Below are 121896 nucleotides of genomic sequence, written 5' to 3'. Positions count from 1 at the left end.
ATACAATTATTTCCTGATGAATTATAACTCTTGCTTCTGGCATTTTCTTCATATGGAATGTGGACCTGAAACTGAACACAGCAATTGTAATTACAGCCAAAAACATTTGCCACATTTGGGGATATTCACTGATGTCCCAGTGAATTATGGCTAGCACAGGCATGCATTTACATATGTTTACTATTTTTGCATGGGCTCAATATTTATCCCTCTTCCCACCTTAAATACTTTGGCCAATAGTGGCCTCACTAGACAAATGCAAGCATTATCTGAGATGGGATCAAATAGCTGTTTGCAAGTATTTCAAGGATTTGTGAGGTGAAAATCTGACCTCTCCTTTGGACAACACAGCGCATATTGCAGCCCATATCACACTACTTTTGGAACTTCCACAGCTTTCAAAAAGATTTTGTCCTCCCTATTAATTAGTTGTGTGGTTCTTTGGATTGAGACCAAATAAATTAGGATTGCTCTAATCTTTACATGTGCTTTTTTTTCCTTGTGGGGCTTTTACATGGAACACATATTTGGTTCCCCCCCCCCCCCCAGTGCAGATATTGTAAGTCTTGTCTTGTTGCTACTGTGTATCATATAATTTTGATAAAGAGGGTTTTTATGACTGTCTCAGGTAACCTTCAGAATGCAAATCAATGCAGTGATTTGCAGAGAGCATGAGGCAATACAGTTGGCTGTCAAGGGGGAAAGGAGTGACCCGGGAGAATTCTGCTCCTAATGTACTATGTCTAGGTGTAAAATGCTATGCCTGCCTATTTGCAATTGCCAGTATTAAAAAGATAGAAGACAGCATAAGGAACAATTCATGGCCAGTGACATATAGAATGGAGTCTTTAAGCCAACTGCCTTCATTTGGCAAATGTTATTATATCAGGGTATAGCAGGCATATGCTGTTTGGTTTTTGACAGAAATGCAGGCTCTAAGGCAAAAGTAGTGCAGTTTGACACCACTTTAACTGCCATGGCTCAGTGCTATGAAATTCTGGGATTTGTAATTGTAGCACCAGAACTCTCTAACAGAGATGGCTAAATATCTCACAAAACTACAAATCCCAGAATTCCATAGCACTGAGCCATGGCTGTTAGAAGCTGAGTCAAACTGTATTATTTTTGCAGTGCAGACAGGGTCTAATACAGCACAATTATCCCCAGGGGTAGTTAATAAATGTAGCTGTTAATACCAACACAATTCCCCCCCCCCCCCCCGTTATTCTAGAGGCAGATGATATTCAACTGTTGAAGCTTCTGTCAAACTCATAGCATTTCCTGCTTTTGAATGTTAGGGTTGCCACAGTTAAAACTCTTGTACTTTTAATATTTGTGTCGAAGTAGGAATTTCAGTTGGTGTTGCTTGTTACTTGATTGCCTGACAAGTAACATCTGTAATTCCCTCTTCTACAAAACCATTAGAGGTACAGGAGCTGTCTGGCAACACTATATGTGACATACCGTCTAATTGGGATGCTCAGATTCAGAAGAAGACATGCCTCCTGCATTCTTTATCAACTACAGAAGTATTAAAGGTGTGAAAGTCCTGTCCCTTGCCCCTTTTCCTCTCATCTGGACTGTCTAATTCATTAAAATCACCAGTTTATAAACCTAATGTGTGGAGCCAAGAGGAAATAGTGAAAACATGTAGGACTGGACTCCTTCCTTACTGTTCTCAAAGTCTTTTATCATTCCTATTCTGGCAAGAAAAACTATTCCACATCAATGGTGAAGCAATTCCCCCCCCCCCCCCCCCACATATTCAAGAAACAGGCACTGAGTCTGTAGTTATAGTTAGCATCCAGCAACTATAACCCTTGACTGTACTTGATTGTACTCCTGTGGTAATTGCCATGGTAACTCTTTACATCTGTTTCGGATGAATGCTGCCAAGTACCTCGTGTACCATCTTGTTAATACTGGCCCTTTGGGATACTTGGAACAAGCGCAAAATGTTCCTGCAGCAATCCAGGCACTTTTTACACACAGCTGTTATTATAGAAGTGTGAATTCTATAGCAGTAGGAGCAAGATCACAGCTCCAGAAGTAAGCTGACAGCAAAGTAGTAATTTACATACAGTTTACAACCCAAACCTAAATATGAAATATCCGTATCAAATTTGTGTTCAGATTAGTTTCAAATAGACGTTACTTTTTAAAGGTAATATTATTGTTCTGCTTGATCATTTAGTTCTAAACCGTTCCCAATTAATAGAAATAATCACTGGAATCCTATAAAATCCTATAATCTTGTAAAACGTTTTCTGCGATGGCCCCTAGACTTTGGAACAACTTACCAGAAGAGATCCGTCTTATACCTTCTTTGGAAGCCTTCAAGAGGGCATTGAAGACAGATCTCTTCCAGCGGGCCTATCCAATGGATCTCCTCTAATCCGATTTTGAACACCTGAATATGATGACTCCATTCTTACAACTGTGAGCAACACTGTAACAACTCTTCCCCCTTTTATTTTATTTTTTATTTTGATTGATGTATAGATAATACATCAATTTTATGAATTTTATGATCTTTCTACTGTTGTAATCCTGCTTTGATCCGAAGGGAGAAGTGGGAAATATAAATAAATTTTATTATTATTATTATTATTATTATTATTATTATTATATCACTATTTACTTAATGTTAGTGAATTGCGAAGGTGCATATCGGGACAATGGCAAGAGTGCCTGATGAACATTGGTGTCAGATGCACAAAAGGACTGATGCGCATTGGCCTCATTGTACAGCAGCCACTTTGCGAGCTCTGCTATGTATTAATGTCATAGCATTCCTCTACTGGATACAGATGTTACAAAACTGCCCTGTTCTAGTTCCCACATACATAGCTCCACTTATGAAGACATAACTTCCAAACAGGATTCCAGCCAATATTTCTATTGTTAAATTATTTACAGGACTCCCCCCCCCCCTTTTTTTTTTCCTGGGTAAAAAGTAAATTACCTTACGATCTTCATGATGAATTCTATTTAGGCTGAGCATATTCCTCTTTACTCTACCTCCCACCAGTTGTTTAATCATTCCTGTACCTGAATCAAAGCTATTAAGCATAAACTATACAAATATTTGTCTTTATTACGTTCCCCTTTTCCTGTATCCCAAGATCTCAGGGCAGCATAAAATAAATTTAAAACCATGTACCAGAGCAGCTTTGGACAAATGGACTAGATCCCTCAGGCTTTGATTACTGTATAAGTCTAGAAATGTTAGTGAAAATATTGACCCCACAAAACCTGGCTTGACTTATCCATAGGCCAGTGTAAGTACAGGAAGAAACTCTGCCAGAACATGGCCACACAGCCTGAAACACCCACCAAAAACTAAGCAGCCAGATGGCCCCAGGGATGCTCTCCTCACCCCAAATCTAGACAGGCCACTCAGCAGTGTACTAAATTTCACACACGCAACCACACACAAAACAAAGTGACCACGACTGCAGGGCGACCGGATGTGTCCTGACCGCAAAGGAGGGCAAGGCACTGCAAAAATGTGGGCCATTCAAGAAGAAAGTGTAGGGCTGGGCTGCATCACAAAATGAAAGGCAAAAACACCCACATAAACATGTAAAATTCATGCTTGCCAGTCATGCTCAAAATGGAGGACATAATGGGATTCCTCCTGGGCAGGAGGAGGTTGAAATGTAGGGCACGTCCTGGCAAAGGAGGACCTCTGGCCACCCTGCCACCATTGCTACTCCAATGAAATGTTTGTGTACGCTGTGTGTTTGTTGTTCTCAAGCTGGTCTGTGTGGCCATAACAACTACTGCACTTTATCTGTCACTCCTAGAAATGTAAACCCGTGCTTCTTCTCATGCTTCTCAAAATGGAGGAAGTTTTTTTGGGGGGTGGGATATTTATTCCTCCTGGACGGAGGGGGTGGGAGGCGGGAATGTGTTTGGGGCGTTTAGGACGTGTTTTGAGGGAGGAGGAGGAGGAGGGTCTTTATCCTGTCAGGCCTCCTCCTTTCCCTCAGAGAGAGAAAGCAATCCGCAAAGAGCATCACGTCATCCCCAGTGCCCACCGCGCATGCGCAGCGTTGCGGTTCCTGCTGCCATCCCTCTCCCCCGCCCTCGCTCTGAAACATCTGGGCGCGCGAGAGAAAGAGAGAGCCACCCCTCCCTCCCTCCCTCTCTTTCTGCTCGTTTCTCCTTCCGAACGTTGGGCCGTTACCCACAAGCCCCCGCGCCATGGAGGAGGCCGACGGCGGAGCAGCAGCAGCAGCAGCAGCAATCGCAGCTGGAGGGTCAGAAGCCGCGGTGGCGGCGACGGTGGAGGAGGCACCCTGCCGCGCTCCGTCCCAAAGGGGGCCTTGAGCCCACCTTCAGCTTCCCCAGCATGAGCGGCGACGGAGGCGGCGGCGGCTCTTCTTCTTCTTCTTCTTCCTCCTCCTCCTCCTCCTCCTCCTCTTCTTCTTCCCCGTCCGCTCCCGGCCGCTTCGCCGACTACTTCGTGATCTGCGGGCTGGACACCGAGACCGGGCTGGAGCCGGACGAGCTCTCCGGTGAGATCCGTCGCACTGCAGGAGCAATCCGGTTGCATCCACACGGGAGACATAACCCGGTTTGGCACCGATTTAACTCTTTTCTGGCTCAAGGCTATGGAATTCTGGGAGATGGAGTTTGTTGTGGGCCCAGAGCGGAGCGGAGCAAACTCCATCTCCCAGAATTCCATAGCAAAGAGGCAGACAACAAGTTATTCATTATACAGTATTATACGGTTAAACGTATGTCCTCTGATGCAGTTATTTTAAATGGCTGTCAAAGCGGGTTATTTCTGCTGTTTGGATGCAGCCCTGGAAGGGGAGGAGGAGGAGGAGGTCCACGGGTGCCTCTTTGGGACCGTTATGTTTCGGGGAGAGGGTGGCCTTTTTGTGTGAACAACAACATCAGGGCCCTTGCTTCCCCTCCTCCCTCCCTTCCTCTCAGGGTGACCAGGCGTCCTCCTTTCCCCGGAGGCGTCCTCCATTTCTGCCTTCTGTCCAGGAGGAATTCCAAAGGGTCTCCATTCTGAGCCTGGCTAAGAAGCCTGGATGCTAGATTTCATCGGAGTGTGTTGAGCTTTTATGTGGCCAGTGTCCTGCCTTTTCCCCTTTGCAGTGCCTTGATGCCTTCCTTGGCGAGGACACCTCTGGCCACCCTGCCTGCCTTGGGGCCTTTCCTAAGGAGATGATGCACCTTAGTGTGGCGTTGGGAGCCAGAGGCTGAAGGCCACAGCAGTGCTCTTCTTTTGTGGTGTGGTTTTGTTGTGTGCCTTCAAGTCATTTCCAACTTGTGGCGACCCTCAGGAGACCGGGTCATGGGGTCTTCTTGGCAAGGTTTCTTCAGAAGGAGCTTTGCCATTGCCGTCCAATGAGGCTGAGAGAGTGTGACATGGCCAAGGCCACCCAGTGGGTTTACATGGCTGAGCAGAGAGTTGCCGTCCAGCCCTCAAACCACTGTGCCACACGGTCTGTGTGTATATGGAGGAGGGCAGAAAGGAGGAGGCTCCGAGGGACTCTACACTAACATCCCAAATCCTCAAAACAGCGATAGCTTTGTTCATCATGAGGAAGAGGCCGGAGGAACTCCAAAAGCTGGCATCGTACAATTCTGTGCATTTTGGTTGGTCCAATAAAAGAATAAACTCTTACAGAACTACGGATGGCAGCCATGAAAGCCTTTGATTTCACACTGTTTTGTGGATTTGGGATGTTGTTGTACTTTGCTATATGGCCAGCACGGCTACCTCTGGATATGTTTCCTGGATGGAAAGATGCCAGTATGCTCCTTTCTCCCACTCTCCTGTTCCTCAAAGCCTTCAGCCTTCTTTCTGTCCACGTATTCCCGATCCCTCTGGCTCCCTCCACCCCATTTCCTGGTCCAGACTGTTATTGTAGTGAGTTTCCCTGGGAAATGATATAATCTCTTACCGACAACACACAGGAGATTGTGGCAGGATGTCCATGTATTTTTGGACATGCTAGTCTCCAACCGAGGAGACTTCACATATATGATTAAAGCGTACTGCAATATGTGGCACAACACAGTGTTTTTAAACAGTCTAGTATTCTTAGGAGGTTAATGTTAAGTTTTTGTATAGCTCCCCCCCTTTGGTAACAGATGAATAAATACACTACAAACTACTGCAAAGACTGGATTTAGTTTCCCTTGTGATGTGTGTTAGTCTTCCCAGCAATTAGTGAGCTTTGTAGTCTTGATAGTAAATGGCATGAATATGCATTTGCATATAGCTTCATACACTTACTATAGAATGCTAAATTCTTGGTAGTAGCAGCAACTTGCTTACTATACAGTATGCTGCTTAATATAAACAGACATATGTTTCTGTCAGGATTATCTGGAATAACATCATGAAAGCCTGCAGTTATTTTATGTTAAATGGGTATATAACATATTATAATCTGTTATACTAAGTAAAACTCCCGTTTTCTGATGCAAATATTTTAGATTGCTTTCCTAGTAAAATCAAAGTTTGACCTCTTTTGTCATGCTCACTCAATGATAATATTTTGAGGTATTATATTTTGAAAAATGCACTTAGTCTGAAATCACTTAATGGCCTTAGGTTGACAGCTCATATCTAGAGAAATGTGATATACAAGACATGCTTTCTTTAGTGATTCAGCATCTCCCTTATTTATACCTTTGTATCTCCTTATAAAAACCTGCCCAAGTTTTAAGGTCTTTGGTGGAGGACTTTCTTTTGGTCCCAGTCTTGTCAGAGGCATGTGTGCCAAGGACACATCCCAGGACCTTTCTTGGTTGCTGCTCTCTGGCTGTGGCATTCCCTCCCTTTGGGTGCTAGGCTGGTCCCTTCGCTCTTCTTCAGCCACTGGCAGACAAAAACCATTTGACTGAGACTGGCTTTGGGAAATCAATTGGCTGTTGCAAAAGGTTCTTTTAATGACACTTGTGTGTGTGTGTGTGTGTGTGTGTGTGTGCGCACACATATCTCTGTATTTGCTGGAATTTTTGTTGTCATAGTTATGATTTAAATTACTGCTGTTTTTAATAGAATAGTTTATTAAATTTTTTTACACTTTTTATTATAATCACTGTGTTTTCACAGTACTTTTTAAAAATCTCTGCTGTATTCTGATCTATGTTTGATCTTACGTACGGGAATTCTTTAGTTATTTCGATTTCCTCCTTGACTAGCATGAATTTATTTCTTCTGTGGTCATTATTTTTGTTTTCTTTATGTTCAGTATTAAGCCCATCTTTGCACTTTCATCCTTGACCTTTATAGTAACTGTTCCAAGTCTGGGATGTCGTCTGCCAGTACTATGATATCATCCATGAATCTTAGGTTGTTGATGTTGCTTCTTTCTGTCTTCACTCCTCCTCCTTCTGAGTCTAACCCTGTTTTTTTTATGATGTTTTTGACATATAAGTTGAACAAATACGGAAGTAAAATGAAATGCATAGATATAGAATGGGGGACACCTGGCTTAACAATAGTACATGTGAAAGCGATCTAGGAGTCCTAGTAGATCACAAATTGAACAGAAGTCAACAGTGTGATGTGGCAACTAAAAAGGCCAACACAATTCTGCATCAGTGGAAGCATAGCATCTAGATCAGGGGTAGGCAACCTGCGGCCCGCAGGCCGGATGCAGCCCGGCGAGGCCTTGGGACCGGCCCCAGCCCAGTCCTGCCGCCGATTGCCGCCGGGGCCTTTGGGGGGCAATTGTCTATAGAAGCCTCAGAAACATGCATTTATATTAACATTTTTTTAAAAATCAGCAAATTTTTTCACGTGTCCTCCATTTTTTTAAAAAAGTGTCTTCCATTTGAAAATGTTGTCCTACATTTGTCCTGGTTTATTTATATATTTAATTTTTTTTTTTAAAAAAAACTATTTAATTATTTATTTTTTGGCTTCGGCCCCCCAGTTGTCTGAGGGACAGCAACCTGGCCCCCGGCTCAAAAAGATTGCCTACCCCTGATCTAGATCAAGGGAAGCAATAGTGCCACTCTGTTTTGCTTTGGTCACATCTTTCCAGGGAGAAGAGGGAGAGAGGTGTCTGGGCAGCCATTTTGAATTTCCCCCCAAACCTTTGTGAGAGTGTTTTCCTGAGGGGCGGGGCTTCTGTGAGCCACTGGGGCGGGGCTAGCAGCCTAGCCTTTATAACTTCTGCCAGAGGCGCATGCCTAACGGCACACAAAGTTTCCCAACAAAGGGAGGTTTAGTGCAGAGGGTGAGCTGGGGGCTTTGTTTCAGGGCTTCTCCTTTACTTTTAACTATTTTATTTCTTTAAGGGGCTTCTGGAGGGTTTTTGCTCAGAGGGAGTGAGAGACTTCCCTCAGGAAGTAGCTAGCAGCCAGTAGCTTTCTATACAGCAACAGACCTTGTCTCTTGAGCTCAGTGACAGAGCTTGGGGAACAAGCCAGCTCAACAGGGGCTTTTACCTGGGTGTTTAATAGGCAGTTTTTGAGCGGGAAGCTCACAGTCCTTGTTTCAGTGCCTGCTTATGATTTCTGAGCATGGACAGTGATGGAGTTGCTGCAGTCACCTGCAACACTTGTGGGATGTTTATCTTCTTGCCTAGAGATTCAGAGAACTTCACCTGCACCAAGTGCATGTTGGTAACACTCTTGGAAGAGAAGGTCCAGCAGCTGGAGGCCCATATACACTTCAACATATTAGGGAGCAAGAAGTTTTCCTGGACAGAACAGAATTGTTGGGGAACACAGGGAGGAAGTTTCTGGGGAGGAGGTCACTTCACATACAGAAGCGGTAAACAATTGGAGGAATATGACACATGGAACTAGGAACACTATGGATCATTCTGGGAGCTTGCAGCTGCAGAACCAATTTGAAGCCCTCTCCCTTATCAGGGATGATGAGGGAAAGCAGCAGGGACAGCCCTGAGCGAAAGTGCAGGAGATCCCTGTAGAATCTGTTAATGTATTGAAGGTGAAAATGTTCAGATGTGGCAGTGGTTGCAGAAGCCTAAATTGGCTACAGCAGGAGTCCAGAGCAGCAGCCTGATGCTCAAGGTCAACTGAGCTGGACTAAATGTAAATATGCTATGTCTTCAGTCTGAAGAGGGATTGGTGTCTATGGTGCGTAGCAACTTGTATAAGAAGGGGCTGGGTTTAGTGGTCGCCTCATGGTAATTCTGTATATAAGCAAATACGCTGTGCTTTGGGAGTTGGAGATAGTGTGGTGTGTCGGTTGGCAAGAGTTTTTGTATAGTGATTAGCTCGTGTTATTTGAAACAAAGCAATAAAGCCCTCTTAGGAGTGAACTGCTGGAGAGTGTTTCTTTGATCTGCAGCTGTTTCTTCAGGCATTCTTCCAAGCAAGCCGAAAGCTTGTGTTTGGAGCTTTGCTCTGTTCCTGTGTTGGAGAGATAGCCGACGTCTTCATCCATTTGCCACCGGACCGGAATCATAGCTAAGATTCATCACCCAAATATCAACAGAAATCAGCACAGGGAATGGTTGCTGCTAAGCCTCGGAGGAGGCAGGTAGTGGTCGTGGGGGATTCCTTGCTAAGGGATACAGAATCAGTGATGTGTAGGAGTCCTAGTAGAACATGAGTCAACAGTGTGATGTAGCTGCTAAAAAGGCCAATGCGATTCTAGGCTGCATCAATAGAAGTATAGCATCTAGATCAAACAACAGGAAAAGAGATTCCACCTCAACATTAGGAGGAACTTTCTGACAGTAAAAGCTGTGTGACAGTGGAACAAACTCCCTTGAAGAGTGGTGGAGTCTCCTTCTTTGGAGATCTTTAAACAGAGGCTGGATGACCATCTCTCGAAGGTGTTTTGATTGTGAATTCGTGCGTGGCAGGAGGTTGGACTGGATGGCCCTTGTGTCTCTTCCAACTCTATGATTCTACGTTTTAAATGCTTTAAAAAAACTTTTACATGTCTAAAAGAACACAAAGGTATTGACTTGGTGCCCCAAAGACAATGTAGATGGCAGCAAGCTTTGCTAAGGTATGTTCCAGAGGTGGAATCCTTCACTAGGATGGGGTACAAACCACCAGAAAGACGTGCGTCCCCAGCGCCTCTTTGCTCCGCAGGAGTGCCGCAGCAACCAAATTGCACGGCGCTCCTGTTGAGCAAAAAAGGAGCACCAGGAAGCGGCTCCTTTTTTGTGGTGCACTTCCGCGCCCTAAAGCACCAGCGACGGAAGGGAAAACTGTTGCCTTTGACCTAAAGCAACATTTTAGGGAGGACTTGGCTGTCAAGTCAAGAAGGTAATGGCAAAATCCCTTCTCAGTTTTCCTTTAACAGGAATATCCTGTGACTGGAGTTTCACTCACAGGAACTCTGGATCTAATCTAGCATCCAGCACAGATATAATTTGATTTACATATAATTTTTATTCATATGAGTGGATTAATATCTATAAAATGATGATCTTCACATACTTCTGAAATTATTTTTTCCCCTTCCTGACATTGTCTGGATTACTGTTCTTAATTTTTAAAAAAGTTGTCAGAAGTACGTCCCACTGATTTCAGTGAGTAGTGCTTCCAAGTTAAAAGGTTTCACATTGCAAGTTTATGGTCTGATTTTGTGTTTATTTACTTGGAAGCGAGTCCAAAGAAAGCAGCTGGACTTAATTGCTGGAATTCTGTTATATCTTTTTGCTGATGGAGCTATTTCCTCTATTAGATTGGGATGGAGATTAATCCTCCCTCTCACATGCAGCCCCATGTGCCCCCTCAAAATGAAATTGTGGAACCCCTGGAGCAGATTTTGGAAGAGTATGGTCAGTGGTGTCATTATGGTTGGTGTTACTTGGTGCAGGTGCGCAAAAGGGCTGCTGGATGGAGATGGATGGCGGCAGACTGCTCCCCCCTTTCCCCCCTCCCCCAGCCATCTACCCAGCTGCCCACCATCCACCCAGACCCAGAAATGGCTACTGGGGGACGGGCAAGTGTGTGGTCAAGTGAGGCAGCTGGAAGGGTGTGTGTGGCTTCTTCAGGCTCCTCTGTCACCTTGACTGTCTCAAGTAAGGGAGCCAAGGCAGTGGAGAAGATGGCTCATTTGGGCTTCTCCATAGTCATGGCTTTCTTGGCTGAGGGAACCAAGGCAGTGGAGAAGGAGGGATGGGCATCTGCTCATTTGGGCTTCTCTGTGGCCATGGCTCGCTCAACTGAGGGAGCCAAGGGAGTGGAGAAGAAAGGGCAGGTGCTGCCGGCTCTGCTGTTGCCTGGCACAATGACAGCAGGAAAGGAAGGAGTCCATGGCAGCATTTCTGCCATTTCTGCGGACACTTCTCTTTCCTGTCCGATCAGTAGCCGCGCCAAGCCTGGAATGGGCTGCTAAGTGGCAGCATCATTGCCTCCTATCCCAGTGGCCATAGTGAGTGGAAGGTCTGACCAAGTGTCACCCCTTCTGAGGTGTCACATGGTGCAGTTCCCACCCCACGTCCCACTGGTGACGCCCCTGGGTGTGGGGAGCTATAGAGGGAGAAAGTCCCACTGCATCAGTGGAAGTCAACTCATATTACATTAGAATTTGATTAATCCCATATAAGTGTGTATAGTGTTTGAACATTTAGAAAACCTGAAATGACTGCGTAAATGTGTCACTTACGTATTAAAGATAAGAATGGTAGAGAAATTCATGGTTTCTTATTGCAATATAAACCCTGAACTGTGTAAAATATATGGAGGAATGGGATTACTATAAGCATTATAACTGTTTTTTAGCTGCACCATGAATCTGTTAAACCCAGGTGTTAATACAACAAACTCTAATGAAACTGCTACATTAAAAAAAATATCTAGGAGTGGTTGAACATAAATTACAAACAAACTGAAGTAGGGAGGTTTCATTCTTTTGCATTTTGCATACAGAATTGTGATATGTATTAGAGCAATTTGGCAATTCTTGTAGTTTTGTTCTTAAATTTATAAGTTACACAGGTTCTCCTGCAAATCCTTCTGAGGTATGTGGTTTATACATGATGGACTCTTATAAATCTGGTGCTTCCTGAAATACATATTTACTAAACTGAGAAGGGTATTGTGTAGCTTTTCCTCTACTGAATATATTTTTAGCTATAGAGCCTTCTTTGTGTTACTGAAACAATTTGTTTAATAAGTGGCAATTGTTGAAATAAAGCATTGGCAGTACAGAGCTTTTATATTTTTCACTCTTCACTCATAATGTGAAGAGGAGGAAGGAGGGAAATGGGGTTCCTAAATAAAACAAAGCAGTTTTTAAAGACTAACAGTAATGTGATTGGTACATGTTGCCGTTTTCTCCAGGACCAAATCTGTCTTGAGCAGAGCCTCTAAAGTAACATTATGAGAACTCCTGTTTGTCACTGGGGCTCTTAGCAATGTTTTGAGCCAATTTGTTCCAGCAAAGATGGGACAGTGATGTTAGTAATATCAGTTAAAGTATTCTATACATTTTATGACTATAATCCATGTAGGTACTTAATATAAGATACACTAAAAGAACAAAATTTATATTGCATTTTTCTAGGAATTGTACTATATATATATATATATATATATATAAAATTTCAAAAATAGAGCAATCTTTTCAGAGATCTAAAAACATAAAAAAACTAGAATTTGTAAATTTCAGAAGATAGCAAAATAAATCTTGTGGTTTAAAATATTCAGACCTATTTTGTCAAACGCATGAAATTATTGTTTATGTTTGCATAGCTGTAGGAGGACAGAGAGAATGGAAAGTAGGCCATACAGCTAAGTAATGTTTGTCAAATTACTGTCCAGAGAAAATAAGTATACGATACAATAAAAATGGGTTATGAGTGGAGATATTTAAGTAAGCATTGAAAGGGGACAGTAACTTCCTGTAGTGAGCTATTTTCAGAGGAGTTGGTGTATCAGTCTGTTTCAGCATATTAACAGAGAAAGACTTTTCTTTTTTATTTGCCATTTCAGGTTTTATTATATTTTAATATATAATTGGACTGTAAACCTCATTGAGCATATTATTGGAAAAGCATATACCGTAGTTTTGACTGTGAGAATGTTAGGCGGGAAAAGGATTGAACCCTGTTCTTCTTTTCCTCGTTGTCTTCACTAAAAGTCCTGTTTTTAAAGGGGCCATTTACTTACCATTCCATATCTGGAGGTTATGTAGTAAATTGTCCGACCAGGGATATTTGAATACAAACTTCCCACATCCAAACTTCAAAGTTCATATTGTGGTAAATCACTTATTAGAGTAACTGAAAAAACAGAAAAATCTCTGCAAATTATTGAAACCAAACTTTTTTTCCTCAGACAAAGATGTCTTTAACAAAACATACAGGAGTTTGGGGTTGGTTTAGTAAAGATATATAATATTATAAAGAGCGGTCTCTGGTCGCTATCGTGGCAACTACATGGCCTACTTCCAAAGCCAGGAACTGGATTATTTCCACTCCTTTTTGATCCAGCCCAAAGGTCCAGATTGTGGAGTTGGAGCAGGTTCTGGCTGCTTTGGGAATGCATCATTTGAATGCCACACACCCCAAAGCAGCCAGGAGCCACTTTATTTGGCCTGTGCATTTTAGGCTGTAGACACGTAGGACATTATTACATGAGCCCTATTCTTGCAGCAAGGAAATGGAAACATACTGGTTTGCCAGCAGCCATTATTGCACATCTTGTCATTCACGCAACTGGGGCTGCTTCTGCCTTTGCATTCTCTTCTGGACTCCCCCTTAACCTTGCTTCCCTGCCTTTTGCCCTACCAAGCATGCCTTTCGGCATGTTATTTTATTTCACCTTTCAGTTCCAGAGTTCTGCTAATGAAATTTAAGTTTTAAAAGAAAAAAGAAATTAAATAGAAAATTTTTATATCTGGCTACTTGCGAATAGTGAGTGGGATTGGGCAGAGAAGGAGACTAACACTTTCACCTGTCCCACATACTTAAAAATATTGTCTGATGAAGAAACCACAGGATTCAAAAGCTTGCCCAAATTTTTGTTTTGTTTTTGTTGGTCTAAAAAATGTATTACAATATGGATTTTGGCATTTGTCTTATGGGTAACATAGCTATCCCAACATCTGTATGATATTCATACTTGTTTCAGTCTTTAGCCACACCACATGAGCTTCATAGAAAGCATGGCGAGACTATTGTCCAGCATAGCTAATGGAGAAGGAGAGCATAATGCATTTGCAATCTTCTTTAAACTCACTTCTGTCATTTGTTGTACAGTTGTTCCTGCAAGTAAACAAGAAAGTGAAGCAGTTACTTCTAAGAGCTAGGTTAGCTGAAGACATTTTGCTGCCTCAGGCAAAGCAGTAGAGCCCTTCGCTCCCCTCACTCAAGTCAAGGTGCATGATCCTCAAAGCCAGCTGAGTTCTTTTGGCATGTGAAGCAGAAAATTCCACAAGCATTTCTTCCCTTCCATGGCAGTAAAAGCACAATAGTAAAATAAGCACAATAATGAAATAATTAGTCCTTTGATGACATCCAAATCTACCGTCAGATGCTTAATGGTACAGCTAATCTGCCAAGAGCAAGGTGGCCAAAGTACTAATATTTGTACCAGCTGAATCAAATTGTAGTTTGTAAATAGTGTACAAACAGTTTCCACATGACCAACTGACTTTAATGTGTATGCTTGGAAGAGAGGCAATGAGTTCCTCCACATTATGTTGGACTGCAACTTCCATCAGCCTTAAGCAGTGTAGCCAACAAGGAGGGATGAACTGAGGGGGAAATTGCAGTCCAACAAAATTTGGAGGGTTATATTGCCATAAATTGGAAACTACTTGAAGGCATACAACAATAACACATCTCTGCATTAGTGCATGGAACAGATCTAGGAAAATGTTTAAAATGCTCTGCTGTAGTATTAAAGACAGTAACCAAGCCCCTTTGTAATGCAAAGTGGCTTTTATATTAGTATTTCTGCAGGAGGTTGGCAAGCATTTGTGGTTAGATTCGCAATAGCAGTTGTGAAATGCTTTGTACATGTTGTTGCTCTAGATCATGCAGTTTTCTCCCTCTTCCTGAAGAAGCCTGTGGTGTTTGCCATGTTTTGGAATACCAAAGAGCTCTTTTGTTTCTTTGGGAACTGAGGCAGACGTGCTATGGTAGCTGATATTGCATGAAGAATGGAATGGCTGATGTAAGAGCAGCTGGTCTCTGTTAAAGCTTGTTTGGAGGTGTAGGCTAGAATAAGAGCCTGCTTTATGGGTGATGTTGTGATACTAAGTTTTTGTACTGAGTAGAATTTATACTCCTGGGTGAGGGGCCATGGTTTATAAAAAAAAATCTTAAAAATAATTATGCAGCAAAGCATCTTTGTAGGTTTTTGTGTTAGTTGTCCAGCATATGCTTATAGTGCATAAAACTGGACAGTGGTAATTGCCTCTGCTTAATTTTGAAGTCAGTAATTAGACAGTTGTTAACTTTGGGACTTTAAATATGCATTTATTCCTTAAATTTTCAACACTAATGCCCATAACTGAACTTTCCTTGGTTCCTTCTCAAACTGAAATTGTGTGAAATGCTAGTAACAGTGATGTAGCTAACTAATTTTAGACTTACTGAATTTACTCTGTGTGTCTGTTTAAAGTACACTATCATGTGCATTATTCAGTTTGAAATATAAAAACTAGCTCCTCCATTTTCTACTTTACGACTGCTTCTGCATTCCTGATAAATTACAGCAGAATAATGATGCGCTAACCATGGTGAAAAGAAGTACCCTCAGCATGTGCAGTTTTTAATTTCGAATTTATTCAGATCAGCATTAACATGATAACAAAAATAAATAATTTATATCTTCTGCTGCCCTAATTCTTAGGGGTAGTCCACAGTGGCCAAATAAAGCGGCTTCTAACTGCTTTGAAGCCTGACTTAGATGATGGATGAGGCAAAAGTGGGTGGAAAGCAAAACAAAGCTGCTCTCTGGGGCTAAAAACCAGAGCAAAAAGAGGCTGGGATACTCTGACTAAAGCCAGAAAATGTGCATCATCGCACTGGCATATAAACAGCTCAGTGCCAGTATGGGCCTGTGGCAAAGCAAAAACGTGATCACCAATAATGCATTGTAATTACAACATACAAAAAACCGCACAGTCCAACAGGGGTCATGGGATGAAGGGGGCATTTATGGGGAAACTCCACGATGGTGCTTTGTCAATGTATTACTGGGCACACCAATGTAATTGTACAGGTAGTGCATCACGTGTGTGACTGTAGCCCGTCATATGGGCAGGCATCCAATAGCCTGGCATCTGGGTAGGAAGAGAGAGTTAATTGAAAGTAGCAGGTGGTGTATTTGTGGGAAGATGTGTATACATGGTAGGGAGGCAAGGAGAAAAAATAATTGCACAGCGTGGCTTCACTCCGCATTATGTGGACAGCCCGTGGGTGTTTGACCCATCTTGAGATTGGGTGGTGCAGACAGCGTGGTTTTGACGTGCTTTCAGAGAACCCAGGATTGAGCTACTTGTTCCTGCCTATCTGCTCTGGCCCTACAACACTATTTTATAGCTGAAAAAGAAAATATGTTTACAATTAAAAACAATAAATTGAACGTCTCTAACCATGTACATACCTGGCCACTCTGATTATAAAATGGTTCTAATTATTGGGGGAGGGGAGGGGAGGGGGAGAAAAGGATATTGTGGTAATGGTTCAAGTGTTGACATCAGGTCTGTTTGTCACTTCAATCATTGTCTGCCCATCACTTGCAGATTCCCCGGTCCAGTTTGAGTTGTGCTACTGATAAATATTCATAAGTGGATAAATATTCAGAACATTTGCCCTTTCCTCTGTCAAATTGGAAAGGCCAAGTAAATGCTTTTATCTTGGAAGCAGAGATATTCAGTCTTGCCTGTAGAAGTTCATGTGGAAAAATCATTCATATGATGTGACGTTGTCATGAATAGTTACTTAAGTATGCACAAGACATTAGTTTCCTCTGTCAAGTCTGAAGTGAAGATTTCCTGAGTAGATAGATACATTACTGTTCTCTTTTAAAAAGAAAATGTTCAGCTGTTTCCAACAAACAGGATAAAGGAAACTTTTTGCCAAGTTGTTATTTAGGGTCAGTTGCTTACTGGATAAAAGCTTATTTTGTGTTTTATTTTACTATAAGACTGAATGTCTTTGAGTGATAGGAATGGAGAAATACTGAACTGCCTTAGGAATATGGGAATATATTACTACAAGAGTTGTGCTTTGTGCATCTTTCTATTTCTGTTCCACCTTCCTCCCCTTTCCCCAAATTTATGTAGCCACAATACAGTTTTCGCTTGACCATTGTTAGCAAAATGTACAATACAAATGTCCTTTTTCTTTTTTCTTTTAATTTTTTAATTAACTTTCTCTCTCTTTCTTGTCCTCTTTCCCTCACGAGTCCTGGAAGAACCTCTTTTCTTTTCTTTCTCTCTCTCCTTCTTTCTTTGTATCTCATCTTCTTTCTGAGTTTTGCCTGACGGATTACCTTCCATCAGCAAAAAATGGCGTCCCTCAGGACTGGATGGGAACGGGTGCGCACCGGGGGATGGAACCGGGCCTCTTGAAGGATGTCTTCATGTGCGATAAACTCCATTTTCTGCTGGACGCGCACGCACACGAGCATCCTCCTTCAGTCCCCAAAACGTTGAAAATTGTGTGTGCGATAAGGTTCAGTGAAGCTTTGAAAGCTTGCAACAAGTATATTGTGCATTTTGGTTGGCCTATAAAGGTATCACTGTTTGGTGGATTTTTGATGCTAAATATGCTAAATGGCCAACACAGCTACCCGTGCGTGACTTCCCCCGGAAGATATAGGTTCACAGTTTGTGTGTGTTGATGGACTCAGCCTTGACCAATTTCATCGTTGCTGGATATGCTTTATCTGATGACAGTGGCATGTTCCTTAGTGAATGAGGTGGTATGATAACCCTGTTTAAATATTTGAAGGGTTGTCATGTTGAAGATGGAGCAAGCTTGTTTTCTGCTGTTCCAGAGAATGGGACCTGGAACAGTGGATTCAAATTACAGGAAAAGAGAGTCCACCTCAGCCTTAGGAGGAACTTTCTGACAGTGGGAGCTGTTCGACAGTGGAAAACACTCCCTTGGAGTGTGGTGGAGGCTCCCTCTTTGGATGTCTTTAAACAGAGGCTGGATGGCCAACTGTCAGAGATGCTTTGATTGTGAGTTCCTGCATGGCATGGGGTTGGACTGAATGGCCCTTGTGGTCTCTTCCAACTCGATGATTCTAATTCATTTTCCCAAATTGATCTCCTCGGAATGTTCACTCTCCAGTTGGGAATTGTCGTTTTTAATGGTATTTTAAGGTGGGAGGGAGATGGGAATTGGATTTTATATGTTTTTCTATGCTTTTACTTGTGGTTTGTTGTGTTTTATTTTTATTGTTCTTATGTTTGTTGTTACCTGCCTCGACCCAATACAGGAAGAGGCAGAATACAAATTATTATTATTATTATTATTATTATTATTATTATTTTGATATACTGTAACATGCCCTACCTAGGGTTGGTTTTGAAGAGTGTTCAGAAACTTCAGCTGATGCAAAGAGTTGTAGCCAGATTGTTGACTGGGGCTAGTTGCGGGGACCAAATAAGTCTCATATTACAACTGCTTCACAGGCTGCTTGTTTTTCCCCAGACACAATTCTAAAACTTGGCTATGACTTATAAAGCTCTTTTTGGTTCGGGCAGTTTGACAGTCTGTATTTTCCTGTATGGCCTTAAATACCCTAATGGCACTAGAGCCCATCTCATTTTGGAAGCTAAGCATGGTCAGCTCTGTTTAGTACTTGGATTGGGAGACCACCAATGAATACCAGGTGCTGTAGGCTATATTTCAGAGGAAAGGACTGGCAAAAACCCCTTGCCTAAGTGTTCCTTGCCTAAGAAGACCCTATGAACTTCATGGGGTCACCCTAAGTTAATAGGTGACTTGAAGGCACATATATGTACACACACACACACCTCTTTCTGTATAGCCTTCCTGGGTCTTGAGATTCTCTGGAGACTCCCATCTCTCATTCCCACCACTTTCCCAGGTAGAACTTGTGGGGATGCAAGATAGTGATTTCTTAGTGGCTGCCCCGAAGCTCTAGATAGAACTTCCTTCCTAGGGAGGCCAGACTAGCTCCTCCTTGTTGTACTTCAGGCAGGAAATAAATACTATTTTTTCTTGTCAGGCTTGTGACAAATGAATGTTTTTAAACAAAAGTCTTGTAAGATGGCACTCAGATGTTTTAATAGTACTGTTTTAAAGTTGCTTGTTGTTTTTGACTGGATGTTTTAAATTGTTTTTATTGTGGTTGATAGTTTTAATTCTGTTTTAAGATTGATCTTTTGTACATGTCAGATATGTTGTATTGGTTTTATTTTGTAAGTCACCTTGAGTATCAGCTCTGAAGATAGGACAGGGTATAAATAAAGATAATCATCCTCATCTACATCAAAGACTGTTTTGTTTCTAGTCCAGCATACCTTCTATTCTTGGGATGCAGTGGCTTAGTGGTTAAGATGCCAATTCTGATGATCGGAAGAATGGAAGGTTGACAGTTCAAGGCCTGAGTGCTGCATGATGGGGTGAGCTCCTGTCACTAGTCCCAGTTTCTGCCAACCTAACAGTACAAAAGCATGTAAATGCAAGTAGATAGATAGGGACCACTTCTCAGTGGGAAGGCAACAGCGTTTGGTGCAGTCATGCTGGCCACATACCACTGGAGTAATCTTCAGACAACACTGGCTCTTTGGCTTAGTAACGGAGGTGAGCATCGCTCCCTACAGTCTATTACGACTAGACATTCATGTCAAGGGACTACCTTTACCTTTTATACCTTCTATACCTTTTAAAGCTAACTGATGCAGATACAGTAATAACGGGCTGATATGGATACATATACAGTAACTGCCACTGAGACATATACATATAATAATATATATAAATAAATTTATATATTTTAATATACATAAATAATATAATAATAGATTAAGAAATAATGTTTGAGCCCATAAGGTTTATGCATGGAATAAAGCTCTTTTCACTTCTGAAGAGCTCTCTATCAGTATAACCTATTTAGACTCATTGCATGCCAACAGTGACAGAATATACTTTTTGGTGGATTGCACCCTTAACTTTTCTCTCTTTATCCTCAAGGTATTTCTCTTCAGCCATTCTTGCTTATTTTCCAACAGTTCCCTTGCTCTACCTGGGGGATAGGAATCATTGAGGTGGCATTGTATATCCAGAGTATTCAAGATGGCACTACTGGAATGTTTAAGATGCCACTATTGTAATCTAGCAGCTGCTGTTCTAAAATCCATTCAGTTCCTGCAGCACAGCAAGGCGCAGCAGTAAGGAAGGGAGGCAATAATTGCTGGTATTTCCTAGAACAGGAAGAATTGTGACTTGCTGCTAAGGACACTAACAAATAGGCTTATCTTGTTAATTGGTATCATCACATTGACTAACGGGATCAAGAGATAATGGGTCACTCTTAAAGCTTGCTGAGTAGCAGAGAGAAAAATGTATTAATAAATAATATACATATAACTTACCAGTCACACTTGTGTGTTTCAAAAGCCCAAGCTTTGTTTTTCAGCTGAAGGTTGGGGCCAGATGGGAGTACACTTTAAGACAGAGTCAGATTAATGTCTGTCTGTTTTATGGATAGTCATTTTTAAAAACTGATGACAACTTTGGTTGTGTATATTGTCAAAAAGGGAGTGGGAGAGCAGTAAGATAATGGTAGTTTGATGTCTTCATTTTTTCCTGATGTTTTAGGCAGACCAGAATTATTGGGAGTCAGTGCATGGACAAAGGTAGCAGCTATTTAAAGGCATTGTTGCATAAACAAGCAACTTTTATTCCATCTCCAATCTGTAACTGATTCCTCTGGAGAATCTGCTGCTATTGCATTAGTGAACAAATGCAAGATTTGATACATTTCCTTTCAAAGTGTCCTTCTGTAATAACTATCAGGTCTTCCTTTACCATTTAGACTGTCGCACATCAGTTCAAAAATAGCTTCTGCTTAATAAGCAGTTCACCTTTTGAAAAACACACAGGGAAAGGCAAGAAATGACACATCTAACAAATACATGATGTCGGCTAACTTCTCTTTTCAGTCATGAAACTGGTCTGCTGGGATACAAAATGTGCGGAATGGTAGTGCTTCACTCATGCACGGAAACTGTTACCTAGGAGAGACTTTGAGGGACTTCATTGGAGGGTGACATCCAGTGTACAAATGACCATGTTGGATTTAGATGTAATGCATTCATTTTTATTAAAATTTTAAAAGTAAAATAAGGCAAGTAATAGACAAATAAGTAAAATAAGTGAAAACAAAATAAAATTGTCCATCTTCACCCATGTTGCTCCCTCCTGAAAAGGGAACAAATAATGTAGAAGCCTGTTTTCCCCCCAAAATGTAGCTTATCATAGGCATACCATTTGGTTTGGTTTTATCCAGTTTAAAAGTTCAATTTGCCAAACTGATTGCTCGTTACCTTTTTTTTGGTCTTTCCTATGAACTTTATATTGACCAGGGTGATGTATCCATAATCAACGGTCCAAAGCACACTGCAGAAATAATCCAAGTTGAGACCTCTTTAACTGCCTTGGTTCAGTGTTAAGGAATTCTGGGAACTGTAGTTTTGTGAGACATTTAGCCTTCTCTGTCAGAGAGCTCTGTGTCACAATAAACTACACTTCCCAGGATTCCCAAGCAGTATGTTTGGAACCAATAAATCTCAGATTGCATGAGTCTGAATTCACTCCTTTAGTATTCTTTCATTTGGGGATGATAAGCAAGTGATTCCAGCAAGGATGTAATCCTTGCTTATTTTATTCCTGATTACTTGAATGGAGACTTTAAAATTTTTTTCTTCCTGTTGAATAAGATTATGAGAATTTTTGCACATTTTTAATATTTTCATTTTTGGGGAATTCTGTTTGTACAAAAACATACTTTATGGTAATGCCATACTCCTTGCAAAATTGTTATTTTTAAAAGAAATAATTTTTTTTACAAAAACTTCCAAAATGTGAAAAAAATGGTGATATAGTCAGACCTCCATATCCATGGATTTAACTATTCACAGCTTGAAATTATTTCAAAAAGATATCAATTCCAAAAAGCAATCCTTGATTTTGCCATTTGATATGAGGAGTAACATTTTACTACTCCAATATACAGTATATAATGGGATTTGAGCATCCATGGATTTTGATATCCACGGGGGCTCCTGGAACCAAGCCCCAGCAATTGCCAAGGGCCCACTGTAGCTGTCAATATTTTTCACACACTTTCTTGTTGAGGGCACAGATATTTGCAGATATTTGTTGCATCCCTAGATGCCAGTCACTTATTTTGCAAGGATGCTTCTAGGTGAGAGTGGTAACTGTTTCTTTTGCTGAGAGTGAAAAGACTGGTGAAATGACAGGAAAGCATAAATGGTTTATAAGTACAAGAAATAACAGTATGGATGCCCCGTAAAATCCTATGAATAAAGCAGAGTGATCAAAGCTTAGTTTAGAAGTATCCCAGTAATGTATGCTTTCTACTTAGGAGGAGTATGAGATAATGGAGTATCTTGGAGGAAGATTGATAGACACTCTGTGTAGGAACATTGCATACTGCAACATTTTCCTGCTGGTTGTATTCCTATAGCCTAATTCAAGGTGAAGCTTGAAAACTGTGTCAGTAATGAAGAATCTGGAAAAGATGAACAGAAAAGATGGGTAACTGACTATTTTTGCAAAAACAGTTTATGCCCTGAAGATTCTGTGAGCAATTTGAATTAACACAGAAATGTAATCTGGAATGATTTTGCATTATTATAGAAGAGAACACAGAAACAATCCAAAATCAGCATCTCCTGCTGCTTAATTATGATGTATTGGGGGAATAAATGAAGTATTGAAACGGCTTCCCCCATGAACTTATTTTGCAGGTGGTGATAAAAGCTTTGGGTTTGTTTGAAGCATATTGCTTTATGTAATTTTGCTTTATTGTTGTAGCAGCTGTCATGTGCTGCCTACTCATTTTGGTATTTGTTTGATGAAGGTGACAAAGTTTAATTTTGTAGTAGAAATTCTTTATTTAGAAAGCACTTATATTCATAGGAAGTAAAGAGGGAAGGCTATTGCCATCACTCTTGGACATTCAACTGTATCAGATACCCTGTGGGTATATTTCTGGATTCCTGAACATGAAACCATCATTTTCAATAGCAGTACAGGTATAGATCAGTTAATGAAGTAGATGTGTTCAGGGTTATCTTTCAAGTTGTTTCTGATTCATGGCAACCCCAAGACAAAACTCTCAGTGTTTTCTTGGTAAGATTTGTTCAGAGGGGTTTTTGTTTTTGCCTTCCTTTGAGGCTGAGAGAGTGTGATTTGTCCAAGGTTACTCAGTGGATTTCCATGGCCGAGACGGGATTCAAACTCTGGTCTCCAGAGTCATAGTCCAGTGCTCAAGCCACTACACTATATTGGCTTTCTTCTTGTATATTACTTCTTCAACAGAAAATGTGTTACCAGAGGCAGAATTAAGATGGAGAGAATAGTGTTTAAGCAGATTTTTATCCAAAGCTAGCAATATGCACTTGTGAAATGAACAACCAGGTTAGGTAAACCATGCAGAAGAAAAGAGAAAATGTTCTGAACCTTCTAAAACTCTCTCAGTACTTTCTATCAAAATTCATCTAGGGATGACTTCCTCCCCACCAGCCTCTGTTTTTATCATAATTTCCAGATTGGTATGCTTTTTTAAGCTACTGCTGGTAGCTTGTGTGGGAGACTTATCTGCTTTCCCAATTTTTTGTCAGTTTCACTGTTCACACATGCTCAGCAAGGGATTCTGGACATAGTTGCTGTTTACCATGCCTGTTGCAGGCAGGCACACTCAGCTTCAGTAAGATCAGCAAGAGTAAAACCTCATACTTTCGCAGCTCATGTTTTTTTTTTACAGTGTTTACTGCAGACAAATTGCTGTGACCTCACATCAGATGGCTGCAGCCTTTGTTCATCATCTTTCCAGTGTTGATGTTGCTAAAAAATAATCCTTTCAAGCTAGACAGAAAATAAGACAAGAAAATGTGGGGGCTGGCAGTCATAGAAAGATTTGGTAGAGAAAAGCTGCTTTGTCAGAGGCTTTGTTAACTGAGTATGCCTGTATACATTATTATTATTACATGCGGGAAGCAAGGATGGGTGGTTATAACGTCTTGATGAACTTTACAAAATGGCATAGCTAATGGCTGCTGGAGTATGTAGGCTTGGGAACCCTATGGTACAACACAGCAGACCATCTTCCAAATATTTTTATATCTGAATTTTAATTCAGCAAAACGCTTTGGGTTGTTACGTATATGGGTGCACAGGGCCAGCACATTGTCAAGTACCTGCTGAGGCCCACATTTCCATTAGCAGACTCACTGCCAATCCCTGGGGATGTCACTGATTCTGCTTCCTGTTATTGCTTGTTCATCTGCCTTCTTACAGCAGGCTAGCAGTGACAAGAGTGAGAATGAAAATGGTATTCTACACACCTTATCCTTTGTGGATTGCACCAGAAGAAGAGACAAATGAAAGAGCAATGGCAATGCTGGTGAGAAGCACATGGGTGCAGTCAACGAAGAGCCTTTTCCGTGGGCCTTCCAAAGACTGGAAGAATTACTGACAGGAAGTTATTTAGTAATGTCTTCCCTTTAAATAGTTTTAAAGAGAGAGAGAGAAAGAATGACACATCTTGAAAAGAGATTTTAATTTCAAGGCCCCCATATTTAATTTTGTTCTGGAACATCAATGAATTGTTGCTACTCTGTTAGTTGAATACAGTATATAAGTTGCATCTAGAATTTATGTAGCAGTATGCTCACTTTTCTGTGCACATGGTATTCAGCTGATTTCAGAACAAAACATTAAATATATATATATATATGTAAATCTAGTTATGAGTTACAGCTGGAATAGACATGATGAAACAATAGAAATTTAGTAAACCAACCTTTGTGAGTTGTCTTGATTCAGTTAGACTACTCCACTATTGGGCTGTGATCAGGGCTAACCACTGGATTTAAGGCAGAGAGTTTTGTTTTTGTTTTTAGTGTGCATGCTGTCTGAGACAGGATTCTAATATATACTTCCAAGTATGAATGTATAGGATTGCATTGTAGAGCAGTACTGGATTGTGCATACTTCAGGTTCATGGACAAACACTATAACCATTCAGCCACTGGTTCTGTAGAACGTTTGTTTGAAGACATTGTTTAGAAACAGACTTGTAGCTATAATAAGAATTTACCATATTAAATTATAATGCCATGTTCTTTTTATTTGTTATATAGCATTATGCCAGTATATACAGGCCTCTAAAGCCCAAGATGGTGGTGGCCGTTTCATTTCAAGTTCAGCAGAAGGTAAAACAAAAGCAGGGTAAAAATAATCAAAAATTTGATTCATATTAAAATTTCTTTTCTAATGTTTCTGTCCTTTGACAACTTTGTGCCTTCTAGATTTTCAACACAGCAGATATATGTAACAGTTGACAGATTCCAGGCTTGCCTATTAAATAAAGCCACTAACTATGTCTGTTTGCATTTAAACTTTTAGCTTAATTACTGCATCTTTTATCTATGTGTGCATTTCTTAGATTACTTTTAAAATGGGGTTTGTTTTGGTGAATATACATGTATGTCATACATTTTTAAAATAAATGAAATTTCAGAAATAAATGAAGTACAAGTTTGAATAGTATTTATTCATGGAAAGACACAGATGGATAATTGTATGCAGGGGTTCTAACTGTGCTCTAATTCATTCTGCTTATTCTCTTTTGCTAATCACTACCTTATACTTCCTGTTTCTCTTCAAGGAAATATTTGAACTTAATCATATTACTTCTTCATGTGCTTCTGGCATCATCTCTACACATACACTTAGTGTAAAAATATTGAGAATAATTTTGATTTTTTTTTTCATTTTTCAGGTGAAAATTTTGAACAAACTCCATTAAGACGCACATTCAAGTCCAAAGTTCTTGCTCATTATCCTGAAAATGTTGAATGGAATCCTTTTGATCAGGATGCAGTGGGAATGGTTGGTAATTTGCTGTGTTCTTCATTTTCACTGTTTCTCTTACACTCAGTGGTTTGGGGCAGATTATAATATTATTGTTTAGATGCGGCTCTAGGAGGCACACATATTCATGTAAACTAACTCGCATAAAGTTTTTTTCTTTTTCCAGGAATTGGACACTAATGTCTTTATAGAAAAAAAACTTCTGTTATTCTAACTACAGCATAGCCTTGAACATGGCTGACTGAGGCTAAACAATAAGAGAGTGAGGCATATGCCCATATAAGAGAGGTCTCAGAGAGACCAGATATGTGTTTCTTAAAGACACTGACATTAAGACAGCAGTATAATGTTTCCCAATCTCTTCACATCAGAGTGTGTGTCTATATCTTTTGTGCCCAGCTGTCCCTCATACAAGTGTGTGTATTTGTAATAAAGCTAGTGTATGGCACAAGATGGCCTGTCACTGTGTCATAAGCTGAAATATATATATTTATTGAACTTGAGGTGAATTGCTTTAATGTGAAGCATGAACAACTTAGACTAAATGTACTGATAACAAATTTGTCAATTTAAATTCAGATGTAGTTTTGAAAAACTGAAGGGGCATGTGGACAAAGAGTGGAAAATCCTCTCTTTTAACTCATCTCTTATTTCCTCTACACACTGTTCCTCCATTTGCTTTTTTCCTCAGTAGAATTCTGATCTTTGGGAATATGCTTGACCAGTAAAAAAGCTGCTTAAGGAATTCAAGGCAGATAGGTTAATTGGTAGCAGTAGGGTAGGATTCAGAGCTCCTGTGTCCTAATTCCTGCCCAATTCAATATGAATATGGCAGATTTTTGCTTAAAAATACACATCAACGTAAATCAATGCTTTCATAATATTCATCTATCCTTCTCATTCATAACATTTCTTTTGCAGAGGTTACTGCTGAGATGGAGACTTCCTATAAATATTTCCATAGTTTCATTTTCTTTGCAGAGGAGAAAACATTGTGAGAAGCTGAAAAGCTTACTATAAATTCTAGAATTAGGATTTTTCCTCAAAGATTTACTGTATTCTGTTAGGGGCTGAATGTGGAAATTGTTAATTGCCTTAAGTTGACTTCGACTTATGATGACCCTGTGAATGAGACATCTCCAAAACCCCTTATCCTCAACCACTGTGCTCAGGTCCTGCAAGTTAAGGCCCAAAGCCTCCCTGATTAATGGGTCATGCAGACAGGCCCAAAAAAGCAGTGCATGGACATTCCAGTGCCAATCTGGGCTGCCGCCATGGTACTTAACCCAGCCAGCAGTAAAGAGTGGCTTTTCACCGCTCCTTTTTGTGCCGGCTCTTATGGATTGGGGCAGGCGCAGTGTGGCTTCCGGCCTGTTCAGGGTGTGCGTCGTGTAAACGCCACACTCTCAATACGGCCCAAAGCTGATGTTTTTGGCCTGCCTACTTTGGGCCCATGTCTGACATATAATGTTTGAAGGAAGATTTATAATACATGCAGAAGCTTTTTGGAGCCAACAGACAATGCAATCTGCATGTTTACTCAGAAGGAAATAGAATCATAGATAGAATCATAGATACGTAGAGTTGGAAGAGACCACTAGGGCCATCCAGTCCAACCCCCTGCCATGCAGGAAATCACAATCAAAGCATCCCTGACAGATGGCCATCCAGCCTCTGTTTAAAGACCTCCAAGGAAGGAGACTCTATCACCTTCCGAGGAAGTGCATTCCACTGCCGAACAGCCCTTACTGTCAGGAAGTTCCTCCTAATGTTCAGGTGGAATCTCTTTTCCTGTAGCTTGCATCCATTGTTCCAGGTCCTGTTCTCTGGAGCAGCAGAAAACAAGCTTGCTCCCTCCTCAGTATGACATCCTTTCAAATATTTAAACAGGGCTATCATATCACCTCTTAACCTTCTTTTCTCCAGGCTAAACATCCCCAGCTCCCTAAGTCGTTCCTCATAGGGCATGGTCTCCAGACCCTTCACCATTTTTGTCGCCCTCCTTTGGACACGCTCCAGTTTCTCAATGTCCTTTTTGAATTGTGGCGCCCAGAACTGGACACAATATTCTAGGTGAGGCCTGACCAAAGCAGAATACAGTGGCACTATTACTTCTCTTGATCTAGACACTATACTTCTATTGATGCAGCCTAAAATAGCATTGGCCTTTTTAGCTGCCACATCACACTGTTCACTCATGTTCAACTTGTGGTCTACTTGGACTCCTAGATCCCTTTCACACGTAGTTTCATTCAGCCAGGTGTCACCCATCCTATATCTGTGCATTTTATTTTTCCGCCCTAAGTGCAATACCTTACATTTCTCTGTGTTGAATTTCATTTTGTTAGCTTTGGCCCAGCTTTCTAGTCTATTCAGGTCATTTTGAATCTTGATCCTGTCCTCTGGGGTATTAGCTATTCCCCCTAATTTGGTGTCATCTGCAAATTTGATAAGTATGCTCCCAATTCTGTCATCCAGGTCATTGATAAAGATGTTGAATAGCATTGGGCCCAGGACAGAGCCCTGTGGGACCCCACTGGTCACTTCTCTCCAGGATGAAAAGGAGCCATTGTTGAGCACCCTTTGGGTTCGGCCGGTCAACCAATTACAGATCCATTTAACAGTTCCTTTGTCTAGCCCACATTTTACAAGCTTGTTTGCAAGTATGTCATGGGAAACCTTGTCAAAGGCCTTACTGAAATCAAGATATACTATATCCACAGCATTCCCTTCATCTACCAAGCTGGTAATTTTGTCAAAGAAAGAGATTAGATTTGTCTGGCATGACTTGTTTCTCTGAAACCCATGTTGACTTTTTGTGATTATGGCATTGCCTTCTAGATGTTCACAGACTCTCTGTTGGCAATGCCATAATCACAATACAATTGGGTTTCTTGGGGCTTACACACACATAACAGATAATAGAGGTGCAGCCATAGGTCTTGAGACTACTTGAATTTTTCTGTTTCCAGAACAGCTTTGGATTTATGAGATATCTCTATTAACATGGAGGAGATTTTTTTACTGGTTTCCTCTGTGCCTCCCCAGATTTGCTCTAAAAAGGCTTGGGGATCCTCCAGAATAGCATTGTAGATGCCATGGAGAAAAACAGGGTGCCAGTAAAAAATGTATCCCCGTTGTTCACCAGAGGCCTCTCCTGCATGAAGAGTCTTATGCTGGGTGTAGTTTCATTGATTTGACAGTATACCAGTTTATAATTAGCTTGAACCTAAGTAGATAGGGATGCGGTGGCTTAGTTAAGATGCCAGTTCTGATTATCAGATGCTCAAGAAGGTTGGCAATTCGTGGCCGGAGTGCTGCATGATGGGGTGAGCTGCTATCACTAGTCCCAGCTTCTGCCAGCCTAGCAGTTTGAAAGCATGCAAATGCAAATAGATAGATAGGTACCACTTCTCAGTGGGAAGGTAACAGTGTTCGGTGCAGTCATTCTGGCCACATGACCACCAGAGCAGTCCTCAGACGATGCTGTCTCTTTGGCTTAGAAACGGAGATGAGCAATGTCTGCTACAGTCAGTTACAACTAGACATTCATGTCAAAGGATTACCTTTACCTTTAATTATATACAAGTAGTTAATTTTACTTATAAGGCTGACCTTTAAATTTTGTTATGATTATTTCCTAAAGTTGTCGGTCTTTGAATAATAATAATAATAATAATAATAATAATAATGGAGACTATAATAGGTATGCTAAATGTACTATTACCACTGCATTCACTGATACCTCAGCAATTTGCACTGTTTGTGCAGACCGTATTTTCTTTGCTTTTGAAATTGAGGTGATGATTAACAACTCCATCTGAATTTCTCTCATCATTCTGAAATGTACCCTAACTGCCAGGAACAGATTTTTGTTTTTTTTTTTTGGGGGGGGGGGGGCAGAATACTACCAAAAGAAGGGGATAAGAAAGTCCTCTTTTGTGAATGTAAACTTTGTTTTGCTAATGGAAAAAAAGTTAGGTTTCAAGCCTTGTTAGTATTGAAGAGTGACAAATTACTAAAATAAGCAATATTTTTTCTTCTCTCTCCCCTCCCTCCCTCCAAGTTATGTATGCCTAAGGGTCTGTCTTTCAAGACACAAGCTGATGCTAGAGAACCTCAGTTTCATTCATTCATCATTACCCGTGAAGATGGATCACGGACATTTGGATTTTCTTTGACATTTTATGAGGAAGTTGCCAGCAAACAAATCTGTAGTGCAATGCAGACATTGTATCACATGCACAACGCGGAATATGATATTCTTCATACCCCACCCACAAATCATAAAGACAACTGTAGCACTATAGAAGACTGTAATGGATCCTCTGTATCAAAATTACAGCGATTTAATTCATACGATATTAGTAGAGACACTCTCTATGTCTCCAAGTGCATTTGCCTGATAACGCCAATGTCTTTCATGAAGGCATGTAGGAAAGTGCTTGAGCAACTCCACCAAGCTGTAACATCACCTCAACCACCACCATTACCTTTGGAAAGCTTTATCTACAACATACTCTATGAAGTTCCACTTCCTCCAGCAGGGAGATCCCTAAAATTTTCAGGAGTTTATGGACCAATTATCTGCCAGAGGCCAAGCACCAATGAATTGCCATTATTTGACTTTCCAGTTAAAGAAGTTTTTGAGCTACTTGGTGTAGAGAATGTGGTCCAGCTCTTCACTTGTGCCCTCCTAGAATTTCAGATACTGCTTTATTCACAACGTGAGTATAATATAACCTTTAAAGAATTATGATCATGGTCATAGTAAAGATTAAATTGTCACTGGTACTTTTACATGATTTCAGAAAAAAGATAAATATTAATTATCTCTTGAACCTGCTAACAGTTCTAAAAAGCACCAAACTAGGTATGTTGAAAGCCTCGTCTGGGTGTGACATGGTTAATTGGTGTTCCTATCCTAGGATTTGTAGTTTGGTGAGGTATTTGGCCTGGTCTGTTAAAGAACTCTGGTGCTTCATCAAGCTACAGATCCCAAGATTCTGTAGAACAGAGTTGTAGCACTTAAAGTGGTGTGAAACTGCTTTATTTCTGAAGTGTGGATACACCCTAAATTAGAAGACTAGACTAAAAAGAAGGATAACTGGGTTTGTCCTTATGACTTAAAATTATTAAAGCTTTAGCATAAACAACATTCCAGCAAAAAGAAAATAATTCCATTAAAAACAACTGTTTTGTAGATGAGAGAGATATATAAGCAAAATGAAATGTTATGAAAATATAGTTGGGTTCTGCAGCTATCAGCAAAGTAGAAATTATTGTAGGTATATTGTATCAACTAATTACATCATTCCATATACCAGCATGGGATTAGAAGATGGAAATATGTCTGTTTTATGATTGATAAAGAAGTGATTCTGGATGTAGAAGTGCCTAGTTATTTACTGAGTTTTCTCCCATTAGGGCTAAGACCAGGCCCTGCTTCTCTACTTTTTAAAGGTTGGGTTATAGACCCCTTTCCATCCAGCACTGTCTTTTATCAGGTTGAAAAAACCCAAAACAATGAGATTTCACCTTGACTAAGAACTGTTGTGCATGTTACAGTGTGAATATTGTAGTCATCCTCTGTTCATTTTAAAACCTGTGGGGAAGGAAAAGATTCCTTCTGCAAATATGCAGTGAAATGTGAGAGTAATATAAAAGTTCAGAGTTACTGGACTATTCATTCTGAGGCAGAAGAGCCTTCACTGCTGTCAGAGATCCTTATCTATTCTTCCCTGATTGGCACATGTAGCACCTAGCTTTCTTAAATAACCCATGTCTTTGAGTTTTCTGGAAGCAGCTGATTCACTAGTAAGCAGAACCAGATGTTCCCAGAGACCAAACATCAAGATATCACTGCTTTCAAAAAGCTAAATGTTATGGCTATTAAGATAAGAATGAACTGTGTGTGAGAGAGACCTTCTGTTTACACACACACACCTATCAATATCTGAATCCTATTTGTGAATATACCATGCAAATACGATGGGAGGCTTTAGTCCCCTGGAAGTGCCAGATCTTGTCTGGTCTTGGAAGCTAAGAAGGTGGTTGGATGAGGAACTGCCAAGGAATGCTAGGTGCTGTAGACCCCTAATTCAGAAGAAGGCAATGGCAAACAACCTCTTGAATATTCCTTGCCGAAGAAAACCCTATGAAATCCATGGGATCACCATAAATTGACAGGTAATTTGAAGGCACATACACACTGTAATGGAGTAGAACAGATTATTGTGGATGCTTTGGCTCCTTTAAAGACAGAGATGCCTGGAGCAGGGCTATCCTGGCTGGTTGCCTGGCAACATCTCAGGGCCTCAGGTGCAGCTGATGAGGAAAGAAGCCAGGGAGTATAAAAACCTCAGGGACAGCTGACAGGGATGGGAATTCAGAAGAAGTAGAGAGGGTGTGGAATGGTCTGTGCAACAGAAGAAGCTTCTTGTGCCTGAACTAAGGCAGCTCTAATTGAAGTGTGAGAAGTCTCTGCATGGTGGGGGCTGGGAAACCAGCAGCCTGGCCAAGGTGAAAAGAAGTCCATCAGCCCTTCTCTCTATGATTGAGAGGAGGTCCTGCAATTACACCCAAGAAAAGGGAAACAGAGCTAGGTTGGTTAGCCAGGACTTGGGCAAACCAATCCCCTTGCCTCAAAGAGCCAGGTACAACAGAACAGGAGGAAAATTGGCAGGGTGGCCTGTCACCAGGCCAGTACCACTCTTGTGCCTGAACTCAGCATAAGGGTCTCAACTCACAGGCCCAGCCTTACCAAATTCTTCTGCCTGGGTCCCCTACCTAACCATAGAGGTTGGTTCTGCCATACCTTACTGTCTTGAGGCTTCAGGTCCTGGAACTGTGGACCTATCTGAGGGTCCTGTGCCATGGACAGCCTACTGGGATCAGGAGTGATACCCAGGGGACCAGCACCAAGGGTAGAGGTAAGAGATTGCAAAAAAATTTCTGGATCTGGGAGCCAGAACTAGGAATGACCAACTGGCAAGAGGAGAGGACTTCAGAGCATCTCCCTATGCCCAAGTGCCAAGACCTGGTACAGCCTTACCATTTTCCACTGTCATCTCCAAGACAGCTAGCTTTGGATCCAGCAGGAGAAAGCCAAGTCACCAGGAAGGTCTCCACTGGGAGCCTGGAGCCCTAACACTAAGAACTGAATGTGCTGGGCTCAAAAATGTTGAATCCAGTTATCCCGGTGTTATTGACAAAAGTCAGTAAGGCAGCCGCGTGTGAACTGAGCTGGTTTATGCTTGGGGGCAATTGCACTGGGCACAGCCTTGGGCAGGGGACACCTCCTTCGACACACACACACAGTGTAAATATGACCTTGATTTATTTTTCACATTGAATAATGATCGGCAAGGTGTGCTAGACAGGAGATAGCCACCCTTGTCACATGTATGTACACTGAGTTTTAAGCGTACATTTATGTAATGAATTTATTCATTTTGCTAGATTCTGGAGTGTAAAAATTTTGAACTGAAATTGCATCACCCACCTCTGCTTCACAACCTGATATTAGAGGTGAATGTGCAAATATCTGGGGGGAGAGTGCCTATTCCTCCTGATGTGATTCTGCAGGGATTGTATGTGGGTCACCAGAGTTTGAAAAAAAGAAGAACGAAATGCCCCTCACGTTGCAGTGTTAGAAGCCTATGTCAGCTTCATCAAACATTTTTTTTCTTCATATAAGTCGTTCCTCCACAAGTGATTGGAAGAGGTAGCATTTCTCTGTGTTCCCAAGGCACTTGTGTGGAGGCTACTATTAAATTTCAAGTGGCCCAGATGTTAAGTTTTCTAGATTTTAAATTGAAGTATAAAAGGGATAATATTGTGTTGTTATGCATGTTAACTAAAGTACAGTGGTGACACACTGCTTTCAGGATCTCACACAAAAGCTTGCTAAATAGACAATGGAACTAGTTTTCATAAATACTTTCATTGGACTCCTACTAGTCCCCAAATCCAACTCGTTCTATAGAACTTTATTCTGACCCAGACAATATACTTTACAGGAGCCATTTTTTGTCATATAGACAGATCTCATAAATGTTTGTGCTGTACTATGAAGTTGGCATTGCCAGTTAGCAGTCTAATCTAATTTAAATTTAGAATATAATCCATAAGAGGGTACATGCTCTATTGTGAATTTGACATCACCTATTAGAATTCTTATCTAATCCATGTTTATTCTGCCACTTAAAATTGCCATAGTGATCCATGAGAGTTAGTATGGTGTTGGACTACATGTATGCATGTTGGACTACAGCTCTGGAGACTAGGGTTCGAATTCCCACTCAGACATGAAAACTCACTGGATGACCTTGGACAAGTCACACTCTCTTCGCCTCAGAGGAAGGCAAAAAGCAAACCCAGTTTGAACAAATCTTGTCAAGAAAATCCAATTATAAGTTCACCTTAGGGTTGCCATAAAACAGAAATGACTTGAAGGCACACAGATGACAACAACAACAATGTAGTGACCTACAAGAAGAAGAATTTCTGTCCACAACTGTGCTAGTAAAAGTACAAATCCCACAGGGATTCATCATCTTCTCTCACGGACAGAAACTAGTATTGCTCCATCTTCTTGGGCTACTTGTTTATTCCACATAGCCACATTTCTTTTTAGAGACCCCAGAAGAACCCCTGATACTTGGGAAAGCAGTGGCCCTTCCTGATTTGCACATTTATTATTTCAGGTCCATATCAACAGCAGGAGAAATGTATTCCAAGTCTATTGACTAAAGCAATGAGCATGCCTTTTACTTAATGATATCATTACCAAATTTTGCATGACTTTTATCACTTACAGCGTCAGCTGCATTGCAACTATTCCACTTCCACTGTACTGTACATCAGTATATATTTCTTATTGCATGATCAACAATAATACACTTTTCCAGAGGCAAATGAGTGCTGTCTTGGGTGTTGTATTACAGTTATAAAGTTAGCATAATACATTCTTCAATAATTCACATTTGTGTTTATGTATCAACTTCACATAACATTAGACTGAAGCTGTAAATATTAATAGAAAGAGATGGTTTTTCGGATTATAGTTGAATTTTCTTCCCCAAAAATATTCAGTTTAATTTTATAAATTGTGTTTAAATTTATAGACATATTATTCATTTATAAATTGAGCAGAAAAGGCTGATCTTTTTGTTACAGGTTCAGTATGTTTCTCCCTACTCTCTTTCTTCACATTGGTGTAAGCACCTCATCAAAATAAAAGTTTGGATGTGTCCTGTTCTTATTTTAATTCCCTCCTCCATAAGGGATAAGACCTGTGAATTTATTGTGTTTTTCCTGGTCAGTTAAACACTATGAACAGTTCATATGAAGTAAGAACTTTCCCTGAGATCTTTACCACTGTATTGTATGTAGATTTTTAAAATACCACTGCAGGAAAAAACAATGGCGGGATACAGACGGGCAAAAAGGGGTGTATTCATGACGTCATGAAGGTAGAGCCTTCAGATGGGCCTTACCTGAATGCCGCCATGAACACGCCCCCCGCACGCCCCAAGCAGGAAGAAGCGGCATTAAAAAGGTGCTGCTTTTCTCCGCTTCTTTTCCGTTTGATGCGCAGCTGCGCAGCTCCGTCTGTAAGCTGCTGCATCGGTACGCCAGAATTGCTACGCCGCTAATTTAAGTTGCCCATTTAAAAGCTCCGTGTCTGCTGCGTCGCATAATGAGTCGGGGTCCTGGAACATGCGCAGTTTGCAGTCAGGCTTTAATTGCAGCGTCAGCTGCCATGCAGGTGTGGAAGCTGCAGCACAGCTGCAGCGCATTTTAAGACTCGTAACCCTAACCCTAACCCTAACCCTAACCCTAACCCTAGAGCAACATGTATGCATGTGCTGCTTGGAAAGTTTGGACTTTAAAGTGAGCCCCTACACACATTCCTGTGCCATTTTCACCTAACAATAAAACCCGCTAAAACTGTAAATATTTACATATGTACAAGGGAGGTGATGGGGGATGGCAGGGGGACAGCGGTGGCAGTGGTGACAGCTGTGGCTGTGCATTGCAGATTCAGCAGGAGCGCGGGGACCAAAGGAGAGGAGGCATCCATGATGCTGGTGACACTGGCAAAGTGCAAGCGGACAAGGATGCCAACACCAGCTGATCACCAGCTGGCAGGAGACCACCATTGTTCTTGGGCAGAGCGGGGGAAAAAGTTTTAAAGGGGCTTGGGCACTTTAAATGTGCCCATAGGCTTTCTGCCGCCGCTGCTTAGCGCTGCAGCTGCGCAGCTGCGCATCCGCCAGCCGGCAAAGGAAAAAAAAAGCCCCGTTTTTGGCCGCCCGTGAGGAAGCTGCCTCTCTCTTTGCAGCGTCCTCCGAGGTGGCGGTTTAGAAACTGCGGGTCCGAAACGGACCCAGGTGAGGCGTCTTCACTGCCCCCCGTGTGGAAGCCCCATCTCCTGAGCCACGCCCCTGGGGCGGGCAGTCTGGAGGCTCCGTATTCTGCAGAATACACCTCCAAGACGTCTTCCCCTGCCCGTCTGTATCCCGCCAATGTCTATCTAAATAAATTGCTTGTGTACTCTTGTAGAATGATTTAAAAAACTATCGAGGGAGTGCTAAATAAAAACAAAGTCTGCTGAAGACTGAAAAGAGCCTTGTTTCACCTCTTACCTGTACTTGCAACTTGCGAGGCTAAGGAAAAATGAGACATTGATGTGTACTTCACACATCCTTTTCATCTTCACTCAGTTCAAGTCACTCTTACTATAAAACCTTTTACTCTCGATATGGCATTTTGTAGAAAGAAAAATATATTTCTTTGCTTTTACTCTCCAGAGATAAATTCTCAGCAGATGTCCTTTTTAGAGTCTGTATTACACAATGTAAAGCTTGGAAACCTTACAATTTCAGATGTTTTTGTACTGTGATTCCTATCAGTCTTAGACAGCCTGGCCTATAATGAGGCACAATGGGAGCAGTAGCTTATCACCATGTGGGCAATGTAATGCTTTATGTTAGGTGCCTTTTACTTTATGAATAATGACTAGTTTCATATTGATTGCATTACTGTGGTGGTTTTCAAATACCTTTAATTTCTTTTCTATGATAACTGCTTTCCTGTTTTTTTCAGATTACCAGAGATTGATGACTGTGGCTGAGACAATCACAGCACTGATGTTTCCATTCCAGTGGCAGCACGTGTATGTTCCCATCCTTCCAGCCTCTCTCCTGCATTTTCTAGATGCTCCTGTTCCTTATTTAATGGGCTTGCATTCTAATGGCCTAGATGACCGATCTAAGTTAGAGCTCCCTCAAGAGGTTAGTATACACTATTCTTTAAAAAAAAAAACTTACAAAAGAGAGGAGTTTAAATTAAGATGCTTTGAAGCAAGGCTTTTGCCTGGATCAAAGAATTTTTGCACCATGTATTTGGTCTTTCCCCCATAACAGATTTTTTTTGTAGTAGCAAAATGTAATAGCTGCATAATTCCTCTACATTAGTAGTACTAGAAATTTATGTATGAAATACCCACAGTTTTACATATCCTCTTGTTATACAGTGCACCCGCATCATATGTGGGCATCACGTGACTTTCAGCTTATGCTGAAAGCCACTGGCCATAAAAGGTGCACGCGCTACTGGCCTGTGGCGCGTGCACGAGCCCCATTGTTTTAAATGGGGCTTGAGCATCTGTGGAATTTCCCTTATGCTGGGGGTCCGGAACAGATCCCTGCATAAGGGAAGGGCGCTCTGTATAAAGAAGTGTTGTACAATTCTGGTTTTTGTCTGGGATAGATTTTGTACAGCAATGAAATAGTTTACAAGAATGTAAACTAAATAGCCTATACTATTTTCAGTCTATAACTAAAGCTGTAGTTATTATAATTGTTTCATAAATTCTCAGATCCTTTTTGCCAAATGTGAAGCTCAGTTTAAATGAGCCAGTTGAGATTTTGGTTGTAACTAAAGTTTTATCTACCAGAGTGAGTATGCACAAATGGAATTCTCAAGCAGAGTTGAGATGAAGGGAGGTATTTGTAAAATGTAAAATGTTAACCAACAGGAGAGGGCTACTAGTGCATGTTTTGACTCCCTCTTTCTGAGAATGAAGGAGAAATACATTGATTGTGCACCACCACCCTTTATTACAGATTTCTTTATGCTCATTTGTCTTTCTCATTTTAACATTGTTTCTTCCTGTCTTTTGAATTACTGTTTTAAACCAGCTGTAACAATCTTAACTAATTTTAGTTACATAAGGGCTTTTGCTTGAGATTTGTGTACCCTCATCCCCCCCCCCTCCTCAAAGGTCATGGTTGCATTGATTGAGAGCCATCAGTGCTCAACAGTCTTGTCCACATCCACTGAATGGCGACTCTGTCAAACTGGCTCAGACTAGTATACCTCCTATGTGTTGCCTGAAGACATTATTGTGCTGCCTTCAGAGAGGCTAGCAAACACATCTGGATTTCAAGGAAAACTACACCCCTCTAGTCTCTCTTTGATTGGTTAGGAGAAGAGTTTTAGCTTCCATGTCATAGTCCCCTTTTATTTTGAGAAATAAATTGCATTGAGTATAGATTGTTCTGTTGGTTTCTGCTGCTATCTTTTAAATAAAGAAATAGTTTTGTTGACTACAAAATCAGCCTGTTCTTCTTGGGTGCCACTTTGGTTAATTGTCTGTATTTAAAAGCCTATAGGATCCTGGAGAGAGCTAATGCCTAGAAAAGCTCCCCCCCCCCCCCCCGCAAAAAAATCCAAAAACCCTCAGTGCACTGCTCTTAACATTTGGGATAAAGGTGTGTTCTTGCATTTAAGTCAAACATATGGATGCTGTAATGACTGGGCCACCAGTCATTTGAGGACTTCTCTCAGACAACAAAGGGTTAAGCTGGGGGGAGGTACATGTTAATGAGAGCTTACATCATATGCTAAAGAGAACTTACATCCTTGCTGACCTAAGGCCCAACTGACCAATCAGTTGAGCAGGACCAGGAGTTTCAAGAACCTTCCAACAGAGGTCTTTAAAAGGCCTCTGAGCCCATGCGGCTGAGTCTGTCTTTCCTTTGTGAGGTCATATGGCCTTGTGGGTCTTTCTTGTTTGGGAGCCCAGCTGTTGGGCCTATGCCAAAAGGGCAGGCTTAAGAGATGTGGTTGGAGCTAGGCAATGGGAGCCAGCTCCTTACATCCGAAACCCATCAAGGACTGCAAATCCCATCTCTGTGTGAGTAGCTTAGGAAATTTGTTAGCTAGTGTGTCTAGGTATTTGTTATGTTTATTTTTTGGCTTGCCTAAAATGAACATCTTGTAACTATGCATTATGTACCTACAAGGTAAGAAGGCCTTGCATGAATGATACTTTATTGCTCTATTCGGTCTACTTAGAATAAATACTTTCAAAAAAAGTATTTGCTGTCTTTCTACTCCTATACATGTGCCTTAGCTCGGTTGTTGCTTGCTTAGGTTAGCAAGGGAAGGAACTTAAGTCCTTAGCAAGTCCAGTGTGTGCTAAGGGGAGTTCACTGGAGATTCACTGGGTGATGGCAGCTTGACTAGAGGATCTCAAGGGCTCTTATTCAACTCAGCAGGGAGCTGGCACAGCAACCCAGGAGATTCTAGGTGAAACCAAAGGGATCTGCTGAGTCTAAGGGCCAAGAACAGGGTGGCTGTTTGGTTGCTTGGACCCCAGGGATCATCACAGATGCAATTTACATTAATGGTCAAAGATACATGTTATTTGTAATTCTCTGAATTGCTTTTTACAGTATGGAATTATTGTTGAGGAAATGAACATTTATTGCATTTATATGTGAAAAGCAGTCTATTTTTCTACCTAAACTGCCAGTAGAACTGAAAAGAGAGGAAAGTTTGTGTTTACCCTTAATCTAGTGTAAACAGATTATAAAAGTAGTGCTTGATAGATTTTATCACGGAGTCAAGAAAACATCTGAGAAGCAGTTTCCTAACAATTACAGTTGCTGCCATATAAATGTGCATAGGACTGTAGCTTTAATCTTCTCCAGTCAGACATTTGTTATTATTGCACCTAAATTCTCTATGCCCTGTGCAAAACAAAACAGTGCAGTCATACTACACATATAATGTATGCAGAAATCCTACTTTTGCTCATTGTTATTCTCATTTCTCTCTTAATTTGTTTCTGTTCAGGCAAATTTGTGCTTTGTCGATATAGACAACCACTATGTTGAGTTACCAGAAGACTTGCCACAGTTTCCAAATAAACTTGAATTCATTCAGGAGGTTTCTGAAGTCCTTATGGCTTTTGGGATTTCACCTGAGGGAAACTTACATTGCAGTGAAATTGCCTCCAAGATGAAAAGTCTCAGGACATGTGACATAGTCTCTGATAAGAGAAATGGGAATATAGGAGGACCAACTTTAAATTCTTATGAATTATTGAAAGAAAATGAAACCATAGCAAGACTTCAAGCACTTGTGAAAAGAACAGGTGTGAGTCTAGAAAAGGTAAGTTTCATAATACTTATGGGATTGTCATAACAGCACATAACTGAGATGGGTTTGTGAAGTCAAAGGCTTTCATGGCCAGCATCCATAGTTTTTTGTGGGTTTTTCGGGCTATGTGGCCAAGGAATAAACTCTTATAGAATATGGCCACATAGCCTGAAAAACCCACAAAAAACTATGAGATGGGATTGTTTGGGGATTTTTGCTTCAGTTGTCATTTCTACAAAAATTTAATCTACAAAATTTCTACACATTTTTAATAGGTGCTGTCCTGTGCAATTTGGGTAAAATTTTGCTTGGTATTTGCTTGATACAGAGGCATAGAGTTTGTTTCACTAATTATCCAGAACATTATCAGCATGATTTTATATGCATAGTTGGTCTTGGTTTTTCTATCTTTTGGTTTAATTTGTAGGGGCTCAAGTTACTGTTGATGAAGTAGTGACATTGAAGATGGTAAAGGTAAAAGAAAAAGGTATTCCTCTTTGACAAGGTTATCTAGTCGTGTCTGACTGTAGAGGGTGGTGCTTATTTCCATTACTAAGCCAAGGGAGCCAGTGTTGTCAGAGACAACCTTGTGGTCATGTGGCCAGCATGACCGCATGGAACGCTATTACCTTCTCACCAAAGTGTTACTTATTGCACTTTTTGCATGCTTTCACTAGCTGGGATGAGTGATGGGAGCTCACTCCATCACGCAGCACTTGGGTCAGCACTTCCTGACCTGCTGACCTTGCGACTATCTGAGTCAGCATTTTACCTGCTAAGCCTCCATGTCCTAATATTGAAGGTGGTTTGAAAAGGTTCATCCCTTTTTATTATAACAGCAAGATTTAGATAACAGTGGCAGAAATGTTCCACATATTTAATTCTCAGTTCTTCAAAGTTTTATGTATGAAATTTATTATTATTATTATTATTATTATTATTAACCTTTATTTATAAAGCACTGTAAATTTACAGTACAGTATACAGTATAGTACAGAGTAATAGAAGTAAATAGCAGTAAAGAGTAGTAATAGTAGTAAACTTGTTATGCTGGCAAACATTTTTCTCTTTCTCTTTTGATAGTTGAAAAAAATAAAGACACAAGAATTGTAAAGTTTTTAAATGGTTTTATTTGTGAGCTGCCTTGGGTCCCTTTTGGGGAGAAAGGCAGCATAGAAATGAAATAAATAAGTAAATAAATAGCAGCCAGAAGATATCATAGAATCCTAGAATCGTAGATTTGGAAGAGACCACAAGGGCCATCCAGTCCAACCCCATTCTGCCATGCAGGAAATCCAAATCAAAGCATCCCCGACAGATGGCCATCCAGCCTCTGCTTAAAGACTTCCAAAGAAGGAGACTCCACTACACTCTGAGGGAGTGTATTCCACTGTCAAACAGCCTTTACTGTCAGGAAGTTCCTCCTAATGTTGAGATGGAATCTCTTTTCCTGCAGCTTGGATCCATTGTTCCTGGTCCTGTTCTCTGGAGCAGCAGAAAACAAACTTGTTCCCTCCTCAATGTGACACCCTTTCAGATATTTAAACAGGGCTATCATATCACCTCTTAATCTTCTTTGGGTAAAAGGCTAAACATTCCCAGCTCCCTAAGTCATTCCTCATAGGGCATGCTTTCCAGACCCTTCACCATTTTAGTCACCCCTCCTTTGGAAAAGCTCCAGTTTCTCAATGTCCTTTTTGAATTGTGGTGCCCAGAACTGGACACAATATTCCAGGTGGGGCCTGACCAAAGCAGAGTACAGTGGCACTTTTACTTCTCTTGATCTAGACACTACACTTTTATTGATGCAGCCTGTCATCAATATGTATCATCATGGTTTCTGTTATTCTAAAAAATATTTAACAAAAACTCTTTTTAAATAAAACAGTTATCACGTCTGATCTTCCTAAGCTTTACTAGTTACTTAAGCTGTTACAACATTTGTGTTTTTAAAATAGATTGGACAGAAAAAGACATGTTTCTTAAGCATAAAGGACTAATCCATTTGTTAGTCTTTCATTTACAGTAGACCTGTAATCAATGGGACTTAGATAGTGTTGACTTAACAAATCCCATTAACTTAATGGGTCTCTAAAGCTGGGACTAAAAGTTTGATTTAGCATGAAGTTGTGTTGTGTTTTGTTTTGAGTTTGTTAGAGTGAGATTTATTCTACGATAAGTCGACCCCATGTATTAGTTGATTTCAGGTTTTGGAGCAAAAAATTATGGATTCTGATATAACCTGTGGATAAGCAATAGCAATAGAAGTACATTTCTATACTATGTATCAGTGAACTAAACAGTCCCTAAGCAGTTAGTGTAAACTAATTGCCTCCAACAAGCTGGGTGTTCATTTTAGCGATCTACGGCTGAGTGGACCTTGGAGACCCGGGATCGAACTCACAACCTTGTGGTTGTGAATGTCTGCAGTACAGGAATTTAACCAGGGCTCAAGGGTAGAACGGAGGTGGAATGTAACAAGGGATGTAGAGCAGAGGTCCACAAACTGTGCCCTTTAAGAGATTTTGGACTTCAGCTCCCAGAATCCCAGATTATTGGCCAACATGGCTGAGGCTCCTGGGAGCTGAAGTCCAAAATCTCTTAAAGGGCACAGTTTGGGGACCACTGATGTAGAGGATGAAAGAAAGGAAAATTATGCCAAAGCATACTGCTGTTTTCCCACCCAGACATTTAAAAAGGCCAAAAGTGGTGCTGTGACAGAGAGCAGTGGTGGTGATTGCTTCTTTTAGGTTCTCTGGGATGGACTAAGCTCTTGCCTTTTGCCACTCTGCTTAGAGAAGGGGATGGTTCCTATTTTTGACCCACTGATATGTTGACCCAGGTTTTTTGCGTTGGTTTTTTGACTAAAATTTCTAGATTTATACATTAATATATTCAGTACATGCTTCACTTGTTTGTAAAAACTAGACAAATGTTTTCCCCAGTGCCTGAGGAGTATAAGACTTTTGTCTTTTTCAGCTGCTGCTGCCCCTCCTTATATTCTGTCTCATGATATGCCATCACAATATTATTCTGCATAAACTCTTGTAATTCAAGCTATTTTATGTTATTTAATTGGCCAAAATCTCTGACAGTCTTGAGCTATCAGAAGTCAAATGAAGGATTATTATGTGAGCATCTTTTTTCTCACAGGTTGAAGTTCGGGAAGAGACAAGTAACAAGAAGGATCTCAAAGTACAATGTGATGAAGAAGAGTTCAAAGTTTACCAGCTCAATATTCAAATACGAGAAGTTTTTGCTAATCGTTTCACACAGATGTTTGCAGATTATGAAGTATTTGTTATTCAGCCCAGCCAAGACAAGGAATCATGGTTTACCAATAGGGAGCAAATGCAGAACTTTGATAAAGTGAGTGTCTAAGTAGGGACAATGGAAATGAGAGAAATCTTCATGGATGAAGGGAAGGAGAATGCATGAAAATTCATGGTACATTTCCAGTCTTCCAAACAATGATTTGGAGGATTAGGAACATGTAGGCTCTACTGAGGTGCAGAAAGATTGTTGATTTGTGGCTTAGCCGTAAACAGTTAAAAGCTATTATGATCAATGTGGTAGGTTTTCGGAAAAATACAACATGGTCTAAACCTTGGAATATTTAACACATGGTGTGAATCAGAGATTGCAAAAACAACAGGTTAAAACAAAACTTATTTTGGTGAACTAAAATAGTAAAATATGTATACTTTTATCTGCCACAGATTATTCTCTGTTATAGATAGGCATCCGTTCTTGTATGTTGCATTGTGGATGTAATGCTTTGTAATAGCCAAAGCAAGACAACACACATTTCATATATCTGTGTGGTTTTTTTTGTTGGATAGCAGCTCCCTAATTAGGATTGGGACTGTGGCCCTAATGAAAATCCATTGTGAAGCTGGTTTTTACTCTGGTGGGATAAGCACAGTAAACCCCCAAAACAGTTTTCCCACTGCAATGAATTGCTTTAGGAAAGGGGAACTTTAATCATGACTGTAGTGCTGGTGATGTGTAGGTAAACTCTTTTCTCCCAGTAGTCACAACCCTGATTGCTCTATGGCCATAGCTACTCATCCCAGTACATGAAGAATTATTACAGTTCTGCTGTCCTGTTTTGATTTAGAACATGAGCGGTATCAACGTGGATGCCAGTTGAAAAGTGTTGCAGTTCAACTAAATATTTCATTTTCTAAAACATATAAAAATAATGGCAGATATGTTAATATTTAGTCTACCAATTCTGATCAAACAAGAGAAAATATACAAAGCAATTTAAAGAATATCAAATCTGAGTTACAAAAACTCTTTCAGAGTCTAGCTTTGATTACAGTTCAAAAATCTAAGACCGGTAGCACATCCAACATTAGAGGTATTGCTGGTGGTTGAATAAAAATATGTTTATTTAATGACTAAGTGCTTTGTAATACAGGAGCAATTAGTAATGGCCACAATCCAGAAGTGTTTGTGCATGCTTGTGATAGCTTCAACACTTTCTCTTTTAAAAGCACCTCCTTTCCATCGCACATTGCTGTTGTGAAGCTCCTCTAGTTTCAAGCAATTTGGAAGAATGAACCTTAGCTCAGAGGCAGAATATTTGCTTTGAGTTTGTCTCTGACATGGCCAGATATAACTTAGATACCTGGAATGACACTGTTAACATAAGCTTTTCCCAATTTGAGGCCTTCCAGATTTTTTGGATTTTGACTCACATGGGCCTTCTATTGGCAAGATTCCTGAATGTCTGGAAGGCACAGATAGGGAAAAGCCTAGTGTCGAAAGTTTTGAGCTATAAGAACTAGTAGTTCAACTCAGTTTAAAGAACATTTCCACATTCCCAATGTGGTGCTAAATGGATTCTGTGAGGAAAAATGAAGAAAAAGGTTCAGATGGATTGTTATTGTTAGTAGCTAACAAGGTTTGTTAGTAAAAAACTATAGTTACTGCAGATATTTACATTCTTCCCTTGTTTGGGGATTTTATCCTCTTCCACCTCTTCATCATCCTAAAAATTATAGGCATCTAGGGATTGGTTATAAGGATTTCCATGGTATAGAGACTGTACTAGGCAGCATGCTGTGGTGCATGCTGCCTTTTCTTTCTTGTAAATTTGTTTGTAAGGCTTTTGGTTTTAAGCTTATTCTAAACTTAACTGAGTAGATTTGTCAGCGTACTGATATGAAGATTTAGTTGATGAAAAATCTATGGCTTGTATGTATCTATTTCAATATGGAGTATACATTAAAATAAATAAACTAAAAATATGTAACTATATAAAATAGTTGGAATTATTGCTTGGAAAACTTAAAACCATCTATTTTATTTTTAAAAAATACTCAATGTGGGTTCTTATTTATTTATTTATTTATTAGGCATCATTTTTGTCTGACCAGCCTGAACCTTATTTGCCTTTCCTCTCAAGATTTTTGGAGACACAAATGTTTGCTTCCTTTATTGACAACAAGATTATGTGCCATGATGATGATGATAAAGACCCTATTTTGAGAGTGTTTGATTCTAGAGTGGATAAAATTAGACTGTTAAATGTTCGAACACCAACTTTGCGCACATCCATGTATCAAAAGTGCACTACCATTGATGAAGCTGGTAAGGGCTGTCAGTTATTTTTAAACGGCTTGTAATTTATCTACCATTAAAATGAAGTTGCTGCTCAGTTATGAGAAAAAAAATTGAGTTATAAGAAATACAGTATTTTTAAAAGAATAATAATAAACAACACTATTTAAGAGACTGGAGTTCAGATGCTTTACTATTATTGTGGAGAGTGGTGCTGGACTAAAGGACATCAGTATGCTAAATGGACTAATGGGCATCAGTACATTAATATATACTGAGCAGGATATATGCTCAGATTTTCCATTCTTTCTGTTGGGTTTTAAACTTAATGTGAGACCACACTATCTGAAAAAAAACATATGTGTTAAAATGTATGTGTATGTAATAGTTTTATTTTTCTTCAGAGAAAGCTATTGAGTTAAGGCTGGCAAAAATAGATCATACTGCAATCCACCCTCACTTGCTAGATATGAAGATTGGACAAGGAAAATATGAGCCTGGATTTTTCCCCAAGCTTCAGTCTGATGTACTTTCCACTGGGCCAACAAGCAATAAGTGAGTATGATGTGTTTAGAAGATTACCAGATATATGGAACTGGGTAATTTGGGAATCATTTAGGTTTTTAAGTTTTGTTGGCAATTGCAGCTATGAGAGATCATTGCTATGTCTGAAGAGGACAATTTAGATAGTATTAATTCTCACTTGCTTTTAATATCATATAGCAGCAGTCCTGCCATCTACATGCAACCTTACAGACAATCTGTTACCAGTACCAGAGCTAGTTTTTAAAGCTGCAAACGATATATGATTTTTAAATGAGAAATGTGAACATTACTTTTTCCTTGTAATTATTCTCTCACTGTCTGCAACAAAGGAACATCTATCCCTGTAGTTTTACAGTATTCTTGCAAAAATCATGCTGAACAGTTTATGACCTAGTATATGCTTTTCTTTAATTTGCATGTTGCATCATTTTTAATGTTCCATATTAGTACCGCCTCCTTTGGTTATAGTCCAGGATAAATATGTATGCTTTTATGTCAGTTTCTGAGCAAGTATATTTAAGAATATTTGATTTTCTAGATGGGCCAAACGAAATGCACCTGCACAATGGAGGCGGAAAGATAGACAGAAACAGCACACAGAGCATCTTCGTCTTGACAATGATCAGAGAGAGGTGAAAACTGTTCTGTAATAATACTGAATTTCAATTTCTGTGGCCTAAATTCAACTGTTACTCCAAAATACAGTAAACACACCAAATCAAGGTGAACTTGATAAGCCTACAAGCATTTATATTCTATTGATTCAGTAGGTCTTCTCTAATTGTGACTAACAATTGGATTTAGATCCATATGTTATAATGTCTTCAAACAAAACAAAAACATTAAACATGTCCCAGTTCTTTTTGAAATGAAGAGCTGTGCCAATTGCAGAGGAACTTCTCTAGGCCCCGAAACAGACAGGCCAAAAGCACCACCTTCAGGCCAATCTGGGGGGCCTAAGATGTGCCACAGTTACCTTAGGCAACTCAAACCTGCTGCAAAAGGTGTGCAGAAAAAGTGCTCCTTGCCAGCGTTCCGTTGCAGACTGCAGCGGTGGCTGACCTCAGGACCACAGTGCCTGGTTCATAGAATCATTGAGTTGGAAGAGACCACAAGGGTCATCCAGTCCAACCCACTGCCATGCAGGAACTCTCAGTCAAAGCATCCCTGACAGATTGCCATCCAGCCTCTGTTTAAAGATCTCCAAGGAAGGAGACTCCACCACTCTACGAGAGAGTGTGTTCCACTGTCGAACAGCCCTTACTGTCAGGAAGCTGTAAAGTCGAAGGCTTTCATGGCCGGCATCCATAGTTTTTTGTGGGTTTTTCGGGCTATGTGGCCATGTTCTAGCAGAGTTTCTTTCTGATGTTTTGCCAGCATCTGTGGCTGGCATCTTCAGAGAAACGTCAGAAAGAAACTCTGCTAGAACATGGCCACATAGCCCAAAAAAAACCACAAAAAACTATGTCAGGAAGTTCTTTGTAATGTTGAGGTGGAATCTCTTTTACTGCAGTTTGCATCCATTGTCCCATATCCTGATCTTTGGAGCAGCAGAAAACAAGCTTGCTCCCTCTTCAATATGACATCCCTTCAACTATTTAAACAGGGCTATCATATCACCTCTTAACCTTTTCTTCTCCAGACTAAACATCCCCAGCTCCCTATGGCATTCCTCATAGGGCATGGTTTCAAGACCCTTCCCCATTTTAGTCACCCTCCTTTGGATATGCTCCAGTTTCTCAACATCCTTTTTGAATTGTAGTGCCCAGAACTGGACACAATATTCCAGATGGGGCCTGACCAAAGCAGAATACAGTGGCACTATTACTTCCCTTGATCTAAACACTATACTTCTGTTGATGTGGCCTAAAATCGCATTGGCCTTATTAGCTGCCGCATTGCACTGTTGACTCATGTTCATCTTGTGGTCTACTTGGACTCCTAGATCCCTTTCACATGTAGTCTTGTTCAGCCAAGTGTGCCCCATCCTATGTCTGCATTTCATTTTCCTGCCCTAAGTGCAGTACCTTACATTTCTTCTTCGTGGTCTCTGTGAATCATACAAATGGGTTTTACTGCGCCTGCGCAGTGCTGCTCGGAACCTTCTGGAATCACTGGGCAAAGTTTACTTTGCAACATATAGAAACTTTTTGGCGGTAACTCCGCCACCCGTTATAAAGCCCCTGCCTTCCCGCTCTTTTTCCCAGTTCCTTTTTTCCGCCGCGCTAGCTGCTTCAAGGAACTTTCGCTTGCTCTTGCTTGCTTTGAATCACTTTCGTTTTTGACCTCGGACTGTGTTTGACCATTCTCTTTCTCCCGCCCCGGTAACTTCGGACTTCTCGGCTTGTTTGACTTCGCTTGTGGATTCTCCCCTCAACGTGTCGACTTTGGAAGGATGCCTGCGCCCTTCAAAAAATGTGACGTCTGTGGGGGCAAGGTGCCCGTCCAGGACCCGCACTCTTCCTGCCTCCTGTGCCTGGGCAAGGCCCACGATGCCAGAGCCTGCCCTCTCTGCAAGTCTCTGTCTTCCCAGGCCAGGAAAAACCGTGAGTCCCGGTTGACTTCGGCTATTGCCTTGGGCAAAGTTCAAGAGGGACGTCCCCGCTCGTCATCGGTTCCTCCGATCGCGCCACCTGCGTCGTCATCCCGGGCTAGTGTTTCGAGTGTGGTGTCTGTCCCGGCTGGGACACGCTCTCCCACCACCTCCGATGTGACCCGTGGTCCCCCGAGACCCAGTGTCACCGACAAACCCTCCAAGCGCCCCCAGAGGACCCCGGGGACTGAGGGTTCCGAGCCCAAGGATAGATCCGGGAGGAAGCCATCCCCGGAGGGCTCGCGCGCAAAGGAGCGCGTGGAGGCGGAGGTCCGGCTCGCTTCGCCTCCATCCTCCAAGGCGGCGTCGAAGGCATCCCGGCACGCATCCAGGTTGCCTGAGACGGAGGCATCTTCTTCTGGGAAGGCCGTGCCAACGGAGAAGGTTAAGCCGGCCAAGGCCCACTCCAAGTCAGCTGCTGTCCTGCACGACCTGCTGGACAACCCCTTCTTCCCCTCCGAAGAACGGGCTGAGACGCCGAGATCTTCGAAGAAGAGGCGTCATAAGGAGACAGCCGATGCTCCCGCACCCAAGAGGTCCAAGTCCACCAAGGACCACACCGGGTCGGAGCGCCAGCCCAAGGCGAAGGAGTGCGCCCCACATAAGCAATGCTCCCCTTCTAAGAAGGCCTCGGGGTCAGCCCCCTCGCACCCGGAGACCTCTGCCTCTTTGCACGCTGCCGCCGTGCTGGTCACACCACTACCGCCGGCACAAGACCCCTCTGCCATCGGTGAGGAAGCTCCAGCTTCTCCCCGGAGGGAGCCGTCCCCTCTCTCCTTCCACTCTGATGTTGTGGAGGTTGAGCCTGGTTCTGACATGGACGAGCCGCAGGAGCCAGACACTGACATGTTTTTCGATACCGAAATCCAAAGGTACTACATGTCGGTCCCGAAGGAGACGGCCTTCAGGGAGTTCACGCGGTTGAACCTGCGCCCGGTGGCTCTCCAGGGAGACAAACCCTCTTCTTCCCATGCAGTGGCTTCGACTTCTATACCTCGTCGCCCGCCTTCAGAGCCAGTGGTCCCTCGGATTCCAGCTCGCTCTCCATCCCGAGCCAAGGTCCCAGACATCCCCGTGACTTCTGACTCTGACTCCGACCGGGATCCCTTGCAGCCATCGCGGGAACCGTCGGACGAAGACGACGACCCATCTGACCCGCCTTCACCTCAGGGGATGCATCATCCGGGCCCTTCATCCCCGACTGATGATGTCCGCTCCTTCAGCGAGCACATCATTAAGATGTGCCGAACCTTGGACATCGAGCTTTCCCCTCCCGGGGAGAAGGCTCGTGATCCTGTGGAGCGCCGAGTCCTCGGTTGAGTCCCTACGCCGCCCTGCATCCCTATGCTGCCATCTCTGCAATCCATTGTCCAGAGGTCATGGGATGCTCCAGCTTCACTCGCCACGTCCTCCCGGAAGGTCGAGATGCTGTACCGGATCTCCCCGCCGAGTTGCCCATGGTTGACCGACCACCCCAAGCAAAACTCGGCGATTGTTGAGGGGGCCCAACAGACCTTCGTACCGAAGCAGGCGACTTCCCCGGCGGATCGAGAGGCCAAAAAGATTGATGGCCTCGCTAAAAAGGCCTACTCTTCAGCTGCCCTCATCGTTAAGGCCATAAACTACAACGCCTGTATGGGGGCTTACATCCAGAACTTGATGGAAGGGATCTCGCCCATCGTCCCCGATGTCCCAGACGAGGTCCAACACCGACTGGTTGAGATCCGCGATGAGGCCCACTCGATTGGAAGCTGGCTCATCACCGCATCCAGGAATGTCGCCGACTGTGCGGGGCGAGCCATGGCAGCATCGATGGCTCTGCGCTGACATGCTTGGCTGAGGGGGTCAGACCTCAATGCCAACGTCAAATCGGCGATCGAGGACATGCCCCTGGACGGTACCAGCCTCTTCCACGCCGACACCGACGAGCGTCTGAACCGCAAGTTCAGAATGAAGGCGGTGGCGAAAAAACATGGGATGTCGTCGACTTCCATCTCACCCTTCAGAAGGAGGAATCGTCCTTGGCCACCGCAAGGTCAGTCCCAGGGCACTTTCCCACAAGACCGGCAGCCTCAGCAGCAGGGCTCCCAGAGGCGCCGTTACCCCTCACAGTCTTCCTCCTCCTCTGGCCGTCGCAACTTCCCGCCTTGGTACCGCAAGTCCCGTCGGCAGGATACCGACCAGGGGAAGAAGAGAGCCTGAAGAGACGCAGCGCGCTTCGTCTCTCCTTCGCCCCTCTTCTTTTTGGACATCTTGAGGCCCTTTGTTAACACCTGGGCCTCAATAACATCGGACTCGTGGGTTCTCAACATCGTCCGTAGGGGATATGCTCTCGAGTTCCAAGAGCTCCCTCCGACCGGAGCTTTTATGTCCACCCTCCCCTCGGACACCCTTCTCGACAAAGTGCGCTCTCTGCTTGAAAAGGGGGCAATCTCCCCTTTACCGCCCGACCAATGTTCTAGGGCCTTTTTCTCCAGGTACTTCACGGTACCGAAGGCGGATGGTGGCATCAGGCCCATCCTGGACTTGAGACAACTTAACCTGTTCCTTGAATACCGTTGCTTCCAAATGGTAACCTTGGCCTCCATTCTGCCTCTGCTCCACCAGGGCCTGTGGTTTGCGACCGTCGACTTGAAGGACGCTTACTTCCACATCGGGATCCGGGAGTCCCACCGGCGATTCCTCGCCTTCGCCGTGGGCACTGCCTCGTACCACTACAACGTGCTCCCCTTTGGCCTTGCCACGGCTCCAAGGGTCTTCACGAAGTGCATGGCACCGGTGGTGGCATACCTCCATCAGAAAGGTTTCATGGTCTTCCCGTATCTGGACGACTGGCTGTTTGCCGCCGAATCGCAGGTAGAGTTGCAGGAAGCAGTCTCATTCGCCTTGCACCTTTTGGACTCTCTCGGACTGGTCATCAATCGAGAGAAATCCCACTTCATGCCGTCCAGGCAGGTCAAGTTCATCGGAGCCATCCTCGACTCCGAAACATGCTCCGCCTTTCTCCCTCCAGACCGTTTCCAGGCACTGGTGACATCGATCAAGCCCTGCATCTCCCACAGAAGGGTGAGGGCCAGAGATGTCCATGTCGCCCTGGGCCACATGGCATCGACGACGTTTGTGACTCCATGGTCAAGGCTTCGTCTTCGACCTCTGCAGTCCTGGTTCCTCTCAGTCTTCTCTCCGATGGAGGACCCCCCGTCCAAGTGGCTCACGGTACCGAGACCGGTAGCGGCTTCCCTGAAATGGTGGTTGGACTACCGCAACGTGTGCACTGGGATGCCCTTTCATCAACCGCAGCCCCAACTGACTCTGACAACAGATGCTTCCCTGGAGGGATGGGGCGCCCACCTGCTCAACCTGGTTGTCAAGGACAAGTGGTCTGCCCACGACAAGCTTCTCCACATCAACGCTCTCGAGATGCTGGCAGTGGAAAAGGCGCTGAGGGCATTCGAATCCGCTGTCGCAGGTAAGGTGGTCCTCCTGAGGACGGACAACACCACCGTGATGTACTACATCAACAAACAGGGAGGCACCAGATCCAGGACCCTGCTTGACCTCACTCTCCGCATCTGGGATTGGTGCATCCAGCGACAGGTCCTCCTCCAGGCGATTCATCTTCCCGGAGAGGACAACGAGTTGGCAGATCGCCTCAGCAGATCTCCGTCGGTATGCCACGAATGGAGGCTCCATCCTGAGACGGTCAGCGACCTATTCGACCGGTGGGGAACTCCCCGGATCAACCTCTTCGCGACCAGATGGAACAGCTACTGTCCCCAGTTCTGCTCCAGGAAGCGAATGGACGGATCCCTCGGAGACGCCTTCGCCTTCCTTTGGACGGGAGAGCTCCTCTACGCCTTCCCTCCGTTCCCTCTCATCATCAGGGTGGTGTCCAAGATGACAACGGACCGTTCGCATGCGATCCTGATCACCCCGTGGTGGCCGAGACAGCCTTGGTTTGCATCCCTCCTCCATCTCTCCAGGAGATGCTTCCTCCGCCTCGATCCCCTCCCGGACCTGCTGTCGACCCAGGACGGACGGATTCTCCACCCGGACATCGAGAGCCTGCCGCTGGTGGCCTGGAGGATACAGCCCTAACTGCCCTGCCGGAGGTGGTGAGGACAGTGATCCTGGCTGCGAGGAAACCTTCCACCCAGCGGTCCTACGCCCTGAAATGGAGGAGGTTTAGCCTCTTCCTTGATCGAAAGGGCTTGTCCTCCTGCTCAGGTGTCCACTCCAGTGGTGCTGGAGTTTCTGATGGCACTTTTGGATGAGGGGCTGTGCCTCGCATCCATCAAGTGCTATTTGTCTGCCATTTGTGCCAAGTACCAATTTGGGGGGAGGGCTTCCTTTTTTAGGGATCCCTTGGTGAAGGGGTTCCTTAAGGGATGTGCCAACCTTCACCCTCCGGTGTCGGTACCGGCGCCGGCTTGGAGCTTGGAGGCGGTACTGTCCGCTCTCCAATCCAAGCCCTTTGAGCCAATGGCCACAGCGGACTTGAGACTACTGACTTGGAAAACCGCTTTTCTCGTGGCCATCACCTCTGCCCGCCGTGCCGGCGAACTCTGTGCCTTGCGGAGGGACCAGCCCTTCCTGAGGTTTCACAAGGACAAGGTGGTCCTTCGGACAGACATTACTTTCTTGCCGAAGGTTGTGTCTGCTTTCCACATGTGCCAGGACATTGTGTTGCCTACTCTCGCATCCAACCCGACTTTGGATGCGGAGCGAAGCCTACACTCTCTTGATGTCAGGAGAGCGCTGGCGTTTTACCTGGACAGAACTGCTGCCTCCAGTCGGTCCGAGAGACTTTTCCAATGCTACTCGGAGCCGAAGAAGGGGTTGCCTGTCTCTGCGCAGAGGTTTTCCAAATGGGTGGCTGCTACCATCCACCTCTGCTATGAACTGCTGGGCAAACCTCTCCCTGGCAGGGTTCGGTCCCATTCTACAAGGGCAATGTCAGCATCCTCTGCATTCCTGTCGGGGGTTCCTTTAGAGGATGTCTGTAAGGCTGCTGTCTGGTCCCAACCTCTGACTTTTATTAAGCATTATAGGTTGGACACCAGAGCCATCCGAGACGCAGCTTTCGGGAGGGCTGTGTTGGTTTCAGGGTTGCATTGATTGCTCTTCTGATGTGTTTGGTCCTCAGCATTTATGTACATAATGCCATTGTTTTTTGCATTCTGTTGAATGTGGGCTTGCACAATTTCAATGGGATTGGTCTTGCATTCCCTTCTCAGGTTTTGCAATACTATTGCTATGTTTGGTTTGTGCATGAACAAAGAGACTGACTCTTTTTATGGTTCCATGTGTTTATTATTGCAATAAATATACCTTTGGTTTACCATAGCTTTGGTTTCAGGACACTCCCTCTGCCGCATACCTAAACTTGTCAGTCTAACCCATTTGTATGATTCGCAGAGACCACAAAGAAGAAGGACAGGTTGCTTACCTGTAACAGTATTTCTTCGAGTGGTCATCTGTGAATACATACAAATCCCACCCGTCCATCCCCTCAGTGTCCTGCTCTTATTGGCTCTTTCCATCGCCTGCTTGGCGGAAAAATTGCGGAACTGGGGAAAAGAGCGGGAAGGCAGGGGCTTTATAACGGGTGGGCGGAGTTACCGCCAAAAAGTTTCTATATGTTGCAAAGTAAACTTTGCCCAGTGATTCCAGAAGGTTCCGAGCAGCACTGCGCAGGCGCAGTAAAACCCATTTGTATGTATTCGCAGATGACCACTCGAAGAAATACTGTTACAGGTAAGCAACCTGTCCTTCTCCATACTGAATTCCATTTTGTTAGCTTTGGCCCAGCTTTCTAGTCTATTCAGGTCATTTTGAATTTTGATCCTGTCCTCTGGGGTATTGGCTACTCCTCCTAATTTGGTTTCATCTGCAAATTTGATAAGTATGCCCCTAATTCTGTCATACAAGTCATTGATAAAGACGTTGAATAGCACTGGGCCCAGGACAGAGCTCTGTGGGACCCCACTGGTCACTTCTCTCCAAGATGAAACAGTGCCATTGTTGAGCACCCTTTGGGTTTGGCAAGTCAACCAATTACTACTACTACTACTAATAATAATAATAAAATTTATTTATATCCCGGCTCTCTACAAAATGCAATCAGGGCGGCTTACACATCCATGTAACAGTTACTTTGTCTAGACCACATTTTACCAGCTTGTTTGCAAGAATGACCTGGAAAACCTTTTCAAAGGCCTTATTGAAATCAAGATATACTATATGTATGGCATTCCCTTCATATATCAATCTGGTAATTTTATCAAAAAAAGAGATCAGATTAGTCTGGCATGACTTGTTTCTCTGAAATCCATGTTGACTTTTGGTGATCATGGAATTGCCTTCTAGATGTTCGCAGGCTCTCTGTTTAATGGTTGCCATGGTCCTGCGCTGAACTGTGAGCGATAGGCATGGGAGTGGCCGGAGGCCCCTCCAAACTGCCGGTCTGCTTGACCCTAAGGATATACTTAACTTTTGGATCTGGTTTTGTGGAATTTTTTTTCAATTTTATTGTTTAAAAACAATATAAACAATACAATAAACAATCAACTAAAAATCATAGTGACATTATACATTACACACGTTTTCTTACATTTCTATCCCTAACCTTTCTGGAGAGTGTGTGTGTTACACGGTGACTAGACATGGGAAGCTTCTAGTTTTTGAGGGGTGCTTCCCCTAAAGTAGAATATTTTTGGGGAAATGTCAGAATACAGATGTGCAAACCTATTCTGTAAATTAGATGTCAGTGATTCATTTTTTGCTGTTAGCATCCATCAGATGATCATTACCTATTGAGAAAATAATCCTAGTGATTTTGACAAATTCCAAAGAGTCTTAAGTACTAGTAAAAATACACATACAATTTTATTCTTAGCTTTATGTTCCTTAAAACATCTTGTATGTTGCTGCATGAATTTTATTCCTTTATCTGTTTAAATGTCTGTGAATTATAATTTTTTGTTGTTTCTCCATTCTTTCCTTCATTTGAAAATCAAAAATTGTCTTAATTGCATCTGACCTATTCTTGCATGAGTACTTTTATGATTTCATGCTTGCCTGCTATGCTTTCAACTAATGTGAGCTGTTTGATTTCTGGTTTGTTTTTGTTTTGCTTTGCTATCTCTCCTGCCTTGCCAGCAAGTGGATTTCCCTTTGACAGAACTTCAGTTACAATTATGTTTAGTCTTGGACCAGCATGATTGGCATTTCAGGCACTCTGTTAAATCTGTTTCAGAGCTTTATCTGGTATGTTGTGTTTGTATATGCACATAGGTGCATATATACATTGTATGTGTGTGTATATGTATGTGTTTTGATTATACTGAACACTGATGAAAACATCCGATTTTGCACAGGTTGAAATAACCTATGGTTCAATACAACAAAGTCTTCAAGCAAAATTACGTAGCTGTCAGAATTGGGCAGGCTGTGCTTATCCCATCTGAATAAAGCCTTGACCACTGGGCTTCTTAGACTTGCCTCCTGCATTTTACACTTGTACAGCCCCCTGAAATGAAGTGTACCTATAACATACTGCACAGCTGGGGGGACAGGGAGCCCCATAATTTTATTTTCCTGGACCAGTCTCTCCCCTTCAAAACATTTTGACTGCAGGTTTTTGCCCCAGTTGGAGAGATCTGTCATATAGTAAGTGGAAATGATACAAACAAATAGACACATTAAAATTAATTAATGCATTTAAATTCTAGGTGCATACCTGTTGGTCCCCCCCACCCCTTGAGGGTGGGGTCAGGCCTATCCTCCCTTGAGTATCCATCTGGTTGGAGTGAAGAGACAAGGACTATTCAAGGGACGCTAAAGGAAGTTTTTTTTAACAAAAAGATCACTTCAAAAAATCCCAAAAGAAAAATACAAGGTTTAAGACAATTACTCCTGTTTCCCTCCACCCACAGATTTATCAGAGGAGGCTTCCTGCCTCTCTTTTCAGGCATCTCCTCCCTAGGTTCCTTATTTCCAATAGTGTCCTAAGGGTTTTTCCATAGTTTCCCATTCATGTTTTTCTTTATGACAGAAATCTCTTGTCTTAGACACCCTCTCTGGAGTCCCTGGGTAGAATGAGGGAAAGCTCTTACCCCCAGGGTTATCTTTATCTAAATTGGGTACAATCCCAATCTCAGTAGAGCCCCAGTTACGGTTCTGTGAGGCTGAGAGGTTAATCTCTCCCTCAATCCCAGCCACCTCCTGACATGTCCCCTTCCCGGGGTCTCAGCTCCCTCAACCCAATCACCTTTCCCTGAGAAAAATTCACCTTCACTTCACTTTCTTTCCCAGTTATTTGCTTTCTCTCTCCTGCTCCTGTCATCAGCAGTCTTTCCTCCTTGCCTTCCTCAGCATCTTCTCCCCCTCCCACACAGCTGTAGCCTCCTTTTATCCTCTCCTCCCTGCCCCCCTGATGACCACACCTCTTCTCTCTTATCTGCTGGATAGGTCCTTCTGTCCTGGCTTTTATCAATCCTGACTTCATTCTCCTCCAGTGCAGTCTGATCAGCTCTCCAGTTTTCCAACAAACTTTCTGTCCCTGCAAGGGAGAGGCTTTTTTCCTCTGTTCCCCTCAAGCCTCATGGTATGTCTGTTGGCTCTGGAGATGGGAAAAAACAAGGCTGGGAGGGATTCACTCCCCCAGAAACCTGTGAGCTAGCCCTGGAGAGCAGTGCACACCCCTCCCTTCCTGCTGCCATCTCACTGTACCACTTAGTATACTGAATTTCAGGATTTTAGATTTCATGGTCTTAGAGTTATGCTCAGACAGATGGAAGGTCACACACAGAGAAACGCATATCCTCTTCTTGTTTATGAATAGATGTAAATGTTTAGTTTCTGTTTTTGAACCTGGTAGTGTTTGAGAGTGCTTTATATTCACTCCAAAAGTATCTTATTTACCATAAATTCAGTATATACTCTAATTAATGTACTACAGTGAGCCCGCACCATATGGGGGCTCATTATAGGCGGCTTTCAGCTTACGCTGAATCTGCCCGGCAATAAAAACAATGGCGTGCACGCCCGCGGTGAACCCAAGCCCCATTTTATCCAATGAGGCTTGAGCATACGTGCTTTATGCGGGGGAGGGTCTGTTATTATTATTATTTATTTATATAGCGCTGTAGATTTGCACAGCACTGTACATAAAAACAATAAATATAAAAGAGTAAACCTGCCTATGGTGTACAATCTAAGAGTCTGGAGCATCTGGAATGGATCCACCGTGTAAAACGAGGGTGGACTGTATGTCTGATATATTGGATTATGCAATAAGGGCAATGACTGTATTATAGGAAGAGTATTTTAATATTTCGCGAAATAAATTTTTTGTTGTATAATAACGTTAAAGCTTAGATTGAATTCCTGTAAAAGCAAAAGTATCTCAAATGTGTAATAGACCTTTATTTTATGAGCTGGAATTTTTCTTTAGGAAAATGTACCATTGGTGTGTACATGTTGAAAGTTGTGTCTTTATATACATTTGTGTTTCCTTGACTTTCTATAGAAGTATATTCAAGAAGCTCGGAATCTGGGTAGCACTATCCGGCAGCCCAAATTGTCAAATCTCTCACCTTCAGTAATTGCTCAGACGAACTGGAAATTTGTTGAAGGGTTGCTGAAGGAATGCCGAAATAAGGTATCTTGCCATTCTTTCCCCCTTTTTCTCAGGCTCTTCTGAGAAAGAGAGATGCTTTTTCTTAATTCTCTCATGGCTTGCTTATTTCTTCTATTGAAATGGAGGCGCCAATGTCCCATGTATAGAGCATTGTGCATTAGAATTGCTTCTGCCAGTAAAAATAATGAGAAATATTTCCCTGTACAGGGGTTTTGTTTTTCATTCCAGCTTTTGGCAGAAAACTGTAAGAGAGATAGCTGAGCAAAGTTGACAGTGTGTCATAATGAAAAAAGATAGTTTATTAAAATGATGTATTTCATATAACTAGTCAGTTGAGCAAACTAAATATAATGATTCTATTGAACAATTCCTCACCTGAGGTAATACAAAGACATTCCAGTATCTTTGTGGTTTCACTTGTCAAAAAGTAATGGCTGCTTTGTCATCTTTCTGTCTTGAAAGACTAAGAGGATGTTAGTGGAAAAAATGGGCCGTGAAGCAGTGGAACTTGGTCATGGTGAAGTGAATATTACAGGTGTAGAAGAAAACACATTGATAGCAAGCCTTTGTGATCTCTTGGAAAGGATATGGAGCCATGGTCTGCAGGTGAAACAGGTAAGAAATAAAATGGCTGCCTTATAATTTAAAAAAAAATATTTATTGATTTTTTGAAATGCATCATTTTTTGTATTGTTACTGTAAACTGTAAAATGTGCTTACATTTTTAAAATAGGAATTAGGGTGCTAAATGTTAATGAAAGTTTATTTTATATAAAATTATTTAATGACATAGTAAGAGTTGGATCCAATGGAGATTCTCAAGTGTAGAAGGAAGTGATTTTTGCAGATTTCCCTTCAGTAATACATTTCATATACCACCTTCCACTCTGTTCTAGAGGGTCATGAGGGAAATGAAGGAAGAAGTAGCCAAAAGTCTTTTCTCCCTATCTGTTCATAAGAACCAAGAACACCTTTTCCAGGACCAGAATTCTACCACAGTATATTTGAATACAACCCAGTATATCCTCTATTCTTTTCTCTTACAATTATATATTCACTGTGAACTGTAATAAGACAACAGATTTAGAGGCTTGTTTTAATAAATGCAGTGCTATCATATCCTTTAGAAAGAAAAATGGAATTGAGATTTCCTTCATGAGCTGCCCGCTATATATATATTAATGCAAGGAATAAGAAAAATGAATTGTGGTATTTAAAATCTTTATTGTAATGTTAGTATCTTGTGAAACAACTTTGTGATTTTTGTTGATCAGTTATGTAGAGCTGCTTTTTACCTGAAACCACTTTTAGATTGTATTATGTTTCTGAATTTTGACTCTTACCTTCCCTCTTATATGCTACATAGGATAGAAGCTGTACTACTTTCATCTTAGAAGATAGAGCATCCATATACTCTGCTACAACACAGATTTGGGCCTTTCAGACCAGCAAGCGGCCAACCCTACATAAGGTTAATTCTTTGGATTGATTGAAGATGTTGGCAAACAGTGCTGCACGGTCTGTTGTGGTAGAGTATTTAGGAATCAGGAGGAGGAAGTGATGTCTTTTTTAAAAAATAAAGATGTAAAAAAGTACTACCTTTCCTCCTTATGAAATCACCTTTAGGTTCAATCACAGAAGCCTAGTGCTCTACTTCCTTTTTAATAATCTTCAGTAGGAGACCATGTCTTTTCATAAATCTTTGTGAAGACCACTTTCTAGCAACATCCACTATATCACATACAGCTTTTCCCCACTTTCCCTGCTGCTAGACTTTCTTAGACCCCTTAGCTGAAATTATTCTTGTATTTGTGATTTCAGCTTCATATTTATCAACTTGTTATTCATTGTCATCATGTATAGTATAATAGTTCTGTCAGTTCTGAGAGGAATTTTAGTTTGTCATTATCTATTTATTTGCACATCATTATTCTTCTCCCTTGGTTTTGTCCATATATCAGCCTGCAGTTTAAAGATATGAATACTTACCACGTCAACTGTTTATGCATAATTCCACATAATGTGATTTTTCATTTGAGGTCAACTCACATAGAGTTTTGTGTTCTTTTCATGATCTGTTCCAGCACTGGAGCCAGCATACATGCTATTCAATATGCAGATGTTATGATGAGATATATTTGTTTAATGATATCTATAACCTTTTAAAAATCTCTCTTGTATTGTCTGTCTGTCTGTGTGCAGTTTCTGGTAGTAGCAGTAGTAGTAGTTATAGGGCCATTGGATTTAAAGTGTCTCCTAATTCAGCCCTCCACTTTGAGGCATGACGATTTCCTTTCTAAACCAGGGCCTGGTAACCTGATTCACTCCATATTTTTTGGGCTACAGTTCCTATAAATCTTAACCAGCGTGGGTAATGTTCAGCGATTGCAGCTGTTGCAGTTCAAAACATTTGAAGAGCATAGATGCCTACTCCACCTCTACCTTTCACGGTTGTTGTTGTTAACCACAGAACAAGCTGTAAAAACAGCCCCACAGACTGAGGCTGTATTTAGACGATCATATATACACATATGTGAAATGGGGTGAGAGGGAGGCCAGCTGGTTCTGACTCACCTTTGAAATTATTAGGCGAAATTGGACTACCAAGACTCCTTCTTGGACAGTCAAGCCCCTTCAGGAATTATTATTAATTAGAAGTGTATTAAATGATAAAACACACATATATACACACACACCCCTATTGTAGTTGGACCCTCTCAGGAACTTCAAAGGCTGCATGCCATATAATCTGTGCACACTTACCTGGGAAAAAGGTTAGAAGAGTGTTCATAGAATAAGAGTGTTCATAGTTAACAATGATTAAACAATACATAATGGGATGGTAGGGAATGGGAGAAATAATTTGTCCTCCCTCATTATGTTTTCATGCACTATGATAGCTGTTGTGGTGGCCCTTCTGAAGATTCCAAAGCACTGCAGGTAGATGATTATCTTCTCAGTGATCCTTGGAAACATGTATGCATTTTAATTATCTCATTTAGCTGGGAGGGGAAGCTTATCTCCTGGAACAGCAGGAAGGGGCAGAGGAGCTTTATGCAGCCATTTTAATTTGCTGTGCTAGGGAGAAAAAAGGAAGAAAGGCCTGCTCAGTTATTCTTTGAATAAATAGCATTCATAAAACATTCTTGTCATTTTTATTTGCTATAGATCTAGTTTCTCAGTACTTTAGGACTTTGGGATATTGATGACTTAGATCTGAGTCCTGAGATGCTCAAGAGATCTGAGTCTTGAAATTATCAAGAATCACAAAGACGATGATGAATCCCTACAAATGCAGTACTCCATAACTAAAGCATCTCTGAGTGAAGGGGAGTTCATCACCCTCCAAGGCAGTCCTTCAAGTCACCTTTTGCATGATAGAGACAGGGACAGACTTCATTGTATATTAATATGTTGTGCACAAGACCTTTGTCTCTCTAAAATTTAAAATTCATTTTTGATTCTTTAGCCAATATGATAGCCTGCTCATCAACATAGAAGCAGTTTTAACTGAAACATATTCCTAGCTGTACCTGTAAGTGAGGTAATGCAGAAAAGGTTTCAGTGGTAGAGGCTTTATATTAACAAAGAATCTAAATATAGCGTTGCCTTTTCCATTCCTTTTTTTTTATTTTACCAGTTTACGCTTTTTGTGTGTGTGTCTAAGACAGGGCTGGGCAACTGGGTGGGGCTGGGGGTCCATTCAGGCATGTGATATTCCTCAGTGGGCATACTTTTTAATTTTTCAAAAATTACCTATTATGTTTTTAGGAAAGAGGAGTGGGACTGGAGGGACCAACAAAAATTCTGTTGAAAAAGGTTGAGCAAAGAGGATTGAAAGCACAAATCTGCTGAAGGGGATTGAAAAAAAAAGTGGATTTAAAGTAGGAATTCAAATGAGAAGTGATGGAAGGAGGGTTGGGAGTGTTTGGAGAGATCAACAAGATTGCTGCCGGGGACTGAGGGAGGATGGACAACAAGAGCGTAAAACAGAAACTACAGTGAGGAGGTGGAAGGAAAGGGTGGGAAGGTGTGGAAGTGCTATGGCAAGCAGAGGATTGTTTATGCAAAGGTGCAGATGCTAGCTGTTTCAAGTAGCATCATTTCTATGTGACTGATAGCACTTTATAAGATAGTAATATACTGTAAGATGTGTAACTACATTAGATGTGTAATGTAAAATTTAGGGTAAGCTATAGACCACTGAGAAGTCCATGTTCATCTCTAGAAAGAGTGTAAACAGTAGGCCCTTGATATCTGCTGAAATTTGGTTCCAGGAACACACCCTCTCCCCTGTGGATACCAATATCCATAGGTTCTGAAGTCCCATTATATGCAGTGGCATAGTAAAATAGTGACCCTTATATATAATGGCAAAATCAAGGCTCACTTTTGGGATATATATATGCAAGCTGTGGGTGGCTGAATCTGTGGATGCAGAGTTCATGGACACAAAGAGCTGAGTGTATTTGCATATCTATTACATTAATAAAATAGCATAAAAGGAAAACAAAGGCTTCTCATATAAATAGCCTGAAATTTCAGTACTTAAAAGTGCTTAAATGAATTGTAGATGCTAACTCTCTCTGCTTAGATTATTTTATTGATCATGAGTTGGGAGCCCAAGAGACCATTGATGGGAGGGACATCCAAACAGATACAGACTAGCTGATAAGTGGCAAGAAACCTTCATTCCCTCAGTCTACAGATAGTAGAGAACTGCGCCTGTTTCACCGCCATCCTTGGCCCAATAGTTTGTTATTGAAAGAATTTGCTTTTATTGCAGCCTAATACTTGGAGGACCGCCTCTCCCCATATAGTCCGCCTCGCACACTCAGAACATCTGGGGCCAACCTATTGGAGGTCCCTAAGTCTCGTTTTGTAACGACCTCACAGAGGGCCTTTACTATCTTTGCCCCCACTTTGTGGAACAAGCTCCCTGTACAGCTTCGTTCCTCTGCATCGTTACTTTCTTTTAAAAAAGATTTAAAAACACACTTATTTCGGCTGGCATTCCCACTTCAGTAATCCTGTTATCTTTTGCCCCAACTACCTTAAAGTTATTGTCTTATCTTTGCCCTGATATTTTGATTGTTTGCTTCCCGTCCCTACTCCTCTGATGATGTTTCAATTTTTATATGTAATATTTTAACTTGTATTTTATTGTCTTCTTACCTGTAAGCCGCCTTGATCACATTGTGGAAAGGCGGGGTAGAAATAAATATTATTATTATTATTAATAGTACAACTAATTTTTCTATGGGAAGTTTGAGCTAAATCAGACAATATGGCTACTATCCCTTTTAATGCTGCAGAGGAAAGAAGCAAAAGTTACTTCATTAGCTCTGCTGGCAAAGCAACTCCTTGAATTGTTTCTATTCCATTTAATACTGAAATAGCATCCTTAAGAACTGGTGAGTGAGTTTGATTGTGCTTCTTGACAAGTAAAAAGCACATTTCCTCCCTTCTAATTCTGACGGTTAGAATCCCTAACCGGTTGTGTTTGTTTACATACCCAAATGTGTGATTCACAGTAGATCTGTCCATCACTTCATTTATGCCCTGCCTTTTTCCCAGACAGGATTCCAAGGTGGCTTACAAAAGACAACAAATTATAATAAAAATACACAGTTAAAAACTAAGATTAGAACAGTGTTAAACTAGCTACAGAAGTAAAACCATTTAAAATATTACTTGATAACAAACTCCATATGCCAGTTTAGTGCTAGTGATTCCACCATCACCAGTTTAATATTTTGCACCTGTCATCATGTGTGGGCCTCAGAGTTCTAGTAAAGAACCAAGCAGATTCTGCAAGGACATTGTCACACCAGCTTTGTGTCTCATTGCAATCACATTATGAAAGGAAATTAACATACTGCTTTAAAAACATTTGTTATCACACATCTCTTCTTTTGCATGATTGCACTCCCCTTCCCTCTCTCTACTTAAAAGCAGGCTAACTTCATGCCTGTTGGATTATCTATTTTTAATTTTGCTGTGTTTAAGTAATTATGGCAATAATAATAATAATAATAATAATAATAATAATAATAAGGGCCAATGCAATTTTAGGCTGCATCAGTAAAAGTATAGTGTCTAGATCAAGAGAAGTAATAGTGCCACTGTATTCTGCTTTGGTCAGGCCCCACCTGGAATATTGTGTCCAGTTCTGGGCACCACAATTTAAAAAGGACATTGAGAAACCTGAGCATGTCTAAGGGAGGGCGACTAAAATGGTGAAGGGTCTGGAAACCATGTCCTATGAGGAACAACTTAAGGAGCTGGGGATGTTTAGCCTGGAGAAAAGAAGATTAAGAGGTGATATGATAGCCCTGTTTAAATATTTGAAGGGATGTCATATTGAGGAGGGAACAAGCTTGTTTTCTGCTGCTCCAGAGAACAGGACCCGGAACAATGGATGCAAGCTCCAGAAAAAGAGATTTCAGCTCAACATTAGGAGGAACTTCCTGACAGTAAGGGCTGTCCGACTGTTGAACACACTCCCTCGGAGTGTAGTGGAGTCTCCTTCCTTGGAGGTCTTTAAGCAGAGGCTGGATGGCTATCTGTCGGGGATGCTTTGATTTGGATTTCCTGCATGGCAGTGGGTTGGGCTCGATGGCCCTTGTGGTCTCTTCCAACTCTATGATTCCATGAGTATTTTCCCTGCCAGAAGAGAATAAACCAACTGAGCCTCCTGTTGGAGATCATTGGCAACTTCTTCTTGGTGTTGTCTACCTTCATGTCATTTCTGACTTAAGGGGCCTGTACAGACAGGCCAAAATAAAGCTGCTTGGGGTCACTTTGGAGGTATGCTGTTTAAATGATGCATGCCTCTTAAGAGGCCAGAAGCTGGACCAAGGCCATGCTCCAGTCCTTAGTAATGGAGTGTGGCTTTGGCGCAGCTTCCGGACTCTTAGGACACATGCATCATTTAAATAGCATACCTCCAAAGTGACCCGAAGCAACTTTATTTTGGCCTGTCTGTATGGGGCCAATGATACCCTAACATAAACCTATTATAGGGTTTTATTGGCAAGATTTGTTCAGGAGGTATTCCCATTGCCTTCTTCTAAGGCTGAGAGAGCGTGACTAGCCCATGATCACCTGTTGGTATTGGCATGGGTTGTATTAGACTGTCTAGTTGAATAGTGACTTTCTGAAGGACACAAATAACATCGTTGAGGATATGTTTGAAAACCATCCTTGTATAGTCTTTTTTAATTTAACTTTAACAGTATTTTTACATTCATAAATAATATGGAAGTGCTTACTATTATTATTAGAAGGCTACATTTTTTGTTAGACGTCTTAGGTCTTTCAGAATTTCTCCTCATAATGTAGTTGGAAATGATCATACCTCCCAATGGCCATTCTGCATTCTGATTTTCCTTTAGAGAGTCAAGTATAGTTTGCAGGAATTTTATGAAGCAGGGTCTTTGCAACAAAATCTGATAATCTCTGAAGATGTCAGCCACAGATGCTGGCGAAACGTCAGGAAGAAAATCTTCTAGAACATGGCCTCATAGCTCGAAAAACCCACAAAAAACCATGGATGCCGGCCATGAAAGCCTTCGACTTCACACTGACAATTTTACTTACATTTTTGAGAGTGTATCCTGCAAATTTCTAATCACATGAATAAAAACTGATAATATGACATTGGAATCCTTCTCTAACACCCCCTTTGAATTAAAGCTTTAAACCCAGCTCACTACCAGCCTCCCGAAGTTGACATAAATTCTAACACCTTCAGAGAAGATGCCATACCCTCCTCCTCCTCCTCCTCCTCCTCTGCTCAAAGACAAGTTTTCTTGGGAATGTGCCTCCCCACTATCAACACTGCAGTTTTTTTGTCCTTGTGTGAGGATAAAGATTTAAAAAGAGAGCAGCAAAATGGCATTCTTTCAATACCACTAAAGGAACTTTCCCCCAGAGGAAGAATGACAATATAGCTGACCATTCTGCTACCCACCCACCCCATCTCATTGGAATGGTGACCATTCATTCTCCGAGTCAGCTCCTCTGGCTTTGGTTATTATTATTATTATTATTATTAAACTTTATTTCTAAAGCTCTGTAATTATACACAGCACTGTACAAAGTTGGTAAAATTAAAGAGTATATAAAAGCCTGCCCAAGGCGTACACTCTAAGATAGTAACAATTAAAAGAGGAATAGATAAAATTACCATATGGAAAAGAAAAACATTAAAAACATCAAATATAAAACAAATCACATCACATCAAATATTATCAGACAGCCAGATGACAATCACAAATTCCCTGAGAAAGCTTCCCTAAACAATATGGTTTTCAGCTCAGCCTTAAAGCTGGTTAGGGAAGTGATGAGCCGTGCATGCAGAAGAAGAAGGTTCCAGGAATGAGGGGCAGCAAGAGAGAAGGGACGGATCTGGGATGGGGCAGAGAAGATCCTGGGTTGAGAGAGGAGACTTTGGCTACCAGAGCGGAGAGTGCAAGTAGGGATGTAGGGAGAGAGAAGATCGGTTAAATAAAGAGGAGCCAGCCCATGCAGGGCTATAAAGGTGAGTAGCAAAAGTTTGTACCTGATGCGGAAAGGAAAAGGGAGCCAGCGAAGGGAGGACAACAGAGGGGAGACATGATCATAACGGCGAGCAAGTGAAATAATGTGTGCAGCTGAATGCTGAACAGAAATTAATGGGTGGAGATGAGAGAGGGGAAGCCCTGCCAAGAGGAGGTTACAGTAGTCTAGTCGTGAGACCACTAGGGCATGGACCAGTGTTTTTGCGGTAGAAGCTGAGAGATATGGACGGATTTTGGCAATATTATAGAGAAAAAATCTACAGACTTTGGCTGTAGTCTGGATCTGGGGGATGAATGACAAAGAGGAATCAAAGATGAAACCGAGACTGCGGGCTTCCTGGACTGGCTGGATAGAGACGTTATTGACAGAAATAGAAAAGGAGTAGTGAAGGGTGGGCTTAGGAGGGAAAACAAGAAGCTCGGTCTTGGACATATTGAGCTTCAGACGCCGATGGTGCATCCAGTGGGAGACAGCTGTTAAACAGGATGACACTTGCTCCTCTAGCTCTGGTGAAAGATTAGGGGTGGAAAGGTACAGATGGGTATCATCGGCATAGAGATGGTATGCAAAACCAAAACCAAAAGTTTGCGAAGGGAGAGTGTGTATAAAGAGAACAGAAGGGGACCCAAAACAGAGCCCTGAGGAACTCCAACAGATAAGGGGACAGAAGACAAGGTCTGACCACCCGAGACCACTGAAAAAGATCGATCTGACAAGTAAAATGTGAACCAATCGAGAACAAGGCCCGAGAAACCAAGGCCAGAGAGTACATCTATTAGGAGACAGTGGTCCATGGTGTCGAAGGCCGCAGACAGATCGAGTAGGACAAGGATAGAATAAAGGCCATTCGCCTTGGCCCGCAAAAGATCATTCGAGATCTTAGTAAGGGCCGTCTCTGTGGAGTGCCGTGGGCGAAAACCAGACTGGAAGGGATCCAGAATGGAGTTGGTTTCAAGAAACTCAAGACAGCGTGAATAGACAACTTGTTCCAACACCTTGGAGAGAAAAGGAAGAAGAGAGATTGGACGATAGCTAGCCAAGGAAGAGGGGTCGAGAGAGGGTTTTTTCAGGATAGGGGAAACTAAGGCATGTTTGAAGACTGAGGGGAAGGAACCCGAAGAGAGAGAGAGATTAAAGATATAGAGGAGGGAGGGTAACAAAGAGGGGGCTATAGAGATTAGAAGACGAGAAGGAAGTGGGTCAAGAGGGCAGGTGGTGGGTTTTGATGAGTTCAGCAGCGAAGAGAGTTCTTCCAAAGAAACAGGAGGAAACACAGAGAGTTTATTAGTAGGAGGGGCGAGGAGATTAATGGTGGGAGCCAAATCATGAGGAGTTAACTCAGAATGAATGGTAGTGATCTTTGTAATGAAGTAATTGGCGAAGTTGGAGGGAGAAAATAATGGAGAGACGGAGGGAGGAGAGGGTTTTAACAGTGTGTTGAAACAGGAGAACAAACTCTGCGGGCGCCTCTCGTTGGCACAGATCAATGATTTGAAGTAGTCTTGTTTTGCCATCGACAGGGCGCGTGAAAAGGATAAAAGAATGAACTTAAAATGGATAAAGTCGGCCCACTCCCTGGACTTTCTCAAGAGACGTTCGGCTGCTCGGGAGCAGGACCAGAGAAATCTAACAATGGGAGTGATCCAGGGCTGAGGCCTAGTCGTAGAGGAAGAGGAGGACACGGGTGTAGAAACTGGGGCAAAACTGTCAAGAGTTGAGGAGAGAGTAGAATTCAATAAAGACATAGCTGAGTCAGCAGAGTCCCCAAGATTGAGAGAAGCGAAGGATGAGTCCAAGGACTGAGTGAGATGGTTAAGGTTAAGAGAATGAAGATCGCGGAACTGGCGGAGGACGGTATGACGGGGAGGTGGGATGTAGGTAAGAGTAAAGGAAAGTAGGTGATGGTCAGATAGTGGAAAATCAGAAGCCGAGTAGTCGGACACGACACACTTGGAAGGGAGAACTAAGTCAAGACAGTGACCAAAGGAATGAGTTGGAGAGTTGGAATGGGGTTGGAGACCGAAGGAAGCTAAGAGAAAGCTGAAGCGAGAGGTTGAGGAATTTTTGGGATCGTCGAGGTGGATGTTAAAGTCACCTAAGATCAGGGAGGGGACAGTATCTGAAAGAAAAAATGTCAACCAAGACTCGAAATCTGTGAAAAACTGAGATGCTGAACCAGGAGGACGATAGATGATGGCAACCCGAAGTTGCAGAGGAAAAAAGAGTCTAATGGAGTGTAATTCAAATGAAGAAAAGGAATAGCTGGGGGGAGGAGAGAGAACCTGAAACTGGCAGGACTTTGATAATAAGATGCCGACCCCTCCTCCGCGACCCTCAGGGCGGCCAGTATGGGTAAAGGAGAGACCGCCAAGAGAAAGGGCAACAGAGGTAGCGGTATCGTGGGCCGGAAGCCAGGTTTCAGTGAGGGCAAGAAGATTAAATGATTGTGATAGAAAAAGATCATGGATTGCCGTTGCTTTTGGCGCAGCGGAGCGGCAGTTCCAGAGAGCGCAAGAGAATGGGAGTTGGGAGATAGGGAGGGGGCGGATAGGGATGAGATAGGGAGAAGGAGAGGTGCGAGCAGCCATGGAGAAGAGAGGTTTGGGTGACGAACAAATGGGAGGAGAAAATGTAGAAAAGAGAAAAGCAGAAAAATAAAGGTACAGTCCAACAGTGCTGGATGGGATGGGCTGACGATCCCAAGACATGAGGGAGATGAGAGAGGAGAAGGGAAGCTATAAGAGCCTCTGGACATCCCAGGTTCTAAGGGTGAGGGAGGGAGGGATGGCCGAGGGGATGCTGCCCCACGTTTGGTTTCAAAGTTCAGGCTCAAAATCAGCAGGGGATTTATCTAGAGTCGTCAGAGCAAGGGGTAGCAACAGGACTATCATGGTGTTTTCTGATTTAAGAACAATGCACAATTTAGGGATAGAACACTGTTCCTCTGAATACTTTACTGGTATTCTTGAAGATACTGGTTTTTACTAGCTTCATGGCTCATAGATATGACTTATCAGGTCTCCATACGACCTCTCTTTTTCATGGCTCACATGAGCTAACAGCTGTTAGCCCTTATTGACTGTCAGTATTGCAGTGACACTTTACTAGATGATATATACTACAATATGGGGTTCATTTTATGTATTGACTGGGAAACAGACTGTTTATGCAAGAAACTAATATTGAATAACCAATTGAGGCATTTGGTGGACACATGTGATTGTCAGGAATGTCCTTCCACTAATCTTCAGCTATCCACATAACAGAGGTCCCCTCCTTGAAAGGGAGAGCACATTGTGGATATCTCTGTATTCACAATAAGTGGCTTCCAGATAAGCACAATTATCATATCAGTGCATTAGAGCTTCTGACTGCTATTAGACCATACCTTCAAGTATGACATGCAGATACACATCAATTAGTCATCATGGACAATACCCCCACAATGCCATGTGAACAAACAAGGAGACAGCATGTTGGTAGCACTTCTCTGTCTCATTCTGAGTCTTTGGAATTCATGTCTCTTTCATTGAATAACACCAGTAACAGTTCATCTGACTGACAGAGGAAAAGAACTAGTGGACTCATTCAGCCACAGTCCTAAAATAACCTATGAATGGTTGCTATTCCTAGTGGTATTTTACCTCTTGGTGAAAAGAATGGGGGTACCCTTTTGGTGGAGGTGTTTACTTCATCTCACAGCAAAAAGCCTTAAGAGATGATGCAACAAAGCAGCAAAAGGAAAAAAAAAAACATTGCTGGGACATACTTTCCTATACAACTGGACAGGCCCGCTAGTGTTCCTGTTGCTGCATCATCTGCTCTTGCTGTGTTGTCCAGCTGTCATATGAATCCCCTCCACACTTTAAAAATCATTAACTGCCAATGGTTATTTTTCCAAAGGTCCAAACACAGAGGCTGACTAAAAGGACTTTAGTATAGTTAGTGGTACTCACACTGATGAAATTGTATCAAACTTCTCTCTATCAAAGGAGAAATATTTGTTCAGAACTGATTCCACTACATATAGTAACTTGAAAGGAGTATTCCCTGACCTGATGCCCTCTAGATATTTGGCCTACAACTGCTAGGATATTTTATTACTGGCCATGTTGCTTGTTGCTGATGGAAAGTTAAGGAATCCAAATTGGAACCCTCCAGGTTAAACAAAGCCGCTTTAGAAAGCTGGTCACATAATTCCAGAACATATAAAGTCAGATGAGTACCCATTGTATTAAATGTGTATTGTGGAGTAATGCAAGTTCTTTGAAGATATGCATGTGAATTTAGCTGTATTTCCTAGTATATTTTTAAAAGGTTTCTTAAGAATGTGCATTTTATTCAAAACAATTACTTCTCTTTTAATATTTTATTAGTAAGTCCTTTTATCTTGGCTGGGTTGTATCTAATGATTATTTTTAATATGATTTGTAAAAATGCAACTAAAAATATAATGCTGCAAATTATAAATATGTTTCATTTGACAGGTAATCTTTCTTTTTCATCTTAGGGGAAATCTGCTTTGTGGTCACATTTGTTACATTACCAAGAAAATAGGCAGAGAAAGCCTACATCCGGCAGCTTCAGTACCTCAGGTATAGTGAGTTTTTATAAAGTTTATTAGCAGCATTGCTATTTGGAAGATGAAAATGGCAAACAGTGAAGCAAAATACATAAAAGAGTTACTGAAATACAAAATAACTAGAATGCTGATCCATTTTGAGAGCTAGAACTCTCTTCTAGAGGAATATTACTTGGTTGTTGTTGTGTGCCTTCAAGTCACTTCTGACATATGGCAGCCTTAAGGAGAACCTATCACAGGGTTTTCTTGGTAAAATCTATTCAGAGGAGATTTGACTTTGACCTCCTCTGAGGATGAGACTTGCCCAAGGTCACCCATTGGATTTCCATGGCTGAGCAGGGATTCGGACCCTGGTCTCCAGAGTCATACTCTTGTGCTCAAACCACCACACCATGCTGGCTCTCTGATATTACTGACTAATGGTTAGAATTATTCCATTTACTATCAATATCTTAAATGAAAAATAGTCCACTCTGACAGAGATCCTGATTGTCAAATGATTAAAATAAACATTTTAGCCTGTTTTGCCAAGTTCTTTCACCAGCAAAATTTTGAAGTGTCTTTACTGCAGTATTAGAAGATAATATGTATGGGCTTAGGTAAAAGGCTATATTTATAGGGTTTTTTAAAAAAAACATTTGTTGGAAACTGAACAAGCAAAGCATAGCTAGAGTTCACTGAACTTCCAAATGCATTATCAACAGCATTCTCTAGAATGTACTACTCCCAACAGGCCCTGTCATTATGATGTCTAATATATGTGGGTGCAAAGCAGTGAATGTGTGTTATAGTGAGTGTGTTATAGGTGAGCAAGTATATTTTTGTGCTGATTGTTGATGGAAGCTTCTTGTTGAAAGTGTGTATAACTTTTGTCCTGACTATCTTATTCTTTCTGAAGTCAATACTTCACTTTATCTAAAGGCATGCATTACAGTCATTTAGAGGGTTTTACACTTAGATATAGCCTGAATATCACTTGAAGTAAAACTAGAATATTTATTTATTTATTTATTTAGGTATTTATATCCCGCCCTTCAGCCCTAATGGCTCTCATTATATAAATATATATAATAAAATAATAAAAATAAAGAATAAAGGTTGTTTATATCAGAAAAAGTAACACAAGGGACACAAATGCATTAGAGGTTAAACCTGCTTCTTACTCCTTGTGAGCCAGTCCCAGGGTTAATGGAGAGGCATCTGTGTCCCCTTTATGCCTTTATGTATTTTTATTTGCAACTTGTTTACATTGTCCCATACAGAATAATGAACATTACTGAGAAGTGGTTTAGGCTTTATTTGTCTAACCCTGTCCTGTTTTTTCTATCACACTAGAGTGTGTTAGTTACTAGGTCATGGTGGAACAGAAAACATAAGCGGGTTACAGATGGGCAAAAAGGAGTGTGCTCATGACGTCATGAAGGTGTAGCCTTTAGACGGCCCTTACCTGAATGTCGTCATGAACACGCCGCCTGCACGCCCCAAGCGGGAAGAAGCGGCATTAAAAAGGTGCCGCTTTTTTCCGCTTCTTTTTGATAAGCGGCATACATGCGCATCTCCGTATATAAGCTGCTGCACCAGTACGCCAGAATTGTCACGCCGCTAATTTAAGTTGCCCATTTAAAAGCTCCGTGTCTGCTGCGTCGCATAATGAGTCGGGGTCCCGGGACATGCGCTGTTTGCAGTCAGGCTTTAATTGCAGTGTCAGATGCCATGCAGCTGTGGAAGCTGCGGCACAGCTGCATTCTATTTTAATGCTCGTAACCCTAACCCTAGAGCTGCATGTGCACCTGCGTTGCTAGAATCGAGGGAAGTTGTAAGTTTTGCCGGCGGATGTTTTGGCTGGAGAAAGTGATAAGGGAAAGTTTGGAATTTAAAGTGAACCCCTACACACATTCCTGCACCATTTTCACCTAACAATAAAAAAACGCTAAAACTTTAAATATTTACATATGTACAAGGGAGGTGATGGGGGATGGCAGGGGGACAGCGGTTGCAGCGGTGACAGCTGTGGCTGTGCATTGCAGATTCAGCAAGAGCGCGGGGACCAAAGGAGAGGAGGCATCCATGATGCTGGTGACACTGGCAACGCACAAGCGGACAAGGATGCCAGCACCAGCTGATCACCAGCTGGCAGGAGGCCACCTTTGTTCTTGGGTAGGGCGGGGGAAAAAGTTTAAAGGGGCCTGGGCGCTTTAAATGTGCACATACGCTTTCTGCCGCTGGTGCTGACTGGTGCAGCCGCACAGCTGCGCATCCGCCAGCCGGTAAAAGAAAAAAAAAGCCCGTGCGGAAGCTGCCTCTCTCTTTGCAGCGTCCTGCGAGACGGCGGTATGGAAGCTGCGGGTAAGAAATGGCCCCAGGTGAGGCGTCTTCACTGCCCCCAGTGTGGAAACCCCATCCACCTTAGCCACGCCCCCGGGGCGGGCGGTCTGGAGGCTCCGTATTCAGGGGAAGACATCTTCAAGACGTCTTCCCCTGCCCGTCTGTAACCCGCCTGTGTTTCTGTATATGTTGATAGAAAAAGGTCAGAGCACTTTTTGAGCCCACTAGGAATAACTGTTTTTCACTACAGAGGCCCATCTCTTTCTTTGATTAAGGTTAAGGATGCTTACAAAATAAGAATAAAAATATCCAGCAAATATTGTTAGATATTTGGTCATAGAATTTATACACAGATTTCATTCTGTTGTTCTTGTACAAAGAGGTAGCTGAGTCTACATAATTCCCATTTCGTAATTTCTTAAAACCATGGTTAAAAATCAAAGGTCTGTTAGGGATAATAGTATCAGGTACAATATAGCACAAAGTAAGATGTGGTGAAAAATATCTGGTGGAGTCTAGTAATGCTTTAAGAGGCCAGGCATACAGGTTTCATCTGCCTGCCCTGTTCTCTGTTTGGTACTCAGTTTTTCCTGGCTGTTCTTTATTTCCCCCCCCCCCCCCCCGGTTGTCCCTCCATCTCTTTCCTAGCCAGGGTTGAACAACCTTCAGTCATCGGACTCCTACCCAGAAGGCCTGAGCTGGCTATATTATTATTGTTTTTGTCATTATTATTATTGTTGTTGTTGACCTTTAATTGTAAAGCCAGCTTCACCTCTTTCTTTTCTCTGTGAACCCCATCCTTCCCATGGCTCGCCACATTTCTCCTAACCTGATCCCCATTCGGCCTCTCCCTGTCTCCCTGCTTCCCTTCCTCTGTTCCCTCTGGAACTGCCGCTCTGTTGCCCCTAAAGCAACAGCAATTCATGACCTCTTTCTCTCTAAATCCTTTAACCTCCTTGCTCTCACAGAAACCTGGCTCCCAGCCCATGATACTGCAACCTCCGCTGCCCTTTCTTTTGGCGGTCTCTCCTTCACGCACACAAGCCGTCCTGAGGGTCGAGGAGGAGGGGTTGGTATCTTGCTATCTAACTCCTGCCAGTTTCAAGTTCTATCTTTTCCCCCCAGCTATCATTTCTCTTCCTTTGAGTTTCATCCTATTAGACTCTTTTCTCCTCTACAGCTCCGGGTTGCAGTCATCTATCGCCCTCCTGGTTCTGCCACCCAGTTCCTATCTGACTTTGAATCATGGCTGACATTCTTCCTTTCAGATTCAGTCTCCACTCTGATCTTAGGTGACTTCAATATCCACGTTGATGATTCCAATAACCCTACAACATCTCGCTTTAAACTCTCTGCTAGATTCTTTTGGCCTCCAACCACATTCCAACTCTTCAACTCATTCTCTTGGTCACTGTCTTGACCTAGTTCTTGCTGCAAACTGTGCCATTTCTGACTACCTGGCACTTGACTTTCCACTATCTGACCATCATTTAATCTTCTTTGCTCTCACTTATACTCCTCCTCCTCACCATACTATTCAACGCCTTTTTCGTGATCTTCAATCTGTCGACTCTAACCATCTTGGTCTGACCCTGGATTCATCTCTCTCTTCCCTAAATCTCGGGGATTCTGCTGATTCAGCAATGTCTTTATTTAACTCCACTCTTTCCTCGACTCTTGACCATCTTGCCCCTGTCTCTGTACGCACTTCTTCCTCCAAGACTAGACCTCAGCCCTGGCTTACCCCCAACATTAAGTTTCTCCGGTCCTGCTCTAGAGCGGCCGAACGTCTTTGGAGAAAGTCCAAAGAGTGGGCTGATTTTATCCATTTCAAATTTGTTCTTTCGTCCTTCTCATGCGCCCTATCTATGGCTAAACAGAATTATTACAAATCATTGATCTCTGCCAATGAGAGGTGCCCGCAGCGTTTGTTCTCCACCTTCAACTCTTTGCTTAAACCTCCCTCTCCTCCTGTCTCTTCATCTTTCTCTCCTAATGACTTTGCTAACTATTTCATCTCTAAGATTACCACTATTCGCTCTGAGATAGTCCCTCCTGATTCTTCTTCTGCTCGTAATCTTCTATCGCCTTCGCCTAACAAATTTTCTGTCTTTCCTCCTGCCTCCTTGGATGAACTCTCTACACTTCTGAACTCTTCCAAACCTGCTACCTGTCCTCTTGATCCTATTCCTACTCGTCTTCTAATCTCTATAGCTCCCTCCTTTCTGCCCTCGCTTCTCCATATCTTCAATCTCTCTCTCTCTACAGGCTCCTTCCCTTCGGACTTCAAACATGCTCTCATTTCCCCAATTCTGAAAAAACCTTCTCTTGACCCCTCCTCTTTGTCTAGCTATCGTCCGATTTCTCTTCTTCCTTTTCTTTCTAAGGTTTTGGAACGGGTTGTTTATTCGCGCTGTCTTAAGTTTCTTGAAACCAACTCCATCCTTGATCCCTATCAGTCTGGTTTCCGCCCAAGGCATTCCACAGAGACAGCTCTCACAAAGATCTCGAATGACCTTTTACAGGCCAAGGCTAATGGCCTTTACTCTGTTCTCATTCTTCTCGATCTGTCTGCAGCCTTTGACACTGTTGATCACTGTCTCCTAATTGACATACTCTCTGACCTTGGGTTCTCAGACTCTGTTCTCGACTGGTTTAGATCTTATTTGTCTGGCAGATCTTTTGCAGTAGTTGCAGGTGGTCAGACTTCATCTCCTGTTCCCTTATCTTTTGGAGTTCCCCAGGGCTCTGTTCTGGGTCCCCTTCTGTTTTCTCTCTACACACTGTCCTTAGGAAAACTCATCAGCTCTTTTGGTTTTTCCTACCATCTGTATGCCGATGACACCCAGCTGTATCTTTCTGCCCCTGACCTTTCTCCAAGGCTTGAACAGCAAGTCTCGTCTTGCCTTACAGCTGTTTCACAGTGGATGCGCCATCAGCGTTTGAAGCTCAACATGTCCAAGACGGAGCTTCTTGTCTTTCCTCCTAAGCCCAACCTTCAACACTCCTTTTCTGTCTCTGTGGACATCATTTCCATTCAACCAGTCCAGCAAGCCCGCAGTCTTGGCTTTATCTTTGACTCTTCTCTGTCGTGTATCCCTCAGATCCAGACCACAGCCAAGGCTTGTAGATTCTTTTTGTACAATATTGCCAAAATCCGACCATATCTCTCCGCCTCTACTGCCAAGATCCTGGTCCATGCCCTAGTGATCTCACGACTTGATTACTGTAATGTCCTCCTGGCTGGGCTTCCTCTTTCTCACCTCCGTCCTTTAATCTCTGTCCAGCATTCAGCTGCACGCATTATCACTTCCACCCACCGCTCTGACCACATCTCTCCTGTGTTGGCATCCCTTCACTGGCTCCCTCTCCCTTTCCGCATTCAGTATAAGCTCCTGCTGTCGACATTCAAAGCCCTCCATGGACTGGCCCCTCCTTACTTATCAGACCTTCTTTCTCCTCACCTTCCCACTTGGGCCCTCCGTTCTGGTAGTCAAGGGTTCCTGTCTCAGCCCAGGATTTCCTCTGCCCCATCCCGGATTCGCCCCTTTTCATTTGCTGCCCCTCACTCCTGGAACCTTCTTCCTCCACAAGCAAGAGTCATCACTTCTTTAACCAGCTTCAAAACGGAGTTGAAAACCATCCTGTTCAGAGAAGCCTTCCCAGGCATCGCATAATTGTCACTTACTATCTGATGTTCTGCTGTTGACTGTTTATCGATCCATTTCCTGTATTGCTATGTACTGTATATGTATTATCCTACTTGTGAGTATGTATTTTCCCTGGATAATGATTAACCTTCCATTTTGAAGCCAAACCCTCCCTCCTGTCCATCTGCCTTGGTCCAGGCCTCGGAGGTTGAGAGGAACTGCTGGACCTCTTACCCTTTCCCGTCACCACTCCCTTCTCCTTCTGTGTCATGTCTTTTTAGATTGTAAGCCTGAGGGCAGGGAACCGTCTAACTAAAAAGATTGCATGTACAGCGCTGTGTAAATTTACAGCGCTTCATAAATAAAGGTTAATAATAATAATAATAATAATAATCACACATCTTTTTGTTCTGGCCTAATAATAATAATAATAGATTTATTTCTAGCCCGCCCAATCACGAAGAATCCGGGCGGGTTACAACAATAAAATACAACAAATTACAATAGAGTTAAAAAATCAATCCCTAGACCTACCACCACCACCCCATTCCCAGTACTAAAACAGAATTAAACAGTAATAATATTAAAACATTTAAAACATTAAAAACATTGAACAGAAACATTGGCGGGGGGAAATAGACGGATGAGGGGACAAATATCTCTATATCTGGGGAGGGTAACTAAGTTGGAAAGGCCTGCCGGAAGAGATCCGTCTTGAGTGCTTTCTTAAAAGCTGCTAGAGTGGAAATGTGACGGATCTCCTCCAGCAGGTCGTTCCATAGTTTAGGAGCAGTAGTAGAGAAGGCCCTCTGGGAGACAGATGTTAGCCTAGATTTTTTTGGCTGTAGTAGATTTCTTCCAGAGGACCTTAGTGTGCGGGACGGACAATAGGGAAGAAGGCGTTCTCTCAAGTACTCTGGGCCCAAGCCATGTAGGGCTTTAAAGGTAATCACCAACACCTTGTACTTTGCCCGGAAACTAATAGGCAGCCAGTGCAGGGACTTCAAGACCAGTGTTATATGGTCATTCCTAGAAGTTCCCGTGATCAATCTGGCAGCCATATTTTGTACCAGCTGAAGTTTCCGAACTTGGCACAAGGGTAGCCCCAAGTAGAGCGCATTACAGAAGTCCAATCGAGAGGTTACCAGTGCATGTACTACTGTTTCGAGGTCCCTCGGCTCCAGGAAGGGGCGCAGTTGGCGTATCAAACGAAGGTGATAGCAGGCGATCCTGACTGTCGCATCCACCTGAGCTGTCAGTTGGAGCGACGAGTCAAGAAGCACCCCCAAGCTGCGAACAGAATCCTTCAGGGGAAGTGTGACCCCATCCAGAACTGGCTGACACAACTCCATTCATGGATTCGGGGTTCCTATAGCAAGTACCTCCATCTTACCTGGATTCAGCTTGAGTCGGTTTTCCCTCATCCAGTCCATTACCGAATCTGATCTTGCCTTGGGCTTATTCATTCACCTCTGTGCCTGTTCCACATCAAAGTGATCTTTTTGCCCTGACTTTTCTTCCAACTCCAGCTTCTCTTTGCTCCTTCCTTGCTCAACCTGCTACCTCTTCTCTCATTCTCTGTAGCCTTTCCCATCATCTCCTGCATGTCGCACAAAAAGGAGGATAAGAGAGAGAGCGAGAGAGAGAGTGTGTGTGTGTGTGTGTGAAAATTAAATGGCAGGTTTGACTGTGCAGGGGCCTAAATAGATTTTTTACCAGAAGTGTGATTCTAATGGGGCACAAGGTAAATGCTCCACATAAATCACTTTTCTGAACAGAATTCCTGGGATTTTTGGCCACTGAAACAATGATGACAGTGGGACAGTGGTAATGTGTGGCCTCTTCTGGTTTCTAGTGGAGTCACCCAAGCCTGAGAAGTTGCCTAACCCTGCTTTGAAAGGTATTAATTTTATAAAAAGGCCTGTTCATCTCAGAAGCTAAGCAGAGTTCAGTCTAGTTAATATTTGGAAGGGAGACCACCAAGTAATACCAGGGATCTCCAGGCAGAGCCTAGGAAAGAACCGGCGTCAAACATTGAAAAGCTGTTGATGGTCAGAGCTGATGATACTGGCTATATGGTCTTAAGTTTGGATAAAGTAGCTTCTTGTGTTCCTAAGCAAGCTACATAGAAGCCATAGACATCTCACCAAAGGGATAATGCTGTAGCCTGGGTGCCACAAATGGCTTTTTCTTCTTTCCAACAAATGAATGTCTGTCTCTGGTGGAACTACAAGATGGGGCACCACTCACAAATGAAGACTCCAAGTAGGTTCACCTGAGAGTTTGTGGAGAGCCTAAATCTCAGTTTAGTGACTAAATATGTTGTTAAAATGTTGTTAGAAATTAAAGCAATTACATTATTAAGCACTAACACAGAATATTTTATATCTTTATTGTAGGAATTCTTCTAGATACAGAACGAAGGAAGTCAGATGCCAGCCCAGCAATGTCGCCTTTAAGAGTATCTCTCATCCAAGACATGAGGTTAAATTTTATCAAACCCTTAAGAATTGTATGGATGCTTCACTCAAATTTTTAGGATACCTAGATTTTTAAATAGTTCCTGTATGCTTTTTAAAACTAACATCTTTCTCCTGAGTTGATGTTTGCAATAAAATCTTAAACATCTCTCAAAATTATGACCCGATGTGTTCACGGGATTTAGTTCCTAGTACATAATTGAGTGTTGAGAGAGAGAAAAAAATCAGCGATGTGATCTTTTTTTTAAAAAAAAATATAACGAAAAATAAGGCATTGCAGTCATCTCATTTTGCAGAAACAAGGATACATACTGGTTCAGAATGGAAAACCAAAGCATGAATTTGGCCAAAATGCGCTATATGGGATCAGATGTATTAAGCTGTTTAACTATTAACCTTTATAGGCAACTCTGCAAGAGATAGGCACACGTGTGAACGTACACATACATATGTTCGGCATTTGGATGATTAAAGTTTAGTTTAATAAGATGAAATGAATGAACTTCATGCTGCATCCCTGTCTCACTTTTTTTCCTTTCCAGGGAGCAGGAATTTTGTATAGGTTTGTTAAATGCTGCTGCTTCTGTAATTTGCAAGATCTAAAATTATTTTAAAAGCATCATCAAGAAAATAAAAGGTGACATTTTTAGCATTTAGATTTCCTCACTTTTTACTGTTAAATTTCAGTGAAATTTATGCTCATCTGGAAGACTTAAGTAACTTCAATTCAGCATCTTTAGCAAGGAGTGAGAATAACATATGAGATTATGCAGTTTTCATTGAATTTGTAGATAGTTTGTTCTATCAGAGAGAACAAAGTTTCAGTGTTAAGCCTGAGCAGGCAACTCATAGTAGGGCTATAAGGCTGTGCAGCCTGATACCATCTCCTGAGTCTTAATGCACATTGTCTCAGTTTCTTCAATCCCTGGGCCCTTTTACACTACAGAGTTATAGCACTATGATTCCACTTTAATTGTCGTGACTGTACCCTGTGGAATCCTGGGGTTTGAATTCTCTGGCTGAGAATTCTAACTACCCCTCCATAAACTACACATCCAAGGATTCCATAGCATGGGACCATGACAGTTATAGTAGAATTATAGTCCTATAAATGTGTAGTGTGAAAGGACCTCTGACTTTAAACTGAGCAGCAAGTTCTAAAAACTGGCAAGTAAAGATGCATCATTTAGCATGGGATAGGGCCATCTCATTTAAGCAACCCACAGTTTTTCATACTGTGCCCCATCTTGCAGTATCTTTATATTACTATTATTTGTTAACATATCCAGGGGTAGCCATGCTGGCCATATAGCAAAGTACAGTAACAACCAAAATCCACAAAACAATGATACCTTATTAGGTCAACCAAAATGCACAAAATACCCGCTGTAAGCTTTCAAAGCTCCATCAGGCAAAGGTGTTAAAAATCATACAGGAGGGAATTTTTTTTCCTTTATGATCTTAGTCAGAGGGCTGCATTTTGTCAAGATCTTGTTGATGTTCTTAATTTATGGAGGGATATCCTTGCAGGCAGGTCACTCCTCCTTCTGGCCACCTGGTACTGGGAGACAAAGCATTTTAAAAGTCCAGGAAATAAAATTTAAATTCTGTTTGCAACACAAAAAGGCACTTCCTTTGAGATCCAGGATTTCTCCATCCTTTGTGAGGCTACAAACCCTTTTGTTAGATAGGGAAAGTAGGAAAATTTTAGAGGCTGTTAGGTGAACCATGCCAAATGCAGTTCCAGTTGTTGTTTTTTTTTAATTACCTAATGGAATTTAAATTTTATTTTGATTTTAGATATTATTGTATTTTATTGTTTGTTAGTAAAACTCACTTTTCTTAAAACTCCACCTTTTCTGCAAGAAACTATTAGGCAGTCCAACTTTGATACTAAAAGAGGGTTAGGCTAGTGAGAAAGCTGGTTGGGATACAGAGACATAAGGTAGGGAAGCAATGAGAGCTTTGTTTTGCTGCTCTCGTATGGTTTAGACATGTGAACAAAATATGTGTGGCTGCACCATCACATTTATTATATTTTTAGTGTTGTATAAAAGTATTATTATTATTACAGTGCGGCCGTGCCATACGTGGGCACACTATATGCGGCTTCCAGCTTATGCGGAAGCTGTGAGACATTTAAAGAAATGACTGCCCCGAGCCATGTTTGCAATGGGTCACGAGCATATGCGGATTTCCCCTTCTGTGGGGTGGGATCTGGAACGGATCCTCCACGTAAGGGAAGGGGCTGCTATATTTATTTATTTATTTTTATTTATTTTTTCTTAGCTTTGTACATTGGCTTGAACAAAGATTGTTATTGATGTATGTGCCTTCAAATTGTTTCTGACTTATGGTGACCTTATGGCAACTCAGTCATGGGGTTTTCTGAGGCTGAGAGTGTGTGACTTGCACAAGGTCCCCCAGTGATTATTTAATAAAAACATTTCCAATAAGATAGCACACACATTGCATTCTGTGGTGGGCTACAAAAATAAATGCTTCTTTTGCTCCTTGCAGTCTTCTTTAACAATAATACAGGTAGTCAAGGAATTTATCTCACAAAAGTGTTAGAATTGTTTTCCTTAACCTGTTAAGTACCTAGTTCAATGAAGGGTAAAATGATAAGACTATAATCTGTTCTTATTCTACATTTCAGACATATCCAGAATATTAGTGAGATAAAAACAGATGTTGGTAAGGCTAGAGCTTGGGTCCGGCTCTCCATGGAGAAGAAATTACTTTCCAGGCACCTGAAACATCTTCTTTCTGATCATGAACTTACAAAGTAAGTTAAGTTTAATCTTCCATGAAATTTACCTTTGTAGAATTCAGGTGGTTTTTGTTTTGTTTTGTTTTTCTTTTAAAACAGAATTGTAATCTTCAGCAAAGCTATAGATCAGGGCTGAGCAAAGTGTGGCCTGCGAATTGCATGTGGCCCTCCAGTGTTGTTTTTGTGGCCCTTAGGGCTCCAAGGCTCAACAGTTTTTTGTCCTTAAATGCATTTGGGGGTTTGGGGCATTTCTGCCAAATTTTTGCCTCCCTTGGGGCATTTAAAAATGGAAGTGACAAAGTGACATTGGTCGCTTCCTGTTTTGAAAAAAAGGGGCCTAAAAAACATGACAAAAAATACCTCCCACAGCCCCTAGAAGGCATTGGGGACATTTGAGGCAAAAACTTTTTTTTTTTTTTTGCTGTGTGTTTGGCCTCCCAAAGTTTTCTGGAGGTTTAAGATGCCCCACCTCTGCTATAGATAAACAACGCACATTCTTAAGAGGTAGTGACTGTCTAGTAGCTGTTTGAAGAACAGAGTAAACTTGAAACAGAGAAGATTTTAAATGTACTATATTGTATGAAGTAAAACTCACATATTGTGTGGCACAACAAATTGATGAGGTATTGTGCTCAGAATGTTCAGAATGAAACATTTAAAAGTAAAACAAGTTGCCTGCAAAATAAAGATGTCTTTTTTGCTGGGTTGTTAAATCAACCATATGTACTTTAAAAAAAATCATATGGTTAAATGTGATATAATCCTGCTTTTGTTGCTATTTGAACAACATTGGCGGGGAGATAGGATGTAAATATGATTAAAAGAAACAGAAATGTCCTTAGTGTATGCTTTAATGCTATAATGTAGAATTATAAATGCAGAAGCAGTATTTGAGTTAAGGTATTTTGTTGTACACAATTTGCAAGTTGTTTTTCCATTCTCCAGAATACCAGAGCAGCAAAATTGGCCTCAGGTAGGAAAAGGTGACTCCATTAAAGTAAATTTTGCTCTGTTTGTTGGATTTCCACTCTTAAATTTGTTCCACATCCTCTGTGGAGCAAATTTGGATAATAGACATTAGATTGCAAACTAAACAAATTTCTCAGCCATCTCTAGCTTTGCATGTTTTTATTATCTTGATACTGTCTAGCCCACACAACTTCTCAGCTGCGTGTACTAACTGGGAGTCATTACCTAGATTGTACATAAATGTTATGTCAAGATCTTAACTGGAAGTGGCTACATTTCAGTCTTCCACAAAGCTTCATTTGATGCAAAAAACCAACAACAAAAAACTGATACACATCACTCCTGTAAGATAAGCTTTATTGGTGGTAAATCAGTCTACATTAGAGGAAGGCATTACAATATTTTCCCTGATGGGTTCCAGCATCCCCTTACAGCAGGTATTATAACTGAGCCCTTAAACAACTCATTCTACCCTGACTACCAAGGCCAATACTACAGATCTCTAAGGCAAAATATCAGGACCCCTGGGCAGGACGATTGGAAAATGTATCCCTAAGATTATATAGGGCAAAACTAAACAAAGGAAACTGAGCTGTCCAACATGACAAATCACCCATCTTAATAGATATGAGAACATAGTTTTTTGTGGGTTTTTCGGGCTATGTGGCCATGTTCGGGCTATGTGGCCATGTTCTAGAAGAAACTCTTCTAGAACATGGCCACATAGCCCAAAAAATCCACAAAAAACTATGGATGTCAGCCATGAAAGCCTTTGACTTCACAGATATGAGAACAGTACCAGCATGTTCCTAACTGATCTTACTCTCCTGATCTGTTTCTACCCACTTCTGTACCCTTCAGGCTAAAGTACAAACTGTTTAGCAAGGCATAAAGAACACAAAATTGCCCTTCTTACACCACTGGATAGCTTTTCGTGTTTGGCTGTGATGCTAACAAGGATTGTAGAATCCAACTGTCTGCAGGGGCCTCATCTATTACACATGGCTTTTCAGGATAACATACTGAATTTATCCTGCAGGATAAATTTATACTTTGCAGGATAATATACTGAATCAGTTACAGCCAGTTCTAAAGAAACCATTGCTGATATGTTCCAGTCGGGAAAATCTGGAATAACCCATTATTTCAAGTATAAGCAAAGAGGGGGAATGGTGTAATTAAAGGGAGGAAATACTAATTTGTGCAGAGCAGTGAAATCCCAGTGACTTAATTACAGCCATCTCCTTTCCTTCCCAGGATGTGATGATCCAGAAATACAAAAAGGAAATATTTTCCAACTGTTCCCTGTCCTCAAGGGAATTTTTGAACACAAAAGCACCCTGAAGTGTTTTCTCTTTCCAAATTAGTTAATTTTTTAAAGAACAGCTTTTACTCAAAACAATGCATAATATAAAGATTTTTTAAATGAAAAACATCATGTGGTATTAAATAGTAATGATGATTTTGAATGCTAAAAATATATATAGTAAAGATATATACAGAAACAAATTTATATTTGTTTCCTTTAGATGTGGCAAATATTGGGTATAGTACATAAATTACTTAGGTACGGTAACATACAGTGGAAACGTTTGCATCCCCTCAAACTAATATTGAGTATGCACTCGTCCCTCCACATTTGCAGTTTTGACTTTTGCGGATTTGATTATTCATGGATTTTGTTAATATGTTCTATCTAGGAATATCTTGATCCTCCAGCACAACTCTGTGGTCAACTTTAACCAAAAGTCACACTGAAGAACCTAGAAATTCCTAGAGAGAACACTTGTTTAGGCATTTGTAGCTCCTCTAGCACAATTCTGTGGTCAATGTCTGGCAGATGTTGACCACAGAGTTGCATTGGAGGACCTAGAGATTCCTAGAGAGGTGTTCTCTCAAGTAAAAACATAGTATTTTTGTTTTTTGCATTTTTTCCACATTCACGGGGGTTCTGTGCCCCTAACCCCAGCGAACATGGAGGGAGAAGTATATTTGCAATTCTGCTTGAACAGAATTAAACCATGTGTCTTTTTGATGCTGTAGTCCTGTGTACACATACCCTCAGATTAATCTTCACTAAACATGGTGAACCTTGCTTTTGAGCAAGCATACTTAGGATTATTCTTTTAATTTAATAAACACAACATATTTTATAGGCAGCAAGAAACATCCGTTCTTAGAAACTAAACTTGCAGTTTTTCTGTGCAGCAACGGTATTTATTATTAGAGTAGGCATTTTAAAGGATGCAACCTTACATGAAAAAAATGATGCAGTAAGAAAGTTAGATTTCAAAGTAGTATTTTAAGGGCACCCTGTGGTTATAAGTACATATATTGATTGTGTCAGTGTATATACCAGAAAGCCTGTGCTTGAAAAATCTTATAGCCACATAGCTATGTTTTTGTTTTGTTTTTTGTCAGAAAACTCTACAAGCGTTATGCCTTCCTCCGCTGTGATGACGAGAAAGAACAGTTTCTTTATCATCTGTTGTCATTCAATGCTGTTGATTACTTTTGCTTTACTAATGTTTTTACAACAATCTGTAAGTATAACTTTTCATTATTCAGAAATAATGAAGAACAGTTTTGTTTGGGCACAGGTTTTTCATTTCATCATGAAATGTTATTCTTAGTTGGCAGATATATAGAGGCATGAGTATATTGAGAAAAGAACAAGTAGTAGTTAAGCCAGGGAGACTTTTGATTTGACTTGGTATTCATTTCTCCATTGTAGAGTCTGAGTTATTTTAGCATCTAAACATAGTTTTGTCACAAGGAAAAAGTCATGTTTTATATATAGCACAATTGCTGTTTTATAACTGGCTATGTTTTGGGAAGAGAGGGGGCCAAATCAGAAAGGTATTCCCCAATATTTCTGCAAAGGTATGGCTATTCATAGATTTATGTACTTTACCATTTTTCTGCGGGACAAATGTTCATATGGCTGAACTTGGTCATTTCTAGTTTCATCCTGTATGTGAAATGTCAATGTATGCTCGGGGATGAGTCCTGCTCCACTTGAATAAGGCACAACAGACAGATATTTTGCAACAAGGTAGACCATAACTTGTATTGGTTACAGCTAAGTATAGACATGACACACATATGGGTCTGGATCCAGGCATAACCAACCTGCATGCTGCTTATATACCAAGTGAAACCACAAAATTATCCATGCTTTTGTGCATGAGTATCTTGTCCCACTGTAAATCCTGATCTCATCTGAGTTTGAAAGCTAAGCAGGATTAAGCCTCATTAATACTTAGACTGGATACCTCTATAGCAGGGGTTTCCAACCTTTTTGACTCGCCGAACCTTTATTTCTATCGCAGAGCCCCTAAGAGGCCAACCCTATGTCTTACAAGTTAATGGTGTTTAGGAGTATATATAAGAATATATTCTTATTCTTTAATTTCATTCAATTTTTATTTCTTTAATTTTCCTGGAGAAGCCATGGAGCACCTGGGAAGTATACGAGGAGCCCTAAGGGCTCCACGGAGCACAGGTTGGGAACCCCTGCTCTAGAGAATATTAGGGATCGCCAGATAAGAGTAAGAAAGAATCCTGCCAAAAACCCTGAAGAACTGTCGGACAGAATTTTAGTATTGGGTAAATGGACCATGGTTGATAAGCAGTCTTTTAAATTTTCTTAATAAACCAAGTTCTTATTTTTCAGCATTATAAGGGCATTTGGGTTTTTTTCTAAAACTTACTTCAGCTAGGTTGTTTCTTATTTTTACAGTGATTCCATACCATATATTGATTGTCCCTAGCAAAAAACTTGGTGGTTCAATGTTCACAGCCAATCCATGGATATGCATTTCAGGAGAACTTGGTGAAACAGGAGTCTTACAGATTCCAAGAAATACATTGGAGATGACATTTGAGGTATGTCTTAAGAGCGTGGAGGACACAACACAGCAAACGGTAGAAGATGTATGGGTATTATATAAATATCCTATTTCTGTCTTTGGGGCATTATCTTGTGTAAGCCTAATAAATTAGTATGGACAGTTATAACCACAGAACTATGTTGTAATAGAACTGGAAGAATAAAATTACCTCTTCCTATATTTTTGGAATGTTTCTTTACTAAGAATATCTTTAAAAATAGCTTCTTTTTGTAAATTTAGCAATTACATCTGCTTGATGATTGTTATCTTATATATTGGTGTGCTATACATTTTGCCATATTCTCTCCTTTTTTACTTTCATTCTGTTAAGATTTAGCAAATTTCTTTTCTAATTTCTAGTGTCAGAACCTGGGAAAGCTTACCACTGTACAAATAGGACATGATAATTCTGGACTATATGCCAAGTGGCTAGTGGAATATGTTATGGTTAGAAATGAAGTCACAGGTCACACTTACAAGTAAGCATCATTTCAGATTTTTAAAATGGGTTTTAAATATTTAAATATTTTAAAATTCAATACCATGGCAAATACTATAAAGGAAGTGACTGCATTAATTTCCTACTTCATTTTAAAAAGTAGGAAATCAGCCCCCAATCGGTGTGGGACCACAGTGACTGGACAAACCACTCCGAAAGTGGGACATGGTGGCAGTCCTGAAGGAGCTACCAGCAGGACGTGTCCTGCTCTTTCTGCTGGTGACTTCAGGTGGCTTCAGAGCAGCTTCTGGCTGCTCCAGGGGTGTGTGTCATCTGCATGCCCTGCACCAGAAGTGGCCAGAAGCTGCTTTATTTGGCCCATCTGCTTAGTTACAGAGCCACATCTCTTGTAACCTTTAGTATAATTTCTTTCTTGTGGCAGCCCAGTGGAGCAGGGTCAAGAAATGTTTGTAAATGGAATTTGCCCAATTTATATAGAAAATCCTCAGAGCTGTAATCAGTTCCCATTCTTGATGCTTTTCAGGAAGATATGAAGACACATCTTTTAACACTGGCCTTTGAATTTTTGATGTCTATTGCTGATGTCTATTTTAATGATTTTAGTGTTCAATTTGTTTTTAGTGAAGATTTTAATGATCTTACCATTTAATGTGTATTTAATGATAGTGTTAGCTGCCTAGAGCAATTTATATGTCAAATAAATATACATGCACACACACAAAATAACAACCAGGTTTACTGGGTCACTTGTCTTTGGGTTTTTTAAAGGCCAACTCTGGGCATAAATAATGTGAAAGCTTTGTTTTTCTTCATATCTGCAGGTTTCCATGTGGTCGGTGGCTTGGGAAAGGGATGGATGATGGTAGTTTAGAGAGGATCCTAGTGGGAGAATTGCTGACATCACATACTGAAGTGGATGAAAGGCAGTGCAGAACACCTCCTTTGCAACAGTCCCCAAGTATGATCAGAAGATTTGTTACAATATCACCAAACAACAAACCAAGTAAGCTAGGCAAATTGTAGTTGCCTTTCCACTAGTAAACATTTATACTGATGGGATGGAGTAGTTTAGAAAAAAACAGGTTGGAATCCTGGGGCACATTTATCCATCTTAGAGGATGCTCTCTGAAATAAATGAGAGTAAGTCACAAATACCTTATGTCTCATTGATTTCAGTGTGTTGCCTCTAGGTGGGAGTAACAGTGGATTTAGGCCCTGAACAGGAATTTTCTATATTGTAACATTTTCTTGTAGGACTTACTTGTTCCCTTTAAAAATGTTTGATGTTTTTATTATGTTTTATAGTTTTATTGTATTAAATAGTGGTTTAGTTTTTATGTTTATTGTAAATTGCCGCAATATCTCTTGAAGAATGATGAGTTAAAAGTACTTTTAAGAGTGGGTGAAAGCAAAGCACCATTATTCTTACATTCATCAGGGAGGCCTCCTGCTATTCAAATGGCAGAAAAGGAGGGCAGAATCCTCATAGCAGTGCCCTGCCTAGTCAGCATGCCTAGTTTACATCTATTCTTTATGGTGCAAAAACAATTAGTACAGGTTTTTAAAGCTCACTGTATGAAGCAGGTGGTGACTGCAGAGAGAGCCATTTTGGTTGTTGTGTCATTTACAGTTGTTCTTTGCTATCTGCGGGGATCCACTCAGGTCCCCCCCTGGTGGATAGCAAAAAACACAAGATCTTAACACCTGTTCTTTTCAATGAGTGTGCACACCTGCTTGCACCGCTGTGTGCATGTGCACCTATTGCAAAAGCTGGGGCATGCTATCCATGGATGTTCAAACTATGGATGGTGCAGGTGCGCTGTATATAGAATACCATTCATATTTTCTTTCCAGTACCAGCTAGACATTTTTAATTTTCACAGGCATTTTATTTTGTTTTATAACTGTTGTTAGTTGTATGGTATAACTGCATTTTACTGGTTTTATGGCTGTGGTTTCTCAAGTTAAATCTAATTTTAGTTGTACATGGGACAGAACCATCTAATAAATGGGACTTCACTTAGTTTGGACTAACAAGCCCTAGTCATTTCATTAAATCTACTCTAGGTAGAACTAAGTCTCTGTACTTTATTTCAGTCATTTTGCTGCATGCTGTTCTGGATGTTTTATACTGAAAGGTGACTTAGAAACCTCTCTCAAACTCACTAAATTGTAGCCATTGACATGACATGCTAATATGCACTGATATAAGCATGCTGGAGTAATACATTTTTACTAGAATAGAATGCCACAAAAACAAACAAAACATGAAACATTTTCAGCACTCTTGACTTAAAAGTATAACTTAATCCTAATTTATCTGTATAATAGTGGAAAATATTGTTTAAAATAATTGTTTTTCCTTTTGGATAGAGTTAAACACAGGTCAGATACAAGAATCTATTGGTGAAGCAGTAAATGGAATTGTCAAACACTTCCACAAGCCAGAGAAAGAGGTGAGAAATGTCATGCTTAGGAATAATGGAGCTTAATAATATACTTTTTAATAATAATTTTAATTATAACAATAGAGCTTGATAAGATATTCTTTTCCTGATACTTATGTGCAGGCTACTTTATGAAAGTCAATAAATGTAATTGTTAAGAATGTTGGCTCAGAAGAATGGGTGACACAAATGTGGCAAATGGACATGATGATTGGAGTCCATTTGTAAATGGCCACATGCAAAATTTTGCAACTGTTATTCTAAATGTCTGTTTTAATCAGGTTAATTAAGAAAACTGAAAGCTTATAAGTGGGTTTATTTCATAGATTGAACATGATAGAGGTCAGAGGCAATATTGAACCTGACAGAAGGTGCAGGCAGCGGAATTTGCTTGTGAGAGTTGTAGAGACTCAAAAATTTCCTAATCCTTGTGTTCAAACTTGGTTTGTTAAAACAATATACTAATTGCATGAATCTGCTTCATCTGTGTCTCCAAATAATCTAAATCAGAATATTCTATTTGGGGCTTCATTTTCTCCTCCCTCCCCTTGGTAGTTGTTGACATGACATGCTTTTTTGCTCATAGAGCATTAGGGCAGCTTACCAGAAAATATGGTAGTGGGGGGGGGGGGGGGAGGTAAACATATTCCTGCAAAACAATTCAGTTTAAAAGCAACATTCAGAGTAAATATCAACTAAAATCACATAAGCACATATTAGAATAAGCATACTTCTAGTTTCTTAAAAGCAATAAAAGGAAATCTAAAACATTTCTGCCTCGAGTAATACAGAGCTGTGGTACCATCACTGCAAAGGCTCAGTCTTATGTTCACATGCTTAGAAGTCTGAGATGGCATCAGATAGACCAGAGCCTTCAAGGTGCATTTTAAGTTCTGCACAGGTATATATGGAAGCAGATAATCCTTGAAGTAACCAGGTTTGAGATGGCTTAGCTCTTCAAATTGATGAGGAGATACAGTAGTCCAAATGGGATGTAATAAAGGCATAATGCAGCCGGTGCACCAGTTTTAGCTGTGCAAATGCATTCCAAGCCACTCCTGAATCCTGAGCCTCCAAGCTTCCAGCTGAATTCAGGAGAACACCCAAGCTGCAAACCATCCAGCACAGGCTGAGTCCTTACTCCCTGGTGCCAGTTGACTGATCAGAAGCACCTGTGTCTTGTCTGGATTACATTTCAATTTGTTTGCCCTCACCCAGTTCATTGATGATAAGACATTGGTTTGGTATCAAAGCAGCTTCCTTAGAATCAGATGGGAAAGTGAAGTTTCCAAGTCAGAGCAGATTTTGTCTGAAAAATGTCTTTCAAATTTGTCACAATGGGCTGTTGCATGGTCTTTGTTTTCTTCTTGTGGACCAGAATGTAAAAGGCCCCATGCCACTTGAGACAGTTCCATTGTATGACACTCTGCAGATGCAGTGGTGGCAGAGGAAGTATAATTTATTCACTGCCACGATCACTGTTGCATAGGCTTTCCAATGAGCTCTAACCCCTGTTTGTTTGGACTCACTCTGAGTCTTCTGCCATTGTCACTCTAGTCTCCATCCCACTCGGTTCATCACCACCAGCCCCCTTGTGAACCAAGGGAGTCACTTGGCTCGACTTCATGGCATGGGATGCTTCAGGGCAATCATGTCCACCACCCTAGCCATTTCTCTGTTCCAGAGATCAGTGAAGGCAACAGGAAACTCCTAAGAACCATCAGGACTCTATTTGGACCCATAAGTCTTCTGGGGCTGACCACCTTAATTGCCCCCATCCCCACCCCTGCAGATACGCCGAGTACCAGTGAGTCTAAACCCCACCATGTAGTGATCAGTCATGACGATGGAACTACAGAAAGCTTACCTCCACACCCAGACCACTGTCATCCCACCCAGAACAGAAAACCAGATTCAGACTGTGTCCTGCAGTATGGGTGGCACCAGATATTATATGGGACAGGCCCATGGTTGTCCTGGCCGAGATGAAGTCCGGACCTACTTCTGACAGATGTTACATGTTGAAGTCTCCCCATACAACAAGGCAAGGGGACTCCAACATTGTCACCTAGACCAACTCAGCCAGTTCAGAAAGCAGTGGTACACCAAGAGGATTCCTATTGTGTCCCAGCCATCCATCTTCAAAAACACCCATTCAAACTCAGCAGACAATGCAACAGGGCTGCTGGTAAGAGGAGACACAATCCAGATAAACCACTGCCACTCTGCCCCCATGCCCCTCCTCAGGCCTTGCTTGTGGCTGTGCAGAGAACCCAGATGGACAAAGCCAGGAGAAGTTAACCCACCCCCCAGCTTCATCAGCTAGATCTCTAGAATAAAAACCAGGTCAGCATGTTCATTGAAAATCAAATCTTGGACCAAGGATATTTTTCCATTCACCAACCTGTGCTTGAGCACAGCATTGTTGACCCAGTGGGCCTATTGCAAAGGTTATACAGAATATCTGAAGTGGAAGACAGCTTGAAAAGACCCTGTCTCCCATACGAACCTACCAGAATTCTAATATCAGGCTTTCTCTTGGTCCTGTTACGATCATAGGCTCACTTGACAAGGACACAAGAGAGAGCCTTCTTACTGGCTGCTCCCACTCTCTGAAACTTCCTTCTGGGAGAGGCTAGGCTGGTCCTCTCCCTGGTTTCCTTTCACCAGTAGGCAAAGAGCCTTTTGTTTAATCAGGCTTTTAATGGATTTATCTTTTTTAACTTTCAAGTATCTTTAAAATTATTTTATACTGTTGTATGTGGTGAGTTTAATTACTTTAAAATTTTTATTGTGAAGGATTTTAAACTGATTTTCACTATCAGCCCTCCCTTAGGTCGTCCTCTGAGAAAAAGGCAGCATACAAATGAAATAAATAAATAAATAAATAAATAAATAAATAAATAAATAAATAAATAAATATTTCTCACAGAACTGTTCATAATTTACACCAGGCATCTCAAAACAAAATATGTTGTTTATATCCCATTGGCAGAGAGGCAGTCTGACACTTTTGCTATGTGGGGAAGGTGGCCTTGTCTCAGCTCTTGAACAGGTGTTTCAACATGGATTTAAATCTCCTAGACTCTTCAAAAATGTATTTATTTGGGACTTTTTAGGTGAGTATTGAGAATGTGAGATGCAATTCTAGATATGGTACAGTATAAGGCTGTCTGCTTGACCCATTTTTAATATCTATGTAAATGATATAATTGCTCAACAGGTCAATAACTCTAATTTTCCAGTGTCCTTGGGAAATCAGAAAATTAATATTCTACTATATGCAGATGATACGGTCCTTTTGGCACAAAAATTAATAGGTATGAGAAGATTATGGTCTTTGGCAAATATACACCCAAACGTAAATGGGTGCTGAATGAGTTTCACCTGAAACAGGTCAAGCAATTTAACTACTTAGAGGTTTGCTTTTCCGAAAATGGCTCATGGAATAGCCACTTGACAGCTGTAAATTTGAAGGCACAATGATCTGTTCAAACTGTTTTAAAATTTGCTAGAGGCAAAGGTGGAAATGCAACTGTGCCAACTGTAAGAGTTTATGTGGCAAGGGTCACATCACAGATTACATATGGAACAGAGGTATGGGGAAATATTAAGACAAATAAATTAGAGGTCTTACAAAATAATTTTTTAAGAACAATATTGGGCCTTCCATCAGGAGTACCAGTCAGCTATATGTGAGCAGAAGTTGGATTAATGCCTATATCTTATCACTTCTTATATGCATAATTTCTTTATTTTGTAAAACTGAAATATTCAGTCAATTAATTAGTAATTTGCACTGTAGATGAACAAAGAGGTTCTATCTATAAAAAATGATGGCTATCAGAATGTGAGGCAAATTTGAAGAAATTTGGTCTGAACCCTATAATTCTAAAATCTGGTGATATACAGCCTAGTAGGAAACTCATCAAAGAAAGGATGCAAGAGCATTATGCTCTGTGGGATATTAATGTCATTAGAGCTTCAAAGTTCTCTTCTAGTTTCCCTTTTCTAAAAGTATGTTTTGGAGAGAAAAATATTTATCAGAAATAACTCAACCTTTTCTTTGTAGGGCTTTTATAGCCCTATGATTCCAGACAATGAAAAGAAACTACATTGAAGGGAAATATAAAAAGATTCCCAAGGAGTAGCGTACTTGCATTTGTGGAAGTGGGGATATTGAAGATACCATACATTATATGCTACATTGTAAGATATATAAAACCCCAAGAGATAAGTTTCTGAAGAGAAGTTTAGTACTTGTAGCTAACCAAAATGACTTGGAGAAAATCACTTACTTGTTAGCTAATACAACTAAGTCGGTTATGTTCAACACTGCTAGATTTGCTGTGAAAGCAGCTACACTTAGATTAGACTTTGAGGATAAAGGCCTGCATGGGAATCTACAGCAAACAGGTTATATTAATTTGAATGGATTATGGAAAATTGTGATTTTTGTATGAAATATTTTTGTAATTTTAGAGTAAACATTTTGCTCTATATGTTATAGAGCTAATTGACTGTGGAAGTTTTAAAGGGTTTTAATTATTTTTGTAATCTGATGGCTATAACCTGTATTTGGTTGTCATGAATAAACTGTGTATTAATATATGCGTACTTTCAACATAGCTGCCATATTTAAGAGGTTGTAATTCTTGTAACCAAATGCATCAATGACATTTAACTTCTGTACGAGGCCATTTTCCTTGTCTCCCCTGCTTGTTGTTTATTTTTATAGCATCATCCACGTACATGGCACTTTACAAACAGTTAAAGAATAAAACATTTATGAGTATTCCAATAATATAAAATAGTAAACTACAAGAAAAACAAGAAAACAAAACACAGAATGCAGAATAAAACAATAAACAGTCAATACAGATAATCAAGTATACTAAAGATATAAATCATTAATCCAAAATTCCAAAAGTTTTATGTTCGAATGTTCCTGGGAGGGTGAGTCTTGAAGGCTCTGATCCTTCCTTTACCCAAACTTTTTTATGTGTAAAAACATAAGTTAAATATTGCATGTACTTAAATAAAACTGTTCTACTTTGAACAATGTTATTTCTTTATAAAATGTTAAAATATGAATACATGAATGTTCAAATGAAAATATACCAAATAGACAAAATATTTTTATCCATATACAATGTTAAGAGTGTGTGTGTGTGTGTGTGTGTGTGTGAGAGAGAGAGAGAGAGAGAGAGAGAGGTCAGCATGTAGATGTAAAGGGGGGCCACAAGGGTAAAAAGTTTTGAGTACCACTGGACTAGATGGTTCTTAGGATCTCTTCCAATTCTATTATTCTAAGATGATATGAATCAAAGCAAGAAGTTTTAAATTAATTTTATAATACAGAAATAACTAACCAATTACCAATATGTGGGGGACATTTGGGAAATTTCTGCAGACTTGACCATTATGTTAAATGTCACTCTTTCTCTTCAGAAAAAGCACAAGGGTATTATGAAGCCCTAGATCAGAGTGAGCTGGTCCAAGAGGAAAATTGGCAGAAAAGGGCCAGGACTTTTTGCCGCTTTGTCACAGCCATCAATAACACTCCAAGAAACATTGGGAAGGATGGCAAGTTTCAGATGTTGGTGTGTCTTGGAGCCAGGTATTTTATAGCTGTTCTGATTCGTTACACATGCATTGCCTATTAACTATGCAATAGAATGGTTTTCAGATTTATTATTATTTTTTTGCAATACATTATTCTGCTGTCCAGATTTTTAGTCCTGTGAGGCTATTATTTCATTCTTATTCATTATTTCTTATTCTTATTATTCTTATTCTATAGGAAATATTAAAATAGAACTTGATTACTAGAATGGATATTTATCTTAAGCAAGGATAAAAAAGAGTTTTACCCATTCAGCCTAGAAGGAAGACTTATAGTGAATATGAAACTGCAAATACATTACAAAAGGGGATATGGGCTATTTAGATTAAAGAATGTTGGAAATACAAGAAACACAGGACAGAAAATAACAGGTTCAGATCCGAATGAGAGGAATTCTTAAAAATCAAAGCAAGATGAAACCTTTTTGGTAATTCTTTGGTCACATATCATGTAATCTGTATACTGGAAAATTAGTGGTAACATGACCTATTAAAAAGGGATTTCAACTGCATCAGCATCACCCTTTTGTGGCACTATATCTTTAGCATTGGGTGTCCATCATTTGGTATTGAGTTTTTGGCCATGTTTCCTCCAGGAGATTTGAGATATATGTAAACCAAATTTTGTATTGAGACAGCTCTTCTTGATGTTCAGGTTCAAGTTTTAAGCTCTAAGTGATTGATTTTTAAACACAGTGTGAAATTAATGAAGTAAACAGGGAATAGGATTTAGAGCTACTGTCCTTTTAGCTCAACAATGTCAATATCTATCTGTCGCGGCTCCATTACAGGTCTTTCCTAGCCATGCAGCCCAAGTAAGCAAGAGGCTACTAAATGAACCAGAGCAGGATAGTGTGGGCCAGGGCAGTATATTATATCCCTTTCCTGTGTGTGAGTTTGTTGGATAGTGCTGGGGTTAAGGTAATTTCTTGACATATATCTTGAGAGTCTGATTTCACTCTTCTTGTCACTGTTGTGGTTAGGCAGTTAGGACTTTATCACATGAGCCTTTATATCTGCTATTAAAGCTAGAGAACAGGGTCTCTGGCAATACAGGGTCTGGAAATGACATTGTAGCCATTTCGTTGCTCTTTCGCTCTTAGAGCATCCCTTTTCATTGATGGGAAACACCCATCAGTAAGGTCCCACACATGCTACTGTAGCATTTCTCTGCAAGTTCGGAAAACCTCTGGTGGGCTATTCTGATATTGGTGTGTCAGTGGCCCCACATCACTCCCCCTCCCCTTCCTTATTCCACAGTAGTCTTTTCTGTGTGCTCCCCTTTCCCCCGGTGTAGTCCGGCAAAGAAGGAAGCAAGGAGGCAGTCATTTCTTCTTTGGCAGGAGGGAGTGGGGAGAAGCAGGCTTCTTCACATGCCCCTCCAGCCTGCCAAAGAAGGAATGACTGGTTCCTTGTGAGGAAAAGTCCTTTCCTTTCCCAGTTGGGTATGGGTCAGGAAAGGGATTTTGTTCCCCATTAACCTTTCCTGATTCCTAAAGGAGAAAGGTGATGGCAAAACTTATGTTCAGCTAAGAGCTAGGTAGAGGAGCATTCTTTGAATCAGCGACTCAGTCAGGAGTCTGGACTGAGCATGGATCAGCTAGGGATCAGATGATCCTTTTAAAAAAAATCCTCATCATGGTGCACAGGACAGAGAGAGCAGCTGAGGAAGTAGGATCTTGGAAAGCTGTGTCAATGTGAATGGAGTGTGTGTGAAAATCTGGATGGGAGAACATATCAGCAATGACTTCACCCTCTTTGGGTGGTAGTTCTATTTGCTGCTTACTTAGAAGTCTCAGTGTCTGAGACCCTGGCCTATAGCTAACATACAAGAGACTACTAGGTTATAAGAAGGATTTATAGTACTTTGTGTGTTGATTTATAAAGGGAAAAAAACTATTTAATACCTTGTTTTAGAATTGTAAAACTTTCCCTTGCAGAGACCATCTTTTGCATCACTGGATTGCCTTGTTGGCAGACTGCCCCATCACTGCTCAGATGTATGAGGACACAGCACTAATAAAAGATCATACTCTAGTGAATTCCTTGATCCGTGTGTTGCAAACCCTGCAGGAGTTCAACATCACATTGGAGACATCCCTCGTTAAAGGAATTGACATCTGATCTACAAACACTGTGGTTTCCTTTTTTTAAAAAGCAACAAGGAACATACTGTTATTAGTATGCAAATATTCTAATAATGCATTGCATCCAAACATTCACATCATTCAACACAACTCTTCTGGGGTGTGTGGAAAAGCTTCAAATAGAGTGTGGAAATATGAATTGAAGCCGTCTACCCAGTGTGTAAAAAAAAAGTTACCTATAAATTACTTTTAGAATTTATTTGCTGATTTGCTTCTACACACTTTCATGTGAAAGAGTTAGATAAAGAGTATTGTGCAGCTTATTTTAAAGCTGCAATTTTTCTTTACCATAGAAAATGATGCAGTGAGCTCTTGACATTCTCTGAACTTGCCTTCCAACTGTATCTTGCAAAGTATCATTAACACATTCCATTTCTGCTAAGGATCATTAAGCAATTTAGAAACTAATATTTTACTATATATTTTCATTGTCATCACTGGCTTTTCCATATTGGGTCACTTCTGTGCTGCAAGAAAACTAAAAGTTTAAATATTGTTTTTAATATCCTCAAAGCACTGAATTTGTTAGCAAATGTCTTTTCTTTTCTTTTTGTTGTCAGTATTATTTTTTCAGATTTTTGGAGGAATGAACCATGCAGATCTGCAGAGATCAGTAATATTTTTTCATATGGGTACGAAATTGCACAGAGAAAAATATAAGTGTGTTTTTAACTGGCATTTATTTATTTAACTTTTAATCATGTTGTGATGTCTTTGTCTTAAAAAGAGGTGGGAGGGGAAGAATTGTATACTTAACAGGCTCTGTTACATGTCTATTGTGTTTTCAGGTCAGGAGCTAATTATAGTACAGTCCTCTGAAATAGAAAGCCCAAAATATGTCTCAGTGTGGACCTGCCTTTTACTCAATTTATTTATATGTTACAATCCTCCAGACATAACCATGATGAAAATTCTCAAGCCATATATGTACTATGTGATAGCTAACAGTCTAATCCAAGAATTGTTGGAACTGTATACATATATGCAAGTTTGGGCATAGGAGCAGTTTCAGAATTGTGTGAGATCCTACAATACTGGCAGAATTTTATGATAGCATGATAAACACTCAGGCTGGTGCAAATATTTAGAATTGGGTGTGAGTAAAATCAGTATTACTGTGACTTTTACTTATGCTGCTATTCAACTTAATGCCATGTCAGTTTTTCCTGTCCTCTTGGTACCCCTACTTCCCAGGCAGAAGACACATTAGGTTTTCATTGGAAAAGATGAAAGTCCATGTATTTTTTGTATTTTGTTAAAAGACTGGACTCCTGCAAAAATTGTGTACAAATAGCTTACCCTCAAAAATTCAGAATTTGTGGGCTTTTTAAATAGTAAATTCCAATTGGAACAATCTGGTGAATGCCTAGAACAAACTGTTCTTGCTAGAATTCTCAGCTAAAAAACTAGAAGAATCATACTTAGTTGAGGAAACACTAAGATACACTGTACAGGGCTTTTAGCCTCTGTGTTAAGAGGTGTTCACTGTATAAAAGTTATTTCAGATGTTAGGCTCTAACACAAGGAGCAGTGAAAAAGTTTTCAATTGTCATTCTCTTCACCAAGTAGCATAATTCTTTATTTCCTACATCTTGTGGTAATTTTTATTCTATTAACTTAAAAAATATAGCACATGTATTAAATTTTACTATTTTTACCTTCCTTGTCTTCATTTCATTATTACTTTGACATTTTAAATTATTGCTTATATACCTGTTTTTCTTCTTTAAGCATATTCTTGTAAGAACATGCTGAAGATCAGAGTATGCAGCCTTCACTTTCTCATCCTATTTGGTGGATAAACTCACTCATGGTGGTCTTGGTTAGGGGGCTGTATGAATGTTAAGACAATGATATTTGTTTTCCTGACATATCACTAAAAAGCAGAGTGAGTGTTGATTTTGTGGACTATCATTCCCAGAAATCTTTATAATTTTCTGTATTCTTCTAAAAGATTTCTTACACAAAATCACATCCCCTAAACTTTCATATAATAGAATGATGGTTTCTGAACCTCTCCAGTATATGATTTGCCCGAAATACTAGCTGACAGAGCACATGATTGAAGAAAACGTGGGTATATACAATGATGTTATCAACTAGTCTGGAATCCCATTGTTGATTTTTGGGAAAGGACATCCAGCCTTGGTGGCCTGGCAAGATAGCCCACCACATGGGGCTATGTTTTAGATATAAATATGGTTCCAAAACCTAACCTCTGCACACACACAGCTGTAATACACTTTTACAGTCTGCGTATATACCATATCACCTCAGAGCTCCAGTCTGAGCCACTCCAGCTTTCCATGGTCTACTCATTGGACAGGCAATTACCATCCCATTGTAAATTCCTAAAATTCCAGTCCCCTTTCCATATTTCCATTTTGGTTAGCTCTGTATGTTGTGACTTTGTGAATTGCTATTGGGTGTGCGTCATAGCACTCTGCGTGTTTTCTAAATAAAACACTCTTAGGTATGAAGCAGACAGGCCAAATAAAGTGCCTTCTGGGTTCTTTAGGAGTGTGGCATTCAAATGACACGCACCCTCAAACCGCCTGGAAGTTGCTACCAGGCTTCTTTAGATAGCACAAAACCAGCCAAAAAAGGAGCAGTGAAAAGCCATTCCTGTTGGCAGTCCGTTTGGGATTATGGCAGCAGCTGGCTTTTGGACTACAATGTTGCTGTGATCCTGGAGCAATTGGAGCTGGAGTGTGCTGCGGCTGCTCCTAAAGCCCTGTCAGTTCACCCCAAAACTGCTCAGTACTAGTATGAACATGTGCAAACAGTCCAAAGGTTACCCAGGCCTTTAATTTCCCCAACATTTGAAGTAATGCTGATAGTTGGTGGGGACACTCCAATCGTCCCCACCTGTCTTTGGGTAACATTTGCCAGTTGGCAATTTGACTTGAAACTGGTGAATGCCACAATCAAGATCGTTCTGTCAAATTTTGAAGTGTCAATCAGCTATACTGATGACACACCCACTTTTTGTTTCCAGGGAGTCACTTCTGAATCTATATTTTGAAAAACATGAAACTAGGCAGTGCCAGCTGGATAAAAATTAAAAACACTCTATTGGAATTTCTTGTTGAATTAGGAGTGGCTCCCCTTCCTTTGAAAACAAAACAAAACAAAAACATCTAGCAATCTCCCCACTTGGTATTTTCCCCTGAAATTTGACATAACAACTTGGGTGCCAATTCTTTCAGATTTTGAGGTGTCCAGCATGATGAGCTCTGGCTGCAATAGACAGAAAAATATTCAAACTTCTGTTTTTTTTATAAATGTTAAGGCTAATACATGTTCTCTGTTCTCCTAGAGGCCCATTCTATTTAAATTGAAAGTTCTTGTTCAATACACAACTTTTTCAAAAAATGTAAATCATATTTGATAACCAGAAGAATATATCATACATTATTTTTCCTGCTGTGAAAAATATTTTAAAGTTTCAGACTATTTTAACTATGGACCTTGGTATTTGAAAACTCCTTATCTGTTTGTGCAGTGTGTATAGACAAGGATTACTTCTGCAATGAAGCTCTCTGCAATGGCAAACCTTTCTTGGGCATATTTGGCAAGATGTCTGCCATCACAGGTGTATGGAGACATTTTGCTTTCCCCCTTCATCATTGCTTTTAGAGGCTGGAGATTTAAGATGGATCAGCAATTTTAACAGCTTTATATTAAGAGTTCCTGGCAGGGAGCCATGGCGGTTAACAGCATTAGAACAGAAGCTGTAGGTACTGGATTCCTTTTAATTTCCTAATTGTGATTCTAAACACCATACAGACACAGCTTATTTCAGGGAATTGCAATAAAGGTGTCTCCTAATATAACCAATCAGAGTGACATACTTTCCAACATTTTGTAAGATGAAAACTGGGATACATGTGGCCAGTCAACCTCAGTGTGGTCCAGATGGTGAAACCTATTAAGAACACACAAACTTTGAGGGGCTGCAGCAGTTTGCTTTTGCCTGGGCCTGCTGGGAAGGCCAGGTTTCTGACCCTCTTCTCCCCACTGCTGAGTTAACCGAGTGAAAACTACTTTTGCATTTTTAATTCAGTTTGCAGCCATTCAGGTAATCTTGAAGACAAGGGAGAAATATAGTAGGAAAAGAGAAAAATGGGGGCATTTTAGAAGCATCTGAGAAAGTGGGATGAGAGGATTAATTGGGATTGGCTCTCCTAAATCAGGACTGCTGGAAGGTACGGAGCCATCTAATATGCCATCTCTGTCAGATAACACCGGTTCAATCTAAAGCTAACTGCTAAGGAGAAACCACTAATAGCAAATAAGGCAAAACTTTTTTATTTTGCTTTACAGTACTTTAATAATCTTGGATGCCTCTTTGTGACAAAAGCTTCAATATTCTCCTTGCAGTGAGACTGCACCATATAATTATCAACATACGGCCTCCAAGTGGTGATGGAGAAATGCTATATAGTGTGCACTCAAAACGGTTCAAAACTCCAAGGGTCTAAGAAGACACATGAATGATTACATCTATTTTTTTTTAATACTACCAATTGATAATTGAAATTATTCACCATATCCAAACTTTGCCTCAGAAAAAGGGCAATATTATTGTTTGTTCTCTATGAGAATACCATGAAACTTGAAGGATTTTATCTGCACTGATAAACTTTGAAGCAATGTGCTTCAATATGGAAAAGTAAAATAAATCTAATATGCCAAAAAAAATTTGTTCCTATATCTCTTTATCTAATAATTGCAAACGATATAGCAGAACTGTAATTGAAAGATACTAGAAGAAATTTATGCTTCACAGAAAAAATCCTTCCTAGTTCAAATGGCCACAGAACAATGACAAATCTGCCTTAATTTGATTTCTTGACACTTTTAATTTGGAAAAAAGATCTGGAAAATCTCTAAAGAAACTGACATCTTGTTGCATTTGTAGATGACTTTGATTAACTCTACAAAGGTATTTCTCCCAGAACAAAACATAAGGGAACTGAAAGTATGAGAGTTCCTTTCAATGGAGATGAAAAGATGACAAGGGAAAGGAAAAAATGTAACAGCAAAAATAAAACTACCATAATTTGTATCTTTCTGGAACCTTTCTATCCCATTCTCACATCTGTATAAATATGCTTAATATATTTAGGCTTTAATAATCTTCTTTAATGTATCTGAAGAAGTGGATTGATATCCACAAAAGCTCATGCTGCAATAAAAATTAGTCTCAAAGGTGCTTCTAGATTCCATTTTTTCCTCTCCTCCTTTCTCGGTTTTATGCTGCAACAGACTTGTTTATTTCTTTGAAAGCAAAAAACAATGATACTGAGACCCAGGCCATGCACAGTTAGGAGTGCTTAACCACTCTGATTTCAACAGAGTGAGATATATCTAACTTTGCATAGGATCAAGCTGCTAGCTAGGGTATCTGCAATCTAGTTATATTTGAAGCATTTAATTAAAATTTTGGTCTCCAAAAAATTGGCAGGTCAGAAGGAGCATGCGACTTCTCAATCAGACATCAGGAAAAAATGCTGGGAAATGTTACAAATTCAAATGCAACCATAAAGGGGCACAGTGGTCTCCAAACTTTGGTCCTGTTGCTCTTTGGGATTTCAGCTCCCAGAAGCTCCAGTTAGCTGGACGAATACTGAAGAATTCTGGGACCTAAAGTCCAAAACATCTGGAGGATCAAAGTTTGGGAGTTATGGGACTAGAAGATAACTTAGAGTGCAATTCCATTAAAAAAAAAAATCTATTCAAATGTCAATTTTATTTTAATGAAGCTCATACACGCATGAGAAGGTATAAAAATGCAGTCTTATTTTATGTGCAGCAATACAAAAAATTATTAAAACTACATGCAAGCAGGCTCTGATTTTTAAATTGAAGGCATAAGATACTGTACGTAGCAGTTGGTATAAATTTATCATCCTGTACATGGGCCTTTACTGAGCTGTCCCAAGAAAGGTAAACACCAAAATTTGACATATTAGATCCCAGTGAAATGAAGACAAAAGGGCAAAGGTTCATGAAGCAATACATAGCTGTTTTATCTGTACATGCTAAGGCTAAACTGCAATAGGCAGATATGAGCCATGAAAAGGAAGATACAGACTTAATGGGAAAGTGTTTTGAGGAGGAATTTGCAGAACATGGAGAGGTGGCATCATGAAGGCAGTTCCAAACATAGTACTGTATAGTCATTTTAACAGGAAATCTTTGGACAACTGAAGGGGGTGCGGATTGAAGAATGAAAGTAATTCATAGGGATGCATAATAAAATCAGAGTTGGAAGGGTGACAACCCAATACACAGCTTACGCACACCTGAAAGATGCCCTTCCAATCCCTGTTTAAAGACCTCAGAATATGGAGAATACACCACCCTCCCCACCCTCAGGATGTAAGAACAGTGATAAGGAGGGATGGGTGTCTTTGAAGGACAAGAAGCCCGTGCAAAAGCAAAACCATTGCAGGGATTTAAGGAGATTAAATGAGAACAAGACAGATGTGAAGGGAGTAAGGTGAGATGAGGGAAGACCTAAAAGGAAAATATGGCATGAACTCAGTCCACCACCACCATCATCATCAGAAAAAGAGTTGCACTTGTTCAGTTCTGTAAAGGAAGAAGCCAGCCTGTTTATGTTCAACAGGGTGGGTGGATGATTAAATTCTCCTGGAAAAGGGAAAGCATCCAGGAAGCTGCAGAAATAATCCTGTTTGACACCACTTTAACTGCCATGGCTCAATGTTACAGATTTCTGGGAACTGGAGTTTGTTGTGGCATCAGAGCTCTCTGCCAGAGAAGGCTAAATGTCTTGCAAAACTACAGTTCCTAGAATTCCATAGCACTGAGTCATGGCAGTTATAGTGGTGTCAAACCTGATTATTTAGGCAGCGTGGATGCGGCCAAAAACTTGTAAGGGAAAGACCAGAAGCTTAGTATAGAGAACAATGAGACTTCCAAACAGAGATATTGGAAAGGCTTTTGGAGATTCAGTCTTGGAATGAGGGTGTGTGGAGATCTGGGTGTTGTCTGCATAGAGGTGATAGTGGTAGCCATGGGATTTGATGCGACAATCAGACATTGAATAATGGAGAAATAAGAACAAACCTCTGAACAATCAGCAGAGAGAGGGAGGGAAATTAGTTTTTCACCCTGCAGAAACAATGAAAAATCAGAAAACATCCAGGGGTAGCTATTAGCAAATCCAATCAAAAATCCACCCAACAGTGATATTGGCCAATCAAAATGCACAATATACATGTTGCAAGCTTTTGAAGCTTCGCTGGCTTCTACATCGTACAAGGTGTAACAAACCAAACAGGAGGGGGGGGGGATGAAGATGTTAGTCATAGTTCTGCATTTTGTTGTTTCTCTTCTTCATTAAGATGTCATGGAGGGGCAAATCTTGCAGGCTGGCATCTCCTCCTTCTGGCCAGGTGGCAACTGGGAGATTCTCAAAGTCCAGGAAATTTAACATCCATTTGCATCACAACAAAGACACTTGAAAAATGGAAGTTTTTTTAAAAAAAAAACAGTTACAGTTGCAGTGGGGCTTGGATGAAGACATTTGCCTTGTACGGTTTTGGCCCCCTTCATATCCACAAATTCAGCATCCATGGATTTCACCAGACATGGCTTGAATTTTTTTTTTAAAGATTCCAAAAAGCACATGCTGATTTTGCTATTTTATATTCAATTCAATTCATTTACCAATAGCCAGCATATGCCATTTTATAAAAGGGACACCATTTTACTAAGCCACTGTGCCATAATGAGACTTGAGCGTCCACTGATTTTGATGCTTATGGGGGGGGGGGTTCTGGAATCAAACCCAATACATGGGCCCACTCTATAAATCCTTATGATAATTTCACTCTCTATGGGAGATTGGTTTGCTTTCTACAAACTAATTTGAAGTGTGACTGTAGCACATTTTTCTCTTTTGGGTGACAACCGAGAGCAAAATTGATGGAATTTCTCTCAGGAAAGGAATTTCCACACAGAAAAATGTCACTGTTGTGTGGGAAATGCACTCTGTGTGGTTGAAGCCAGTCTCACAGAGACCGGAGCTAAGTCTCTCCCAGCTCAGTAACAAAGTGGTGCTTCAAGTGAAACTGAGATGGTTTCCACCTCAAAATGAGTACTTCAAATATGCCACCTTATTATCAGGAGAGTCAGTCTGGTGTAGTGGTTTGGAGCAATAAAGCAGTTTGACACCACTTTAACTGCCATGACTCTGTGCTATTGGATAATGGGATTTGTAGTTTTGTGAGATGTTTAACCATCCCTTTTGGAGAGCTCTGGTGCCCCCACCAAACGACAAATCCCTGAATTCCATAACACTGAGCCATGGAAGTTAAAGCAGTGTCGAACTGCTTTATTTCTACAGTGTGGCAGCAGCTGAAGTTAACTTGGAGTCCTGTAAGACCAGTGACACCACTCCAAGTGAACCATCTCACCTTCTCTATGCAAGATACTTTGTAAGATACCTCCAATGGGCCCTTGCTATTTGCTGGGGTTTGGTTCCAGGACACCCCCCCCCTTCTGTGGATACCAAAATCCACGGATGCTCAAGTCCCATTAAACACAATGGCGGAGCAAAATGGTGCCCTGTCTATCAAAGGGCAAAACCAAGGATTGCTTTTTGGAACTGATGTCTTTTTGGAATATTTTCAAGCTGTGGATAGTTAAATCCATGGCTAAGGAATTCATGGATAGTGAGGCCTGGCTATACCCTCAATTTAAATGGTGTGCCTTATATCAAAGGGCAAAATCAAGGCTTGCTCTTTGGAATATTTTTTAGGCTTGGATGCTTGAATCCGTGGATAATAAAACATCTGTGGGTAAGGAGGTCCAAGTGCATTTCTCTGTCTAGAGAGACCTTGTAGCCCCTGGGAGGCTCCCTGAAAGGGAGAGGCTGGCAGCAGGAGCCTCCCAGGCTTCAGCTCCTACTCCCTCGGGGGCACTTAGCAGTCTTCTGGCTCCTTCCTTCCTTCCTGGAAGCACTGCTTTTCCTTCGCAAAAATATTTGGTTGGATGCTTCTTTTTGTGCCCACTGGGCCAGAGCCATCCTGGCCGGGCTCCTCAGGGCCCTCCCTCCTTCCTTCCTTCCTTCCCTCAGTCAGGAGGGATGCAAAAGGCGGAGGGCGGGCGAAGGCTCCCTGGAGCCTCCTGGCCTTGTGCTGCCTCTTCTGGGAGGGGGCAAGGAGAAGAAGGCTGAGCAGCAGCAGCCTCATCATCGGCCGACGGCGGGGCCAGAGCCATGGCTGGGCTGCTGGGGCTCCGGATGCTGATGCTGCTGCTGATGCTGGCCCTCTCCTCCTCCTTCTCCTTCTCCTTCTCCCCCGGTGAGTCTCTCCTGAGGGGAGCCCTCCTCGCCTTTCCCCGCTCGCTTTTCCAAACTTCTGCCCCAAAGAGGGATCCCCAAACGCCCCCCCCCCATTTCACTGCGTGGATGGGGAGACACCAGGGGTCCTCCTTTTCCAGGACATGTCCTCCATGCTGTGCAGGACTGCACACAGCACAGGCTGGCCAAAGGGCCTCCTCCTTTCCCCGCCCAGGACGTGTCCTACATTTCAGACTACTGTCCAGAATGTCCTCCATTTAAAGGGATGGGTGTGACCAGATGTCCTCCTTTTCCAGGAGATCTCCTCCATCCTGAGCATGATTGCAAACAGGGTGACCAGGGGCGCCCTCCTTTTGCAGGACGTGCCTTGCTTTTCCAAACGGCTCTCCAAGAGGGATTCCAAAATGTCCTCCATTTAACTCTGTCTGATGTGTGAGTGAGCGAGCAGATGTCCTCCTTTTCCAGAACATGTCCTCCACGCTGAGCTTGACTACACACAGGGGGGGGGCTAAAGGGCGTCCTCCATTCTGAGCCTGGGTTTGAGATTAATCTCTCTGTGTTGAGCTTTTATTTGGCCAGCTCTCATTTCTTTTCTCACTCTTTCTTTTTTTGGAATGTCCTCCATTTTGCGGTGCCTCATCCTCTTTTGTGGCTAGGACACATGGGGTGTGTGTGTGAGACCAGTTGTCCTCTTTTCCCAGGACACATCCTCCATTTCCAGCCTTCTGTCCAGGAGGGATTCCAAAAAGTCCTCTCTTCTGAGCAGGACTAAGAAGCCTGGATTTGAGATTTCTCTGAGTGTTTTTTGAGTTTTTCTTTGGACAGATGTCCTCTTTTTTGGGGACTGTCCTCCATTTTGTGGTGTCTTGTCCTCCTTTGCGGTGAGGACTGCCCTGCTGGTGCCCCTGACCAAAAAAAAGCTCAAAACACACCTAGAAATGTACATTTATGCTTCTTAGCCCAGGAGCTCAGGAGTTTTTGGAAGCACTCCTGGAGAAAAGCTTGAAATGGAGGACAGGCCTTGGAAAAAGGAGGACCCCAGGTCATCCTGTCCCTCCCTCCCCAAGGTGACCAGATGAGTCCTCACCCCAAAGGAGGGCAAGACACCACAAAATGGAGGACAGTGAAGAAAAACATAGGGACATTTACCCCATGAAAACTAAACACCTTTCATATAAAAGTCATGCTCAGAATGGAGGAAGCTGAAATGGAGGACATGTCCTGGAAAAGGAGGACATCAGGTTATCTTGTGCGAGATCCCTTTGCATGCAGGTGAATTTCAGAAGAGAAGAGGCTTTTCAGCTTCTGGCATCAGCAAAAATGCCATGCCATGGACACCTGAGGTGTGATTCTAGTGAGGTGGACTTTTCTAAGGAGTTTATCACACTGGGGATGATTTTGGCATTTGAGAGAGATTAAAGCGCATTTAAAGCATCCCACAAATGGAGAGCCATTGCATGAATGATTATCACAGGCAATTGTGACATCAGAAATGTGTTGTTGTTGAAATTCCAAAAGTAAAGTGATGTGCATGAATATTTCTTTCTCACCACTTTAATGGTGGGTTTAGTGTGAGATTGTGTGAAATCGTTACGTGTAATTATGCAATTTTCCTGGTATATTCATGGGATAAACCCCCAATTTCCTTCGTGTGATGAACTCCTAAGTAATAATAGGACCACAGGTCTGGTCTGAGGAAAATCACCCTGCCTCATTCCTCAAATTTTATAGGAGACTGAAATGAGAAAGTGTTCCGCTTCTTGTAGCCCCCTCTTCAAGAAATCAGTTGTAGAGTAGAAGGCAGAATCGATGCACAATGTCTAGGAGACATCAGTCTGGGACCATCATCATCCTGCCTCCCTCTAGTGCAGTGGTCCTCAACTTTCCTAAGGCCGCGACCCTTAATACAGTTCTCATGTTGTGGTGACCCGCAACCAATGGTCTCGGTTCCTAAGACCATCGGAAATATTTTTTTCGAAGGGTCTTAGGCGACCCCTGTGAAAGGGTTGCTTGACCCCCAAAGGGACTGTGACCCACAGGTTGAGAACCGCTGCTCTAATGCCTTAACACCTTGGTCTCAATCCAGTGTATTGTCCCAGAGAGTATGCCCTTGAATCAGTTTAGGACCTAAATACCCTAAAGGCACCAGATCCTCTCTGATCTTGGAAGCTAAACATAGTCAGCCCTGGTTACTTGGATGGAAGACCATCAATAGATACTAAGTGGCAAAACCACCTTTGAGGATTTCTTGCCTAAGCAAACCCTATGAAATTCATGGGGTTGCCACAGGCAGTTTGAAGGCACAGACACACTCATATTGAATCAACTGCTGAATGATAACTAGGGACCAGCGGTAGGATTTAGGCTTCTGACTGTATTGATTTGATTAGCAAATAAGATCATTTGCCTTTTTAAATTGTTTACATTTGTGATTTATTTTCAGTTCTCAGGGGAAGATTAATCTGGAACCTTGGTTTTAAAAAAGCTTTTAAAAATCTAATTACCTTTGGTGTTACTTCTGAGCAGATATAAACCAGATTCTGGTGTAAAAATGCATCTAAAGTTTTGCAGTTGGAGCATTTTTCAGAACTGAATTATTGGTATATGTTTTAAATAAGGCAGAGTGAGTATAAGTGAAATAAGCCTGGTTTTTCAGAAACCACTGTGATAATGTTGAAATGGAAAAATGAGTGAGTTGGCTTTATTCTTTGGTGGGCTTTGGCTGATTTATAACATGGCATACAGTATGTTGAGATAGAAAGCATTTTTGATCATTAGTTGAAAGTAAACTGAATTAGGAAAGCTTATGCTAAAACACTAAAACATTAAAAAGATGTTTATATAACATAATATAATTGTTTGATTGAAGATGAAATTTAGCTGTTGTTCTTACCCTTTTGCCACATTGATGGTTACAGGCTGCTGTATTTGCTTTAGTTTATTACATCCCCACAAACATTTCATAGCAAAAAGGGAGAGGGAATCACCAAAAATACATCAAACAACTGTCAATTTGTATTCATATAATTTTATAATTAAGCTTTATATATCTCACATCTATCTCATATTTCCTGAATCTTTTCTGGAAAAAAGTTACAATTTTTTTGGTAAAGTATGGAAAGATATTTTTATGATACCTGTGTATTGAAACAAAAGTCAAAATAACTTTTCTGTGGTAGTCTTGGCTCTTAGTAGGTCCATCTGCCACTTTATGGTCTAGGACACTGAAATAAAATGAGATGTTTGTGCTCATCTTGTAGTAGAGGTATTTCTTTTTGTTTGTGATAATCAGGATGGCATAGTGATGCACACACCTGGGAAATGGCTTTGTGTGGATTTAAAGGAAAAATGCTTCCATGTAGATCCGGATCATTTAAATAAATCATTTTTAAACATTGAAATTGAGGTGTTGTTTTGTATAGTTAATATTTCTTTGATGTTGTGTAACACTTTTTGTACATATCTGATAGATAAGTAGATGCTAACTATCTTGTCACTTGTTGATCTTTCTTGTTTCCTTCTGCTCCTATCAATTTTATACAGGATATTTTTTTATTCTGTTAGGATCCTCGGACTCCTCCATTGATACCCTCCCTCCTGGCAAATTCACCTGAACAAAAAGGCATGTTTTAAATGAAGTCTGGGCTGAATTCAATATCTGGTGAATTTAGCACGAGGCAGTTTGACTAATGTTCAGCTTGCAAGTCAATATATAATTGTAGCCAGCAGCAGCAGCAGCAGCAATTTTTTTCAGTGACTATATGCTTGGAATTTCCATCATTCAACAGAAATTCCTAAGGCACTTTTCATACACACCTCAATACATGAAATGAAAAGAAAAAAGAAAATGTACAAGGGAATTTTAAAAAGGCAAAACAAATGTAAAAACACAGACATCAAAGAATTGATGAAAAGATCCAACAGGAATAAATTATGTTTGATAGGATTGCAGTGGGAAAGGTCTTCATTTTAGACTGAAAGGCAATAAAACAGGTGCCAGGGGGCAGTCATTTCTGGGAGAGCACTGCAGTGTTTCCACTGAGTGGGTCCCGGTGGCTACCTGCTTTCATTTTGAAATTGTTGCAGATATTTGGGGGGGAAAGCATTGTACAATAGTAGGGGAAAAATTGAAAGGGTATTTTTTAAAATATTGAAATGCAAACTGCAAATTTTGATGCAGCTCCAGTTACTATGCATTATTTTAGGCCTCCCCCCCCCCCCGCTGTTTTTCCCTTCTTCTTCTGCAGATTCATGCTGTGTACGTCTCATCCACTTTCTGTAGTAGTGGGTTATTTGTGGCCCTCTAGATGTTGGACTGCATCTCCCATCCCATGTTATTATTGCCTATACTGGCTAAGGGCCTAGGGCTGATGAGAGTTGTGATCCTACAACATTGGGAGGGCTGTATCTTGCCCATTCCCACTCCGCTAGAATTTATATGACTCTCAAACGTCAAATTTCCTAAGTATCCTGGTCTGAAACATTTGGTAGATCTTTTAGCTGTGGACATGCCTGTATTTTTTTTGGAAAGGTGTCTGCTGACTTTGCTTCATGCCAGATGTGGCTTTCGCTTTTCAGTGTAGAAAGCTAAATTTGGAAGTGTGTAAAGCACACACTTGCAGTACTGAATAACAATCTGTTTAATGAAAGGTAAAAGTTTAATGTGCCAGTGGTTGTGATTTTGGAATTCTTGACCTGCCTAATGCTAATTTCCATAAAACCTTTTTCTTAGTGTTTCATTTTCTTTCAAAGGTCAGATTTTATGATAATGATGTCATGGTAATAAAATCTTACTTCTTGAGTAACTGAAACCGTGTATAGCTTAAACATCTTTCCCCTTAATTGAACATTTTTCAGTAAGGGAATCAGCACTCTGGTCTCTGTATGGAACTGTGTGCCAACTAGAATGTGCACCTCTAAATCTGCATTTTAGTAAATGTGTGTATATTTTTTTCAGACCAAGTGAATGGAAAGAAAAATGGTGATGATGTGCATTACAGCACAAAACCTGATTGTTTACAGGTATATTCATGGTGTCACCATAAATTGACAGGTGACTTAAAGGCACATATGCACACACACAACCATCTTATGATTGTAAAATCAAGTATTGTATTGATGGATGGATGTCTTGTAGGTCCCTGTTGGTACATAGTTTCACTGTCTCGCATATTTGATTCGTCTTTTCACAGATGTTGATGAGTGTGCCCAAGGAAGTGATGACTGCCACCCAGATGCAATCTGTCAGAATACACCAAAGTCATATAAGTGTATGTGTAAGCCAGGCTACAGTGGAGACGGAAAAATATGTGAGGGTATGTGCATTGTGGCTTTCTATACGATTGGTGTGTTTATTCCACATTACTGGCTAAGACTGACTGAGTAAATATCAGCAAAGAAGGAAACATTATTTCTGTACATGACAGAGCACAGTTCTTATACAGAGTGCACATGAAGCTCAGTCTATAGCAGTCAGATGTTTCTTTTCAGAGGATAGTACATTTCAGCCAGTATTCAATTGACACTAAAAGTGCTGTTTAGGTCCTCTTTTGCTTACTGTGCATAATAATTGGTGATTAATAGTTAGAAGAAGGGCATCCTGAAATCTGCTGTAGTTTGTTTTCTGCAGCCCCAGAGACTAGGACACGGAGCAATTGATGCAAGCTACAGGAAAAGAGATTCCACCTAAACATTAGGAGGAACTCTGACTGTGAGAACTGTTTGTCAATGGAACACACTCCCTTGGAGAGTGGTGGTGCCTCCTTCTTTAGAGGGTTTTACACAGAGGCTGGATGGCCATCTGTTGGTGGTGCTTTCTGTATTCTTGCATGGCAGGGGGTTGGATTGGATGGTCCTTGCGGTCTCCTCTAGCTCTATAATTCAAGCCAGTGGATAATTTACAGCTGGTTTATAGAACAAGAGAAACAAGACGTGTATCAGGATCTTCCATAGAAACATCCAAATTGATAAGGGTTCGTTGAATATTCTTACGCTGTATAGATGTATTTGTAATGTATGAGCAAAATGCTTTTTAGAAGTAATAAAAATCTTTAAAGTTCCAGTACTTGGATAATATTTATGTGAAATTCAGAGAGTTATTATTTATTTATTTTAATTATATCCCACTTTTATCTTTGGTGGGGGAGAACTCTTCAAAGTGGCTAACAGCAAGATCAATAAAAACAATAAACCAAACAACTGTACAAAGTAGAAGTAGCTAATAAAAGAATGGAAGCAAACAGAGAAAACAGCAACAAGAGAAAATTACACCAGTAATTGATAAAAGAGAAGAAGTCCATCTGATTCATTGTTGTTCCACAAGGACAGAATTTTTTTAGAGTGAGTTAAGAGAAAGGATTCACTATGAAGTGCTGTTGAGAGTTCTATAAATATATACATTCTAATTAGGAATAAATGAATTTAATTGTGTATATTGTATACCAGTATAGCCAATTATACTATATATACAGCCATTTACTCGAAACCACAAGGTTGCGAGTTCAAGACCAGCAAAAGGGCCCAAGCTCGACTCAGGCTTGCATCCTTCCGAGGTCACTAAAATGAGTACCCAGACTGTTGGGGGCAAATTAGCTTACTTGCTAATTAGCTTACTTGCTGTTCACCGCTATGATCTTTGGAATAGCGGTATATAAATAAAACAATTATTATTATTATTATACCAGACTACATAATATCTCTCAGATACACTAATACTGTAATACGAATTTTTGATTTTGGGGTGACCTTTCTTTAAAACTTAGGGGAATTAACACTCTTTAATTTGTTTTTAAGCAAATGTTCATCGATTTATGATACAGGAAACATTTTTTAATATAAAAAACTCAATTTTCATATGCCTAGTTCCCACCTTTTCCTAGAAACAATTCAATTTTAGTTATTTTAACCTGCTTGTTAAATGGTATTCTGTGACCAATGAGGTCACCTTTATGCCAAACAAGGACTTCTATTCAGATTAATAACCTAAACGAAACCCAGATCATCCTTCTAACCCAGGGGTAGATGGCTTTCATAGGTGAGGTCTTTGTTTGCCTTCCTGAACCTGTTGGTTGTCCTGCTCATAGACTGCCAAATTTCAGCTGTGGAGCAGCAGTGAAGCATCAGTGAAATTTGGGAGTGGAAGGAGGCATGAAATGCCATAAAACAGGTGGGGGGCATTCTGTCTATGGGCTTGTCTGTTGCCCAGCTTTGTTCTAATCACTTCATTCCAGTTTTCTGCATGATAAAAATGAGTGAGACTCAAAGTCTTTGGATATGACCATTTTTAATATTTCCATGTTTGTGCTGGTTTTCAGTGATAATTTAGTATGGCAATGGATTTGTTTTTATACATAATTCTGTACCAGAACTTTTGATGATGGCTCAAGGAAGCTTCTGGTGGCTGGAGGGAGCCAGATGACCTTCATCCAAGAGCATTGAAAGAACTGGCAGAAAATTTTGGAGAAGATCGTTAACTAGACAGTCTGTAAGCACTTAGAAAAAATGCTGTGATCAGGAAAGATCAAGATGTTTTTTAAAAAAAAAAAACAAGGTGTGCCGCCGGACTAATTGTATCTCCTTTTTCAATAGAATTACATGCTTGGTAGATGAATGGAATGCTGTGGATGTAGCGTATTGTGATTTCGGAAAAACCTTTGACAAAGTCCTCTTTGATATTTTAGCAAACAAGCTGGTAAAATGTGGGCTAGACAATATGACTGTTAGGGAGATCTGTAGTTGGTTGATGGAACAGATCCAATGGCTCCTCTTCATCCTGGAGAGAAGTGACCAGTGGGGTGCCATAGGGTTCTGTCCTGGGCACAGTGCTATTCAACATCTTCATCATTGACTTGGATGATGGAATAGAGGTTATGCTTATCAAATTTGCAAATGATACCAAATTAGGAGTGTAGCTCATGTCCAGTGGCATGATGGAATCTCTTGCTTTGGAGGTTTTCAAACAGAGGATGGATGGCCATCAGTTGGGAGTGCTTTGATTATGTTTTCCTGCATGGCAGTGGTTTGGATTGGATAAACCTTGTGGCCTCTTCCAACTCTCTGATTCTATGATTCTAATAAGGTGTAACTACAGCACCCACCCTGTGGAATTATATCCACTCTGAGATGCAATGGGTGTCACTGTTTGACTTTCTTAGGCTATCAAGAGATTTGAACTTCTTGTTAATTTGTTTCATTGGATTATTAATGGTAATAAGAAAATAGCAATGATCTCTTCTCCATCTCTGGCACCACATTCACTCTTGAAAGTAACAGACTCTGGTGCAAGACCTTCCCATCTGCACTTTTGAAAAAATTAAAAGATAAGAGACCAGTATAGAAGGAGGCAAATATATTTTGTTTATAATAAGAAATTGTTAGTACTCTATGAAATCTGAATCACTCTTGCCCTCTGAATAAACAGTAGTAACAGCCATTGTTATTAGCATATGGGTAATATCATCTTGTCATGATCTGTCTGCAGCAAACAAGCAGGCAACCATCATATTATCTCTTGCTTTATTCCCCAGACATTGATGAATGTGATAATGACTTCAATGGAGGCTGTGTGCATGAATGTTTCAACATTCCAGGCAATTATCGCTGTGCATGTTATGATGGCTTCATGTTGGCTCGGAATGGCCATAATTGTCTCGGTAAGGAGGGTTTTTTTTTTTAACAAAATGTGCTAGCATTGATGTTGAATACCACCAAATTATATAGATCTGAATCCCATTGCTAGACCTGTTGAATCAAGGAGATTTTCATTAGTGTTTACTTAATATGTATTAATTAATTCAGTTATTCTGCTCTGGTTGGAACTAATAATTGGATTTAGATCCTACACTTTCACATGTGTAAGATGGGGTTTTCTTGGCATAATTTCTTCAGAGGAGGTTTTTCTTTGTCTTCCTCTGAGTCTGAGAGAGTGTGACTTGCTCAAGGCCACCCTGTAGGTTTCTATGGCTGAGTGGGGATTTGAACTCTGGTGTCCCAGTATAGTAGTACAACATTCAAACCACTACATCACTTTGGCTCTCAACTATGGGTGCAGATGGTCACACATGTGGACTGGAAGGATATAAAAGATCCTCAAATTCAATCTCAAGGTCCAAGCAATGTTCTTCATGTAAATGTAACATAAGAAGAACTGTGCCAGATCAGATAAAAGGTCAGCCTTACAGGTGGGCAACCAAAGGCCTGTCTCATGGATGTGGCCTTCTTGATGTTAACGGATTGCAGTTTGTAGTCAGCATAGTCAGTGATGAGGGATGTTAGGCGCTGGAGTCCAATATCTGAAGGGCCACCTATTCTTCTTTCTGCATCTGTCCTGTCAGATATTGTTTTGTTGCAGTGGCCAACCAGATCCACAAGCACAATGCCAACCCTAGTACTCTTCCTGACATTAAGACCTACATAACCCACATGACTAACTACTGTTGATTATCTTTTATCCTCCATGGAATCACTTCACTGTCACATAATGCATGGAAATTTTATGCATATTAAAAGTTGAGTTATCAGATTTTTTGGGGAGGAGGGGCAAGGATTCTGAGCTTTTAATGGCAGATAGCCAAGTTCTTATTTGGATATGGGGTTGAAACTTTTAAATGCACCATGTTTCAGTCCCCATACTTCCTATGCTCTTTCCCTACATATGTCCCTTTCCCAGGGTAATAACCCCTTTTAAAAGCTATTGGACAGTTCTACCAGGAAGAAAAGGCAAAGTATAATTTGTTTTGTTTTATTAAGAAATTATGTCTGATTTAAATAATCACTCAAGACATGGGAAGTTTAGATTCTTTTTCCAAGTTATTCTCTGTGAGATTCAATTAATCTCATTCATTCTATCTTCCTCTTATTATCCTTCACAAAGATATTTTGTGGGAGAAATACATTACAGAATTGCAGCTGCTTGTAGTAGCATGCCACTCAAGAGTTGTGTCCAGCTTTTTTGCATGCAATTTAGATTCTTGGTAAGCTCAATTTTCATTTTAAAAAAGAAAACAAGCCCCCTGCTCTTTCTTGTGTTTTGTTGTATGATTGAAAATGTGCAGGCAGTATCTACAAAAGGATCCACTGATTGTGGCATCAAGTTACTAGACCTTACATAGCAAATTGTTTTCTTCGCTCTTGGTTCCCAGATAATTCTCTGACATAAGAACTTTTCCCCCTGTTATTTGCCTGTTTCCTTGAGACTAACCAGCTGCTAACTAGTATTGCACAATATCCAGTGTAACACTGCAATACTTTGTACATCCAATCTTTGTATTTATTATTTCATATAAAAGAAAGTTAAATATAGGGTACAAACAGACATGCCAAAATAAAGCTGCTTCAGGTCACTTTGGAGGTATGCTGTTTAAATGACACATGCATTTTAAGAGGCTATAAGCTGTGCCAAAGCTGTGCTCCAGTCCTTAGGACTGGAGCGGGACTTTGGCACGGCTTCTGGCCTAAGAATCATGAATTAAGCTTGTCCAAATATTTTTTAAATTATGTAAATATCTGTAGTGTTGGATTGTGTTGTATCACAGAGTCCAGTATTGCATCTGCACTGCAGAATTAATGCAGTTTGACACCACTTTAACTGCCTGGCTCAATGCTATGGAATTATAGGACTTGTAGTTTTGTGAAATATTAAGCCCATCTCTCAGAAAGCTCTGGTGCCACGACAAACTCAAATCCCAGGATTCCATAAGATGCAAAGTAAGACTAACTATCTAACATGTTGAATGCTTTTTTAAAAATCTAACATCTCCTGTGCAGTTTTGATGACCAAAAATGAGTACTACCAATCTTCCACTTATTATTTTTCAGATACAGATGAGTGCCTGCTTAATAATGGAGGATGCCAACATGTTTGTGTCAACACAGTGGGCAGCTATGAATGTTTTTGTAATGATGGATTCTTCCTCAGTGATAACCAACATACCTGCATTCACCGTTCAGAAGGTAAAACCTATCTCCTTTTAACAAGTAACTTGGGTGTCTCTTTCCACTACTTCCCAAAGAATTCTGAATCAAGCTCTCTAGTATATTTGCTAAGTGATTGCTAAGTGATCATTTTTACTTAATGTACTTCTACATATCAGCCTTTTGAGTCCTGTTGTAAAAAGGAATACAGTCAATGCTGTGTTGTAGAACAGATGGGTTGCATACAGAAGGTCCTAGGTTTGGTCCCTGGCATTCCACATAGGGCTAGAAAAATTCCTGTCTACAGTTTGGGCAATCTGCTGCATCAAGACTACTGTGCTGAATGGACCAGTGATCTGACTGTTTCCTGTTTTCCTATGTAAAGCTTTATATGTGAGTCTTTAAATCCTGCTAGGTATGCTGGAAATCCACTCAACAATTCTCAAATGCCTGATTTGTATTCTGGATATCTAACCCCCAGCTTTTAACCCAGAACAGCTTCCAGACTTCTGTGGTGGTTTCTGTATTCAACACTATATTTAAACTGGGTACCACCGTGGACAAGATTAATATTAAGGGAAACTGATAAAAGGCACTCGGGAGTCACAAGAGGACTCAGGTCCTTACCAGTGCACATCTTTGGAAGTCAGAGAACAGCTGTGTTGGTACCATGCAGGGGTTTGAGAGTTGAATAGCCAGGATTGCTCATAATAGGCTAATGACATAATCTTATTTTACCATAACCCACCATTTTCTGTTAGGTTTGCTATAGCGAAAACTGGAGAGGGCTCCTATACCTTTAATGGTTGTGTAGAAGAGGTTATTTCAGCAGGTGTTCCCTGTTACCTGATTATATGACAAGCAACACGTGTTGGAATTCCTTCTTTATGCAATCATTTTTTTCTTTATTGGAATTTTATTACATGTAATATTAAAAACATAAAACATATAGAACAATACATATCTATACATCACATACATCACATACAGTGCGCCCGCGCCATACGCAGGCGCACCATACGCGGCCTTGAGCATACTCGCTCAAGCCACGGGGCGCGCGCGGGGTGGAAGGGGCGGCGCATCCCATTCAATTGAATGGGCGCGCGCGCCCGTGCTGCCGCACCGCCGCGCACGAGCCCCATTATTTCCAATGGGGCTCAAGCATAGGCGGAATTCGCCTTACGCGGAGGGTTCTGGAACGGATCCCCCACGTAAGGCAAGGACAGACTGTACATCCATATCAAACTTGCTCCCTTTGTTAACTAAAAATTACTTCCCTATGTGTATAGTTTCTGCGATATCTTTTGTTACATTTTGTATAACTATATACTTCATTTAGTTCATTATTAAAGAATTCTTACATAGGACCTTTCTTGTAAGTCTGTTCGGTATATTGATATCCATACAAGTAACAACTTTTCCCCTAATCTGTACATTAGAGACTTTTTCTATCCATTTTGGTTATCTCTATTTTTTGCTTTCTCCTTTTGTATTTTATTTATAGCGTTTTGTAACCATACTCAGGTTTCTCTTCAGATCGTATAAATCTTTCGCCTTTTATGCAATCATTAAAGATACAGGAGTTCTCTCCAGTTTTCATTTTGGCAAGCCTACCTGCTGTGAACTGTCCTTCTAGAGAGAGAACATGGTATAATGGTTTGAATGTTGGACTATGACTCTGGAGACCAAGGTTCAAATCTGTGCTCAGCCATGGAAACCCATTGGGTGACCTTGGGCAAGTCACACTCTCGCTGCACTGCAAAGGCAAACCTCTGAACAAATAATGCCAAGAAAAACCCATTATGGGGTTGCCTTAGAGTTGCTCTAAGTTGGAAATGACTTAAAGGCACACAACTAACAACAAAAGGAAGAAAGTAGAACCTGGTGACTTTTTTATGAAGATGTTTTTCATAGAATCATAGAATCATAGAGTTGGAAGAGACCACTAGGGCCATCCAGTCCAACCCCCTGCCATGCAGGAAATCCAATTCAAAGCATCCCTGACAGATGGCCATCCAGCCTCTGTTTAAAGACCTCCATGGAAGGAGACTCTATCACCTTCCGAGGGAGTGCATTCCACTGTCGAACAGCCCTTACTGTCAGGAAGTTCCTCCTAATGTTCAGGTGGAATCTCTTTTCCTGTAGCTTGCATCCATTGTTCCGGGTCCTGTTCTCTGGAGCAGCAGAGAACAAGCTTGCTCCCTCTTCAATATGACATCCTTTCAAATATTTAAACAGGGCTATCATATCACCTCTTAACCTTCTTTTCTCCAGGCTAAACATCCCCAGCTCCCTAAGTCGTTCCTCATAGGGCATGGTTTCCAGACCCTTCACCATTTTTGTCGCCCTCCTTTGGACACGCTCCAGTTTCTCAATGTCCTTTCTGAATTGTGGTTCCCAGAACTGGACACAATATTCTAGGTGGGGCCTGACCAGAGCAGAATACAGTGGCACTATTACTTCTCTTGATCTAGACACTATACTTCTATTGATGCAGCCTAAAATAGCATTGGCCTTTTTAGCTGCCGCATCACACTGTTCACTCATGTTCAACTTGTGGTCTACTTGGACTCCTAGATCCCTTTCACACGTAGTTTCATTCAGCCAGGTGTCACCCATCCTATATCTGTGCATTTTATTTTTATGCTGGTGTAAGGCTGAAGCAAGCTAGCGACAGCAGAGTCCTGAATCTGTATTAAAGTGATACTTTTATTAAATTGATTCAGTTATCACAAGATAGTGTACAGGTTTTTGAGATATGCGGATCTCTTCATCAGGCTGGTTCTTACAAAAAGTAGTTGGGGAGAGGAGGAAAAGGAGGAGGAAAAGCTGGTCTGTTCAAATCAAGAAGTCAGCATGGTCAGAGTCTTAAATAGTATGGAAATA

General features: G+C 41.1%; 2 protein-coding genes across 12 annotated transcripts in view; both read left to right on the top strand.

Annotated features, from left to right (window-relative positions):
• Positions 1 to 4199: 4199 nt before the first annotated feature.
• Positions 4200 to 100419, top strand: DENND5A (DENN domain containing 5A). Of its 9 annotated transcripts, none has more exons than XM_089521141.1 (25): positions 4202 to 4523; positions 25304 to 25375; positions 25945 to 26054; positions 30103 to 30763; positions 37149 to 37336; positions 40188 to 40505; positions 43647 to 43862; positions 45860 to 46094; positions 46469 to 46619; positions 47149 to 47242; positions 56365 to 56472; positions 58736 to 58867; positions 59309 to 59461; positions 60213 to 60317; positions 71922 to 72006; positions 80368 to 80452; positions 83108 to 83236; positions 86612 to 86733; positions 87933 to 88078; positions 88444 to 88562; positions 89365 to 89546; positions 90917 to 90999; positions 93986 to 94109; positions 96442 to 96610; positions 98556 to 100419. In XM_089521141.1, the coding sequence occupies exons 1-25, from the start codon at positions 4358 to 4360 to the stop codon at positions 98737 to 98739; spliced, it is 4137 nt and encodes a 1378-aa protein (XP_089377267.1). In that variant the 5' UTR covers positions 4202 to 4357; the 3' UTR covers positions 98740 to 100419. The 9 variants fall into 9 exon arrangements, with proteins under 9 accessions (XP_089377275.1, XP_089377267.1, XP_089377269.1 ...); XM_089521145.1 differs by lacking the exon at positions 4202 to 4523 and adding an exon at positions 22546 to 22694; XM_089521143.1 differs by lacking the exon at positions 60213 to 60317.
• Positions 100420 to 113301: 12882 nt separating this feature from the next.
• Positions 113302 to 121896, top strand: part of SCUBE2 (signal peptide, CUB domain and EGF like domain containing 2) — a 55741-nt gene continuing 47146 nt past the window's right edge. For 2 of the 3 annotated variants that reach the window (XM_089523463.1, XM_089523461.1), the window contains exons 1-3: positions 113302 to 113414; positions 116625 to 116750; positions 118915 to 119049. In XM_089523463.1, coding sequence (XP_089379589.1) covers positions 113372 to 113414; positions 116625 to 116750; positions 118915 to 119049 — 304 coding nt within the window. In that variant the 5' untranslated portion in view covers positions 113302 to 113371. The remainder of the gene's footprint in view (positions 113415 to 116624; positions 116751 to 118914; positions 119050 to 121896) is intronic. The other variant, XM_089523462.1, reaches the window with a different exon arrangement.

The sequence above is a fragment of the Sceloporus occidentalis genome, unplaced genomic scaffold (assembly GCF_023333645.1).
Source record: "Sceloporus occidentalis isolate IW3139 unplaced genomic scaffold, rSceOcc1.0.p SCAF_4, whole genome shotgun sequence".
In the NCBI taxonomy this organism is placed as follows: Eukaryota; Metazoa; Chordata; class Lepidosauria; order Squamata; family Phrynosomatidae; genus Sceloporus; species Sceloporus occidentalis.
This window is presented reverse-complemented; position numbering and strand designations above follow the sequence as displayed.

Bases quoted from the DNA above. Each gene is read 5' to 3' on its own strand.
- DENND5A (XM_089521141.1), top strand. From the start codon at position 4,358: ATGAGCGGCGACGGAGGCGGCGGCGGCTCTTCTTCTTCTTCTTCTTCC. The intron at 26,055-30,102 runs GTTGGTAATTTG...CCTCCCTCCAAG, and splicing joins ATCAGGATGCAGTGGGAATG to TTATGTATGCCTAAGGGTCT. The intron at 88,563-89,364 runs GTAAGCATCATT...TCATATCTGCAG, and splicing joins GTCACAGGTCACACTTACAA to GTTTCCATGTGGTCGGTGGC.